General features: G+C 41.0%; 2 protein-coding genes across 6 annotated transcripts; one reads left to right on the top strand and one right to left on the bottom strand.

Moving 5' to 3' along the window:
• Positions 1-16,344: 16,344 nt before the first annotated feature.
• On the bottom strand, positions 16,345-41,597 carry DCLRE1A (DNA cross-link repair 1A). The gene is given in 12 exon segments (XM_073354313.2): positions 16,345-16,647; positions 17,624-17,794; positions 18,518-18,659; positions 26,229-26,383; positions 29,140-29,285; positions 30,214-30,357; positions 32,457-32,575; positions 34,293-34,426; positions 36,298-37,914; positions 39,281-39,307; positions 39,310-40,476; positions 41,147-41,597. Coding segments are annotated over 11 exon segments (3,120 nt in total). The 5' UTR covers positions 39,755-40,476; positions 41,147-41,597; the 3' UTR covers positions 16,345-16,627.
• Positions 41,598-42,059: 462 nt separating this feature from the next.
• On the top strand, positions 42,060-131,092 carry NHLRC2 (NHL repeat containing 2). 5 transcript variants are annotated; one of them, XM_073354320.2, is made up of 12 exons: positions 42,060-42,268; positions 48,849-49,001; positions 64,081-64,536; positions 66,998-67,119; positions 69,157-69,286; positions 82,207-82,306; positions 82,618-82,849; positions 83,307-83,429; positions 87,487-87,696; positions 89,794-90,019; positions 92,889-93,088; positions 131,018-131,092. In XM_073354320.2, the coding sequence occupies exons 1-12, from the start codon at positions 42,103-42,105 to the stop codon at positions 131,075-131,077; spliced, it is 2,178 nt and encodes a 725-aa protein (XP_073210421.2). In that variant the 5' UTR covers positions 42,060-42,102; the 3' UTR covers positions 131,078-131,092. The 5 variants fall into 5 exon arrangements, with proteins under 5 accessions (XP_073210421.2, XP_073210423.2, XP_073210420.2 ...); XM_073354322.2 differs by lacking the exon at positions 131,018-131,092 and adding an exon at positions 107,461-107,625; XM_073354319.2 differs by lacking the exon at positions 131,018-131,092 and adding an exon at positions 96,517-97,899.
• Positions 131,093-135,115: the final 4,023 nt, after the last annotated feature.

Here is a 135,115-nt window from a genome sequence, read left to right as displayed (position 1 = left end):
AGCAAATCATTGCTAAGGTGTGGGAATCAGGAAGGAAAGACATTTGAGTTGACATTTGAGGGGCTGCATTAAATAAGAGGAAAAATGAAGGCATAGCTTGTGGAACTGGAATAATTTGTTGTAAATTCATTTTCTCTATATTTGAAAAATGAGCTGACTGTTCCTAGCAACAGGGCAAATGGCAGCACCTGCTTGCAGAGACCATCTGAAGCATCAACATAATTCAGCATAAATGTGCCCAGCTGCTCTTGCACTAAAATGCTGCCGTCAACAGTCCCCGGTAGCAGCTCCCTGAGTAAGGGTCTTACGTCCATTTCCAAAAGTTAAAATAAAGAATTGGTTGCTGAAGAAGATCTATGATGCTATGGAGAAGCTAGGAATAGCCCAGGAATGTTTTGGAATCATATCACTGAGATATAAGGACAATGGAACAGAAAGTGCCTATGGAGGCCGGAGGGTTTAAAAAAAAAAATCACGCTACAAGGGCTATTAGGCACCATGTAGCCCATGAGTGCTGGAGTAGAACATTTCTTGGCCTGTACCCCATTTCTGGGCATGAACCCCCTGATAGCTACTTGAGTCATGCTACTAGGACCAGGTCTATTGTGCTGAGAGCTCTAGCAAACACAGGGCTGCGTCACAAGGTGCCTCACACACCCACACAAGGGAGTAAGTGCATCGTTGGTCTGTATATGGGGTGCAAGGGAGGGAGAGCAATTGTCACAGGGCTGCTAGCACCCCTCCCCACACAGGTGGGCAGGAGCAGGCAGAGCTTTGGCTCCACCCCATTAACATCCTGGTCAGCACAGCTGTCCTGGTATGGAGGAGGCCGTAGACTACATCCCCTTAAGGTTTCCTCATGGGGCAGCATAAATATGGGCTGCCACCTATACAGGGCTTGTGTCAGGGTCATAATTGAGCCAATTGAGTGTGGGGGGAGGAAACTGAAATGGATTTCCTCTCCATACATATCTTGGGGGCATAATCTGTGTCATATTCCTGCACCTAAGAGGGGCCTAATTTCAAAGTGCTGAGCCAGCTCCCATTGGCTTTCAAGTGTTTTTAAGCCTCATACTCTTACAGTGCTTCATAAACAACTCACAGCCTCATCCAGTGTCCACTGAAGTCAATGGAAAGATTCCTATGGACTACAACAGGCTTAGGATCAGACTTCTTGCTTAAGGTGAACAGGGTGGGAACAGACTGGGCTGACAACAGTGAAAGGCACCATACCAGAAAACAAGATGCTCCAAACATCTGCTAACTTGGATTGAAAAGTCAATGAGCATTCTGTTCTGTTGCTCTGTACACCTTGAAATTTAACTAATTGCTTCAACATTTCAGTGCAATGCTGAACCCTTTCAAATCCTCATGTTCTTTAGAAAGGGCTGCTGTCAGACTCATTACAGATGCAAATAGAGTACTTGGTTTCTTTTTCGGGACTCTCTTCTGTGCACTTCAGCTGCTTCTGAAAACACCATCTGCCTTTGGCTGGGCTCTGGTTTGCATGTAACACTCTACTGGTACAGTAAGTACTGCTCAGAAGATTTAAGAAAAATGAGCCAGCAACAGAAAGAAGCCACTTAGTTTTGATTGTTTGCTGGCTACGTTCATTTCAGAGCTCAGCATACCTGCTGCGGTCACCCAAGTTGTTCCAGGGCCCTTTTGATTTCATTCAGGAATGAGGGAGAGCACTGCTGCAGGTTGATGTATGACACAGGTGAGATAAATCAAGCGGCGAATGGCTAGAGCGGAAATAGATCGGATAGCAGCTGTCTATTTATTTGGCTGTGTGCTGGCTTTGAATGCGTTTGGCGTGTAAATCAGGGACTGTTAACATATTCAGCCGTATTTCACAAGCCTGCCACATTCAGTGCCCACGCAAAGCTAATAATAGTAAGCATCATTGAAAAGCCTTGGGCAGTCAGTCTTCCCAAAGCAGATGTTTCACTGCAGATTCCCCTTTGGTTCTACTGGTAGGTTATAGCATATTTTACAGATACCTTGCTTTTGCCCAGAGCACTCTCAGTTCATAGTGATTGACAATAGGTTTAGAAACACAATCAACATACTTAATGGAAAATAAATGCAAGGTGGGTAGAAAGCAGACAATCACCTGTAGACCCATCCATATGCTTTACATGTTTAAGGGCCTGAGGTGCGGAGAACTCACAGCTCCCATAGGTGTCAGCTTTCAGAGTAGCAGCCCTGTTAGTCTGTGTCCGCAAAAAGAAAAAGGAGTACTTGTGGCACCTTAAAAAGAAAAGGAGTACTTGTGGCACCTTAGAGACTAAGAAATTTATTGGAGCATAAGCTTTCGTGAGCTACAGCTCACTTCATGGATGCATTCAGTGGAAAATGCAGTGGGGAGATTTATATACACAGAGAGTCAGACCCAGCTCATCCTAAATAAAAGAAGTAACGCCAAAGAAGGGCAGGTTGCTGAAGGAAATAGCTCCAGAGATGGCAGCTTTAAAGACTCTACCAGATCAGTGTCTGAGGAGGTGCAACTGGAAAAGAAGGTATTGAATTTGGGAGCATCTGGATATAGCCTGGGGCCTGCCTTTGTATAAAGATTTTGGACTTTTTGGAGAGGAAAAAGGCTTTGATGCCAACTGGGCTCACAAAGCATGGAGATTTGTGGGGAAATGAGACCACAAGAAAATGAGTGCAGATGGGGGTAAAATAGACATGAATAGGGGCTGCGTGGGAACTTCATTTGTATCCATGCCTGAACTGCTAAAAGCACTCAGACTAGCCAAGACACAGCTGCAGACATCTGTGGGCTCCTTTGCAAAATTACTGTGGACCAGAACATTCCTCTACTCCTTAGTGCTCATCACCAGGCTATCCAACTGCCACAGATATGCCTGTAGTTAGACCACCAATAATCATCTCATTGTTACCCTGTGCGCTCCCCTGCCCCCATCTTCTACAGTACATTTTATCTCATCAGCAACTTATTTATATTATAAGCTTGTCACCAGGGAAATGCTTTGGTGGGCCAGGATGACATGACCACCACAGAAATGGGGGAGGGGAAGGAAGCCAGAGAACCTAGCAGTTCTTAAGAGAGGATGTCCATAAAATACAAGATATTTCTGGTGATTTTCAAGCCTCACCCCCCGCCCCTTGTTACATTGAAACGAGCACACAAACTTAAAGACCAACCCATCCCCTAATGCATTACATTGTTATGGGCAGCCCCTATCCATGTCTATTTTACCCCCATCTGCACTCATTTACTTGTGGTCTCATTTCCCCACAAATCTCCATGCTCTGTGAGCCCAGTGGGTATCAAAGCCTTTTTCCTCTCCAAAAAGTCCAAAATCTTTACACAAAGGCAGGCCCCAGCCTATATCCAGATGCTCCCAAATTCAATACCTTCTTTTCCAGTTGCATCTCCTCAGACACTGATCTGGTAGAGTCTTTAAAGCTGCCATCTCTGGAGCTATTTCCTTCAGCAACCTGCCTTTCTTTGGTGTTGCTTCTTTTATTTAGGATGAGCTGGGTCTGACTTATATAGGTCCCAAACCCCCCCGACTCCCAGAAACCTTGGACGGAACCAGTGGTTGATTAGAGTCATAGAATAGGGCTGGAAGGGACCTCAGGAGGTCATCTAGTCCAACCCCCTGCTCAAAGCAGGACCAATCCCCAATTTTTGCCCCAGATCCCTAAATGGCCCCCTCAAGGATTGAACTCACAACCCTGGGTTTAGCAGGCCAATGCTCAAACCACTGAGCTATCCCTGCCTCAGCTGGAGCACATCCTAGTTCTAGTTTTCAGGGCAGTCCACCATCTATAGCTGATTGAGTTTGTTTTCCCCCTCCAGCCATGTGACAGTTTACGCCTTTACAAAGCTCTGTGGGGGTAGGGATTGTGTTTTCGTTACAATCAGCATGAGAGGGGACATTGTCTCTGATGGGGGCCTCTAGGCACTACAAAATACAGTAGTAACTCTCAGTTAGATTCTGTTGGCTCTCCCTCAGCTAAACTGCAGGACTATTTCAGTGACAGCATTTGGAGAAAACCTGCCTATGACTTTGAAGAAGCCCAAGGCTGTCCAGGCCTCATAGGTGCTGGAACTAGGGGTGCAGTCGCACCCCCTGGCTTGACATAGTAATAACAACCCAAATACATGGTTTCTGCCTTCAGCACCCCAGAACCACTGCCATGCCTTGGTGAGAAAGGTGGGTTCTGTGCATGAGCTTGACAGCCCAGCTCAGTGGAACATTTTTTCACCCTGCCGCTGAGGCAGTTTCCTCTTTGTGTTTAACAAAGCAATATTTTTCAGTACATTGCAGTGCGCTTTCGGTTTCCTACATGCAACATCGTTCTCTGTAGTTGTGCTCCAGGCACTCATTGTAAAGAAGGCAGAGCAGATGGGAATTGACTTGGAGACTGGCCTGATCCTAGCACACCTTAGAGGAGCAGATGAGTGTTTGCAAACAGGGCTTTATTTCCAGACAGACTGTATGGATTTTTTTCAGGGAGGGTAATGCTCTGAAGGATTGCCTGAATGTACTGCAAGAGACAAAGAGTCATATAAATTTCCACTATTGCTTTTGGCCATAAGAATGGCCTCCCAGATGAAACATGGCAGGTGCACGCTGTCCCTTAGACAGTGTAAATCAGCAAGGCTTTGATACCAGATCAGGATCCAGCCCAGCAGGCTATTTCCTGGGGAACCGTGCCCCAGTGCACTAAGTCCCATCAGCGAGTCTCATCTCAAAAGCAAGATGTGACCAATTCATGTTACTGCGAGACGTTGCATGGGAAGGGTCGCTGCATTGAGTCTCCGCTGCTGCTGGGGGAGCTGCTCCTTGGAAAGCGCCTGCTAGGAGATGACGAGGGAGGGGAGCGATTTAAAAATGAGAACGATTAAATTGTACTTCCCACAACTCAGCTCCTCTAAATCACTGTTTCTGCTGCGTGCAGACAGGCAGGTGGGCGGCGAGGAAGGACGGGAGGCGGCAGGAGTCCATGTGTGCTGAACCTAATTGCCAGCTAAAGCCTCACTCAACCCATGAGGCAGGCACTTCATGCGCACTTCAAGCACCCACTAGCACTGAACACCTGCCCTGAATTATCCCCCGCTCCAGATTACTAGGAAATGGCATATCCCAGGGAGAGCCGTCCAGAAAATCAAACGTGGTCCAAACTGATCCACGGAAATGCTGTAACCGACTGGATTCTGACTTTAGAAGGCTTTTACGAGTCAGATCAGCTGATTTAGGGACCAGTTGTGACACCCTTACTCGGCAAGTTGTCTCACTGATTTCAATGGGAGTTAGGCACCTATGCGATTTTGAAAATCACCTGGGATGCCTAACTACCTAAATACCTTTAAAAATCTGGCCCACAGAGCATTCTGCTGAAATCAATAGCAGCAGAGGATATTTAGTGTCTTTGAGGACGGGGTTCCATGGCAGGGCAATAGCCAATTTAGCATTGGACTATGCCCCAGTCTCGGTTTCCCCTAAATGGAGTTCTTAAAAACTGCATCCAGATGCTTGCAAGAGAAATAACGCCCCTTCTTGGGGCCTAGTTTATTGAAACATCTGTTCAAACGTTGACAGAAATCAAAACAAGTATTTTTCCACCTCTACAGTCTTTGTAGCCACTTGCTCAGCTCAAGAGGTCTTTTCAAAATCCCAGATTCTGCTATCTGATTTTCTATTTCCTCCTCCTCCTCCCTTTGTGATGTAATGGTTATGTAAGCAGAGCCGGATTAACTTTTTGTGGGCCCCCCCCCCCTCCGCCCCGCCCACAGAGAGCGGGTACCTACCTGGTTCTAGCCCATTCTCTTCGGCTCTCTCTGCAGCGAGCCGCTCTTCCTCCCGCAGCAGGAGGACAGGTTCTCTTCCAGCCCTGGGTGGGTGTTGGGAGCGGGAGGAGCAGAGGCTAATGTGGTTACTCCTATAACCGGACTTTTAGTTTCCAGTCAGCACTGCTAACCGGACACCCAGGTCCCATTTTATACTGGAGTTTCCAGTCTAAAACTGGATACCTGGCAACAGGGCTGCCAGAGAAGCCGGGGGGGGGGGGAGCAATCATTTTTAAGCGGAGGGGGGGAAAGCAAGTGGTGGGTGGGCTAGGGAGTGGAGAGGAGCTAGTGGGCAGGGCCATGTCTGCAGTACTGCGCAGGTAGGCTGGAGGCTGTGGGGATCAGCTGATACAGTATCCCCAGCCCAGGTGACGTGACAGCCAGGAGTGGATTTAGAGTTAGGGGGGTGTGGGTGTGGACTGGTGTCGTGGAGGTGCTCACGGCAGGGGAGTGGAGGGGGTATGCCCCAATTCCAGCCCCTTCCCCAAGGTCCCGCCCCCACCTCTTCTCCCCCTCCCCTGAGCGGGGAGTGTGCTGAGGCTCCGCTCTTCCGCTACCGGCAAACAGCTGATTGGCGGCAGGGAGGGGCAGAATGCAGCAGCTGCGGGAAGAGGCTGGGAGTGGGGAGCTTGGCTGCTGGCGGAGCCTGCCCTGCTGCAGCAGGAGCCCCAGGAGCCGGCAGCGTCAAGCTTCTGCCCCCACAGGAGAGAGCAGGGGGCGGAGAAGAGAGGGCTGGGCGGGGCCCCTTTGGACTGTGGGCCAGGCGCCATGGTAAATCGGGTACTGTCACCAACAAAAGAAACCAAACCCATCACCTGGGAGGCAATTAATTAGTCACCAGTGTGACTAAGCCCAATTCTCTTAAAGGGCCATCCCAACCTAGGACGGGTTCTTTAAGAGTAGTCTACGGCTCCGATCCTAGGTCTGTATGAATAAGAGCTGTAGCCGTGGGCTCGCTTTTATTCTGGGCTTTGCCACTGATTCATGCTGTGACGCTGGATAACTCCCTTCATCTCTCTGCCTCTGCATTTCCCCATCTATACAATGAGTTAATAATGCAAATCCTCCCTTTGTAAAGCCCTTTGACATCTATGCATTAAAAGAGCTAAGTACTAACCTGTGGATCCCCTGCACTGGAAAATTTTCTTTTTTGCATCCTTACCATCCATGCTGCACATAGGGAAAAATCAAGTTCAATCCAAAAGCCAAAGACCTTAGGTTTTTTTTTTAAAATTATTTGTTTTATGTAAGTGCCTATTAGAAACTGACACAAACAAGCTTCTATCAGCTCCATGATACTGCAGCATATACAGATATGACAGAGTGGAAAAGCATCTTTGCTGCCAAAGTACTCACCAGAGACTCGATAACAAGGTGCCATTGTGTAACACTGGATAAAGGTTCAGGGAATAACAGGCGGTAGAAACAGAAAAGGCATTTTAGGTCACCTAGCCCAGCAGTTCTCAACTTGGGGCCCGGGGCCCCCTGCGGGAGGCCATGAGCAGGTTTCATGGGGTCCGCCAAAATAAACCAGAGAGCAGGGCCAGCATTAGACTCCCTGGAGCTCAGGACAGAAAACCGAAGCCCAAGCCACGTGGGGCTGAAGGCAAGCCTGGGCAACTCAGCTTTCCAGGGCGTCCTGTGGTGTGGGAGCACAGGCAGTTGCCCTGCTTGCTACCCTCTAATGCCAGCCCTGGCTTTTAATCTACTGGATATGAAGAAAAACCGTTTTTGTGGCACAGGTGGGCCATGGAGCCTTTTATAGCATGCTGGGGGGGGGCTCAGAAAGAAAAAAGGTTAAGAACTCCTGACCTAGCCCATCCTTCTGCCATTGCAGGACTGCTCCTAACGCCAGTCTTTCTTTGGTGAAATACTTATAAACCTCTCAAGCATTACGGTGTCAATCCTTGTCGTTGAAAAATGGTTCCACCCTAACAGCAATTACAGCTAATCCTCTTGAAAGGACGGATGGTGTTGTGGGTAAGGCGACTGGCCGGAGACTGAGGGTTCAGTCCTTGATTCTGTCAGACTCCCTGTATGAGTAATCTCTCTGTGCCTCAGCACCCTATCCTTAAAATGGGGATGAGGATACTTCTTTCTCCTCATTTATTTTATTTATTTAGAATGTTAAGGGCAGGAGTCTCTCTTATTTTGTGTGCTTATGGTACTTAGGTCAATGAGGCTCTGACCTTCGTTGGGCCTGTCGGCACTATCATCATACTAATTATTCAACCTAAATCAGGGGTTCTCAGATTGTGGGTTGGGACCTCAAAGTGGGTCTCGACCCCAGTTTAATGGGGTCGCCAAGGCTGGTGTTAGACTGCTGGGGCCAAGGCCAAAGTCAAAGCACGAGCCCCAACACCCAGGGCCAAAGCCCTACAGTGTCAGCCCTGGAAAGGGGGGCTAAGGTTACATGCCTCCTGCCCAGGGCAGAAGCCCTTGGGCTTCAGCTTTGCACTCCCCTCCCCCCCCCCACGCGCAACCTGGGGTGGGCCTGGGCTTTGGTCTCCCCTCCTGGAGTCATGTAGTAATTTTTGTTGTCAGAAGGGGGGGTCACGGTGCAATGAAGTTTGAGAACTGCTGACCTAAATATTCCTTTTTTTAACTTTCTGGTGGTCAGAACTGAACTCTATTGCAGTTGAAAACCCATAATCAGAACCAGTGGATGAAATTTAAGAACGAGAACTGCAATTTCTAATTCTTGACATGATCAGCTTTAAATTCTCTCTATCTGAGTTTCATTCAACCACGTCACATTTTTCTCTCCAATCACTAATCATGTCCATTTTTAAAACTGACCAATTGGAGTGTCGAATATAAGATACAGGCAGTTCCAAATTGCATCACTCCATGTATATGTCAAACACCCATAAAACCTGGAAATGTAAAACCAAATCCCCAAAATATAGTACCCCATGATTTGTTTGGTTCTGAAATTAAAGCCAGCTGTTTCCACCTGGCTGGGAATGCACAGGTAGAGAAAGTTTTGTGCTGAATTCTTTATACCAGCAGCTCGCAACCTTTTTCTTTTTGAGCCCCCACCTCTCCCAACGTGCTATAAAAACTTCACCTGTGTCACAACAACTGCTTTCTGCATATAAAAGCCAGGGCTGCCATTAGGGGGTAGCAAACAGGGCAATTGTCCGAGGCCCCATGCTACAGAGCCCCCTCCCCCCGCGAAGCTACATTTCTTAGACTTCAGCTTCAGCCCCAAGTGGTGGGGCTGAGAGCCCCGGGCTTCAGCCCCATGAGGCGAGGCTTTGCCTTTCTGCCCTAGGCCCCAGCCAGCCTAATGCAGACCCTGCTTGGCAGACCCCCTGAAACCTGCTCGTGGGGCCCTAGCCCCCTGGTTGAGAACCACTGCTTTACACTTCCCCATTTATCACTTAGCTGCTTTTTGTCAGAATATGGCTGCTAAAATTATTCAACAGACACAGACTAATATGCCAGTGCATCAACTGCACCTTAGTTTGGCATAGGAACAAGTCTCCTACATAACCCAAGTAAATATACTTCAGCTCCAAAAAGAGATTTTTGGCAATTAGCCGCAGAGACAATCTGAATGGTTGAAGTGTTTGAAAAAATGTCAGTGTATACAGTTTCAGAGTAACAGCCGTGTTAGTCTGTATTCGCAAAAAGAAAAGGAGTACTTGTGGCACCTTAGAGACTAACCAATTTATTTGAGCATGAGCTTTCATGAAGTGAGCTGTAGCTCACGAAAGCTTATGCTCAAATAAATTGGTTAGTCTCTAAGGTGCCACAAGTACTCCTTTTCTTTTTAGTGTATACAGTATCTTTCAAAAATATACAGCACTAACCACTACTAGAACCTACTGAGATTCACTAAAAACACAGTGATAGATGGAAAGGACAGATACGGCTAGATGTAAATGGGATGCTTTGCCCCATTGTAATGAAGTTTCTGCTCATATCGGAGCACTTTCCTAAACAAATGAAACTATTGCTTGTTGTTATTTTATGGCTAGATTTTTCACAAGTACTCAGCACCCAGCAGTTCCCATTCATCTGCCTCTGAGCATGTTTCATGCCACTGTTTTTATATAGAGTTGTCTTTAAGTAATCCCTTCCCAGAATCCTTTGCAATGGCTACTGTGGAAGGTGCTGGGGCACAGGCCCATGTGAACAACCCAGCTTCCGTAGCTTACAGCAACAAACAGAAAGCCTTTGTTTGACTCAGCAGAATGAGATTATTCTTGTCTCTTTTCCTTTTCCGAACAATGTTGCTTTTAGTTCATTTATCTGCTTATCAGAGAGCGATATGTAAACAGAGCACTGAGTCCTGATGGGAGGTACAGAGTGATTCTTTAGAGTGGTTGGCTTTGAAAAGCAGTCTAGGCAAGTGATCAATCCAGTGTTAAGGTTCCCTGTCTCTTTGCTCTGACTCTTGTCACCACCAGACAAACTGGAAAAGCATCTGATAACAGGACCATTGGGCTTTACAGCAATTTTTTATTCCAAGATCTGACAACTATTTGGTGACTCATAGATACATAGAGTTTAAGGCCAAAAAGGACTGATAGATCATCTAGTCTGACCTCCTGTATAACACAGGCCATAGAATTTCAGCCAGTCCACCCCTGCATCGAGCCTAATCACTTGGGTTTGACTAAAGCAGTGGTCACCAACCGATCAATCGCAATCGACTGGTTGATCCTGGAGACTCTCCCAGTTGATTGCGATCTCTGGCTGCCAAAAGTCTCTGGTGCAGCGGGGCTGCTGCTAAGGCAGGTTTGCTTCCTGCCTGTCCCAGCCCCGTACTGCTCCTGAAAGCAGCCAGCACGCCCCTGTGGCACCAGAGGAAATGGGGAGCAAGGATCTCCATACGCTGCTCCTGCCTGCAAGCACCACCCCCGCAGCTCCCATTGGCTGGGAACAGGGAACTGTGGCCAATGGGAGCTGTGGGGAAAGTGTCTGCAGAGAGGGGCAGCATGCGGAGCCACTTGCCCCCCCCCCAGGGGCTGCAGGGGTGCACTGGTCCCTTCCAGGAGCAGCGTGGGGCCAGAGAATGCAAGGAGCCTGCCTTAGCCCTGCAGCACCACCGACCAGGAGCCACCCAAGGTAAGTGCACCCCAACCCCCAGCCCCCTACCACAGCCAGCACCCCATACCCCCTCCTGCACCCCAAACCCCTGCCCTGGGCCCCCTCCTTCACCCAAACTTCCTCGCAGAGCCCACACCCTGAACCTCTTCCTGCACCCAAACATTCTGCCCCAGCCCAGAGCTCACTCCTGCACCCAAACTCCCTCCCAGAGCTTGCATCCCTCATCCCCTCCTGCACCTCAACCCCCTGCCCCAGGCTCAGCCCGGCTGGCCCCCTCCCACACTCCAAACAGCTCGGCCCCAGCCCAGAGGCTGCACTCCCTCCTGAACCCCAACCCCCTGTGTCATAAATATAAAGGGAAGGGTAAAACCCTTTGAAATCCCTCCTGGCCAGGGGAAAGCTCCTCTCACCTGTAAAGGGTTAAGAAGCTAAAGGTAACCTCGCTGGCACCTGACCAAAATGACCAATGAGGAGACAAGATACTTTCAAAAGCTGGGAGGAGGGAGAGAAACAAAGGGTCTGTGTCTGTCTGTAGTCGTCTTGGCCAGGGACAGAACAGGAATGGAGTCTTAGAACTTTTAGTAAGTAATCTAGCTAGGTATGTGTTAGATTATGATTTCTTTAAATGGCTGAGAAAAGAATTGTGCTGAATAGAATAACTATTTCTGTCTGTGTATCTTTTTTGTAACTTAAGGTTTTGCCTAGAGGGGTTCTCTATGTTTTTGAATCTAATTACCCTGTAAGATATCTACCATCCTGATTTTACAGGGGGGATTTCTTTATTTCTATTTACTTCTATTTTTTATTAAAAGTCTTCTTGTAAAACACTGAATGCTTTTTCATTGTTCTCAGATCCAAGGGTTTGGGTCTGTGGTCACCTATGCAAATTGGTGAGGCTTTTTATCCAACATTTCCCAGGAAAGGGGGGGTGCAAGTGTTGGGAGGATTGTTCATTGTTCTTAAGATCCAAGGGTCTGGGTCTGTAGTCACCTAGGCAAATTGGTGAGGCTTTTTACCAAACCTTGTCCAGGAAGTGGGGTGCAAGGTTTTGGGAAGTATTTTGGGGGGAAGGACGCGTCCAAACAGCTCTTCCCCAGTAACCAGTATTAGTTTGGTGGTGGTAGCGGCCAGTCCAAGGATAACGGGGGTAATATTTTGTACCTTGGGGAAGTTTTGACCTAAGCTGGTAAAGATAAGCTTAGGAGGGTTTTCATGCAGGTCCCCACATCTGTACCCTAGAGTTCAGAGTGGGGGAGGAACCGTGACACCCTGTCACAGCCCGGTGAAAGTGAGTGAGGGTGGAGGAGAGCAAACGACAGAGAGAAGGGGTGATGGAGTGAGCAGGGCAGGGCCTTGGGGAAGGGTAGATCCTGGGTTGCACTTAAATTCAAAAAGTGATCTTGGGCATAAAAAGGATGGAGACCATTGGACTAAAGCATCTTCCAGACAGGCATCCAGTCTGGATTTTTAGACACAAAGAGATGGAGAGTCCACCACTTCCCTTGTCAGTTTATTCCAATGGTTCATCACTTGCACTGTTAAAAACTAGAGCCTTATTTCTCATTGGCGTGTGTATGGCTCCAGCTTCCAGCTGTTGGCTCTTGTTCTGCCTTTCTTCCTTAAAGATTCCATTAGTACCCACTATCTTCTCGTTGTAAGTGAAGGTACTTAGACACCAAGACGAAGTCACCTCTTCAGCTTCTTTTTGATAAGATGAAGCTTTGTCTCTCTCGTTAAGGCATTTTTTCCAGCCCTCAAATCACTTTTGGGGTTCTTCTCTGTACAGTATAATCTGGAGTAATTCCAGTCAAATCAATGGAATTACTTTGATCTTTCTGTAATGTAACAACAATCAAAATCTGTCCCCTAGTATTTAAAGTTGATTTCTACTTTGAAAAGCGGCAATATAAAAATGGCACCTTCTTATTCAACAGTAGAGTTGGTTGGGAATTTTTTGACAAATTGTTTTTGTCAAAAGATACTGATTCGTCTTTCCAAACCAAAACTTTGAGAAACAACTTCCTGACTTGAAAAAAGGTCAAGACAACAGTTTCAAATTGTCAAAATGTTTTGTTTTGACAATGTCAGTTTTCCAGTTTGAAACAACTTTTTTGTTTCAAAATTTAAGCTAACTAGATTGTAAAAAGATTAAAGAAAGGTCAATGATGAAATCAAATGTTTCATAATTACCAATACAAAACGTTTCAATTGGCCTGAAATGCACAAAAATTCAGTTTTTTTGGTTTGTAAATATTTTCAAGATTTTTACTTTTCATCCCAATTTAAGAGGGGAAAAACTTTCGGATCTTCAAATATATTCACAGAATGGGAAAACTGTTTCCCACCCAGCTTTATTCAACAGGGCTGTTGTCTCTGTGTATTTAGAGTCAGAGCTCCAGGTAACAGAACTACATAATGTTACTTCTGTAAAACGATGGCAGCTAAGGGAGTGAACGCAATTCTATTCCTTCATGTGCAACAATGGAGTTGTTCCCTAGAGTATGTCTACACTGCAATTAAACATCCGCAGCTAGCCCGTATCAGTTGACTCTGGACTGCAGGGCTTGGGCTGCGGGATGGTCGAGCTCAGGCTGGAGCCCAGGCTCTGGGGCTCTCAGGATGTGAATGTTTACACCGCAATATTACAGCCCCGCAGCCCGATCCCTGCAAGCCTGAGTCAGCTGACCTGGGCTAGCCATGGATTTTAATTGCAGTGTAGACATACCTTAAGTTCCAATTAGTTAAGCCTGTGCAACCTCTTTAAACTGGCAGAACTTCCCAACCACTAACCAGAGTGAAATCCTTCCTGTTACTTTATTCCAATCCACAGGTTCTCCAGCCATCTCATTCTATGGCCCATTCTGTATGAGAAGTCTTCAGATCCTCAAGGGTATTTAGACACCTAACTTGGCACCTACATTCCTGCTACTTGTTCCATTGAGGACAAGATCCTCAGGAGGTGCCCTGTGGAATCAAGCATAGCTTGATGTGAGGTTGCAAAGATAGCTATAAAGAATTCGGCACAAAAATAAGTTTCATCATACATTTAGGCACATCAGGTTTGATCTGTTGTGATCAGCAACCTTTCCATGGGAACAATCTAGAAAAGAGAATGGTAGAGGTTGGGTCTTTCTACAAATCTTTCCACAATATTCTTGTTTAGTTAAATGACTTTCCACAGCTGCTTATATGTCCTGCCTGGTAATCTAAGAAGCCACTTCCTGTTATTAATCGTCTCTCTCTTTACAATAAGGTGAATAAAAAGACTAATTTCTTCCTGAGCTTGGCCTCTCAACAGTCATTTTTTCCACCAGAATAAGGCCAAGTAAAAGGGGAAAATGGAATGCTGTTAAATACAAAGGTGGATGAAATGTTGAAGAGTTGAGGGCCACATTTGAAAAAGGGTTGGCAGAAGTGCAAATATAAACCAGAAAGATAGAGGAATGAGTGCAGATAGAGGGCACCTACGGGACAGTATGCAAGTGAAAACAGACCCGGATACATATTGACAAGAGAGGAATCCAATACAGAAATGCTTTATAGATTGAAGAAAATATCAGCATCTGTTCCAAATCAGAACAGAATTAACTGGCTGAAAACCACAAGTGGATCACATCAGCTAATGCCTATGTCAACGAGTGTTTTCCAAGATATATAATTTTTGTGGTTAGTTTCAAAGAGCCTTTTAAAATCCTTTATTCTGGGCAACAGAAGCCATTCGATACCCACAGAGGGAGTAAATTCTAATAGCATGCAGTACACTGAAGAGCCAGTGTGAAAAGGTGTTGTGAATACGCTATTTATAATGAAAGTTAGTTCTAACATTTGGTTCCTTATTAAACACAGTAAATTATAAGCAACTGAATTACAAGGCTATAATGTCATCAAGTGTGCACTCCTGGGACATCTGTCCATGACGACAGAATTATGGAAGTAAACTTGTGAATTAGGCTTTGGCTTTCAGTGTGATTACCACACTGTACATATGCTGTGTGCTTGAGCAGTTTTCGCTTACAATTAATTTTGTTCACCTACCCTTTGGTACAAAATTCTCTCTCATTGTTTGCTACAGAAAGTCTTGTCTGCTCACAGCCAATATCTTCTTGTTTCCTTCCTGTACTCAAAACAAACATACTTTTATCTACTTACACAGTGTCACTGGAAAATATACAAATTGAAAAATCTGATGAGAAATGCGGCTTGGATTTTAAATAGCTTCACATTATTTGTAGTACAATAGAGTCCACCTCATCTAGTAATTGTGAACGCATAGCATAAGATGACCATCCCTACCCCAAATAGCTGACCATCTCAACGCCGGGGGGGTGAGATTCTCTTCCACACCTCCAGGATGGGGAGCAGATTAGGTGCAGCCCAGAGGAAGAGGACAAAAGCAGCTTTAACCCATCTTTGTGTCATTCTAATTCTGGGCTGCTCCAAGGGCTCAAAAAGCCCTGGTGTAACTTAGGGCAGCTCTCTCTCATGTGCTGCAGCCATGGCCCCACTCCCTAGCACATCCCTCCCGCGCCCGAACAAGGTCCCAGTAAACTGTGTGTGTCAGTTCAGTCTCCGATTTGCATTGCTTCTAGCCCAGGTGTAGGGGGTATGTTCAGAAGGAAGGGAGCCTGGCCAGAGCGAAACTGTGCTCTGGTCATTCCTGGGTTGGTGGAGCATCTGCTTAAGGGCTGTTGGCAGCCAACACTAATTAGAGAAGTTCTGAGGCTGCTCTATGTTATGTCAGGGACCAAATCAGCCCCAATATCAGGGTGAAGCATGAAAACCACCTTTCATGACTCCCACTCCTGTGCTGAACGCAGCCTAGCCTAATCCAGGGACTGATGCCTGTACAAAGCTTTACTAATCAGTGGTATTAAGTAGCTCTTGTGATGAGAGAAATTCTCACAATTAATTGAGGTTAATCCTGAATGCTAAACACTGGTTAAAGTAAAAACCTGACAGAATCTCAGATTTTTGAGTTGCTTAATGTAGATACAATTACGTAACTGACTGCTACATTCCAGTACATCTAAATGTAATTGCTTCTAGTTGAAAAATTTGTAATGTAGCCAAGATCTTTTTTCAACAAAAAGACGTATACGGGAATATTATTTCCCTGTGAAAGAGAACTATGAGACTATTTGCTCATCAAAATCACAGAGCTCACTACTATAGGAAAGTGTCTGATTATCTTTACAAAGATCAGTAAAGAAATGTTTTCCCCAAGAAAATCCACCACCTTTCTGGATTATTTTTCATAAATGATGCTTTTTGTTGTTGTTTCTTCTAGATATATTTTCCTGAAATGAGATCTTATTCTGATGTTTAAATTAAAATACTGGTGTGGAAGCCCACAGTCACTTTCTTAAACTATGTGAGCATGGTGCAGGATTCAGGAAAAACAGCACAGCAGGCAAAACCTATATTGCTACTGCCACCTCCTAGTATTTGCTTCCCTTCGTTCTGTGGGGCAGAGGACAGACCCGCCTATATGTGCAGACTTAGGACCTGATCTTGCAAATATGCACATGGCTTCATTTTAAACACCTGAGAAGTTTCATGGACTTCAGTGGGACCAAATGCATGCTTAAAAATGTACATAAATGTTTGCATGACCCAGGGTACGGAACAAATCTTGCATGCCCAGGGCACATGTGTAACACACAGTGTCTTTAATGGGCATTCTGAATTAAGGCGGCTTGTTAGGCTGGCCTTGCAACATGTACTCACATTCACTTCCTCTTAATTGTGAAGGTCTTTATCTGAAGAAAAAACAACAGGCTTAATTTAGATTCTTTATTTAAAACAGATTTATAAAAATGTTCATATACTGAATGTTAAAATACACAAGGGTGGGAATATCCTTATAAACATTCATTATTCTACAAAGTGCCTAATTGCTAGCAGCCCAAATTGGTCCTCTGTTATGGTGTAAAGTTTGCAGATATGTGAAAACATTAGCGTTATAACCCTTAGCTCTGCCTCACAATGCAACAACCTGCTCTCTGAATTTACATTGTGCCACATAAACGGATGTCATCCCCTCATTCATTACAGTCATTTCTCAGAAATGCTTGATCTGGTACTGAAATGACTGAAATCTCCACCTCCTTTTAAATGATTTAATACCATGTTAATTCAAATGTCCTCTCGTACCTTTAGTAATATGGGATGGTCTGTTCCCCATTTTAAAGGCCAATGTCATACATCTGGACATTAGACTGATATCAGAAAGAATGTATAATTCTGACACACTGGTAATAATCATGGTTCCATTTCTTTCGTTGAGCTCTGCAACATCCTAAAGCCATATCATGCAAGCAAAAGATGGCAAAGAGGAGTGAAACTTAGGCTGGTATCCAGCACTTCAGCATGTGCCTAACTTTAAGCATCTGAGCAGTCCCAGTGAAGTCAGTGGGACTATTCAGGTGCTTAAACTTATGAAAGTGCTTAAGTGTTTTACTGGATAGTTTTGTGGAAAGCAAATACACTGAATAATTTTCCAAAATAACCTGAAAGACACATTTGCCATTTTTTTGAAAGTATAAGCTAGGAGAAAATAGGCTAATGGTTAAACAGGAAAGTTAGGCCCACTTGTGGGAGAATCTGACCGTACTCTCTCTTGCAGGACAATGGCAGCTTGTTTCTTCTCAAACGAGGCTTCATAGAAAAAGGAAGGCTAGATAAAATTCCTGGGTAGTTCAATCCCTCCCCCGGCACACATGCTTTGGAACGTACATTCTTCCCTCAGCTCAGTAGGCTCCATCTTCCAGTCTCTAAAATGCTTTTCCATCATGTTTCTGGCTCTCCAGTCACCAACATTTACAGTGGGAATGATTTTCTGTGGCTTCAGCCACTGGACAAATCGTTTCATTTCTAGGTAACTGCTGTGTTCACTGTAAGGAATCCCTGTAGCAAAACAATGCAAAGATACCTCAGGCAGTCTGCTTAGCTGTAAGTCTTACTAAAAATATTTTTGCAAGAAACAAAGAAATACTTAAAAAGAATATTTTAATTAAATGGAGATTTAAACTTTACTCCAAGGATCAAGTAAAAATCCAGACTTCATTATTGGAAGGATTAACTAGGATCAATCTACAGTGTCAATCATTAGTGCAAATTCAGTGACCCCAGCTACTTTGTTGAGTGACGAGAGGAGAGATTTTCTAGGAGATTTAACTCCATCCATAAATTGTTTGCCAGAGACTGCACCAATAAGAACAGAAGAAACAGGCTGGTACCTATGGAAGCTCTGCAGCAGGCACAGGGTCTTTCACATGAAACCACATATGGAAGGAAATCCTGGCTCTGTTGAAATCCCTGGCAAAACTCCTATTGAGTTCAATGGGAATAGCATTTTACCCATGGAGTCTGTGTTTGTCTTAAAGCATCAGATCAAACTGTTTTTTGAAAGAGGGGCACTAAAGGAAACAGTATTTAAAATCTGCATTTACAGTGTTCCAGACTGGTCAATTCTTAGACTTATCCTGGAGACATTTATCTGCTCAGCTTCTTAACAGAAGTGATACCAATAAGTAGATAATATGATGAACAGTAAGAGGTGCTAGAATAAAATGTATACAAACAATCCACACAGAATTAAATGTACTGAGCCATTTATAATGCTTGTACCATATATGGTGATCTTTCCCCTGGTCTGAGGTTTGATATCTGCCAGAGCGTGACACGAATCGGAGTATGTCCATCCAGTGGGCCTGAAAGCCAGAACTTGGTCAAACTTCTCTGAGAACTTGCTTAAGTGGTTTTGCAAGCCCTGTTAATAAAAGACAGCACATTCATAAAGGCTGTTAAACACCACAATAATCACAATGATCCAATAGTCTAAAAGGTTTCGGGTTTGGAGAGGGAGACATTGGAGATTAAACTATATTTCTGTACAACACTTTAATAGGCACTTTCCCTTTTTTTGTTTTAAATGCCAGCTGGCTAGAAAACAGTTATGATCAATACTTTACACTTAAATAGCACTTTTCAGCTAAGGACCTCAAAATGCTCTACAAATACAAACAAATATTATTAGCTCCATATTACAGATGGGAACGCTGATGCTCAGAGAGAGAAAGTGACCCACAAAAAACAACACAGCAAATCACTTCCTGTGATATGTATAGAGCCTCCCTTCTCAGACCACTAGACCATGCTTCCAAAAACCAAACTGAACATGACCTGAGGGAATAGTTTCTCTTCTTTTAACTCAATTGATTCCAAAGATCTGACCTGAAACTCGCATAATTTGCCTGAGGCAGCCTTCAATTTTGTTTATGGGTTAGCAAAGGAATAAGGGTAAAAGAGGGAGAGGAAGAAGTGTAAGGAATCTTCAATCCTACATTAGCATAAAGAGAAGTCAGAAATAGGAAATCAGTTTCACTTGTGTACTGTAGATATCCACCGTGTCCATCTGAAAGCCCTACAAGATTTTCGATTTCAGAACAGTTAACAACAAGCCAGGAGCAGGAAGAAGAAGGTGCCACAAGTACTCCTTTTCTTTTTACAAGATAAATAATGACTGCTTGAAAGAAAAGAGAATAACTGTGATTTAGCACCAACTGAACCAGCAGACGCTGCAGAGTTTGGGGAAAGGGAAGTGAAATGCTGCCACCAGCAGCACCATGGTTCCAGTATACACTCGACAGCAATATTCACAACTACCAAGACAGGCACATTTGAAAATAAAGGACCATAAATAAATAAGTACATTCTTTATTCAGTAATGGGAGCTACGGCCATTCTTCAAAGACTCCATTTACCTAGTACAGTGGAAAAGGTTAGGTTTCATTAAGATGGCAATCATAAGCCTAAAAGGACTATATCTGCCCATCATGATTCGTTTTTAAGGAGATTGACATTTCGTACTGCACTCTTCATAAGATAAGACACATGCATTATACTTGCCCCTCCTGTCTTAATAAAAACCAAGGACAGTACATGCCGTTCTAGTAGGACAATTATGAGATGAACTAAAATTCAGTAGAACAATTATGAGATTAGCCTGCTCTCAGATTTTGTTACGAGTTTATTAATCAGGTACATACTGTTAATTTTTAAGGGTGGGATTTTCAGTCTGACAAAGTCAAATGTGCTTCTAAATCACGTAGGTTATGTCCACACTGCAATAAGATACCCACGGCTTGCCTGTGCTAGCTGACGTGGGCTCCTGGGGCTTAGACAAAGGGGCTGTTTAATGGTGTTGTAGATGTTTGAGCTCAGGCTGCAGCCCAAGCTCTGGGATCTTCCTACCTCGCTGGGTCCTAGAGCCTGGGCTCCAGCCCAAATGTTTACCCTGCAATTAAACAGCCCCTTAGCCCAAGTCCATGAGCCTAAATCAGCTGGTACAGGGCAGCTGTGGGTTTTTAACTGCCGCGTAGGCAAATCCTTAGACTCTTCTGAAAATCCCACCCTAATGCTTGTATATTATAGTCGCACCCCATTGTGGTAAGTCATGAATAGAACATATAAAATATATAGAATATAAAGACACAGTCCTTGCCCTGGAAAGCTTGTACTCCTTGAAATTCTTCCACTATGAATTTAAATGGAAAAAGTCTCATGATTTCACTGATACAAACAGATGTTTGTGTGATTCAAGGGGAATTCTTTTAATGTTAATATTTTTAGGGGGAAAAAGGCTTCCTTCGTACAAGAACATGGCGAACTTCAGAGCTTCTTCATAAAGAGTTAAACAAGGAACATATTCATACTGCTTTTTTAAAATTCCTCAGACCCTCAGTCAATACGGCCCCAAAACCTTCATCCTTTTAAAATAGAAAATATAATTCATTACTCAATCAACCTCCTTCGATCACCATGACAGCCTGTTATCTACTATTTTGCTGAAGTCAGCAGCAGCATGAGCAAATGGATCCCATATGGTATGAGAAGGCTCAAACATGATTAAATGGTTAATTTACAATCAGCCCCAACAACACTTCCGTGCAGCTTGCTTATTCAAGAGCAGATATTCATAAGTATTTAAATGACCCCAGCATTTTTTTGTAGTAAAACTAAGCATTCCATTGAAGTAACCAGTCTCTTTGAATTACCGTTTGCCCTTTCTTTTCACACAGCAAATCCATTTGCATTACTGGAGCAATTAATCTATTTTATTCTTCCTATGCTTTCAAAAACAAAGCTTTGCATAGTAAAGGATTTGGAAAAAGGACATCCGTAATGTGAACCTGTAGCCCTACATCTTGCTTCCACTTGATAGAATGTCTGTAAAATAGTTGTATTTTAATATCTTACTTTGATTCCTTTACTGGTCTCAAGAAAATGTTGCAAAATTACTAGTTAATATTGACCACACTCATCCAGTACCAGGCTGAAAGCAGTCGTAACTGTAACAACTGCAGGTAGAGAATATTGATTTGAATTCCACTCTTTGACTTGGATAACAAGCAGGGATGCTATTTATAGGGCAAAAAGGGTGTGCTTGCTTCCAGGTTTAGATTTGTTTCTTTGGTACAGTCTTTGATGCAATGTGACTTGCCCTTCCTGGTCTAGCTTGGGGGTTTTTGTGAGAACTGTTATTCAACGTATGTAAAGCTTTTGTAGACATAAAGTTCTATATACACTCTACTGGGGCAGTTACAGCCCCCACCTTCAATGCTGTAATAGTCATTAGTGCAGATTGACTGTACAAAGAAGAATGGACCCAGGTAGGGAGAAGGATACACACCCTCTGCACAGCACAGAACTTAGCTAACAAGCATGGAGCCCAAGGGAGGGAGTATGGCAGGGATATGCTTGGGATTCACTGGAGCCACAGAAGTCTACTTTGATCCTTAGTCCTGCCACTTGACCTATTATTATTAGGTCATAATCATAACTAGTACAGAATCTTAGAGTAGTGATATTTGTCTGCTTCAGGTCTAGGCTGAAGATGCTGATATTAAAAAAATCTTTAAACTCTGGTCACTATTTAGGAGAAAAGGAGAGCGATTTCTTTGGTTTTTATAATTAGCCAAGTGTCTTTAGATGAGTGAGGTTCTCTGCTGAATCAACGTAGCACCTATAAACCATACATGGAGAGCTAAACTACATATTGGCAAATAATTAAGTAGCTTCTTCCAAAATGAAAAAAAAAGAACCTTTTTTGATTTTGCTCTTGGAAATCAACATGGGATGAAGGCGCAGAGGCCAAATAAATTGAAATCTGGAATTAAGCAGATGTACAAAAGTTAAAAAAAAAAAATCACAACACATGCTTCTGCTACTTTAGTTTTGGAATCAGGGAGAGTGAATAAAAAGGTAAGATATACAAGAGAAAACAAAAACACTAGGAAGCAATTTGAGGTTAGAAAAAGGGGCTGTGAGGAATAAAGTGAAGAGAGCATGAGTCTGTATGACTGACAAAGTGCAGCTACAAAATATCAGAATATTTATCAAAAAGAAATAATCAGTTATCCCTACAATTATATTTAAAAGAAAGTATGTTTCCTAGTATATCTGTAGAAGTCTACTAGAAGACTGGCATTCTGGAAGGAAGTGAATGTGCCTATGATTGCTTCAGAAGACCTGTGAGTGAAGAAGGAAGTCACGGAATGCAAGACTCTTTCATAACACTGAACTCATTTTTGTTAACCCACTCCAGGTACCATCTCATGGATAACTTTGTTCCAGGCAAGTTTTAAAATATTCACTGTTTGAGAAAAGGCAAAATCTGACTTGATTGAGTGGAAATAAAAGCCAAAGACATCCAGCTTTGATCCAGGGAACCTCAGAAGTATTCTTCAGAAATGCACAATTTTACCATCAGCTATCACCTTAACCTAACCTTCAATCATGAAAAGCCTGTTTAATTTTTAGAGCTTCTTTTTCAGTTCTTTACCTGGAAGCAGGTTATTGGGGAGGCATTAGCCGTCTAAGTGAGAAGAACTGCAGCACAATCCTTAAAATTGACAAGACTAACCTCTTTGCAGCCAGAACAGTTTTTTTGTTATGTGTCTGTACAGTGCCTAGCACAATGGGGCCCTGGCACATAACTGGGGCTTCTAGGCACTGCTGCAATACATAATAAATAATAATAATGTTATGCATCTCTTAAAAGCCACCTGATGTTTGAGATCACAGATGGATTCAAAACATAAATTAAATGCTGAACCTGAGCTCCTGACTGAGACAAATTTCCCTAGTGACTTCAAAGACTTTGCAGGTTTCTGAGCTAGCACAAAGCTTTAGTTATCAGAAACCAATGGGGCTGAGGAACAATATCAGGACTGGTCCCTAAATAGGGCTAGGGATTGAACAAAATGCATATCAAAACAAGATATGGGGCAGACCCAGAAATCTTGATATAGGATGGACTAGTGGATAGGGCACTGGACTGGATTGGGACTCCAGAGACCAGTGTTCAATTCACATCTCAGTCAGAGAATTCCTGTGTGATCTTAGGCAAATTAACTGTTTCTCAGTTCCCCATACGTAAAACTGGGATAATATTTCTATAACTCACATTATGGGTTCAAAGATAAAATTGATTAAAATGACAGTATGGTTTACATGTGTTTCTATCTGTTGTACATGACTGTAAAATGACAGTAATGAGGGCATACAAGTAGCCAGATTTCCCAGGTAACGAGTCTGCAATTCATGACAAAGGTTGCTCAGCTGAGCATGAAATAATAAAAGAGGGAAGAACCACCTGGGTAAAGAAATGTATACTGTATAAAAATGACTCATATTATTTATTATTCCTTAATCCAAAAAACAGACTGCCAGATACTAGCTGATTTATTGTTATAATATTGTTCTTTTGATTTTCACACATTTACTAAACAGACACCAGGTTAATGCTGCATGGGCTCATCCATAAGCATTGAACACCTGTTCAAATGAGTTTGTGATCTCCATACATCTTAATGACATCACTGGCACCCGGACACAGACTCCAGCTATTGGCTTCACTGAAAACTTATCACACTGGCAGATCTAGATGGTTCTTTTTTGGGGGGCAAAGTAATCCTCATAATGGTAACTGGAGGCCACACTGAGGTGACAGAAATGGTAAAATTACATGTCTGTAACTTACATACTAAAGGGACAGAAGGATGGGATTTTAGCAGGAAGAGCATCTAGAAAGGATGGTGAAAAAGATTCTCCCTCAACACATTTTTTCTTACACTTTCTGGTTGGTTGTCTTTCCTGTACAGCCCGGGCCTTTCCCCTCTGCCCCACAGTGTAATTTACAGCAGGGGTTCTCAACCTTTTGCTTTCTGAAGCACCCCCAAAAGGCAATAAAAACTTCATGACCCACCTGTGCCACAACAACTGTTTTTCTGCTCCAGGGCCACCAGTGGGGGGTAGTAAACAGGGTAATTGCCCAGCACCCCACACCACAGGGGGCCCCATGAAGCTAAGTTGCTCGGACTTCAGCTTCAGCCCTGAGTGGAGGGGCTCAGACTTCGGCTTTCTGCATGGGCCCCAGCGACCCCAACGCTGGCCCTGCTCTCTAGTTTATTTTGGCGGACCCCCAGCAACCTGCTCACATCCCCCCAAAGGACCACAGACCCCCAGTTGAGATCCTCTGACTTATCGCACTACATATGTTTCTATCTATCTACTTAAGTCAATTTATATGGCCCCCATCCCTGGAGCTTGAACACCTCAGTCTTAATGTAGTTATTCTTACAACACCCCTCTGAGGTCTGACAACAGTATCATCATGTTACAGATAGAGAATGAGGCAGAGAGAGACTAAGTCATAGAATATCAGGGTTGGAAGGGACCTCAGGAGGTCATCTAGTCCAACCCCCTGCTCAAAGCAGGACCAATCCCCAATTTTTGCCCCAGATCCCTAATGGCCCCCTCAAGGATTGAACTCACAACCCTGGGTTTAGCAGGCCAATGCTCAAACCACTAAGCTATCCCTCCCACCCACACTGGTAGTCTGTGGCAGAGCAAGGAACCGAACCCAGATTAGCATCCTCATCACTTCCTCTTTGTTTTAGGTCACCTTTAAACATGGTCCAATTGTTCTGTTTTTATTTCTTTTTTAGTATTGTCCTGTTTAAAGGCTAGACATATTTGCCTACACACTATGCATCTTTCATGACATGGAAATTTCCTGAGATTCAGTCAACATAACTTAATACCTGTACACTAACATTAAGGTGTAATGTAGAATTTACCAACTTCTCATACAATTAAAGGGTGCAATGTATCTCAATTAGCATACAACAAATAGAGAGCTCCTCCCTGTTGTGTTGATTGCCTGTTGTTGCTCTGCACTTTCTAATCTATTTCAAAAATGCACTGTTTTCCCATTCCCCCTCAACCTACATACTCTGGTAAAATCAACAAAAACCTATAAACTCACCTTTAATCTGCTTTTTATGGGAGTCAATATTCTAGCTTTTAAATAAGAAGGGGGAATGAAGCTTTTAAAAACTAAAATAAAACTAAAATAAAAACATGTTTATCCCTTCCATCATCTATGAATACTTATGATATGATCTCAGGCTTCATTTCAGAACAAACACATGGCACTTGATTCCCTTGTATAAAACTTGTACACAAAAGTCAACTTCACAAAAAATAAAACACACTTCTGTCTAAAATCCTTTTACTTACTATTGTTACAAGTAACACCTGATATTCTTATAACTGAAAGACGGGAATCTATTTCTTCTTCAGTTTGATCATGATGTTCTTTTAACTACATTCTGTGTCAGTTTCACTGTTTCTCATATAGTCCATTTCCTTCTGTAGTTTGTGCAGGTCTTCCACACAGCAACAGAGGAAAGAAAAACTGTCTAAAATGAGGAAAGGTGAATGTAAAGCCATAAAAACTAGCAGTGGACTCAGGGGCATGTGTCATAGCTGAAATGACCTTTTTTTTAAACACAAGATTAAAACTTTTGATGATGTCAAGTTGACAATATCCCTTCTATTAACTGCCTAAAAAGAGAGGAAGTTTGAGGAAGAGAACCCCTTCAGTCCTTTTTTACAACACACAAATTAATGGAAAGAGAGAAGCCAGGACTAAGTGTCCCAGTATATTAATTGTTAATAGGAGAGATCCTGCAATCATTAAATAAAACCTACTTCAAAAAAAGGCCACAAATGGCAAGCCTTTGAACAAGTCTCATCTAATCTTGTTCCATGAACACTACATTAGAGTGAAATTACACTTTCTGTGCATTATGTTTGGAGCCTGTTATTAATGTTTAATTGCATCTCATTTTCAATGTGTTGCTATATGTCAAAACATTGCTAAATAAATATGATCTGACAGGTGGCAAAAAGCACCAAAGGTACCCTATTGCTGTTATATCATCCAGGCTAAGGTTAGCCAACAGGTGCAGATGATATTTTCTACACTTACCCTAAAATTAATTTGCATCATGGGAAGAAGGTGAAGCAAAGTATTGTTCCAGTCCATGGTGATGAGGGAATTAACAGCTGCTGATTCCAAGCACTGCAGCATTTTGTATTTATCTTGGGACATGCTCACTTTAGAGCCCAGAACTTGAGCAATTGCTGTAGGGTGAAAGGGAAAAGATCAGACATAATGAAGACAAAGTTTGCAAATAATAAAGATTTCCATTGTTGTTTCCGAGATGTTCCTGATCATCTCACTGATTCACTGGTTATCATTACAAAAATCCATGCTTGCCAACAAAGCTATTTCATATTCTAAAATATATAGAGGAGAACTGTGATAACTGTTGGCAAACACTGATTGCTGTACAGTAGCTTCAGAATTATTTGCAGAGAGAGGAGAAGTAAAAGTCTATTAATAGGTTACAAATCATACCTCCTCAATAATATATTGATGTTCAAGGGAGCAAACTGACATTTCTTTCTAAGACACTAGAACCTGGTACAGTTCTGAAGAAGGGACAAACAACCCATGTTAATGATGGCCTGAATTTCAGTGAGAGAAATTCTAGTACCAATGACTTTGAAAATCTTTTAAAAAGTATGAATGTTGCATGGCTTCTGCTCTCGAAAGTACAGTCTGGTAATCACTGTGCTGATTTAAGCCTGGGACACAACAGGCTGAATTAAAGACAGAAAACAGCAGAAAGAAGCAGTGAGCTGCTGGGAATGTTTTTAATAAATAGTTCATTTGTATGACTTGCTTCCATTTTACAGGGAAATACATAATATCGCCCTTGGAAATAAGTGTTAATAGAATTGAAATTTAAAAATAATTACATTTCTTTCACTGTGTTACTAATAGCACTTGAGATTATTAAAATTGAAAACAAATTTTATAATCTCACCAGTGATGCTGGTTTGTTTTTGTTTTTTAAAGTAAACTATTGGCACTTCACTTGCTATGGTTAAATTAGATTGCTTAATTTCACTTTCTGTGTGTAGTCACTTTGTGCATTCTATGCAATGGCACAATATGGTTTGGTTAACTTTGCAAACACGGCAGGTGAATGTTTCAATCATAAACTAGTTTTTAATTGAATTTTTAAAACTTCCTGACATTTAAAAAAATTAATATTAGATTTTAAAATTTACTTTCTCTTAGGGCTGTCAAGCAATTAAAAAAATTAATCGTGATTAATCGCACTGTTAAACAATAATAGAATACCATTTATTTAAATATTTTTGGATGTTTTCTACATTTTCAAATATACTGATTTCAATTATATCACAGAATACAAAGTGTACAGTGCTAATTTTACATTTTTGATTACAAGTATTTGCACTGTAAAATAACAAAAGAAATAGGATTTTTCAATTCACCTAATACAAGCACTGTAATGCAATCTCTTTATCATGAAAGTTGAACTTACAAATGTAGAATTATGTACAAAAAAATAACTGCATTCAAAAATAAAAGAATGTAAAACTTTACAGCCTACAAGTCTATTCAGTCCTACTTCTTGTTCAGCCAGTCACTCAGACAAACAAGTTAGTTTACATTTGCAGGAGATAATGCTGCCCGTTTCTTGTTTACAGTGTCACCTGAAAGTGACAACAGGCGTTTGCATGGCACTGTTGTAGCTGGCACTGCAAGATATTTACGTGCCAGATGCGATAAAGATTCATATGTCCCTTCATCTTCAACCGCCATTCCAGAGGATATGCGTCCATGCTGATGATGGGTTCTGCTCAATAACTATCCAAAGCAGTGCAGACTGACGCATGTTCACTTTCATCATCTGAGTCAGATGCCAGCAGAAAGCTGATTTTCTTTTTTGATGGTTTGGGTTCTGTAGTTTCTGCATCCGAGTGTTGCACTTTTAAGACATCTGAAAGCATGCACCACACCTTGTCCCTCTCAGATTTTGGAAGGCACTTCAGATTCTTAAACATTGGGGCGAGTGCTGTAGCTATCTTTAGAAATCTCACATTGGTACCTTTGTTTTGTCAGATCTGCAGGTAAGTGTCCTTAAAATGAACATGTGCTGGGTCATCATCTGAGACTGCTATAATATGAAATACATGGCAGAATGCAGGTAAAACAGAGCAGGAGACATACTATTACCCCCGCAAGGAGTTCAGTCAAAATTTAATTAACGCATTACTTTTTAACGAGTGCAATCAGCATGGAAACACGTCCTCTGGAATGGTAGCCGAAGCACGAAAAGACATATGAATGTTTAGCGTATCTGGCACGTAAATACCTTGCAATGCCAGCTACAAAAGTGCCATGCGAACACCTGTTCTCACTTTCTGATGATATTGTAAATGAGAAGCTGGCCGCATTATCTCCCATAAATGTAAACACACTTGTGTGCCTTAGCAACTGGCTGACAAGTAGTAGGACTGAGTGGATTTGTAGGCTCTAAAATTTTACATTGTTTGGTTTTTGAGTGCAGTTATGTAAAACAAATGTAGATTTTTTTTTTAAGTTGCACTTACACAATAAAGAGATTGCATTATGGTACTTATATGAGGTGAACTGAAAAATACTATTTCTTTTGTTTATCATTTTCTACAGTGCAAATATTTGTAATAAAAATAATATAACGTGAGCTCTGTACACTTTGAATTCTGTGTTGTAATTTAAGTCAATATATTTGAAAATGTAGAAAAACATTCAAAAATAGTTAAAAAATTCCAGTTGGTATTCTATTGTTTGACAGTGCAATTAATTGCGATTAATTTTTTTGAGTTAATCGCGTGAGTTAACAGCCATACTTTCTTTTGCTATACACAAAATCTAACTGTTCAGCCTAAGCTACCTTCACACATACTTTAAGGAAAAGCTCACTTTACGTTGATTCAGATATGCATATATTCATTTTGATTTGATATGTCCATTTACACACCTAGAAAGACCTTTTCTTTTCCAATGGAATAGGTTCCACAAACGACCAATGTACGTGGGTTTAGAGTTACTGTCTCAAAGGCAGTGTTGATAGCAAACTGGATAACCTCTTGTTGAGAAGGAAAAGTATATTCAGGACTGCAGTATCTAATAAATGGAAATTGGATATGAATATGTAACAGAACAGAATACAGGAGGCATCCTACTTTATAAATAGGCTTTGTCAGAAACTGCACACAACAATGACAGAAGGAAGAGAAAGCCAAGTTATTCGTCAATATCAATTCAACTTATTATTTACTTATTAAAAATCATGGCGACATATGGTAATTTTTTTAAGATTAAACTTTAATCTTTTTCAATAAATACATTTTAAGTTATACAATGTACACTCTTGTCTATATGCATATTTAAGAACACTGCCAATATTCACTCATCTGACACTATGACTAGTGAAATCTTTCCCTCTTTTGAGTACTATTTTTATAAATAGTCACATACTAATTACATCCATAGGTCTATTATTTTTTGGCATGCACATAATTGTCATACAAGGCATTATTCATTCACAGTAATAGAATATGGGTCAGAAAACAAAAGCACTGCAACTGGGTATTAGTCATCATGTATTGAAAAACAGTTTCACATGGATGAATCAAAAAAAGGTCTAATGAAAAATTGGACAACTGACCCCAACACTGAGCAGCCTTTCACTGTTTGAATGTTTGTTTCTTGCATTAAGGGCCTGACCCATAGAAAGCCAGTTTCAATTTCATAAACCTCTACTTTTACAGGGACAAATGGCACTCACAATTGAATACCACTTATGATTAATTTGGCCATCTCAAATGAATACTGCAAAAACCTTTATGCCACACACAATTATTATATCCCTATTTGTATAAAGTCAACAGACATTATGCAAATGGCCTTTTAACAAATACCTTATTTCTTTACATACTCACTTAGCTCTGATGAGTGGTATCAAAACACTCATATTAATTTTTTTAGCTATAAAGTACTATTATTGGACACAGTTGTTGTTGGGACAGGAAAGAAGGATATACTAGCTTACGTAGTATCCAAGTACAGGGTGTGAATCTTTCGACTGATCAGAAGAGGACAACGCTCCATAGAAGGATCTGCCCTGAAGTCCCCAGTGTGTAGCATGACAGTTCCATTGGGAAGGCAAAAAAGGATCATTGTGGCACCTGGACAACTAGGAAAAGGAAAAAAAAAAGAAAAGAAAAAAAAAACAACCCACAACATATTCTTATTTCCAAAGTGACATCCATTACCACACAAACTATACTGCTTTCAAGCAGCAGGGGGGATAAAGCACGGTAAATTACAGATATTCAGCCCCACGCATCGGCAGATCAAGACGGAGAAATTCCTGCTTTTTAATGCTACCTATGCCACCTACTTGTCTCGCGACCACAAACAAGCAACCACCTCTCAAACTGTGTCTCAGTTTCCTCATCTGAAAAATGAGGATGATGACTGCCCACAGTGCTGTTGGAAGATTAATATCTACACAGGATTTTGAAGTTGTGAAGTGCTATTTAAGTGCAAAGTTTCTTTCATCTTCCAATTCCAGTGAAGCTAAAAAAATAAACTCCTGTTTAAGTCCTATTAATAGACTACAATTTTTAGGTTAGATGGACTGTGGGAGAACAACAACTACACCTAAACGACTAATAAAGCATTGGCTGCCTTTTGTGTTGATCATTCTTCCAGCACATGTGGCACAAAAGATACTCCAAGCTCATCTTTTTACGTTTATCAGTCTCTCTGGTCCAATATGAATTTTAAATAAAGGGGAAATGGCAGGCTGGGGAAAGAAGAGGCATTGTTATGATTTAGGAAAAGCAGAAACTGAATAATTGTAGGTGCCATCTTCAGTGCTGTGGGAGTTGGTGCAATATTTGCTTTTTAAGTTCTCTTTGCAGATTTTAAACATTATTCTGCATCCAGAATTTATTGTTGGGTAGGTACCATTTCCTGTTTGCTGTGATTGCAGTGAGTCCATTGCAACTAGTGCAGCTCCTCACCAAAGTTAGTCTGTTTTGTCGGGCAGACACTCAGCCTGGGCAGCCAAAATAAGAGTACTTTGGACATGAGTCATATACAGAAAGTTTAAAAAAAAAAAGGAAGCACTGGCCATAGATCGTAGCTTAGAAGACAGAGATGGTAAGTGCTCCAAAAACTTGAACTTTATACCTATAGTTTATATTCCTTTTAAAATGCAGGGGAAAGGAAAAACTGAAAAATGTCCAAATTACATAAGCTACAAGGCTTCTTTCATTCCCAGCAAGCATTTTCAAAGGACTTTCTCGGAATCTTATCTCTCAAACTATAAACAACTCCTAAGATAAGTATTATTCAAACCAGCTGCAACAGAATTCTGCATTTAAATTTATATACTAAAAAGAGAGGACTTTTATGCAATACACCAATAAGGTGCCAAAAGGCAAAATGATCAGTACTCAGGACTGAAAGCCAGGAGCTACTGAATTCTAATCCGGACATTACCATAGACTGTCTACATGGCCTTGGGCAGTTAAGGTCTGGCCCTGCACCACTGAATTTAATAAAAGCTTTGCCAAAGATTTCAATGGGAGCAATATCAGGTCTTTTTAGAGCCAAATTTTCAAACTGTCAAATGATTTCTGTGTCCAGCTTGAGACCTCGTGGGCCTGATTTTCACTATCTGAAGTGCCCATTGTCATCAGCAAACTGTAAAGTTCTTAATATCTCTGAGAATAAGGCCCAGCACGCCTCACATTGGGCACTAAAAACCGAAACACTCAGAATCTGGACGACTTTGGAAACCCTAGTCCTAAATCTTGCTGTGCTTCTATTTTCTTACCTACTTCAGAGAGGTGTTCTAAGTATCAGTCAGGATTAATGTCTGTAAAGAAATGTGAAAATTAAAGCACACTAACACTAGCATCTAGATATCTTGGTGATGAGCTTATTACAAATGCACAAAATATTTTTAGGGTAAAATTTTCAAAGGAGCCTAATTCCCATTCTTAAAAGTAACTTTGGCACTTAGAAGACTAAGTCTTATTGGCATTCAATAAGATTTACCCTCCTATGTCCCTAACTCACTTTTGAAAACAACATTTATGCTCCTAAATCACTTAAGCACTTTTAAAATCACTTAAGTGCTTTAAAAAAATGTATCCTTAGTCTTCCAGATCCACTGAAGCCAAAAAATCATGACAGTATAAACCACTTCTAAACAATAACTTATCTTTGACATTCACTATTTGTAAATGATGTATATAATTCAGCTGCAAAGATACATACTGATTGGCATCAAGCAAGATCACTTTGATTCCATTCACTATACACTCTGTTTCCATTGGCAATGTATGGACATACTGTTCTTGCACTCGAAGTTTACTCTTCACCAAGTTGCCAGTTATCTGAAAAAGAAAAAGAGTTTAGTACTAAGGGCTGGTCTACACTACATAGTTAGGTTGACATACGGCAGCTTATGTTGACCTAATTATGTTAGTATCTACACTACAGCCTTCCTCCCGCCGATGTAAGTACCCTATTACATTGACATCATAACTCCACCTCCACAAGAGGCATAAGGCTTATGTCGGTGTAGTCAGGGCGACACAGTATCTGGGTAGACACTGCGACCCTTACATTGGTGTCTTGTCAATTTCAGGGTAGGAGAATGGACCCTGCTCCAAGCTAGGAGCCAGGGCAAGAAGCCCTGGCAGCTTCCAACCCTCCTCCCAGCTGGGAGCCAAGACGTGAAATTGACAAAGCTGCTCAGCTCCCAGTGGGGAGCAGGCCGAAAAGCTGGGGCAGATGGATCCTGCTCTCCAGGGGCAAGAAGCCACGGGCAGCTTCCCATGACCCCTGGCAGGGAGGAGAGAAGCCCCAGGAGGCTTCCCCCACTTCCAGTGGGGAACAGGAAATGGAAGTGGGGGGCAGTCCACCGGGAGCCCAGGAGCCTGTGGAGCAGCCGGGCTCCCTGTAGGGAGCTGCCAACAGAGGTGAGAGACCGGGCTCTCAGCTCCCCACACTGCCCTTCTTAGATTGGTAGAAGAACTCCTGGTGAGGACACGCACCACAAACCCAAGGACGGTAGTATGGACATGCACCAGAGCAGTAATTACTGTGGTGGCTGTAAGTCAACCTTATATACACAGACATATTCTAGTGTAGACATACTCTGAGGCAACAAACAAAAAGACCACGTCAACCCCATGTGCTTTACCTGATAGTTAACGTAGAAAGACAAAGAAAAACATCTAAACATTTCAGAGAAAAACAATTAATGGGAACAAAGTTCACTATTTTAATGCTCAGGGTTTTTTTTAAAAAAGTCATTTTTCTAATAGTGCCAGCAGGTAAAAACCCAAGCATAAATACCACACAGTATGGCTAAAGTTATGGCAAGGACCTTTACAAACAGAGGTAGCATCTCTGGTGTTTAAAGCCTGAGACTAGGAGCCAGAAAGTTCTAAGTTCTATTCCTGACTCTACAATAGACTTTCTGCGTGCCTGCAGGAAAAGTCATCTTTATGCCTCCACATGCCAATCTCTATACTTGTTTATATCACAGGGATGGTGCGTAAGATTCTTTAAAGATATAAGCATTGTGGAATTTCTAATTATTATTTAATTTTATTAGATTATATTGTAAATATTTAGAAGAATCTCAAAGCCACAGAGCACAATATGTGCATTATAAAAGAGTATGGCTACAACACTGGCCTGTGCTCCAGCGTCTTAGAACATCTGCTATATCTGGGTTACAGAAACTCCTGGGTAGGGGGAGAGCCTCTAGTCCCCTCACGTACTTCCTTGCAGCTGGCTCAAGAAAGAGGATCTAATAAGGACTTCCTTACATCTGTCTGATCCATCACTACTAAAACAGCTCTTTGGGGCTGTTAGCAACCGGTACTAGTTACAGCAGCCTCTGGGATACTAGCCTGATACAGAATCACCTCATGAGGGAGTGAAGGGTTCCTTTACCCAAATTCGCCATGCCAAATGCTCCTCAGCCACAGCAGAGGTTCTGGTTCTATATCCATAGAATCTGAACACTGTATTCTTTTGGTTTTCATTCATAGTTGCATACTGATTTGGTAATTATCAAGTAACCCTAGGAAATCTTACCTTATTACAATAGATTGGAAATGTAAATTTTTTTGTTAGGCCAGTATAATGATCAGAATGGAAATGAGTGAGGAAATAGGCTACGCAGCCTTCGATTTCTCCATACTGAAATGCATCAACTGTAAAACCAGTTCCTACAACATAAATACAACAGAAGCAAGTCAAATAATATGAATGGAGTAGCTACAGCCAGTTACTGGTCAGATTTTCTTTTCTTTTAAGCAGAAAATGCATTAAAATAGTATACTCATTTTTTGCTGAATGTGAGAACAAATGCAGCTTGCAGACATTATCCAAACAGGAAGGAGAGAGATAGCTTCACTGATTAAAGTCATAACTGAGCAAACTAAACAATCTTCAAATACAAACATCGACATATTCCTCCCAAATAAATACCTGTCGTTCATCTGCCATCCTATTCAATTATACCTGATAAACTGAGTAAACAGACATTTGTATTCAAAATGGCATTTCTGAAATGCTTACACAGTGCAAGCTGCCCAAAGCACTGATTATGTATTTCACTTCCATTTTGCACCATGCCAGTTCCATACATATAACACTCTTGCTAAATGTTACTACAATTAGCAGGCAATTGACCTGGGTTCTTAAAAAATCTCCATCTGCTGATGGTTATATATCACAGATTTGGTATTATATATTGAAATGAGTTATTATTTCTCATGATAAAAACAGATGTAAGGAGTCTTCTCTATTCTCTGCAAATGAGAAATCAATAATGTAAAAAAACTATCAAATTTATTGGTAGACATTTTCTTTAAATTTAGTTATATATTCCAAAAATTGCCAAACATTTCATACAATTGCTCCCATGCCATTCAACCCATTAAGGTGTAACCATTTGAAAAGTACATTTCCAAGTTATTTGAAAACATTATAGAAAATAAATTCAGAAATATTTCAAATAAAATGGATGTGGTTCAAAACAAAAGCTAGATAGGCAGCCAAAGAAACTGACAATTATACTGTAGATATGGGGCCCGATCCTCCAGACTGATACATGCAGAGGATCCTCAGGACTAAACTGATATCATGGGGCTCCATTCAAGCTTAAGGGTCTACCTGCATGCATCAGGTTGCGGGATCAAGGTCACGGACAGTAGGCTACATGCTTATTTTACATTTACTACCCCAACTCCCATCTTCCTTGTATCTTTATCCAGGATTCCAGAATCAAAAAGCACAACTAAGATGATCCTCTGTTGGTGATCTGAAATCTGTGAAGTTTAACCTTTTCAAACTATTGATCAGTCTTCCTTATACTTTGGATAATTATTTGAAAAGATTTTGGTAAATTCTGAGCTGTTCCTTTAGCTTTAGAAAGTATTTTTTAAGAACGCTACTAATTGACACTGGAGAATACCATTCTAGTGTAATACTATACCTTAAACACAAAATGAAGCTCAATTAGTATACGTGGTCTATGGTAAAGTAATTACAAGAGTGACAAACATTTTGTTCTATAAATGGCTATTAGCCAACCTTTCTTATGGCTTCAAAATAAGTTATATAAAAGTTACAAGTGATGAATTAGACAAGGCAAACATTAGTTGAGAGATTTGAAAAGATACCTACAGGATTTAGGAGCATGTCTCACTTTCATGGGACCTGTGCTCCTAAATCCCCTAGATGCTTTTAAAAATCTCCCCCTTAGGCTACGTGCCCTGTAAAACATAATTTAAGTCAAAACGTTTATTCTTCTAGCACTATCTTTAAAAGATTATATTTTTACAAAATTATTTCCTTCTTTCATTGCTGCTCAGTCATAGAATGAGCCGCTGTAATCTTGTAAATGTCTATGGCCCTGAATCCTACTAACTTCAAAGGGGGTCCACCCAAGTGGAAATCATTAAAGGATTGAGGCCTAAAAGGTTTTTGCAATGGAACAGAATAAAAAAGCCTCCTATTAAAATGGGAAAGAGCTATATCCACTAGACAGTTCTAAAATCAACTATTACAATTAAAAGTCACAATTACATCTCACCTGGTATCTTCTTATAAAAGGGACACTTTCTGTTTTTTGTTCCTTCTTCTGTAGAAGATGATTCTCTAAATTTTTTTCTCCAACTTCGCTTCCCACCAGATGTTGTATCTACACAGACTCCATTTTTATTTGAACTTTCTGTGACTGCATCTATGTCCCCCACAGACCCTTCAGCTTTCCTCTTTTGTTGTCTGGGCCTCTTTCCAATGGGAGTTACAGGACTTGAGGCCTGTGTTCCCTCACCAAAATGTTTCTTTCCTTTGTTCTCTTCTTTTGCTTTGGGTTTTAACCCAAAGAAAATACCAATGTCCATTTGTTTCAGTTCTTTGGCTGAAATAGATTTGGCTTTCATATTTGCAACAGAAACAGATGGCAGCATTTGAGAGATTGTACTGGGAAGGGGTACAGCCGCTGTATTAGGAAGCCTTCCTTCTTCCTCTATTACTGGCTGTGAACTCTTCTGGTATAATGTAGTTCCACTTGTGTTAGTAGTCATTTTATTTCTATTGATTAGGAAATTACTAGGTTCCTTCGAAACTTCACTTTGCCTTGACAGAAGAGATCTACCACCTTCTTCTTTGACTTTCAAGGGCAATGATGGATCACTCACAGCCAAGTTTGCATAATCCAAATGGCAAGCATTAAAATCTTTTACCTCCAAATTACCTGTATTAGAAACAGAGGCACTGAATATTGGCCAATCAAATTCCTTCTTAGTTATATCATAATTAAGGGAAAGAGAGGATTGTGCAGGTAGTTCCCCTTGTGGGTGTTTTAACTGATTAGCAGCACTTCCTGAATTAGAGAACATGCTGTTCATGTGCTCCTGAGAAACAGGTTTAACAAAACCATCTGAACTACTCAGTCCATTCAATACTTCACAAGGTTCATTTTGTATTATGAAACCACCTATTTTAAGGCAGCCATACCTGTGTACTTGCTGAAGTGGAGAACAATCCAATTTAGTACACAACATACAGCTAGATTCCTCCTTTTTGGTGCTCTCATCTTCAGAGTTCTGGGTGTGAAATAATCTCTTTTGTGATTTTTTTACTTTCTCCTCCTCCTCCTCCTCTGTTTCCTCTTCATTTTCCTCATCAGTATTAAGTGGGGAGTAGGAAATTTCACAGTCACTGAAGTCAGCTTCTGGAAGTAGCAGCTTTAACTGGTTTGAGTCATTCTGACTATCCAGATCTCCACTAGCTTCGCTTCCTTGAGAAAATGGAAACTCCAAAGACTCAAGCTGGCCATTATCATCTGCAGACTGTGTAAGTGGAAGAGTCTGTTGGAGCTTTAGAATGTTTGTGGAAGACACAGTAGTTACATTGGTTACATTTGGAGATTTTGCTTGTGTTGAACTCTGTATCAACAATGTATGATCCTCATTTGGGGCATTTCTTACATTCCTGGTCAATTTCTCACACTGCAAGGTTCCATCCACAAGGCCTGGGAAACAGCTTGAGTTAGCAGCATCAGAGCACGTGAACTTTCTCTCTGGGCTATATGTTGAAGAGCTGACAAGATAATCCCCTGCTCTGCTTGTAGCAAGTATGAAATGGGTATAGCGCTTGTAGTGCGATGGAATAGTGGAAGTGCACATTAGACCATCAGGACACTCTAAAGAAACAAACAGAATATCTTGTCAAAAGGCATTTTCAGCACAAACACATACAGTGATTTTATATTAATGTTATGGCATAGCTGTTAAGAGCTTTCCCTTAAAAACAGAGTTGTCTGAGGCCAGGGCCAGGCCTGAGCTATTCTGAATCACATTAACCTGACATTCCACCTCCCAGTTGTCAGTTGGGATACAATGAATTTTTAAAAATGCCACTGGAACTATTCACAGGAATTAGTGTTTTTATGTTCAACCTTATGAAATAGTCAGTAGTTGTCTCTCTTTTTTTGTTTTTTTAACATTGTCACAAAATGTTGAGGTCTATGTCTTACTAACCTAATGCCATTGAGAATTTTAGGATCAGTGGATAAATCAGTGCCAAACAGCAAGATTCTACAGCTGTTACGTTAAAGCTGGAAATAAGGTGGGAGATAGTTTTTTTATAGTTTTAATTGTAGGCAAATGTAAGGGCTAAGGGCTCCATTTTCATAATACAACAGTGACTTCAAACATCCCTTCAATAAAAGACAAAGATATAAGAAAAGGGGCAGCCTTTACTTTAAGTTAAAGTTTCCTGGCTGTGTACTTCCTGTTTTTCAAACAGAAAAAGATATATTAAAATCACAGATTAGGTTCCTGGAAGATTTACAAGGTCTCCATAGACCCATGAAAGCACTGGGTATCATCACATAAAACTGTATGTTAGAGGGTCCCACCCCTCCCAGACAAAATAAGTCTGTGATCTCTTGTGTTCTCACAGCATACCCAGTCAAAAAAGGGTTGCTAAAGTACACAGGCCCTGGGACTGAGGTCTGAAGTATATCATCTCCAGACTTTGGTAGACCGAGCATTCAAATCTTGATCTCAGCTTCCAAGTTTTGTAAGTATCCTGGAAAATCTGAAAACAGCGTGGGCCAATGTTCCTCCCCACCCCAAGAAGAGGGGCTGTGTGGCAGAAGGAAGCAAAAAATTCATTATGGATTCAGACCTAAGTGTCAGTGGTTTAGATCTCAAACCTGTGAGACGCTGAACAAGCAATACCCTCAAGACCTTCAACTCCTATTTCAACCCAATGAGAGTTGAGTGCAACACCTCTAAGAGGGAGTCAGCACCTTTAAAGATTGGACCTTCAATCTTTATCAATGCTTCAGAAAAAGAAATCAGACAGCCCCAGATCTGATATGAAAATAATGCTGATAAACAATAACATTGTAATAGTCATTCCAACCATACTATAAATTCTCTCAGATTTCAAACTGATGTGAGGTTCTATACTACTAAATATGACCTAAATTTCAAGCAACTTTCTTTGAATAACCTTTAAAATCTATTTGAATGGGCTATTTCTCCTCACCAGAGCCTTACCTTTTTCAGTGGATCCTTGAGTGTCCATTCAGTAACATGCCACCGTGGTGTCTGGGCTAACAGTAAAGAAAAAGGCATCTGGCAGCTTGGGCAGTATCCATCATAAACTGGCCTTGCATTTGGTGTGGTTTGTTTTTTGTTACAAGTCCTGCTTCGCTTTGTTGGCGTAGTTACACTTTCCTGGGACTGCACAATATGGTCATCTTTAGATAGATTTAAGTTCTGGTCAGGTTTTATAAGTGGTTGAATACTTTTCTGTCTTGGTCCCTGTTCGCTTTTCTTAGACTTGTCCTTGTTTTCAAATACCTTTTTATTATTCCTACCTCCACTTCCTTTTGATTTGCACTTCCCATCATTTGCTTTCTGCATAGATGTAGAGATGTTCACTGAATTATTATTTTGATATAATGACTTTGGTTTCCGAACGGATTTGTACTCCCAAATATCTTCTTCCAACCCGTCATTTTCAGACATGGCAAAATAGCAACAAATCAAATATTTTCCTCAGCTTTAAGCAATAGTATTTCAATGTTCCTAAGTCTGGGGATTGTTCTTTTAATGCTTTTCCTTTTTAATTTCCCTCGACCTGAAGCTGAAAGGCACTTGAACTCCATTTGAAATGTTACATTGGACCGCAAACTGGATAGCCATCACAGATGGGTCTGAAAGGCCATGAGCTCTAGTTTTAAAAGAACTCAGGGGAGGGTTGTGTATTTTAATGCTATTGTTAAATGAAATCAAAGTGGATCATAGGTGTACTTATTTGTGGAGGAAGCCATTTGCTGCAGTTACTCTTCTTCCACTGGAGCACTGTAGATAACCACAGCCTCTGGAAAGCAAGGTTAGAGATTGCAAATCCAAATCTGACAGAGACTCCTTCCAGGGCCTTGAGGGCCTGAAAGGTGGGAGCCTGAAAACAAATGAGATTTTAATATGTATGCGGGTGCTCACAGAACAAAAAGCAGCATGAGGTGACAGATTGAGCAGCTTTATCGAGCAGATGCAACTCCTGCTGCAGTCAGTGGCAAATCTTCCATTGACTTTAAGGGGACTTGGATTAGGCCCCGCCTTTGGTCCACTCACACGTCACACTTGCAGTCTTCTGCCTCAAAGGCACCCCCGGGCTCAGACTGCCAGCACCTCAGTGGAAGGGTTAAAAACTGACCCAGTGGGAGGAGACCCCTGATCTGGAACACCTAGGATGATCAGATAGCAAGTGTGAAAAATCAGGACACTACTTTTCCTGAGGGGGAATGGGGTGTATCGTTGTATATATAAGGTAAATCCCCTAATCAATGATGGATTAACGCCCAGGCTCATGAGACATGGGCCCAGGGGCCTCAGTCAATTTGAGGGCCTGCACAGGAGCATCAGAACCTGGGTAGAAAGGGGAGGCCATCACACTGGAACTGTGGCCCTGCTCCTCCTCTTCCCTCCAAGACCCCACCCCCTGGCCAGGCCAGAAACTGGAACCAGGCAGTGGTAAGAGCCACCCAGGGAGCCTGGCCTGCTGTGGGGAGCCCTGGACCCTCCATCTGTCCTGAGCAGGGGCCAGAGTGCCCCAGAGCAGCCCCTGGCCTGTGTACCCACCCCCCGGGCATGCTATTGCCAATGGGACCCAGGGGCAAGGGCTCTGGTCCTGCCTCCTACTCCCTCCCCAGAGCCTGTAGACATGCTCTGCGAGGAAAGGTGGTCCTGCCTGGCCTAGGAGGAGGAGCTGGGGAGCCTTAGGAAGGTCACAGGCAGGGAGAGCTTCTGCAACTACTGGCCTGGCCTCAGCGGCCTCTGCACACCTGAGCTTGCTCAGTGCCTGTGCCCACTCCCGCTGGCAGGCTGCCCCCACCAGCTGCCGTCTGGGCTTTGTACCTGAGGCAGCAACCACGTGTGGCACCGCTCCTCCTGTCGCCTCTGGCCCGAGGCTTGCAACGGGGGGGGGGGGACTGCCCCCCCCCCACTATGCCCATGCCACCACGGCACCGTGCATGCCTGAGGCTACTACGTCCATGTTAAAGAGTGGGCGGGCACGGCCCCCTTGGGCCTCCCCCCAGCTCTGGGGCCCCTGGGCCCCCAGGGTGTGCGGGACCCAACTGTTCTTGGAGCCCAAGGGCCCCAATAAATCTTCATCCACCTCCGCCCCTGATGGCGGGATGCCTGGTGCCCCGGGGCACAGCCCCTCCGCTCACTGCTTAACCCACTTCTACGGGAGCAGCCGCCCCACTGCCACAGGGGCCGGAGCCGGGGCCGCAGGGGTCTTGTCCCGGGAGGGGCCAATCCCCGTCCCGCTCCCACCCGGACCAGCCCCCTCCTCTACCACACCCGCCGCAACAGACCTTCCACTCCCTCCCGGCAGCATCGCCCTATCCGCTGCCGCATATTCCATTCCACTGTGTAGCTCCACTTTCCGCCTCTCCCAAAGGGAAGGGGGACTCAATAATAATAGTCGAGGTTGTTTTAATCCTTTGAGTTTTTCAGGTCGCTCCCATCATTTTTTTTTTTTTCAATAACCGGCTGACCAAATGTGCTGCGTCGAATCTGCTGAGCCGAAACTACCACTGGGATTTTTTTGTGTTTGTTTGACGAATATGCTACTGGGAATATGAAGGGTGTTTTTAATCTTTTCAAAAATTAAACGTTTGTTTTGCTTTAAAAATATAGGACCTTTTTATTATTTTAAATTAGTGATTTTTAAAAAGAAACATCTCCCGTTTGTTGTTGTTCCTATCGTTCGAAGAAATGGAAGGTGTGGGTGTCGAATACGCCGAGAGAAAAAGGCAGTTCAGTAAACAGTGTCTGTCGTTACACCGGCCAGGCAGGGAGACAACATGGCGGCGGGTGGCGGCCTCCCTGGGCTCCTGCCTGCCCAGACCCAGCTGGAGTATGCCTTGCTGGACGCCCTGACCCCTCAAGAGAAGGACAACCTGGTCTACCAGTACCTGAGGAAGGTGGACAGCTGGGAGCAGGACCTCAGGGTCCCCGACTTTGGAGGAGGTGGGTGATAGGCGAGGGCTGGGGGCTGGTGCCACGGTGAAGCCGCTGACGTCGGACTGCGAGGCGGTGAGGTGGCGCCCTACTATAGCGCGACACCGGCATGCCGCTCTGGGTTGTTGTCACCTCCCTCCCCGTCCCCCCAGATGGCCTCTGGCACTTGCCGCCAAGGCCCTAGGAATCGCACCCAGAGAGTTGGGCTGGTGTAAGAAAATCAATTGCCATGATTCATTTTCTGGGTGTACAGGACTGGGAGATGATAAGCCCTGAGTTCTAATCCCACTCCTTTCTGTAAAAAGAAAAGGAGGACTTGTGGCACCTTAGAGACTAACAAATGTATTTGAGCATCAGCTTTCGTGAGCTACAGCTCACTTCATCGGATTTATGCTCAAATACATATGTTCGTCTCTAAGGTGCCACAAGTCCTCCTTTTCTTTTTGCAGATACAGACTAACACGGCTGCTACTAACACTCCTTTCTGTATGCTCCAGGAGGCGGGTGGTCTGTGAGCATGAGAGGCACAGGACTGGATGACAGGAAGCTCTGAGTAGTCATCCCTCTTTTCTCTCCATCTAGTTATCTGCCTTTTTTCCTGATCATGAGCAGTTAGGTTAACGTTGTGGCCTCTGTTTTCCTAGTTGTAGAATAAAGACAAGTCTCCAGGAATAAAAAGTTAAGCAAACACAATGGCACTGCCTTGAGATAAAAATGCACCAGACTTCAGTGTTGCTAGCTCTCACAATTTTATTGTCAGTATTTCAGTGTTTGGTGTTTAAGCCCTAGCTGCTGGAATCAGGTTATTAATTGGGAATCTTAGATTTTCTTTAAAAAAGTATGAAAAAAAATTCACCCTCGTGGTTGCAAGAAATGTGAACCAAAGGCTCCAGTCAAAAGGTAAATAAACAGAACACCATTAAAAATTATTTTTAGCCAATCTCATGGTTTTGGAGGGGAGGGATCTGCCCCGTTATTTTTAATGCTGGGGTTTGGTTAGCAGTTCTGTTATCTGGTGCATTGTAGTAAACACACAGGGAGGTGTAAACACAGTGTCCTTGATTTAATAGCAGTCAAGAAATAGTAGGGTAAGTAGTATAATTATCCTCATGTGGGAATACAACTCAGCAGGCTGGGTGTAAAATCCATTGCTCTAATCACTTGTTGTAACTTTTTTATTAATTCAAATAAATGTTTATTACCTTTTTTTGACACTTGTATATCTTCAGAGACAAAGTGTAAAAAAAGATGGAATTAAAATGTTTTTAGTGATATTCATGTCTTTGATACTGAAGACTTAAACTTCAGTAAAATAGTAAGTGTTAAATATTGTAGCAAGAAAGACACTTATCTGTTAAATTGTTTTTCTCCCTTTCCAGGATCCCCGCTGAGCTTCTCTCTAAATGCCCCACTTTGTGTTATTGCCATTCCGGCCAAAAAGGAAGCAGCTCCAAGTTTTCAAACTGTGATGAAACAAATTAAAAATTGTAGCCTTGGTTGTTTGCAAGACAGCAGATCTTGAAACATCTCTTCAAATCTTTACTTATCCATTTGCTTGTAACAAGTACTAATGGCTGGGTAAAATATCATTAGAGCAGTGATACTCAGACTGGGGCTTGCGAGCCACAAATGCCTATTTATTGCAGCACATAATATTAAAACACTGTGTTATTTAATTATTAACCAATCTAAGTTATTAACCGTCAGGATGTTTTTACTATGTTTATTAACCAATTCTAGCTGATAAAATAATAATAGTTGGCCAGTCATTTTGCTGTGAGAATAATATATGAAAACTAAATATTTTCCCTGTCATACCATTTAAATATGACTATATAGTACTATAGTAAATGAAACCATGAATTCACACTACTGTGGCTCTTTTGAGTAACGTTGATTGCTAATTTGGCTCCTGAAACACTGCAGTAGAATTTTCGTCATTATGGTAAGGATCAGCAAGTAGATCTTACGTGTGGGCTAGTAATTTTTCAAATCCTTTTGGAAAACTGCCTATGCTGGTCCCTAAATATCCTTTGGCTGACTTAAGATAATATTAATAGCCACATAATAGTATTGTTCGCTAACCAGAAAACTGTTGGAGCTTCTTTGACTTTTATTATTTTGCATAAAAAACATACGAACGGCATTACTGGGTCAGACTAAAGGTCCACATAGCCCAGTATCCTGTCTACTGACAGTGGCCAATGCCAGATGTTTCAGGGGGAATGAACAGAACAGGACAATTATCGAGTGATGGATCCCCTGCTGTCCAGTCCCAGCATCTGGCAGTCAGAGGCTTAGCCATCTTGGCTAATTGCAATTAATGGACCTACCCCCACGAATTTACCCAATTTTTTTTTAATCCCATTTTACTTTCGGCATTCACAACATCTGGCAACGAGTTCCACTGATTGACTGGGATTTGTATGAAGAAGTACTTCCGTTTGTTTATTTTAAACCTGCTCCCTATTAACTTCATTGGCTGAACCCTTGTTCTTGTGCTACATGAAGAGATAAATAACACTTCCTTATTCACTTTCTCCACACCATTCATGATTTTATAGACTTTTATCCTATCCCACCTTAGTAATCTCTTTTCCAGGCTGAACAGTCCTAGTCTTTTTAATCTCTCTTCACGTGGAAGCTGATCCATGCCCCTAATTTTTTTTTAAACCCTTCTCTGTTCCTTTTCCAATTCTAATGTATTTTTTTGAGATGTAGCAACCAGAATTGGATGCAGTATTCAAGGTGTAGGCATACCATGGATTTATATTGATTTATTTTTCTATCCCTTTCCTAATGGTTCCTAACATTCCATTAGCTTTTTTGACTGCCGCTGCACACTGACCAAATGTTTTCAGAGAAGTAGCCACAGTGATTCCAAGATTTCTTTCTTGAGTGGTAACAGCTAATTTAGATGCCATCATTTTATTTTGTATGTATAGTTGGAATTATGTTTTCCAGTGTGCATTACTTTGCATTTATCAACATTGAATTTTATCTGCCATTTTGTTGCCCAATCACCCAGTTTTGTGAGATCCCTTTGTAACTCTTCGCAGTCTGGTTTGGACTTAAGTATCTTGAGTAATTTTGTACCATCTGCAAATTTTGTCACCTCACTGTTTTCCCCTTTTTCTAGATCATTTAAGAATATGTTGAACAGCCCGGGTCCTAGTACAGATTCTTGGGGGACCCTGTCATTTACCTCTCTTCATTCTGAAAACTGACCATTTATTCCTGACAGTTTATTCCGACCATTTATGTTTCTTATGTTAATATTGTTCACTTGATTTACTGCTAGTGATAAAGTCAAGGGAAGTTCTATGAGTAAACATTATATTTGAAATAGTATAATGGACAGACAACCTTCCTTTATTAGGTTAAATTCTTTTAATGTCAAAAAGTATCTAAAAGAATATGGTCCAGATCCCGAGCTGTTGTAAATTGGAGTATGGAGCTACCTCAAGCCAGGAAACTGTTGGAGCTTCTTTGACTTTTATTCTGCATATCTACACTAGGAGTATTTGGGCTCGTAAGCAATTGAAAAATGCTATTGCTTCTTAAATGCAAAGCTAGAATTTACTAATTATTTAACAGGGGACCTTAAACAAATAACTTCACCACAACTACTTGGCATTATACAGACTTCCAGGCTTGTTCTTTCCCACACAAATACTGTAATTTTTCTATAATAGATTTAAGGACTGCTTCAGGATTTTTCCCAAACCCTAAAGGATGATGTCCCATTTCTGCCCTGATACGCTATTTACAGTATTTAAATGAAAACCTCTTCATATGTATCCATCTAATACTAAAATAAAGCAAAATTATTTACTTTGATGTCCATGGCAGATGTTCAAGATACCACTATTGTCAATGGGAACGCTCATGTAGTGAGAGCGAATGGTCAAACCATCTTTTGTTCAGTTTTGAGAGAAGAATTTTGTCATGTGTAATTTAAACTACAATTGTAGGTTGTTTTTTCCTCTCTAGTTTCCACATTTTTCCTCCTGTTGTATGTGTGGAGACAGTTTGACAGATTCTCCCCAGCCTTTCCTAGATCTTAGGCTACTTTAAAAGAAAATAAGAATAAAGACTTTATTAGCAGTTTCATTATTTATGAAAAGACCTGTCTGTTTTTGTCTCCAGTATATCTGATACCGTACTCATACTTTGTCCTTGTTGATCACTGTGACCACCTCAGTGAATCTTTCCTGAGCTTCCCCTGTTGCATTGCATCAAGTTCTTGTTCTCAATTTTAAGACCGTTCACCACTCTTCCTCTCCCTACTTGTCTTCTTTGATCTTTTTTATGTTCTTTACACTCCACATACCAAGTCAGTGATACCAGCCTCACATGCTGGGGTCTTAAATACTGCAAGAGGGTTTACCTACACAGAGCCATACTGACTCAGGCCGGGGGTTGGGGTGTGCGTGTGGGGTCTAGGAGGGAGTTTGGGTGCAGGAGGGGACTCAGGGCTGGGGCTAGGGATTGGCGTACGGGGGGGGGGGGTGTTTGGGGTGCAGGCTCAAGGAGGCGGTTCCAATCTGGGGTTGGGGTGCAGGAGAAGGTTCAGGGTGCAGACTCTGGCCAGGCGGCACTTTTACCTTAGGTGGCTTCCAGTTGGCGATGCAGTGGGGCTAAGGCAGGCTCCCTGCCTGCCCTGGCTCCATGCCACTCCAGGAAGCGGCTAGCATTTCCAGCCCCTTCGTGGAGCCGTGCAGCCTGCCCCTGCAGGCGCCGCCCCCGCAGCTCCCATGGACTGCGGTTCCTGGCCAGTGGGAGCTGGCGCTGGGGGCAGAGTCAGCACGCGACACTTCCCTGATCGCACCTGCGCCTAGGCGCCGGAGGGATATGCCAGCTGCTTCCGGGGAGCTGTGTGGAGCTGGCAGGGAGCCTGTCTTGCCTCTGCTGCGCCGTCGACAGAACTTTTAATGGCTCGGTCAGCGGTGCTGACCTGAGCTATCAGGGTCCCCTCTCGACTGGAACCGGATGCCTGGCAACCTTACCATATGGAGCAGTTTGCCGGGTTGAGGCCTAAATGTATAAAATTCAAAAAGCAGCATTGGATAGGTTAAAATGAAAGTATCCATCATGGGAGTGCATTTGATTTGTGACTAATGAGGCAATATGAGCTGCTAGCTAGATTTAGGATTCTTGGATTCCATTCTCAGTTCTGCCACTTATGTGCAAGCTCACCTTGGGCTGGTCCTGCTCCCCTGTGGTTTTTGTCAGGGTCTGAAAAGCAGCACAAATAAATAGCAAATGTTTTCTATTCCCTGCATATTTGTATCCAGCTCATGAAAGATACTTTAACTCCAGTAAGAGAAGTACTCCATAAAGTATAAATCCATAACTTCATAAAGTATAAATCTCATTCTGTTGCGATTTTTAATAATTGATGGTCTGGTAGTGTAAATAGACTCTTCTTAGCTTATGTGAATAAGTGCCATTAACGTTACCAGTGCTGTAAATATGTAGCTAAGGCCCAGTCCTCTTAGTGAAGGAAAAGGCATAACTCTTATTGACTTCAATAGCAGGATTGTCCCAGAGCCTATGGGCTGATGAGAGTCTAGTCTGTTGAAATAGTCATAAAATGGAATTTTCAGAAGTGCCTAAGTGGCTTGGGAGCACAAGTCTCATTCAAAAATATAATAACATTTATTGTCCTAAATCACCTAAGCTCTTTTGAAAATCCCACCCATATGTTGATCTTTAGTATTTTCAGAAGTGTTTTCTACTGTTTAAAGCATATGATTGTGAGATAGTGCTAACGAGACAATTCAATTAAAAATCCTATCCCCCACTTGGTAAGGCAACTCCCTTTTCATGTACTGTGTATATATACCTGCCTACTGTATTTTCCACTCCATGCATCTGATGAAATGCGTTTTAGCACACGAAAGCTTGTGCCCAAATAAATTGGTTAGTGTCTAAGGTGCCACAAGTACTCTTCGTTGTTTTTGCTGATACAGACTAACATGGCTACCACTCTGATTCCTAGCTTTGTTACTGACTTCCCATCTGTCCTTGGGAAGTCACTTCTTATTGGAATAGTAGTTTTTGTTATTGAAAATTAGTAAGTAAACAGATATTTGTAGCTGTCGTTTAATATTGTTACAGTAAAATTTAAGGGGAACAAAAACAGAAACATAGCACAGGTTATTGAAATATTCTTTCAGTAGGAGATTTTACATCTTTATAAGTCATTAACAACAAAGTTCAGCAGGTATTTAATTTACTAACATCAGTTATTTCTAAATATCTGTTCATTGCATCTTTCTCGTGTGGTTGCGTTTTGGAGATCATATTTTCTGAACAGAACAAATGTTTCTAAGGTTTATCTGTGAATTATCATTAGCCTAAGTTAGATTTCTAACTGTACACTAATGTTCCTTTAAAATAATTAATTATGAAGAATTACAGATCATAAAAACACATTTACCATCTGTAAGATTTTTGGCTTGCCTTCCTGTTTGCATAGAAAGTTATGTTTTATATTGTACTGAAGTGTACCAAGAATGTTGAACGCTGTCATCTGTTCTTTCATTCTTTAATTAACTGAGTACCTCTGTTTTCTAAATTCCAGATTTAGAGTGGCTGAACACTGACGGTCCCATTTCTCTGTACAAAGACCTTTGCGGAAAAGTGGTGGTTTTGGATTTCTTCACTTACTGCTGCATCAACTGCATACACCTGCTGCCTGACCTCCATGCCTTAGAGCACAAGTACTGTGATAAAGGTATCAGTGCTTTAGTTTGCTTGGAATAGAATTTCTTAGCAATGTCACAGGTGGAGTAGCTGAGTCACTTTGTTGCTGGTTACTAAACACTTGGCAAGACTTCAGTGGTGTCTAAAAGTACCTTCTAATCTGAAAAAAGGACGACTGTATGTACTCCCACAGCACTTCTGAAAGGTGTTACATTTGGCAGTTGTTGCACCTGTGAATTTAGAAAAGCGATATTAATACGTAAAAGTCCAGGTCTGCTACTCTCATAAATAGGGCTGTTTGCAGAGTAAGGTACTACTCAATGTGAGTAAGGGTGCAAGAACCGGGCCCTGAATTTCTAGACATATGTGTTCCGCTGAATTTGCTTTCAAGGCTTGATAGATTAAAAAAAAAAATCTGATTTTAAGTAGGTGAGGTTCCCTACCTGCTCTGATCAGAGTATACGTACGTTGTGGATGATCTATACTTACACCATTCCTGGGGTTTGGTTTTATTAGTGACTGCAATAACAACAAAACAGAAACCTGAGCTAAAGCTTTTTCCCAAATTTGGCTGTTCCTACGGTTTTTCCTGTAGGACCTCCTCACCTCCACTCCTACTCTTCTTTGATCCAGAGACGCATTTCATCTCTTCCTCCTTAAATTCTGGTTGGAGAGAAAATCTGCCTACTATCTTTCTTGACTAGGGTAGACAGGTAATATCTTTTACAGGACCAACTTCTGTTTGGTGGGAGAGTCAAGCTTTCAAGCTACATAGATGGGTAGTAATTGCCCTCCATCTTTAAGCAAAATTCTGATCTCCTGACATCAGGATGAGTCAGAAGAGGAGAATTGCATTCTTACGCAGGCTCCTAAATGCTTCTAACCTGTGATGGACACTTTTTATGACATATTGGAAAGGTATTTTCTTCTGATGAGATGAGGAGGATTGAAACTAATTTCATTCTTCAACTCTTTGTTACAAACTATGATGATTTATTATGTTTAACCCTCCCATGCACCTCTCTTATTAGTTATCTTGTTGATATTTAACTTTATTGCATTGTTCACTTCGGATAGAGTACTAAAACTTAGCTAGTCTTGCATAAAGTACTGTTGTTTATATGCTGTAATAAATACCCATAGCTCTTTTCAGAAGACTTAAAAAGAGAAGTTCCCTGCCCTGAAGAATTTATGGCTTATTTCAGAGAAATACAATACTTGGTACAATGGTAGAGATGCAAGAAGCTGTGGAGAAGTTGCCAGTGAGGAAATACTGTAACTGCAATTTGTGAGAGAAGCTAACTTTAGGTGGGACGGGGAAGTGATTGACACGCAGAAAATGGGCTGTTCTGGAGTGGCAGGAAAGGTTTAAGCAAAAAGTGCTGTGTAAGGTGGCACTGGTATTTCTGTGAATAGTATATCTTTTCTTCTTCTGCTTCTAGCCTTAGTCTTATCTATATGGCATTGACTCTTCGAGTTCCACTCCATTCCAGTCTGTCTTGAAGCAGTTCCTTGGAAACTCTGCAGCTAATCAAATAATTTTGAATGAAATCCATCCATCTAGTTTTTGTCTTAAACTCTTCTGTTACCCTCCACTCCTAAGTTGAACACCCTGTTTCCTATGTATTCTTCCGATCTTCTTTTCACATGCCTAAAACATCTAAGCTTTTCTGTAACTGATACCACCTTCACACTTGCCCTAATTCAATCATTCTGAATATGATCCATCCTTGTAACTCCAAGCATCCATCTGTATTTCCACTGTATTCAAGCTCTGCTCCTGTCTCTTCCTCAGTGCATTCAGAGCCATTCAAAAGTGCAGGCTTAATTAGAAGCATAGAATATCAGGGTTGGAAGGGACCTCAGGAGGTCATCTAGTCCAACCCCCTGCTCAAAGCAGGTCCAATCCCCAATTAAATCATCCCAGCCATGGCTTTGTCAAGCCTGACCTTAAAAACTTCTAAGGAAGGAGATTCTACCACCTCCCTAGGTAACGCATTCCAGTGTTTCACCACCCTCCTAGTGAAAAAGTTTTTCCTAATATCCAACCTAAACCTCCCCCACTGCAACTTGAGACCATTACTCCTTGTCCTGTCCTCTTCTACCACTGAGAATAGTCTAAAACCATCCTCTTTGGAACCACCTCTCAGGTAGTTGAAAACAGCTCAAATCCCCCCTCATTCTTCTCTTCTGCGGACTAAACAATCCCAGTTCCGTCAGCCTCTCCTCATAAGTCATGTGTTCCAGACCCCTAATCATTTTTGTTGCCCTTCGCTGGACTCTCTCCAATTTATCCACATCCTTCTTGTAGTGTGGGGCCCAAAACTGGACACAGTACTCCAGATGAGGCCTCACCAATGCCGAATAGAGGGGGACGATCACGTCCCTCGATCTGCTTGCTATGCCCCTACTTATACATCCCAAAATGCCATTGGCCTTCTTGGCAACAAGGGCACGCTGCTGACTCATATCCAGCTTCTCGTCCACTGTCACCCCTAGGTCCTTTTCCGCAGAACTGCTGCCTAGCCATTCGGTCCCTAGTCTGTAACTGTGTATTGGGTTCTTCCGTCCTAAGTGCAGGACCCTGCACTTATCCTTATTGAACCTCATCAGATTTCTTTTGGCCCAATCCTCCAATTTGTCTAGGTCCCTCTGTATCCTATCCCTGCCCTCCAGCGTATCTACCACTCCTCCTAGTTTAGTATCATCCGCAAATTTGCTGAGAGTGCAATCCACACCATCCTCCAGATCATTTATGAAGATATTGAACAAAACCGGCCCCAGGACCGACCCCTGGGGCACTCCACTTGACACCAGCAGCCAACTAGACATGGAGCCATTGATCACTACCCGTTGAGCCCAACGATCTAGCCAACTTTCTACCCACCTTATAGTGCATTCATCCAGCCCATACTTCTTTAACTTGCTGATAAGAATTAGCGTCTTGTAGACCTGACTTTTCAATTGACAGGCATTCTTTATTGCAGATCACTTCTCTCCATTTAGTCCACGTCTTTCCTATTCTGATTATTATAAGTTCGTTGTTGAGTTCACCATTATCCTGTACTCTTGAAGCTAGGTGCTTGTACTGCTGTACCTTTGTTAGAGCCTGACCTCCCCAGACTTAGTCTCATTGTCTTCTTGCAAGGTATCATGGGATCTACAGACCATATATTCTCTTTTATTTATGCTGATTTTCGTGCCGTGTGTGCCCTTGGTTTTCTTTCAGTCTCCCACTTCCTCTTTGCTCTCCTCCATGAGCACTACATCATCTGCAAAAAGCATGCACCAAGGTGCCGCTCTCTGAATGTTTTCTGTAAGTGCATCAGGCATCAATGTGAATAAAAAAGGGCTTAAGTTCCGAGCCTTGATGTTCTCTGACTCTTATTAGAAACTGTTTACTTTGTCTTCTCACTGTGGTAGCAGCACCCCCAGACATGTTCTGGAAGAGTCTGATGCATCCTTCATGTATCTATTTCATTCTAATGCGTCACTGGGATGACTTCTCTCAGAACGTGGTCCTAAGCCTTATCAAGTTCAGTGAATGCCGTGTGCAGCGTTTTCTCTTCTCTCCATATTTTTCCACAAGCAGTCTTATTGCAAAGATAGCATCTAGTGTTGACTGTACTGACATGAGTCAAATCTGATTGTCCTGACCTCTACTGCTCTTTGAAGTCTATTATCAATAACTTTCTCCCAGATCTTCATCATGTGGCTCGTGAATTTAATGCGCAGTAGTTACCACATTCTTGTGTGTAGCCTTTTCTCTTAAATATTGGTGGTAATTTTTTTTTTTTTTTCAGGCATCTTCTCAGTCCTCATGAGGCTATGAAACAGTTATGTCAATATGTTCAGACCTACTTGCCCCAAGCACTTGTGTACTTCTGGTGGTATGCTATTGGGACTGAGAGCTCTGATGTTCCTTATTGCTCAATGCCTCTGCAACTCGAATGACTGGTGCCACCAGATCCTGTCTTGGTTTTATCATTTGGCATGCTTCTCTTAGATTCTCTTCATTCATAATCGGTTCAAAGTTAGTTCTCCACTGTTCCTTAGTCTGTTTCGCATTGATCAGCATATTGCCACTTTGATCTCACTGATGTCTTCAGTTCTCTTATCACAGGTCTTTGCCACTCTGTGTATTTTTCTAAACCCTCCTTCATTTCAAGATGGCTATGTACGCCTTCCATGGCTTTAGGCTTAGTGGCTACCACCTCTTTCTTTGTTGTCTTTTTGGGTATTTTACACTGCTGAAAATCCTCCTGTTGGAGCCTCATTTGTCAAAGTTTAAAACACTTTTTATTTTCTTTCACAGCTTCTTGAACTTCTCATTCCACCACCAGATCTCACTGGGGGAAAAAGGCTTTTGCTTTTGTTTCACAAATAGGCTCTTTGCATGTTCTTAAATTTTGCCTACAATATGATTCCACCATTGATTCTGTTTATTAAAATTATTATTATATTAAATGTTTGAAATTCATGGCTTTATATTAGCATACTAGGGTCCTTAGCACTCGGCTGAATGCCAAGTTGGGGAATTTTTCTGTTCTGTTTTCTTCTGATTATAATAACTTACTTAACTTTCCTAGCACTGTGCCTATTATGGTGAATGTAGGTGCTACTACAATATAAACAATAATAGAGTAATCAAGGTGAGAGATTTCTTAAGTTAGAGAACGAGGGTTTTAGTAGTGGTGACAGTGAAGGAAGATGTGTGTGTGTGTTGATATTAAACAGGAAATTGACTCAAGACTTAGTGATCATTTGAATAAGGAGAAAAGGACCAAGAGAAACATCAGAGTTTGTGAACCTGGGGAGATGAAGAATAAGGCTGGAGAAAGAAGGAAAATAAATTGGAATACTAACCTATTTTATGTAAAATATTCATCTAACATAAAAAATGCAGTAAAAAGTGTGAAGAAAGCTTGGTTTTAAAATAGAAATTTTTTAACAGACATTTTGTTTTTCAAATCTATATGCTTCAGGCTTTAAAAGCATATATAACTTAAAGTTCAGGAGGTTTTAAACTCCATTTGTGTCCCTACAGCCAGCCAGCCACCTGCCCACTCTCAACTGCTGCCCTCTTAGCTCTTAAAGGGTGGGTACAACTCCTTTCATGCTTTACCTTCTGGTGGAAAACCTGAGTCAGGAGTTGGATATGATCTCAGTTTTAGCTTTCTCTTCTAGTAAATAAAACTTTAACGATGCACACCTGCAACTGTAGCTCTGTTGAACTTAGAAAGCAGATGTGTGCTTCAAGAAGAAGAAGAAGAAGAAAAAGTTTTAAAAGGCCTTCTTTGGCCATACTGTTCTCCTTTCAGTAACCTTTCACCAGAAACCTGGGATATTTTTTAAGTTAAACTGTTTCAGTATGTTTCCTAAAATAATCTAAAGATTGACTGCAAGCTAAACAAATTGTTGAATGCAATGATTGGGCCTTCGGGGATTAAGGAATTGGGAAATGAGTCTGAAATAGGAGTTCAGGAAGAGCTCTAGACAGCTTCAAAAAGTCAGAGTTGGACACAAAATGATTTTTAAAAACAATGAAAAGATTTGATGTAGATGGTACAGTGTGTTTCTACTTCTTCTCTCCTAAACTTTTTTAAAACATTCCCCCTGAAAAGATATGTCCAGTAAAATGGAGATAATATTTTAAGAATGTTAAGATATGATTGATTAATGTTAAGATACGATTATTAATGTAGTGCCTCGATGGGCTGATGTTCAGTGTATAAGAAAAACCTTAGAAATGTAGATATAATACCCTATGTGCGTAAGAGTCCAAAACCACTTTGCAAACTATACACATACAGCATCACTGAAATGATGGAGGATGTCAGCCTGGTGGACAACTTGTTTCACAATGGAAGGGGTAGGGGAAGTTTTGGCCATACACCACGGGAAACTTCTGTTCTGACCAAAAGAGATTTGGGATCTTTTAATGTCTACCCCAGCATTTCTGCTCTGCATAGGTATGGGAATGGTACTTCTTCTTCCCACCAGCCAGAGGCTGGGAGGGGTGCTCGACCCCTGCTGTGCCCCAGGTGCAGCACCCACTTCACCCTTTCCCCCAAGGCCACATCCCCACCCTGCCTCTTCTCACCCTGTTCCATCTCCTCTCCCAAGGCACCCGCCTTTGCTCCTCTCCCTCCCCTCCAGCGCCTCCTGCATGCCACAAAACAGCCAATCGTGCCACAAAACAGCCAATTTTGATTTACCTGAGTGCTTTGCCCTGCTATAGGGTTCCACCACTGCTTGTGACAAAAAATAGCTTCGGGTAGGCAGCTCACAGGGAGATGGTGGCTTAATGCCTAGAAGTTTCCCTGCTGAAGAGGTTTGCAGAAGACAGGCTGGGAGGGGGGGGTTCAAACTGTGGGCCATTTTAAGCGGCCTGCGAGCTCCCGCTGGGGAGCAGAGTCTGGGGCTTTCCCAGCAGGGCGCAGGGTCAGGGGCCGCACCACGGCTCCCGGAAGCCGCAGCATAGCCCCGCTCCAATGGCCCCCTCTATCGCTTCAGTGGGAACTGCAGAGGCAGTGCCTGTGAATGGAGCGGCGCGCAGAGCTTTCTGGTTACGCTGCCGCATAGGAGCCGGAGAAGGGACATGCCGCTGCTTCCGGGAGCCGCTTGAAGTAAGTGCCGCTGGGAGCCTGCACCCCTGAGCCTCTCCCCACACCTCCACTCCCTCCCCCAGCCCTGACCCCCTCCTGCCCTCCAAACCTCTCGATCCCAGCTTGGAACACCCTCTTACACCCCAAACTCCTCGTTCCCAGCTCCACCCCAGCCCAGAACCCCCTCCTGCACCCTGAACTCCTAATTTCTGGCCCCACCCCAGAGCCCGCACCCCCAACCACAGCCCTCACTACCACCACCCCCCTCATCCCAACCCCAAATTTGTGAGCATTCATGGCCCGCCGTACAATTTCTATTCCCAGATGTGGCCCTCGGGCCATAAAGTTTGCCCACCCCTGAGATTGGCAGACCAGAAGTGAGAAACTTGCTCTATGAAGGGGGGCAGTGATGACTAGGGATAATGGGTTAGGGGAAGGAGAGCTGTTTCCAGAGAAGGGATGGAAAAGGTGACAGAACAGTGAGGGTGGCAGGTTGGTGCAGGTTGGTGGTGAGAGTGAGAAGAAACAGGAGCTGAATTTACTTGTCTCCCATTCCTTACTTTGTAAGAGTGAAAATACTTGGTGTTTCTGTGGCTTAATGTATGATTTGGATATTTGAAGGCACACTGCCTTTTCCCTTCTGCTTTACTACTACTGGAAACAAGCATTAATGGCCACATAAACATGCATGGGAGTATCTTTTTTCAAATTATTGTACTGTACACTAACTTCAGAGTATTTTTTGACATTCTAACGTTTATTTTATGATCGCATGGTGCAAGTACCATCTTAGCATACAACAGTATGATACCAGAATGATGGAACTTTAGCAATATGCTGCTGTGACATTAGATGCCTGAACACAAGAAGCTGTTGTTTTAGGATGATCAGAAACATCAAATCTATCTACGTGCACATACACACTTTTATTATATGGATCTTCAATGGGTTTGTCTCAAAATAAAGCTCACTTTTTCCATTGGACTAAATGCCACACGAGGTCTTTATCGGATGGGTTTTTGCTCGTATCTGTAGCAGCACTATTTCTGTTTTCAGAGTGGCATTCAGTCCGTTATTTTAAACCCTGGGGCATATTCAGTTCATGTTATCAGTAGACCAGAAATTGCCTGTTGGATTTCTATAAGAAATACTTTTTAATATTCATAAACAGTTTGGCAGAGGCCCAAATTTGTGCTTTTGTATAATCCTTGAAACTAAGGTTTTAATCTGGGGTGTATGGCAACACATTCATCAGTTCATACAATAGTGTGCACAATTTAGATTAAATTGGCTTTTAAAAAGAAAAAACCCAAATCTCCTATGGGCTCACATATTGTAGGATATATTTAAATCCGATGCAGATTAAAAATTATTGAAATAACTAACTTTCTTAGATTCCTACCACAAAACCATTTATGTTATTTAAAATTATATGAAGGCAGGAACTGTGTAGCAAAAATAACAACTTTAGCTTGGCAGCCATCTTTACAGAGCAAATCCAGTGAGCAGTAACAGTAAAAAATGCATTGTAGCAGAAACTTACTTTTTCTGGAACAGGAGACAGAAAACCATATTGTATTTGTGTATGCTGAGTTCCTTTTTTGTAGCAAGAAGGGAAGGGATTGCCTTTTTTATCTCATAGTACATCAAAAAGGGGGAACAGTTAATTTCTCTCATTATTTATGTGGCACCATAATTGTACATGACACTGTAGAGTGGATGGAATGTGCTCAATAGCTAACAGAATCATGCTTCAAAGATAGAGACATTACAAAATAATACAGAACATACAAAACAAAGAGTGGAGCTTTAATGCTTTGCATGCTAAATGGGTCCTTAGAATCTTTGAATTAGGAACTGGAGCGAACTGGATGTACATTAACCATAATTCCAGATGTTTTGAATGCTGGGAAGAAAACATGGTGTTACTATTTACTTTTGGGGGAATTCTGTGCCACTGTGCAATGCAGAATTTTGCAGAAATTAATGTTGTGCACACAGAATTTCCTTTCCCCCCCACAGAAATGGGCCGCAGAGATGTTGGCTGCCACTAGGGGATGCTGGACCTGGCAAACCCCAGCTCATAAATAAAAGACAAGGCGGGGGGGAGTGGGCGGGAACGGGAGGTTTTCCAGCAGTTGCTGTTTCCAGCATGTCCTGAAGGAGGGTGACCGCGACGTGCAGGAAACTCCAAGCAAGCCCAGGACCCAGCATCAGGCTGTTTCTTCCTCTGGATCCCTGGGTTCTAGGAGATAGGATCTGTGAGTGTCTTGGCTGGGGCAGCCCACAGCTGGGCTCTGAAGCATAGAGGATATGAGTCTCTGGGCTGGGGAGGGGGACCCTGCAGCTGGCCTCTGGTGGGTAGGGGTAGGTGGTGAGAGTGTGTGTGAGCTGGGGGGGGGGGGGGGCGGGAGGGCTGCAGTTCACTTCTGGGGGAAGAATGTGTGGGCTGGGGGGGGGCTGCAATTGGGCTCTGCGGAGGGGGGCTGCAGCTGGGCTCTGGAGGGGGAGAGGGAGGGAAGGAGAATGTCTGGGCCGGAGGGGAAAAGTGAGGAAGAGAATGATTTTGAGAGAAAAGAGTAACTTCCTTTAGACCAGTGGTTCTCAAACTTTTGTACTGGTGACCCCTTTCACACAGAAAGCTTCTGAGTGCAGACCCTCCCCCCTCTTATAAATTAAAAACATTTTTATATTTAATATATTTAACACCATTATAAATGCAGGAGGCAAAGCGTGGTTTGGGATGGAGGCTGACAGCTCGCAACCGCCCATGTAATAACCTCACGACCCCATGAGAAGTCCCGAACCCCAGTTTGAGACGTACTGGACCAAATTCACTGTTGGTATAACTGCACTGACTTAATTGAACTTGCTCCCATTTATGCCTGTAGTGAATTTGTTCATTGGATGGAAGGTGGTGGCAAGACATCGAAGAAGAGTGATCAGAGAGGGCAAATGGAGATGTAGAACTGGACATAGATCACAGGTGGATAAATATTTGAGAATAATTATTGTAGAGGTGGATAGCTGAATCAATAAGAGCTGATCAAATGAGTTTAGGATATAAGTGTAGAGGTAGAAAAGACAAGGACCTAGGATGGAATACTGTAGAATTCAGCTGCAGGGCTTTGGAGCTGTGCTCCGGCTCCACTCCAGCTCCAGGCAAAAACCTGCAGCTCCACTGGTCTGGAGCTGCTCCGCACTCCAACTCTGGGCTCCGCTCCAAAGCCGTGGTAGAATTCCAGCTAAGACACCTGGTAGTAATACTCTTTCACTACTGATGCTCAATTGTAATTAATTTTGGTTTCTGTTGAAATGAAGGCGCTATTCTGTTGAGAGTATTATTAATGGAAACTCTATAGATTTGTTGTAGACATTACAATGTTTGAGTGAGAATTTATTGTCGAACATTATTTTTTAACCACAACCTAAAATACAAAACAATTCAAAGCTCTTTTATTCTACTACGTGAGGACTCTGAAGTGTGTTGCAGAAATCAAATTGAAAGGAAAATCTGATAGTTGCCACTGTCTTTAAAAACTTGTTTTTTAGGTTTTAGTTTATTAATACAAGACATGTTGTGTATTTACAGTTTCATTTATGATGATATTCTGTCAACACTGTATAACAGAAGGGAAAGGAAACATTCTTCTGAGAAGTTCTATGTGAGGTGCTGAAAGGTTGACGTAACTTGTGTAAAGATTTTAAAAAATCAGTCTGTCAGTATAAAGTATAAACTAAGCTTGTTTTTTCACAAAGAAAGATTGATTTAATCCTTGGCATACGTATTTCAGTGCCTTGGACCTACACTGCTGTATACAGAAAGTCAGTTTTCAAATGTTATCTGAAAGTTTCATTGCTTAGTGGTTTTAAACACTTCCATGTTTTTCCACATCTTAAAATTATTATATTAATTTGTGATTATTCAAACAGTTTTTTAAAAAAACTGACAACGAAACAAGCATTCACCTTTGCAGAAATTACTTTAATACAGTACAGAGCTGTACTTTGATTTAATGCCTAGTTTATCTGTATTATTTTCCTGTTTGTTTCATTTGTTTCATATTACATAACATACTGTGCAAATTATACACAGGCTAATTGTAAAGATTTCCTAAGCATACACTGTATTAAAAATGGGCTGGAAGAATAGATCAGACACACAGTTATCTATGAATATTTGAAGACTATGTTCAGTAGTCAGAGAGAGTTCAGTGTGGTACAAAAAGGGTTAAAATGGAGTAAGTGGTTGAAATCACAAAAAGGAAAACGAGGCTGAAAAAACTCCTAATGGTAAGATCTGCTGTACTGTAGACTAGTCACCTGTGAGGACTGTGGAAAACCCTATTATATGAGACATTTAAAGTAAGACTGGACAACGTACTAGAAAACATATTAAGAATGGCCATACTGGATCAGACCAGTGGTCTGTCCAGCCCAGTATCGTGTCTTCTGACAGTGACCAATGCCAGATGCTTCAGAGGGAATGAACAGAACAGGGCACTTATCGAGTGATCCATCCATCCCCTGCTGAAGGAAACTATCCTGCAATGGCAAGTAGAAGGAGTAGGGCTCTGATTCTGAAATCAGATCTGTGCAGTTAGACACTTACCCAATGGAGTTTCCCATGGGTCTATATCAGTGCTGCAGCTGGGAGCACGTCTCCCAACTCAGGTAGACAGACACGTGCTAGCTCTGCACTGGCTAGCACACTAAAAATAACTGTGTGGATGTTGTGGCAGGGCAGTGGCTTGGGTTAGCCACCCTAGTTCAACCCCTGGCAGTCAGGTGGGCTTGGACTGAGGCTGCTAGCCCAAGCCACTGCCCACCACAACATCCACGCTTACTTTTAGTATGGTAGTTGAGCAAAGCTAGCACAAGAGTTTGTCTACCCAGGCAGGGAGGGATGCTCCCAGCTGCAGCGTTGACATACCTACTGACTTCAGTATTCTCGGACTAAAAACTTAAAAATGTGTTTCAGTGGAGTCCAATAAATTCCTTCCTCCCACCTACCCAGAAACATGGACTTTACAAAATATTCCTCCCTGCCAACTCTTTCGTTATTTACTATCACTCCACCTGATTTACCACCACTGTATAATACAATTATAGTTTAAGAAGCAAAGTGACATCTATATTCAGGTAGTATACACATTTCTATTCAAAGGAATCGGTTTTGTTTCTTTAACACTTTCCCTTTTACCTGTTAGACTGAAATTTTGGCAGGTGTTCAGTGTGCAAGAACTTCTTAAAATCTGAGTCAAACGTTTCAACCATTTTCCAGAATGAAAAATATTTTCCCATTATTTAAAAAAAAAAAACACATGCAAGCTAGAAACTTGAAATCTTGGCAGGGAGTTGGTGTCTTGGTCGCTAGGATGTGCCTTTGCGTGGACTGGTGATTTGTCAATGGTATAAGAGTTTAAAAACATGTTTGTGTGTTTTGTGCATGCACGAGCATGCTTGATTGATTGTTACACAATATATTCACAAGGAGAGAGAGAGGAGATGCGGGAGGGGCAATAGCCTATCCGCTTCTATTCACCCGACCCCACCCCACCCATGGCTCCCACCCAAGCACTACAGGAAGTCTTCATACTGTCGACCTATAGTACCAGTTTGACAAATTTACTCAGGTCCTTCAGATTAAGTCCTATCTGGTGAACCACAGAGAATTCACCTGAGAAGCAAACTGCTTCATAATCAAAGTTGGTAGCTCTGCTCTTGAAGTAATTTCATTTGCCATTCCCCCTCTCCCTGCTCCTGTTTATAATGGCTAGGAGTATGGATGAGCCTTGAAACTGAAGGCTCAGCACAGAGACACTCAATCCTGAGTGCTACTCTCTCCTAAAGGAATAATACAAATTGGAAGTGGGGTGCTTGGAATCTCTGGTGTCATAAACTTTTTCTGTATGCATGATCAAAAGAAAAGTTGACATCAGATGAAGAAAAGAATACAAAAAATGGTCAATTATCTTGAATTTGGCCCTTCGTGCTCCACTCTGGCAAGGAATGGATGGATGGGGAGGGTACTATGCGCAGCCTGCAATGGAGCAGGGAGTGGACTCTAGAACGGACAGTGGGGACTGGTCAGTGCCCTGGGGCATGGGGTTCCCCGATCCTCCACTGCAAAACAGCACACCCAAAGCCCTCCCCCGGCAACCAAGTTGGAGAGGATAGTTCGATGCATGCTGGCGGGGGGTTCCCAATACTCCCCAGTGCAAAATAGCATGCACATACCCCTCTGCCTGCAAGCCAGACGATGAGAAAGGGAGGAGGAAACCTTCCGGCTGAGCCTCTGCTGCTCTCCCAACCCCAACTTTTTCCCCCTCCCCTCAAAAATCTCTCTTCCAAACCCTAACTCCAAACTCTCCCTACACATGCTCTCCATGCAGGCTCTATCAGGCAGGGCAAGTGGATGGGGTTGTGTGCCCTGGAGCTGTGCTGAAAGGCCAGGGTTGGGAAGGGAGTGGAAAGATACAGTTTGGGAGGGACAATGCCCCTACACGCCCCCCCAGTCTCCACTCCCTGGATGTGACATCACAACATGACAAACATTGCTCTTATGTGGTAGCTATGTTCCTGTTACCAAGTGGACAATTCACAGTAGGGAAAGTCTTCTCAACGGAAATATTGCTCATAAGCGGCGGTTGCTCTTACAAGGTGTTGCTGCAAACAAGGGTCTATTGTACTTGGATACCAAGGTTGAGAGATTCCAGATATTATTTATGGTTCCAGAACACTTACACTATTCAGAAGCATGAGTGATCTTGGAAAAGTACTGGCTATATTATGCTTTGCCAGGGTTTTCCATTGTATTAAGAATTCTGATTTCTTATCAAGTAGTAGCTTTATACAACTGCCTAGTTGATGTAATTTTGCTCCATTCAAGAAAAGGAATGGGAGACTAAATGGGATCATAGCTGTGAGCAGCGCAATCTGGGAAACAGACAGATTCCAGAACTTGTCTGAACCACAATCCCAGACTATCTGATCTGTTCCACTCAGATCTGTAAGGTTAGGAAGAACAGAGTTCATGAATTACTTATGTATAACATAAAAATATAGTTATGGCTAATAGCACTCTAGAACTTTACTAAGAAAGATTAGGAAATATCATTATGTCACATGCACAGTTAAATTCCTTTAATATAACAGCATAATCTCTCACCAAAACACAATATAAAACCTTAAATAGGATGTACCACTCCAAATAGTACTGTGCTTTCACCTCTGTTCTAACTACAAACAACGTGGGACTGTGTGTGCCTTTTATGTAATATATATAGTTGTGTCCTGAAATTTAAAAGTATGCAGAAATGATATAGGTAAAGGTATACAATGAACCTTGGACACTAATATCGATTAATCCTTCTGAGACAGTTCTGGTTTCTCCTTGCCAAAGTATGGTAAATAGAAAATTAAATAGTCTCGGCTTTGTTCCTTGGAAGATTACTAAAAGGTGAAGTGAAGCTTCTTTCTCTTACTTTCTGGCAGGAGAGCAGCAGCGTCCATAAGTGCCAAGTGTAATAGAATTAAATAAACTTAACCTTTATCATGAAAAGAAAATTAACTAGAAATGAAAAACTTGCTTTGAATTTTATGAAAGCAGAGAAAAAGTAGACAAGGAACTTGAGGAAGGTGACTAGCTGATTGTTTCCATCTTATTTATGGATGACCTAGGGTGGCTGCTGGTGTACATTACTTGAATTATAATAATACTTTTCACTTATATAGCACCTTTTCTCTTAGGATATCAAGGCTGTTATCCCCTCTGTTTCTTATGGGGAAAATCAGAGGCAGTTTGGGTTCTTTAGCTGATTTCTAAGACTCTGTAATAGTCCTCCCTAAAATGAAGTACATGAAAAGTTTCATATCTGGCTTGTCATAAGCACTATTTATTATACTGATGTGTTTCTAATGTTTGTTGAAACACTGAATGTTACAGTATCTCAATCTCCAACTATTTCATGGTAACTTTGAAAGAATTATTTATATCCTACTTACTAGTTCCAGATTTCTGTGGTAAGTTTGATTACCAGTTTTAGAATGTAGTTTTCCATTACTGTATTTTTCTAAAGCAGAAAAGCTGTGCAGTAGAATTAAAAGTAATATGTTGATGAAATGAACACTTGAGAAAATTTTAAATTTCAGTGGAACCATTAGCATCTCCATATTATTACTTGTGAAGGGGACCAACCAAATAAAAAAAAATTTTTTGATGCACTAAATCTTAACCAGCTTGGGAAGTAATAGCATCTAAACTGTACTGAAATCTTACTTGTAAACCATAGTATTTAGTATTAATGGATAGATTGTGCAGCCATTACTGTATTGAGCTGTGATCTTTATTTTATTTAACTTATATCACACCTCTTTCACTTTGTAATGAAGTCAGTCATGTTGTGATTTAGGACTGTACTTCGTTTTTAATCTCTTATTCAAACTCTTATTCAGATGCAGGCATGTTTCAGTGCAAGACTCTTTTATTTTTGCTTTCAGATGGTCTTCTTGTTGTTGGTGTCCATTCAGCGAAGTTCCCAAATGAAAAGGTTCTCAATAACATTAAAAGTGCTGTTCTTAGATATAACATTACCCACCCTGTGGTAAATGATGCTGATGCAACACTTTGGCATGAGCTGGAAGTGTCTTGCTGGCCAACTCTGGTCATTCTTGGGCCTCGTGGAAATATGCTGTTTTCTCTTGTTGGAGAGGGACACAAAGATAAATTATTTTTATTTACTTCTATTGCTCTGAAGTTCTACAAAGAGAAAGGACAAATCACAGATAACAAAATTGGAATAAAATTGTACAGAGACTCTCTGCCTTCTTCTCCCTTGCTGTTTCCTGGCAAAGTGACTGTAGACAATTCAGGAAATAGACTCGTGATAGCAGATACCGGACATCACAGGATTTTGGTTGTCAGGAAAAATGGGCAAATCCTACACACCATTGGAGGTAAGATTTACATTAATTTCTCAGAATCATGTTATTTTAGAGCATAGCCTTTTCAGAGAAGTTCTGCATTCTTTGTGTTCAGCGCTCAGCATATTGTAGACATTTGAAAATAATTACTGATTTTTTTTCAACTATTTTGTTTAAGCATTTTGCTTACAACTCCCTTTTAAATATTTTTTTTGGATAGTAAAATAACTTTAAGAACAAATCTGTGTGAGAGACTCTATGAATACACTTGTTTAAGGTGCCTCATGTTTCTAATTGTTAGAGTAATTTTGACATTTTTATATTAATTTCAACATGCAGTACAGATAGCAGAGTATAGAATCTGCCCAGACAATTACTAGTTATAGATCGCTTTGTGTACATGGTGCTGTACATCTAAATAGCAGGTACTCTGTCGCTCCTTCCCTGACACCGCAAAGACAGAATCCACTGCAAGGGAGTGGGTGAGCCAGGGAGATGAGGCGAGACACAAACACCTCCCTCAGTCCACTGAAAATGCAATACTGATGAACCCTTTCTTATTAGTGGAATCCTGAGGCCTGCTGCTAACTCGGGATTCCCTAGGAGCATTGCTCTTTAACAATCTCATGTAGTGTCTGCAACAAATTAATTGAAGTCTTGAACTGTTGTATAGAAACCTAAAAGTCTAGAAATTGACTAGAAATAATTGTCAAACTGCCTAGTCCTTTTTTCCTAACAAAGCAAGAATGCAAAAGTAACATACTGCATAGTGAGAAGTAAACTACATATTTAAATTTAGTTACTAAGATAGCCTGGGTAGCAAAGGTAATTTTTAATGTCTCTTTAAAAGTGTTCAGCTTTCTCTTTTGTTCACCACACAGACCTAATCGTTCTTCTGCACCTCTTATATGCATTTTTTGTTATAATCTTACATAAAAAAAGTGAACAGTGATTGCATCTTATAGGTTCTTTTGGTCATATCTATATTAAACGTATACCTGTTATAACACCTCAATTACAAGCCGTCCTACTGACAACCACTATTGACAAATTTTTTTATGGGTCTGATGCAAAACCATTAAAGTCAAAGGAAAGTTTCCCATTGACATCAGTGAGTTTTTCACCAGGCCCTCTGTGTATATATGGGTTATTTCAATTCATCTGCCATTGAATAACACCTGCTTCGTTGTAGGATGTTGCAGTTACTAAAACAGTGCCAGCAATACTACAGTTTTTAAAACAGGAACCTTATTAGTTGAATGACAGCAGATTAAGTAGGCAGAACATAATTATCCAAGTAAAAAATCTGATCAGGACACCAGCATTAGCACCTTCCACAACAGCAGAGGTTTTATGTGAATTCTTATGACCAGTACGATGGCGTTTCTAACAGCAAGGTGTTCCTTAATATGATGTTGGGTTAGCCATTCAATAGTGATTCAAAGGAAAGAGTACTATCTATTTTAATTAATAAGACCACTTATCCCATCCTGTGCAGTCTCTGAGAGGTCTTGCATCCAAGTACTTTTTGAGCTTGATTCTGCATAAATAATTAAATTTGGCATTGTCACATCCTGTATTTGCTATCTGTAAACCCTAAACTGTCATCTTACAATTTATATGTAAAAGTTAATAGTAATTTGTTTATTTTAGTGACTCAGTAAAAGAGTTGTGGGCAGAAAACAATGTAGCAAAGATTATAATTCAGTAATAAGTGTTGGTATCCACTAAGGTTAAAATAACTGAATTTGCGTCATAGATCGTGATGCAAACTTAATAAAGTCTAAATGTCTTCCTGTGACAGCTGCCGCTAATTCATTTTACAGTATATTCTGTCTCTCATTGTAAGATATGATACTTACGTTTACAGTTTTTTATGTAGATCATGATGCTCTTCTCTCTCCTTATCGTGCTGTCTAGAAGGCTAACTAGATGCATTCTTCATGCTGCCCTTTACATGCAGTTCAATACCTCTTTGTTGCTAGTAATTACTGATCAAGAACTATTTTTGCTAGCTGAAAATTACCTTGATTTGCAGCTTATCCAGAACACTAAATAATTGAAGTAAATAAAAATAATGAAGTTAAAATGTTTGTAGCTAATTTGCTTTGATGTAGCCAGGATTAAAATACTGAGAGATGGCTTTTCTGAAATTGTGTCTGTCTTAGTCTAAGAAAAGAGAAGCAATTTAGAATCCCAATAAAAAACTTTTATTGTGAATGTTGCTTGAGCGGAGAACCCATGTATGCCTAGAACTTGAGGAGAAAAATGTCAGAATATTGAATTGTATCATTGCTGTTGCACAGCAAGGTGATTCTAAAAATGAAACTATACAGAAGAGATCTAAAAAATAACTGAACTGTATGCAGAGCTGCAAAAGCACCTTGTGGAAAATGCTTAAATCTGTAAAATAATTGTACATGTGATTGCTTACTGTTTTCCTTTTTGTGCAGTGTGAAATTTTATTCTCTTGATTGGGTTGTTTCATGTTTAGGACCAAACAGTGGGAGAAAAGATGGAAGATTTTCAGAGGCAGCATTCAACTCACCGCAAGGGGTGGCTATAAAGAATAACATTATTTTTGTAGCTGATACAGAAAACCATCTGATTAGAAAGGTAAAATTTTCATTTAAAAGCAAGTTAAAGGATAACAGTGCAAATTCTATTCCCAGTTGCACAGATGAAAATTGACATCAAAGAAATTATTCACAAATTATGCTGTGTAACTGAGAGTAGAATTTGGCCCAGTATTTATCAATAACTAAACCAATACTTTCTGCCCAATTTGTTTTTAGAGGAATCATGTCCACTTTTGCTATATTTAAATACTTGAAAACTATTAATAACAGCAATTTAATACTTTCCTAATGGAAAATGTTCAATAATAATTGAAATATTGTGTGCCATGACTTTTTTCCAGTAAAATGATGCATACCTGATTGTCCTGACAAACCCCTGATTTGCCTATTATTTTGCTATGAGAAATATCTACTGTTAGTAATGAATATGGAAATTGTTTTCCCTTCATTTCAAGTTACAAACCTAACATCATACTTTTATGTACAGTACAAGTATTGTGGCGCTGTGGTAGAGTAGGACTCATAGTTTTTGTAGAGCTATGCAGTAGATAACAAGCCACAAGTAGTCATTTATATTCTTATAAATTTAGGATTCTCACTATGTGAATTTATAGACTCGATTCCTCCCTGGTTATTAAATGAAAGGCTATGCTGTGGTAAATGTGGTACTCCTTAAATTTGTGATTTGGATCTTGGATGTGGCCTGTGATTGATTCAGAAGACCAAGGAGTTGCAGTTCATGGGAGCAAAAAGATGACATCTTACTGATGAAAGCATTTTCTACATATCATAGAAACTTATTTCTTTAGCACATAGTTATTCCTAGATGATTAACCATTGCCCTTTTTCTGAAGGGGTACTTCGATAGCACAATCTTTAAAGAACTGAGGTAATCTAAAAGCTATTTTTGTGTGTTTCAGTTGTTTTTGATGCTAGCAAAAGACAAATTTAAATGTAAAAGTGGAATTATTGGTACAGATGTGGTGTAATATTGCATATAAGCAGGCTCCTCTTTATTCCTTTTTTACATAATCGTCAGGAGTAATTAATGACAAATTGGAGGAAGACTCAATCAGAAAATCCTTTGTGAAAATTGAAAATGAATGCAGGAGGAGAGCGGGGGATTGGGAAGGCAGAAATGAAACAGAACATTCTTTTTCACTGAAATAGGCATAAATTAAGCTTTGTCTACATTAGCATTTGTGGAGGAGTGGAGAGCTCCTACACAGGAGATCTTATAGCTGTGCAGCTGGAGTGGTACAGCTGTGCTGCTGTAAGATCTGTAGTGTAGACATAGCCTGAGTTGCACATCTTACTAATTAAGTAAATTCTAGAGTATCATTTGCCGTGTGCACATTATGATACATGGTATGTTTTTGTGTGTATATAATTTTTTTAAAACACATTGTTTTATTTTAAAATAAAATTCTAACATAGGTGTCCATTGTCCGTGCACTTTTGTAGAGAAGACCTGATATATTTCTTTAGTTGCTTTGACTTAATCATGACAGAAAGGTCATTTACCATTTTGGTGCAGATGGAAAATAAAATGAGGCTTTTCAATAAGTCTGCTAATTTTAGCAAAGTTGTTAATTGTCTTGTAAAATACGTGACACTCAAATTGGCAATCAGTTTCTGTCTGTAGGCAACTTGTTACATAGCAGACTTTCTGTTTTAGGGTAAGTCTACACAGGAGCTAGAGCTGTAATTCCTAGCTTGTGTAGACATATCCACTCTAGCCCTGATCAAACTAGCTTGTTAAAAACTAGAAGTGAAGCTTCCATGGCATGAGCAGTGCATTGGGCAAACCACCCGTGAGAATGGTCCTGTCTGACACCATAGGCACATACTTGGAGTGGCTTGCCCGTTCCATCGCTCACAAAACCACAGCTATATTTCTATTTTTAGTGTGCTCGCTCGATGAGAGCTAGCATGGGTGTGTTTACCCAACTGGGAAATTACATCTCCTGCTCCAGTGTAGACGTACCCTTAGACATTTAGGTCAGTTAGCTAAGGAAAAAGTCAATATCACCGCCTATAAAATCATTGTATGTATTACTTTTTTCCCTCTTAGATTGATCTTGAATTAGAGATGGTGAACACTGTAGCAGGCATTGGAATACAAGGCACGGACAAGGAGGGTGGAGCAAAAGGAGAGGAGCAGCCCATCAGCTCACCATGGGATGTGATCTTTGGAAGTTCAGGTACTGTATCGATTGAGCTTGAAATTTTGCACATTTAAATAAGCATTTTGGCATATTTAAATCGGCTTGCCAAATATATATATTTTTACTAATTGTCTAATTCTTAGATGTAAAATCAGTTTGTTTTCATAATCTGGCCTAATGAGCTATGGCTTTCATGCACACAGATACCACAGTTTTCCACAGGTATCAAATCCAGGATTGTTAGCATAAAAATGAAGGCTCTGCTACCTGAGGAGAATTTTGTGAATTGTAGTAGGCTGAATAATCCCTGGGATCAGACACTAGAGGGAGTCATGATCACTTGCACTAGCTCCGGAGTAGGCAACCTATGGCACACTTGCCAAAGGCGGCACGCGAGCTGATTTTCAGTGGCACTCACACTGCCTGGCTCCTGGTCCGGGGGTCTCTGCATTTTAATTTAATTTTAAATGAAGCTTCTTAAACATTTTAAAAACCTTATTTACTTTACATACAACAATAGTTTAGTTATGTATTATGGACTTATAGAAAGAGACCTTCTAAAAATGTTAAAATGTATTACTGCACTAGCCCATTGTATTGCACAAGAATCATTCAGACAGCAACTGTAATTTAATAGGCTCTTTTAAAATGTGTGTATACATTAGAAAGCTAATGCACCACCTTCCTACAATAGGCCATCAAAGATCTCTAACCATTTGTAAACATTAGGATTTAGGAAATGGAAATGACACTAATTTGGGATTTGCTGTGTTCATTCCTGGATCCGTGACAAAAAGCATTGCTAGATGGAAGGACCGTTGTTGACTACAATCTGGGCTAAAAATGAAAGCTCTACACAACTGGTAAGACAAAAAATATCTCAGCTTCCCACGGATATATAACTTTCTTTCCCAGTACAGTTGATACACATTTGAGCTTGACATCACATAACTGTGGTTTATTATTTTACTTTTTCACTCAATGTCTATTCCAACATGATTTAGCAGCTGCTATTTCAAGATCCATAACTACTAGAAACCAATATTTCATATCACCTTAAAGTTTAGAACCTCAGCATTCAGTTGGTATAAAAAGTTGACTTTGACCTCCAGCATTTCTTCTAAATAAGCCTCTAAAATAATGTCAGAAGTTGAAGGTGTAGGCAAAAAAGAGTGTGATATGAATGGTATGAGTTGAGTCTGATATCTCTAATTAGAAGTACTTTGGTGAGCCCAGTACAAATCCTTCCAGGACAGTAAAGTTTTCTAAGCACTAATCTTGGGTCAGATATCAGAGAAAAACAGTCTGAGTGTGAATTTAAAGAATTTAAATCTGTGTAATGGAGAGTGGTACCACCCGTGGCCTTGGTTATTGGGAAGTGTGACAGGTAACTGCACCCATATGTATTATTAGCATTTTTAGCTTGTCCTGTATTAGTGCTACATGATCTTTCTTATATGTGTGGTTTCTGTCCAAAGAGTTTTCTCCATATAGTTAGGGTTCATCAATAACCTGCCTACAAAAGGCCCAGTCACTAATGTGAAGTGAATGCCTTGCCTTGTGCAGTGTGGTGTAGCTAGAGACTGAGCCTTCTGAACTTTATCCTGACTGGTTATGCCATTCTCCTTTATTTCTGGAACCTCATGTAATGAGTAGCCAATTGCCTTGGTTATATGAATATGGTCTTTTGTGGGACCCTTTGGGACCATGCGACACCCTGAACTTGGATAAACAGATACGCACAGCTTTGAACTGTGCAGTGTGTAACTTAAGCTGCTTAGTGGAGTAGTCTGAAGTATCCAATAGGCAAGTGTATATTTTGCTTATAATTTATTTCATGGTGCTGGCCTCTATTTCTATCAGGTGCCAAAAAAATCTGTTTGTTTTTTAAAGATAGCATTGATTGTTAAATGAGGCATTAACTGATGGGCTCTTTGTGAGAGACAAGAATAGAAATTGTGGATAACAGCCTAGGCATCTGACACATTAAAAATATGGTGCCTGGTTTTCCACTGCCTTTCTCCTTCTGATTTGATAGCGTTTTACTTTCACATTTCACAAATATAAATGACTGCACATAATGAAAGGCAGCAGAGAATCAGGTCTACAATGGTATTTAGCTTCATGACATATTGATTCTTGATACAGTTGCCAGATTTTTATATATGCCAGTTTTTGTAAATGCTCTTACCTCAGAACTTGTGAGGATTTTTCATACTGAATTGGGTCCTAGCAATCAATTGTCCATTTATGTGCGTGTCTACTAGACTTAGATCAATACTCTCTTTTTTATTTGTTTACCTTTTTAAAAAATGTTTAGTGCTTCTCTAGGGCCAACTAGACAGCCCTGGAGACTGAAATCTTCTAGCTAGCTACAGAACAGACACAGCAGGGACATCAGTAGGGCCTGCTTTCCTGACATTCTGCCTCAACCCTGACCTCAAGGTCCATCTCTGTTGGTGAATGAGTAGTTCTTTTTAGGCCCATCTGGTCTTTTGGTGTCTCTGTTGAAGCCACTGAGTACCAATTCTGATGTTTTTAGATACGTATTCTCATTGTGCTTAATGGAGGCTATTGAACAGCCTTTCAACTCCTAATAATTTTTATCCATCACCAGCCTGGGCCAGATTTGTACCAAGATCCAAAGACTATGATCTGCATTCCATTTCCAGTCCCCCTTAATCAGTGCCATTTGTATGACTTCAGTTCTTACTGACTGATACCCAACAATTTAGAGTTGGCAGGATATTTTGATAATTTAGAGCAGGGGTCAGCAACCTTTCAGAAGTGGTGTGCCGAGTCTTCATTTATTCACTCTAACTTAAGGTTTTGCATGCCAGTAATACAGTAACAATAGTTGAGTTATATATTATAGACTTATAGAAAGAGACCTTCTAAAAACATTAACATGTATTACCTGCATGTGAAACCTTAAATTAGAGTGAAAAAATGAAGTTTCTTAAACCTTTTAAAAACCTTATTTACTTTACATACAACAATAGTTTAGTTATATATTATAGAGAGAGACCTTCTAAAAATGTTAAAATGTATTACTGGCACGTGAAACCTTAAGTTAGAGTGAATAAATGAAGACTTGGAACACCACTTCTGAAAGGTTGCCGACCCCTGGTTTAGTGCGATCCTTGCCCTTGCTTTTCCTTGCTGAGTTTTCCAATATCTTGCACGTATTTGGATAGTTAAGCTGCACACGGGCTTCTGAGTGAACAGTTGTTAACAGGTTCTGAGAGAGACAGAGGACAGATTTCATGTGTGAAAATAGCTGTTCACACAGGTATGTGGATCCAAATGCTGAAAGCATTGCAAATGCAGTTTTCTTCAAACAGTTAAATTTCACTGGCAGGGGTGTCCAGCAGGTCAGAATAGAGGCCCCATGATCTCTCTCGGTAGCTTTAAGTGCACTCTGCAGATCTCCAAACTTCGTTGCCCACAATTCTGAGCTTTTTAACTGAATGAGCTGCATTTTGAAGTCTTCAACACTCATTCACTGAAATACAGACAAATCCAAGTCGCTTTCATTGAACTTTTCAGGTTTAATTAGAAAAGAAAGCATTGGGCCAAATTGCTGGAAATCTTGAAATCTGTCAGAAAATTCTGATTCCAGTTCTTGCATGTACATTCCAATCTCATCAACACTGACAGTGCAAGGTGTCGATAGCTCTTTTATGTGTTGGAAGTAGCAGAAAGTCGAAGTTCGAATATCCCGAGAAAAAACTGGGAGTTTTAAACAAATGCCTTCCAGGTTTCATAGAGATCCGGAACCATTTTCCCTGCACCCTGGAGACTGAGGTTGAGTTCGTTTAGGTGAGTGATTATGTCAGTTAGAAACATGAGCTTACACAGCCATTTGTCATCATCCAGTTCGGGGTAGTTTTGTCCTTTTTCCAACAAAAAAGCCTTGATTGCATCAAAACAGTTTACAAAGTGCACCAAAACCTTGCCACAACTTAGCCACCAAATGTTGCTGTGAAGTGAAATTAATGGACATCTAACTTTGCTTTCTTAGGAGCTGACATTTTGTCAAATGTACCCCTCAACTTATAGTGGGGGGAAAAATTGCGACAGACAGCATGCACAACGTCAAATGCAGTGTGCAGTTCCACATGACGTGATAGTGATGTAAGCAGCAAATCAGGACTTTAAAATATCCCAGTAGAGTGGCGCTGGAACAATTTTTAAGATGGGGGTGCTGAGCTGTGCCCCCTCTTCCCCTGTCTGCACCCCTCACTGCCCCAGACTGGGGGCAGTGAGCCACAGCTGGGGGCGGCTGCAGAGCCGCAGGCCAGCATCCGGGACCCAGGCAGTGAGAGTGCCACTCAGAATCATCTTGCATGTCGCCTTTGGCACGTGTGCCATAGGTTGCTGACCCCTGATTTAGAGTATATTTTTATGTTTAGATGCTAGGTTGCATTACAGTCCTATCACTTATAGTAATGTATCTATGTAAAGGACATTCAGATTTATCTTATATAGTGTTCAGAAAATATTAAAAAGTAATGCTATATAAAATACAATTTTGTAGGAAGTGTTCAATATCCTGGCTCAAGAAAGTAAAGGTTCCATTTCCAGGCAGAGATTCAGCTGTCCTGTTGATTTTCAGTGTGCTGTGTTCAGATAAGTAGAACTGATATTCATAGTGCATTGGGGATTGATGTTTTAATGTCTGTGTTGTGGATTTGGATGGATGAAATAAAGGACTGGATTTTCAAAAGTCACTTCTGTGCTTGTCCAAATGCCAACAGGATTCTACAGTCTCTAATTTGCATATGCAGCAAGTGTCTCCGGGCAAGCTGGGGGTTACACATGAGCAAATCAAGGTTGATGATACACGAATTGTTTCATTTGACTTGTGTTACTAACTGGCATAGTGTATGGAATGGAGAATACCTATAGCACACATTTTCACTTTCCTGCATGCTCGCTCCTCTCTTAGTAGGATGTACATAACTTAACTATGCCCCAGATGTACCAGGAGATTTTTTTTTCAGAGCATATATGTATACAGATTTCATAGGGTTTTAAACAGGAGACAGTTGTGATTCTCCTTTTCTATGCCAAAGGCCATGATATTCAGGGTATGGAAGGCAGGCAAAAAGGGTCTTAAATGCTTAAGCTCTGTATATATTATACTTAGACACTTACAATATAAAACAACTTGTGCTGACCTTTTTCAAAGTCTCAAAGAAAAAGGTTACATCTTAAAAGTGACTCACCTTTTCCATATCAGTCTGTTGTCTTAAGAGATTAATCCTTCTCTATAAAGTAATTTATAGCACGTATTAGTATTTTAAAAGACTTCTATACTAAGTTTTTTTTAATTGCCTGTGTGTTTCACTGGAGAACAGAAACAATTTCAAATCTTTTGTATTGGTTTAAAAAACATATTGTTTGTATTGGTATATCACTGGTGCTCTTACAACATTAGATCAATTAGTGGTCAGTTCTATTTCAAAATGTTCATCTTCAAAGGTATGAAGTATATGGTTGTGTTAGTTATAACATTTCATAGTGTTTGGATTCCAGGTGATGGGCTTTGGATCAGGCCCTTACTGTGGAATTGTGGCTTGATAATTCAGGAAAGGTGTCTTATATCAAATATATGGCTCATAGATTTTTGCCTTAGGTTTTTGAGTAAAGCGTTTCACAAAATTTGTTCTGAAATTTGTTTAAATTCCATGTGCTTGCTGTTATTTTGCAATATATCAAGAAGCAGACTTCTAAATTCTAGTGTGAAAAGCTGTATAGTAGATGGTCTGGTCATCCTAGAAAACACTGCAGAATTTTTATTTAGAGGGACAAACCATTCAAACAATCAGACAATCAAAATGGATTGAAATGGATACACTAATGGGTATTATTCTAGGATCATCGATACGGTCTGTGTGTAAAGATCAGTACTTGATGGATTTATGCAGGGCCTGGAAGGAAGGTGCATTGTACAAAAATGGTCATGGAAAAGGAAAATACTTGGAGCACATTTCATGAAGGATCTCAGTGTCCTGTTTATCAGGCCTCACAACATCCCTATGAGGTTAGTTAGCTTTTTGTATACCCATTTTACAGTTGGCAAAAACTGAGGCAAAGAGTTTAAGTGACTGCTGAGCCACCATAAGAAAACTGAAACAAATTTATCTTTTTAAGGTAGGGAATTTATGAAGACAAGGCAAATGATTAAATTAATTGTTGATAAAATCCTGTTTTTTATCTCTGATTTCATTGCTGTGCCCATTGAAATGTTGTCTTAGTCTGCTTTATAATTCTTGAGTGAACCCCATGGATTAAATCCTGGCCCCATTGAAGTCAATGACAAAACTCCCATTGACTTAAATGGAATAGGATTTCTCCCCATTTTTTCATATGGAGGGGTATGCCTTTAAAAATGTATTATTAATTTTGAAGCTCTCTTCTATTTTTATTCAGTGGCTGTTGAAAGCAAGTGATACTTAAATGCACAGTTGATCTAAGTGCGAAATGTTCTTGATAGCTGCATTCTTACTGGAAGGAACAGAACTGTGACCCATGCTTAGTGACATAGCTGTGCGTTTTAGATTCCAAAATCCAGTCTTGAACTACATGATTTGCATCTATTTATAGAAACGCCGAGTATTGACCACACTTCAGTAAACTACCTACCTGGAAGTTTGTACTTTCTTCAAACCGCTGTAAGTTTTATGTGGATCAAATTTAAATGAAACTGCAGTATTTTATTAAAGAAGTACAAATTCTATAACCTTTAAAAGGCAAAGGAATGTAAGATTTTTCCATGTTTCTGTTAACGGCTTATTTACAAAAATTGCATACTATAATTTTTCTGAATTATTCCTGATGATTCACCCATAATTCCACAAGTTGATAACAACTGAATACCATTTAACAGGTGCTCTTTGATTTCTCAGACCATTAAGGCACAGAAAAAGCTTTGAACTTTGGCTCTTTGTTATCACAGAGTTTGACTATTTTAGGCTCTCTAAACGCACATTTCTCGTGACCTCATTACACAATGTGTATTTTAATTTACAGAAGATCTTGTAATAGAAATATAATTGGAATGTAACAGTAGGGGCTACAGATGTATTTGTGAATGAGATCCCAAAATACCCAGATACGTATTTGTAAAGGAAAACTTAAGGGTCTTTCTTTCAAATATTTGGAGAACAAAATTAAAAATTGCTCAGTAGTGAGGACAGGGCTCGACAAATGAGTGGAAGGTGACACTGGGATTTTATTTCCCATATCAAAAGTACTTAAAGAGAAAAAGTCTTTTGAGAAATGTGATATAAAAAAGTCACAGCAAAACGTCATGCCAAGCTTTAGCAAAGCTTTTGACACGGTCTCCCACAGTATTCTTGTCAGCAAGTTAAGGAAGTATGGGCTGGATGAATGCACTATAAGGTGGGTAGAAAGCTGGCTAGATTGTCGGGCTCAACAGGTAGTGATCAATGGCTCCATGTCTAGTTGGCAGCCGGTATCAAGTGGAGTGCCCCAAGGGTCGGTCCTGGGGCCGGTTTTGTTCAATATCTTCATAAATGATCTGTAGGATGGTGTGGATTGCACTCTCAGCAAATTTGCGGATGATACTAAACTGGGAGGAGTGGTAGATACGCTGGAGGGGAGGGATAGGATACAGAAGGACCTAGACAAATTGGAGGATTGGGCCAAAAGAAATCTGATGAGGTTCAATAAGGTTAAGTGCAGGGTCCTGCACTTAGGACGGAAGAACCCAATGCACAGCTACAGACTAGGGACCGAATGGTTAGGCAGCAGTTCTGCGGAAAAGGACCTAGGGGTGACAGTGGACGAGAAGCTGGATATGAGTCAGCAGTGTGCCCTTGTTGCCAAGAAGGCCAATGGCATTTTGGGATGTATAAGTAGGGGCATAGCGAGCAGATCGAGGGACGTGATCGTTCCCCTCTATTCGACATTGGTGAGGCCTCATCTGGAGTACTGTGTCCAGTTTTGGGCCCACACTTCAAGAAGGATGTGGATAAATTGGAGAGAGTCCAGCAAAGGGCAACAAAAATGATTAGGGGTCTGGAACACATGACTTATGAAGAGAGGCTGAGGGAACTGGGATTGTTTAGTCTGCAGAAGAGAAGAATGAGGGGGGATTTGATAGCTGCTTTCAACTACCTGAAAGGGGGTTCCAAAGAGGATGGCTCTAGACTGTTCTCAATGGTAGCAGATGACAGAACGAGGAGTAATGGTCTCAAGTTGCAGTGGGGGAGGTTTAGATTGGATATTAGGAAAAACTTTTTCACTAAGAGGGTGGTGAAACACTGGAATGCGTTACCTAGGGAGGTGGTAGAATCTCCTTCCTTAGAGGTTTTTAAGGTCAGGCTTGACAAAGCCCTGGCTGGGATGATTTAACTGGGAATTGGTCCTGCTTCGAGCAGGGGGTTGGACTAGATGACCTTCTGGGGTCCCTTCCAACCCTGATATTCTATGATTCTATGCACAAGTGGAGTAGCCAGGAAATTTTTCACTGTTTTGGAAAGATTTCATAGTGTGTGATTTCCTTGTACATATTATCTGAATGTATGGAACAGCTGTCTTCAGCCTTGCTTACAAAACTCACAGAAGGAAAGAATAAATAGATATAATGGGAACTTTCACATGTCCTAAACAAGTTGTATCCCGGGTTCTCCACCCCTATCCGGCAAGTGTAATAATTCCTAAATTGGTAGTGTTTTTCCATTTAGGCTTCTGAAGGGAAACTAATCGGGGAGAGACTTGGCACAGAGTTGATATAGTTTTGTGTGGTCAAGTAGTCAGCTACTCTGGCATACTTCGTAACAACTACACAGCAATCAATTTAAGCTATTGACTTCTATTTACTGTCCTTTATCAAGCCAAAAGAGTGGTGTTTAGGGGATAAGATTGGTGTTTAAGGGATTATTAAAATGCCTTATATTCCATTAATAATTTAAATGTACATAATAGAAATATGTTACAAGAAAAAAATGGGTGTTTTTAATGTTACAAAAACTGCCTTTTACTAGAAAAAGATCTTTTGAACAGAAATAACAAGGAAACACTTCATTCCATAGAGTGTAATGAACTGTAAAGGTGAACTTATAAAACTTAATTTGACAGCTGTAATGTCTAATAATTTAGACTTCTCTGAATTTTGAGAAAGCAGATGATTATGATCCTTTCTGATAGTAAAATGAAATGTTGGTTCTAGCAAAGTTGTCAACGTAACAGAAGGCAAATTTGGTATTTCCCAATCTGCAAATTTACAATGTACTTCGTAAAATATTATGATATTTCTACATGCAATGGTGATTGCATGTTCTGTTTTCCACAGTCAGTAACTTTGTTCTGTTAATCATATTAAGACTGTGATTAAAAAACCTAAACAGTGGGCATTAATAAATGTATTGTGAATTAGATTCCTAAGCACTGTTTGAAGTTCTGAATTTTTTTCTGTACTGTGAATGCCAGATGCATAGCTGCCAAAAATAAACATGCTTGACAACTCCTAAAGAGATTTTTAAGTTGTCTTCTGTTGTTCTAATTCAATGTTAAAAGTTCTTTGGAATGTTATCTAGTTTAAGGGGGAAATTACCATTATTGCTGCTCAATACTTTTAATATATTTTAATATATTATCAAAACAAGATATGTAAGCATGCTTAGCTGTCTATCTTTGATTTTTCTATAGTACCCATCACTGTAAATATCAGAGCACTGAAGTGTTAATCTAGATCTGCATATTGATGTTCATAGTGGGCTTTATCAAGGATTCTGCTCTTTACCTTTTCCATGTTTTAGGAAGCAGTGTTAGCTTTCTATTTTAGGAAGCAGGGTTAGGTTTCTGTTTTGTTTTTTAATACACTTTGGATATGCTGGTAAAGATTTGGTTGAAAATTAATATTGCATTATTTGTTCCTGTTGTAATCTTCATCCTCTCTGGTCTCTTCTGCAGCCTTTGTTTGACATTCCTTGCTGTTTTATGTCTAACTTTGATTGAAAGTTCATCAAGTCAAGGATTTGTCTTAATTTTTTTCCTCCAGCGGGCCCTGTGCACCTGTGGAGATGTGTAAACCTACTTTGCCATGAAATTTAAGAAAAGGAATTGTATTTTGCACATGCAGCAAGGCTTTGTGCTCTTTCTGCAACTGCAGTTAACTTACAAAGAAAACTCCAAGAACTGTGCTGTTTCACACACACACATGTTTTTTGCCTGATAAAACAGTATGTATGTGATTTTGCTGTTTTATAATGCAAAAAAAGCACAGGAATTTTAACTCCCTAAAATACAGGGAAGAAAAAATCAAAAAGGACAAAATCCCCACCTACTCGTAATGGTACAGACTCAAGCTATGGCCATCTTTCTTGGATTTACTCTCTCTGGATTTGAATCAGGCTGAGGGAATGATCTAAGGACTTTTTTTTTTTCTTCAGTGAGATAATCCACTAATTTGTAGGTATTGGGTGAAATCCTGGCCCTACTGAAGTTAACTGCCAAACTCCCAGTGACTTCAGTGGGGCCATGATTTCACCCATTTTGCCTATCTACATATACTTAAACATGAGTGTGGTCTGCTGCATGAAAGTTATTCTTTCTTGCCTCTTATATGTTGGCAAGGGATGTGTGTACTAACAGATTTCTCCCCTATTTTTTTCAAAAAAAGATAAAATTAGTAGATGGGAAAAATATTTGCAATCTTCAGTCTAGTTAGGAAATGTTAGTGCTGCCGTCCAAGAGACATGGCTTTGATTCCCAGCCTCTTTATCTCCAGACTGGAAGTAGGCATGCAGTCCCAGGACAGTGGAGGCTGGAAATTTGCTGTAATCCTGGGAATGTGATCCTTTGACAGAGATTGTTACTGACTAGTTATAAAGTAAATCCTTTCCAGTCCTCCTTGCTGAAAAAATTGTGGTTATGGCACAGGCCCCAATCCAGCAATCACTTATGCATGTGTTTAACTTTACTTTGTGATTTAGTCAACCTTAAGCATGTGCTACTATTAAGTATGTTCATGAATGTTTGCAAGATCAGGGCCATAGACCCTTAACAGTAAGGATATAGAAGAGAGGAAAATAGGGGATCCCAGAAACTCCAGAAGTAAAGTGGAGATCTGCTTGGGGAAAAGTGCAATTTGAAACGATGTCGATATAATTTTCTTATTTTGCAAAACAAATGCTGTCACATGAAATAATGCATCAAAAGCTATAATTTGTGAGTGAATCTTTATAATACAACTATATCATATTAACAAGAAAAACTTCTGCTTTGATACTGCAAGCAGCACTAGAGATAAAACTATGCATTCCCAAATAAGGAGAAACTACATTGGATTTAAAAAAACCTTCCAAGATAGATTGGAATGTAGTATTTAATTGTGTAAACGTAAAAGAATTACTTTGTTCTTTTTATTGGATAATTATTTTATAATAAAGCCTTTGAAAATAAATAAATCCTCACCATACAAGGATTATAAGGAGTACTTGGTATTATCACATTAACTGCAGTGAGAGTAAAGTCTAGTTCAGCATTTGGTTTCCTCCCTGCTTTTGTCGGTGTCTTCTTTCTATGTATTCTCCTGGTTTTGCTGTTTTTTTTCTAAATTGCTGCTGCTTCAAAGTAGAGCACTTTCTGTCATTCATGTAAGAAGAATAAACTTTTGTAATATGTCTATCATCAGAGCACTGTATAACAAACTAAGTGACTTACTTTTAAAAATACCCACGGATATGCTATGACAGATGTTAATAGTTTTGCTTTTCTGTGATAATTTTGAGATTAGAGATCTTTTCTTGTTTCTCATAATCCAAACATTTGGTCTGTTGCCATATCTGTTTCTTTTTTGTTGTTGTTGTTGATCTAATAGTTGTCTTAGAAAGAACTACTTGACTTGCATGACTACAGTTGTTGAGTATTTTTCACAGTTCTTCTGTCTCCATTCTTTGGGGAGAGAGGGACATTTCTTTATACCAATATTTCATATATTTAATAAAACTTAAAATAAATACTGATACTTGGTTTCTCTGCAACACATTTAGTGGGTTCTACAGGCACTTAATTTGAAAAGAATATTTAGATTTTATTATCTTTACACCATCTTTCAATGTTTAATTTTCATTGAATAGAAATGCCTGTATTTGAACAATATTAGAATTAGTCTTTCTAGGTTGGATTTTCATAAGCTGTCAGTGTTGGCCTAACTGCTGTCACTGAAATCTATGGGAGCTTTTGAAATCCTGAGTGCTTTTAAAAATCCTACCCCACATTCTGATTTTGGTAGAGCATCTTTGCATACTCATCATTCCCAAACATCATCCTGTAATCACCACTCTCTATCTTGTTGCAAGAATACATCTGAAATCCATGACTTCAACAACTAATTTTTTTTAACTTTGCTTTTTTTCTCGATCATATAATTCTTTATGGTGTTGTCCCAGTTGTTGTTCAGATGCTCACTTAAATATTTAGTTCACTTAGGACATGTACAATGGTAATCTGAGTGTGGTTGCTGGTGAGTATTTGCTTCAGGTTGGGGGGCTGTCTGTAAGAAAGGGCTGGCCTGTCTCCCAAGATTTGTGAGAGTGATGGGTCATCCTTCAGGATAGCTTGTAAATCCTTGATGATGCATTGGAGAGGTTTTAGTTGGGGGCTGAAGGTGATAGCTAGTGGTGTTCTGTTGTTTTCTTTGTTGGGCCTGTGCTGTAGATATCGTTATTCAATATTATTGTTGGGACACTGAGTAAAATGTATATCCACTATCAGAATGACTGCTGACTGCATTTCCTAGTAGAGGTGGTATCTTCAACAAAGATTAAAAGGTACAACTTTTTCTCCCCTAGTAAAGCTACAGAAGAATAATGGCTAAGTAACTGAAAGTAATTCACTTTTTTTTCATGACCGAGGTAATTCCTTTTTGCAAATGTTGCCCGAGGTCCATTCTACGATATTTATACTCATATTTGGTAAAGTTTCAGGGACCCATGAAGATGATGTTCTATGGATAGCCATGGCAGGTACTCACCAAGTCTGGGCTCTCATGTTGGAATGCGGAAAACTCCCAAAAGGAAGGTACGCCACTATAATGATAGATATTAGAAACAGCTGTTTAGCTTTTGATGAGCAAGAGCCTTTAAACTTCAAGGAGACTTATCCTCTTGGAAAACACTTATACATACATTTAATTAAATATTGTTTTACTTTGCATTATGCTAAATCATTTAAGTATCAATTATAAACCAAGGTGAAATACAAATTAAAATAAAAGCAGTTCAAATACCATTATTTTGGTAACTTATATTTACCAAACAGAAACTATATAAGAATTCTGAAAGAACTATTTCAGACTTGTCTTTGAACCTGGGCACTTGTTTTTTCTTCAGTGATTTAAAGAAAGGAACCTGCCTTCGATTTGCTGGGAGTGGGAATGAAGAGAACCGAAACAATGCATACCCCCATAAGGCAGCCTTTGCCCAGCCTTCAGGTCTTTCTCTGGCTTCTGAAGAACCCTGGAACTGTATTTTTGTAGCAGACAGTGAGAGCAGCACTGTGCGAACAATCTCACTGAAAGATGGAGCAGTGAAACATCTTGTAGGAGGAGAGAGAGATCCATTGGTAATAGACTAACACACAACTTCGGTCTTCCCAGCGTCACCCTACCAATATTCCTCAAGCCTGATCTGGAGGAACCACTTTTAGGGGCAAGAGGGTAGTTCTGTCTCCAGGCTCATTCATTTCTTAATTTCACTGTTTAGTGTCTAAGCACAAGTTTTGTAATGCAGATTGTTGGTCAACAAGAACTGGACTGACCAACTCATTCACAAAATCCACTGAATAACCATGTATGGCAGTGACTTTTGATTGCTATTGAAATGGGCTGGATTGGTGGCCTAGAATGCAAAGGCTCCACACCCATATCCAGTCCCCTGAGTGCTTCATTTCCCATGAGTGCATTTTTTAAAAATTAGCCAGTTAATTTCCATTTAATTACGGTGATTTGCACTGTCTACTGCCTTATGTCAACATTGCATAACCAACTAATTGTACAAATTTAATTAATTCACTCCTTTAGAATTTGTTTGCCTTTGGTGATGTAGATGAAGCAGGAATAAATGCAAAGCTGCAGCACCCCCTTGGTGTAACTTGGGACAAGAAAAGGAAACTGCTTTATGTAGCAGATTCCTATAATCATAAGGTAAGTCGGTATAATATATTATGCAAAACAGTATTTATGTAACTCATTTCACCACCAGCATCAGAGTCAGGTAGCATCAGAAAAGCATGTCTCTATAGTTCAGTAACATAAAATTGTATTATAAGGAAGTAAATGACATACTTTTTTTTTTTTCTTGTTTTTGATCTCGGACTTTTATCTGGTCACCTGGTTTACTGGGTGTCTAGATTTGTGTACTGATGGGCAGATACACTTGCTGGGGAAGCTAAAATAAAGCTCCAAACAACAGTTCAGTCCAAGGCCCTTTCCTCAGGGCTGGTTTTATTAACACAAAAAGATGCAAAACAAGAGCAGAGTAATTCAGAATGCTTGGTCACAGCCACCAGAGGTCTTTTCAGCTTTGAGCAATTTGGAAAGAGGATATGCCCCTCATCCGTTTAGCCTCCTATATCTCTGAGAGATAGAAGGGTTGGTGGTTATGCTCATTGGCTCATCAATGGGCCAGTCATGAGGTGAGATAAAGATTGTGACATGTAGATGTTTTATATCCCTATTTTTGTGAGTGTTGTAATTCCTCATTGATTTGTTTTAATTGAGTACATAAGCTAATTATTTACCCTGGCCAGGTCTACACAACTTTGTGTTGGTTAGCGATGTGATTCTCCACCTCTTCCCCCACCCCCACACTGACTTTTCTATACGGGCAAAATCCTAGTGTAGGCAGAATTTTACTGGCATAAAAGAGCTTTTGTCTGTATAGCTTTTTTTGCTCAGGGAATCATTATAAACTGTATTGTCAAGAGCACCTTTTTATGCTATAAACTGTGTCTATACTACGATGGATTGCCAGCATAGCTATACCAGCAAACCTTTTCTACTATAGGCTAACCCTAAATCTTTTTAAAGAAGGGTTAGACTCTATGAATAGAGGGTGAAATCCTGGTCTTAGTGAAGTCAGTGAATGTTTTGCCATTGACTTCATTAGGGCAAGGATTTCATCTAGTGTATAAAATGCCTTCATGTTTAGATTTAAAGTGATTGAATGCTTGTTAGAAGAATTTTGAAGCTATAGCATTTGATACATAAAACAAAGGAATTGTCTTTGGAAGAAGGCTTAGATTTTTTTAAGAGCTGCATCGGATTATATTTTGGAAAAAGTTTTAATTAAATTATCCAATTCTCATTAAAAATTCTTATTACATTAGAAAATTATTTCTTCACATACAAGAGCAGAAAACTTTTATCAAAAAATCTTTGTCTGTGGTTATAATTTTTAATAATTACATTGTTTTGCATGAAAGACCAGTTGAGAGGTAATATTGGACCAAACTGTTGGTGAGAGAGAGCAGCTTTCAAGCTTACACACCAACAGAAGTTGGAACAACGAAAGATGTTGCCTCACCCACCTTGTCTCTCTAATATACAGGGACCCAAATGGCTACAATAACACCGCATACAGTTGTTCAGCATGAACAGCTGTACCTTTAAATTAAAAAATGACAATTTAAGAATAGCAAAATGTTACTCAAGTTAGCAAAAAAATGCTGAATCTTGTAAATTATTTTCTTGATGTGCCTTTAATCCTGAGTTTGCTTAAGCATGTTAAGATTATTTATTCTTAGTAATAAAATAATCACCTGGATAGTAATAAATTATTCCCAAAATTATATGGGTTTTTTGTTTGTTTTTTCACTTAAGCTGAAGAGTTAAGTATCTAATGTTACTCAATAATTCTCCAATTTGCAATGGTAGATATTTAAATAAAAGACTCTTTTCTTAAACAAATAGAAAAGTAAATATTTGGTATATATTTTTCTGCAATACTTTCAAAGAAAATTTTATTTATTCTTTTAAAAACTGTTCAAGAGCCAGGAGCAAAGCAAGTTGGCAGGCTTCATTTTTTATATGTTACAGGAAACATGCCATTCAGCAACATACAGCTGTAGATACCACATTGATAGATGGCTTAGAAATACCTGATGAGAGAGAGCACTGAATAAAGACCAAAAGAAGGAAAGTTGTCCAGCAGGGAAGCATGGGAAGTCAACAAAAGAAAGAAGCAGTTGGGATATGTATTAAAAACAATATAAATACCCACCAGATTTTTAATTATGAGGCAGTACTTCCATCCTTGGATTGTGGTGATAACATAACCCACTCAGGTTTCAGAGTAGCAGCCGTGTTAGATGCTGGTGGGATGGAATTCCATCCAAGGAATTCCACCATGATTTCAACAATTTCCCTCCCACCATCAACCTCAGCCTGGACCAGAGCACACAAGAGATCCACTTCCTGGACACTACGGTGCTAATAAGCGATGGTCACATAAACACCACCCTATACCGGAAACCTACTGACCGCTATACTTACCTACATGCCTCCAGCTTTCATCCAGACCACACCACACGATCCATTGTCTACAGCCAAGCTTTACGATACAACCGCATTTGCTCCAGCCTCTCAGACAGAGACAAACACCTACAAGGTATCTATCAACCATTCTTACAACTACAATACCCACCTGCCCTGAAGTGAAGAAACAGATTAACAGAGCCAGAGAGTACCCAGAAGTTACCTACTACAGGACAGGCCCAACAAAGAAAATAACAGAACGCCACTAGCCATCACCTTCAGCCCCCAACTTAAACCTCTCCAACGCATCATCAAGGATCTACAACCTATCCTGAAGGATGACCCATCACTCTCACAGATCTTGGGAGACAGGCCAGTCCTTGCTTACAGACAGCCCCCCAACCTGAAGCAAATACTCACCAGCAACCACACAACAAAAACACTAACCCAGGAACCTATCCTTGCAACAAAGCCCGTTGCCAACTGTGTCCACATATCTATTCAGGGGATACCATCCTAGGGCCTAATCACATCAGCCACACTATCAGAGGCTCGTTCACCTGCACATCTACCAATGTGATGTATGCCATCATGTGCCAGCAATGCCCCTCTTCCCGTGTACATTGGCCAAAACTGGACAGTCTCTACGTAAAAGAATAAATGGACACAAATCAGACGTCAAGAATAATAACATTCAAAAACCAGTCAGAGAACACTGCAATCTCTTTGGTCACTCAATTACAGACCTAAAAGTGGCAATTCTTTAAGAAAAAAACTTCAAAAACAGACTCCAACGAGAGACTGCTGAATTGGAATTAATTTGCAAACTGGATACAATTAACTTAGGCTTGAATAAAGACTGGGAGTGGATGGGTCATTACACAAAGTAAAACTACTTCCCCTTGTTTATTTCCCCTTCTGCTGTTCTTGTCAACTGCTGGAAATGGCCCACCTTGATTATCACTACAAAAGGTTGTCCCGTCCATCCGTCTCCCCCCCGTCCCTCCCGCGCACGCTCTCCTGCTGGTAATAGCTCTCCTTTCCTGGTCACTCTTGTTACAGTCTGTATGGTAACACCCATTATTTCATGTTCTCAGTGTATATAAAATCTCCCCACTTTATTTTCCACTGCATGCATCTGATGAGGTGAGCTGTGAGCTCATGAAATCTTATGCTCTAATAAATTTGTTAGTCTCTAAGGTGCCACAAGTACTCCTTTTCTTATAACCCACTCAGACATCTCTCTTATAGTTTACATTGCCGACCTATGAAGTAGAACTATAGCCCTGTACTCTACTTCATAGCTAACAGAAAACTGTTCTGTTGTTTTCTACATTTAGGACATACATTTAGTTCACTCAAGACTAATTTGATATGAGTTTGGTTACTTTTAGTCTTTGGTTAGGTAGCCTGTTCTAGAAAAAATGTAATTAACTTATTTACTATTTATATGTCCTGCATATATATTTCTAGCTTTATTTTCAGGAAAAAAGGGAAATTGGCCAATAATTTCAAAACTGACTAGTGAATTTGGGTGCCTCAGTTTTTAGGTATCCAACCTGAGACACCTAAAGGTATCTCGATTTTCAAAGTGCTAAGTGGTGTGTCAAGGTGGGCACTCAATAATTAGGGTACCCAAAATTGTTGGTGACTCTTGAAAACACTAGCCATAAGATTTTGTTATATTTCTGATGACTTTTCAGAGTTTTCATTTTGTTTTCCTTAGGTTAAGTTTGTAGATCCCAAAATGAAGAATTGTGCTACACTGGCAGGTACAGGAGAAGCAAGTAATGTTGTTGGTTCCAGCCTTACGCAGTCAACTTTCAATGAACCAGGAGGATTATGTGTTGAAGAGAATGGCCGTCTGCTCTATATTGCTGACACAAATAATCATCAAATTAAAGTGCTGGACTTAGAAACAAAAATTGTTTCTATGGCAAGTAAAACTTACTGAAAGTTTTTGACACAAGATTTTGTTAGGGTAAATTATTACTATAGGTTTTTCCTACTATATGAGCCTACATAATCGGCTCATAGTGATTTGGGGTGGAATAAAATAGCATAGTTGGTGAATTTATTCAGTGCAGTAAATGTATACCTGTAATATTTTGTGATAATCGGACAAACAGAAAAGCTGTCTACTTTAAGGATATCCTGTTAGGCTTAAAATAAATATGCCATCTCTGCTCGGAGTTTGGGAAGGACACTTATGCATAGAGAAAGATATTGATAAACTTGCATGAAAGAGTTAGAATACAGAAACTTCATCCCTCCAGAAATAGTCTCTGTTGGCCCAGTCCTGCAAGATGTTGATTACCTAATCAGGGCCCTGAACAACCACAACTCGTATTGGAATTAATATGAGTTCAGATTGCTGAGCAGCTCACCAGATCAAGTCCCAAAAGAAAGGGCTGGTAAGACCCTCTTGCTGATATTGTTGCATGTACAGTTGCCAGTGTCTGTAGTTCTCCAGCTATCTTTCTGATTTCTAATGAAGGCAAAAGGCATATGGAAGAGTAGGAATGCAAAACACAGCACAACAAAGTTCACTTGCAACAAAGACCTTGAGAATGGTAGCGTGCTGTTTTTATTTCATGTGTCCATCAGTGGGGAAGCAAAATACCCCGTCACTCTCTTATAAACACATGTATTGCTCATAAATATGTGTTTGTTTTATTAAATTGGATGTTTTCCACATCCAGTACAGCTACAATGTTTAGCACTGACAGCTATTTTTTTTAATGGCCCTTAATCTTGCATGAGCAAATACAGAGTTTTGTGTGTTCCTGATTTCTTCACAAATAAGTGGTCAAGTTAAGTGCCCTTTCAAAACTGGATTCCACCTTATTTGCTTATTACAAATAAGGCAAAACAGATGTGAATGAATGATGATATCATTTCTCTGTCTGATGATGGCATGATATATAGCTGAGTAGCTATTGCCATGTAGGTACACCGACACAAAGGCTAAACTGTCTTCCTCAGAACTGTGTAGTGTATTTAAATAAATTTGGTAACTTCTACATTTTAATGTGTTTAATATTTAAATACCAACTGTACAGTGCTTCCTGTATGACAGTGGTTCTCAACCAGGGGATTCGTCAGCTGATCTAGATCAGTGTTTCTCAACCTGGGGGATTAGGGAGATTTAGGGGGATTGCAGGTGCAGGGCTGGCATTAGGGAGTGGCAAGCAGGGCAGTTGCCAAAGACCCCACACCACAGGGGTTTCCACAAAGCCAAGTTACTTCCTTCAGCCCCATTGCCTGGGGCTTGGACTTCAGAGAAGGCTTATAAGTGAAAAACAGGCTCAATTATCACACTGAAATGCAAGTACAATATTTATATTCCAATTGATTTATAATCATATGGTGAAAATAAGCAATTTTTCAGTAATAGTGTGCTGTGACACTTCTGTATTTTTATGTCTCATTTTGTAAGCAAGTAGTTTTTAAGTTAGCTGAAACTTGGGGTACGCAAGGCAAATCAGACTCCTGAAAGGGGTATAGTAGTCTGGAAAGATTGAGAACCACTGCTATATGAGATAATCATGTCCTGGACTGCATAATCTGCACAGTCGAAGACCAAGAATTTTATTATCTCAGAATAGTTTATTTCCAAGCTAACAGAAAGCACTCTTGGGTTATTATTAAACTGGTATCTGCAACGAAATTATTCAAATTTTAAGTGAGAGAAGACAAAAAAAAATCACAAAAAAATAGATGTGGGTGTTGATATTGCTTCAAGGTAAATTATTTTCTTTTCTTTTTTTTAAATAAAATTTCTCTTGGCATTTCCCTTTCCCTCTCCCATCAGTGCAGAATTTCTGAATGCTGGTTAAGAGGGTTCCAGTTCTATACAGTAAATATATTGAAATGTATAAATCTTAATTTCAGTACAAATTCCTTGTTCACCCACTAGCTGTGTATTTTGGTGATATGAATTTATAATTGCAAGATGCTCTGCAGTCTTATACCATAAAGCAGGCTTTCAAATAGAAATACTAGTTCATATTTCTTTTGGTTTCTTTGACAGCTGCCTATCCTGAACACTGAAATGTTTGATGTTGTAGATCATCCATTTGTCCAAAACAATAAGACGGCAAACATCCCCAAACTGCCTAAATCTGCACCAAACATCCAGCTTCCTTCATTGAGTGTAACCCCCGGCCAGACCCTTCGTTTTTTATTCAGGTTAAGCCTTCCTGCAAATATGAAGCTGACTGAAGAAGCACCCAGTTCCTGGTTTCTCACAGCAGAAGGTAAAGTGCCTGCATTTTTAGAAAGACCGCATATATTGCAGCCTTGGAAAGTTTTACTAGCTCACTCATCCAGAGTGAATAATGTATTTGATAATGTATAATGTATTTGACAGACAAGTAAAATACCAAGTTTTGTTCATTATCAACAATCAGAGCCCAGCCCCTTTATGCTCTTTAGATGGTTGCCCTCCCGTTGTCTTCTGGGGATGGGCTGCTCCACCCTCATCATCTGTCTTTTGGGATGGTGACAGATCTACTAAGAATTTTTAGCAGGAAAGATGATGTACACCATTTATGGAAATCACATTTTTATCCTGAGTGAGAACTTATTTTCAAGTTAAACCAAAATTTGAACCTGATTCACCATACTACATATACACACATACAGAGCAAGGCACACAGTTACACTAGAGGGTGGATTGTATTGTTGTTAGTTCACTGGAAACAAGGTGAACTGGATTCTTTTCCTCACTCTTCTGCTGACTTCTTGTGTAATCTCTCTGTGCCTATGTGTAAAATGGGACAAATAATAATACTTCCTTGCTGAGTGTTGTGAACGTAAGCTCATTGTCTCCTAGGTGCTCAGTTGTTATACTTATATTACATTTATAAGCACCATAGAAGAGTGCATTAAAATGTTTTCTGTACATTCATGATGTGTAGTGCAATAATGTTGTTCATGCTAAGGCCTGGCTCAAATACTAGTAGTTGCCTACATTTATGCCTTTTTCTATGGAATACGGTACATTTTCCATCTCACCGTAATTTCTAACGTATCTGAAAAATATTGCTAAAGTTCAAAGGAAAATTTATGTACGCATTAGCCTGAAAGTTTGAAAAATTAGGAAGCTCATCTCACCTGGAATTAACTTAAATATACTTCTGAAAATGGGTGGATGTTTTTATTACAGGCACACTACAAAGAAAACTAAAAAAATATATCCTCCAAAACATATGTAAAGTATCCCTTGATAACATTTCTGTCTCTTTGCCAATTGTGAGTCCGACCTTTGTTCAGACAAAGGCCATATGTTGGACTAATCTAAGAATGGCACAAATGCTCCCCGTTGATTGATTTTGCAGTAAAGAATCTCCACAATCAACTGGGAAACTGGTGTGTGAGCATCTTAAGAAGACACTACTAGTTGCTTCTTCCTTATCTAATGTTACATCCTTCAGATGAATATCAGCCAGCATTTTCAATCGGAAGAACTGTCATATTACCCCCTAATTGAGAGTGCCAAGTCTGTGCCTAGATATGTGTTTCTGTCTGTCTGTCTGTCTCTCTCTCTGCGTTCCTTTACTAACATGTGCTTCTCCCTATATCTTCTAGAATTTTGGAAGCTAATGTACCTATGCCTTCTTAGTGCTGCGTCTTTGCTCTTTTTACATTCCCCACCCTTAACATATCCCATCTCTAGGATTCTTTTGAGTGTTGAATTTAGAAATTACACAAGTACTTTAATGGTAGAAAAAAGGTGTGTAAAAAGTTCTACTAGAAGCCCTAAGCCTCTACCATCCCCCTTAGTAAAAATCACCCACTGTTACCATACCCAAACTAGGGCTATTATGGTACTATGGGCCTAAATTAAACTGCCACCATAGGATATTGTATATAGAAAACATTTCTCTGTACTAAAATGAACGCCATATTGCCTACCATTCTTAAAAAGTGAGTTCATGATCTTTGTACACTTAACCGGGAACATTTTTTCTCCTAGATGTTTTAAAGAATAGCATAACTACCCACTGGTAATCTCAAGATGTCTAGAGAATAAGTGATGCCTTCAGAAAAAGATGTAGTCTGCATATAATTAGGTGAACTCCTTTGTGCCAGAAAAGTATATTGAAAGGCGTACCAGTCTGCTTTTCCTAAGCATCACCTAAAGGAAAATTTTTAAAAAGTTAAGAATGAAATTTTTTAATCTTATTTTTCCACTTCTGAGGCCAGATTTTCAAAGGTCCTGATTACATTTGTTCCTGCAGTAGATTGCAGATACAAATCTAAAGACAGTTTATGGCCCTTTAAATTGTCTTTACTCATCTGCAACACTGAATTAGACAGTGTTTTAATCTTTTGAACTAAGGGGATTGATATGTTTTTAGTAGATGTTACAGAGCTGTATTTATATTCCATATAGTTTAAGGGTTAGTAAAAATGTAGAATGTAAGTAGTTTAGCACACAAGTCATTTTAAGCTCATAAATCCAACAGGTTTTTTTTTGAAGTTGTAGTTATTTTATGAAAAACGCCAAAAGAGTACTTCATCTGTCTCACTTATGGCAAGACATAGGTTGGAGCAGTAAATTAGCCATATTCTCATTTTGCATGTCTATATTGTTATATACTCTTAAATATTTAAACACACAGGAATTTCAGGTCTCAGCCAGCCTAAACATTATTAACTTCCAGTAAACCATTATAAAGCCAACATTTTTATTTGAAAATGTTTCATAAGAATCTAACATTTTATGTACTTTTGGAGCATTCAGTCATCTTATCCTGAGTATTAGGTCTCTGATATATGTGCACAGCTTCCTGTTAATGGGGAAATTGAAATATCAGCTAACAAAGCATATTGGAGATGCTTTACCTATGCCTAGGACAGTCAGCGTAAGGTGCACCCATATGTTTAAATCCAAGCTTTATACAGTAAAACTTCGTAACCTAAAATTACTTCTAAAGAAGTATTTGTGAATTATTTTTCAATTTTCAATCAGAATGGGAGAATCCAAGGACGTTTCCACTACTGTTGCATGTAACAAAATATGATATGTAGTCCTAAAGCTAAAATCATGCACAAATTGATACCTTGTGAGATTTAACTTTGTGAATAAAAGGCAGTGACATCATGCTTTTTCTTTTCCAGGTAATGAGTGGCTGCTTCAGGGACAGAATCCATCTGGAGAAATTGAGGATATTTCCCTTCAACCTCTCATCGCCTTGCAGTTGCCCAGTCGCTTCCTGTCATCTGAAGTTGTACTGTCTATCAAAGCGTGCCTTTATTACTGTAGCAAAGACAGCAGTGCCTGTACGATGAAAGGAATCTCATTCAGTCAGCCTTTACAGGTAGCTAATACAAACCAAGGTAACACAGCTCAAGTAGAGTTGACATATGCATTTTAACTAAACCAAAAATCCAACAGATTCACACTAATTTTTACTTTCTAACGTTTTTACAGGCGAAAAAATATTAGTAGATCCTCCCCCTCACCCCACCCAGTCTTCCAATAGCATATGAAGAGTTCTAAAGCATAATATGCTTTGTAAGATGAAGCAGAGATGCCTTGTGCTGAATCATGAAAAATTGTAATGAAATCTTGGTCCCTTCATTTCTTTTTGTTGTTGTGTGAGCAATAACGTCCTTAAACTTTGTCTGTTGACTATTGTGAATAGATTGGGCCTAGGCAATTTTAAGCAGTGAGCAACAATTTTAAGAGTCCATTTTTGAAGGACCAGCATTACATTGTGATATTACTGATATTCTTTTGCACTGCATACTGTAGCAACGTTGGTAGCAACATCAAAATCATTTGGGGAAGAACTGCAACTTTCCTTTTTTTTTATGCCCTCTGTTTTTAATAGAATGTTAATCTTGATTTTTGTTTCTGCAGGTCATAAAAGAATTATTTTTCTTATTTTACAGTGAAATCATTTAAAACACATTTAATGTATTTTGAAAACACAGGGCTGTTTATTTTTGTGAAAATCAAGTCTGTTTCTTAAAACTAGATATTTATGCCTTATTTGAAGAGCACAATTGTATGGAAAAACTTTTGGGAAATGAACTTTTTTAGGTCATATAGAAATGTTACATAACAATGTCAAACCACGAATGTGCCTATATAAAATTGGCATGCTGGAGTTTTTCTAATTAGTGTTTCCATTTGTATTTTAGAGAGTTGAGTGTAAGTAATATTTGTGACTCTAACTTGCAGCAATTAAATGTCAACTATTTCTGTCAAATGAATGGTTTCCCTTTCATGTTTTTACAACTCCCGTGTGAATAGTATAAGATTCCTAATTCTGCAAATACTTGTGGGTAACTTTATACACTTAGGGCCTGATCCAAAGGTCTTTGAAGTCAATGGGAGTCTTTCCATTGATTTCAGTAGGCTTTGAATCAGAACATTGTGTTCAGTAGGGCAACTTATATGGTAAGTAACTCGTTCGTGTGCTTGGAGGATCTCAGCCTTCATTAGCAATCAGTGCTAGTCTTCTCTTCCAACAATGATACTATAATACAAAATTCTGTTTGCTTCAAGCAAGTTTTTTCAGACTAGTAAATATCCTTCATTTCATCACTATCAATTATCATGGTAAATGGCATAAGTAGATTTCTTTACATGGATTGGATGGACTCCTGTTGACTTCAGTGGTATTTGCATCAGGCCCAATGCTCTAATCACAAGGTTTAATTCTGATAAGAGGGGGAAAAAAACAAACAAAATAGACTTTAGCTTTCTAATGTGCAACATGAATTTGCACGTAGTTTTAAAATAATAGCTGTTATAAAGTGTATTTTAGTATGTGTAAGTGAATGATATTTTTAATAGCCCATTCTCCTAAAATAGTCAGAATAATTCCTAACACCTGTGAGTAAATGGCTGAGATGATTTGTTGAAGGTCTTTCCTGCTCTGAAACTTGACGAAAACATTGCTTGTGAACTCTGAGACTTTTGTTTTAAGGGAACAATACACAGTGGCGTGGCTTTTCCTTCCCTCTTAAAATCAAATGCAAGCATATCTGTGATCTGGAAGCTCTCTATTTAGGAGTGCTACTGTTTGAACATTAATCTTTTAAGCAGCCTTCTTCACCTATGCTTTCAGCTTTTTTAGGACAAGCCAATGATCCTAAGTTTTATTTTAGTGTTTGAAATAGACAGAAAAATTGGCTTCTGGATCTACTTGCTGTTTGCAAATGATATTTGCAGAGTTAAGGAAAAGATATTGAGAATTTACCAGTCCTTATAGTTAGTTTTAACAAAAGCTGTGCTCTTTTTAAAATACATATTCTCTATATATAATTTACATAAGAATCTTGGATAATAGCCAAGAAACCTGAGTTCTACTTCCATCTAGTTCATATTTTTTTTCACCTACCAATAAAACCAAGTATGAGCTTCAGTAGTTAGAAATGACACATCAGACTATTTCTGTTGTCTTGAGTAAATCATTCAGCCAAATTGGACTGTTCTCTGAATTTTAAGATAATTAACTCCTTTTTGTCCATTCGAGTTTGTCAGGATAATAAAAATTTGGGTCAATCGATTTCCTAGATTAAAAAAGCTTGTACAGAGTTAACCAATCTGTTACCTTAAAGTATCACTTTTTTGAGTTTCTTGCTTTAGAAAAATTATCCATGTGTAGCTCTTATTTTATTTAAATGTAATGCATCAGAGCATTAAATAAAGTATTACAGGTATTATTCTCTGCTTAAATGTGCATGTATAAACTGATTAAAGGGCCATACCATGATTTTTAAAGCTTCCACTTCTTTTTCTGCTATTACTAATTTAAAACTTCTCTCTTTCATATATAAATTTATTGGGAAGAGATATTACTAAACACTGGGATTACCATCACAGGCACATAAATCTGAGGTCTAGGATCAGGGCATAACAGACCTTTGAACGCTTTCATCATGGTCAACTTTGAGTTATCCTAGTTTTGGGAATCAGCTACATTTTAGCAATGGAGGCTAAGAGTTGTTTTTTTATTCAGAGCAGTTTACTCTTTTCTGTAGAGAAGAGGAGTGCAGATTTCAATTGTGGGTGGAATCTCAATGCAAATTGTAGGGGAAGGGAGTTATAAGCAGTGTAAGTATAAGAAGGCAGGCCAGAGCTAAGAGTCTTTGATTAAATTTATGACTATTTGCTCACCTCATTGCACTCCACAAATTATCTGTGCAAATAAATTGTACCCATTCCATTTTTTGCTCTTGCCACAAAGCTGGAAATCGTCCTTAACTACATCATTGAGATGGTTTCATGCCAAAAATAGAAAACATAATCGCCCAGATGCAAAAGATACAATCTTGTCTCAAGCAAGCACTTCACACCTATTATTTTAAAGGAAAAACTTCATTTTTTTCCCCCAGAAATGCTACATATTGTGTATGCTGATCCCTGACACACAATTCCCTTTGTCCCTGCTTCAGTTCAATTTGTAGCTCATAGAAACTTGCACTCACTTTAATTACTGTAATGCAAATTTTCGTATGTCTGTGATATCCATAGGAAGTTAGAAATTCCGCTTAGAGCAGGCAGAAGGCTAGGACAGATGGTCTAATAGTTAGGGACTTGGGTTAGAGAGACCTGGGTTCAGTTCCGATGTGACTTTGGGCAAGTCACTTGGTCCACCATGTGCTTCAGTTCCCCATTTGTAAAGGGCAAAGGGAGAGGGCAAAGCCAATGATGTGGCTCAGACTTCTTTTTTTAAACCATCAGTGAACAGGGGACATCCATCATGTAACTGGCATCCATTTCACCCCACAGATCAAAGACAATGGACTTCATTCTGATCTTCATTACAATCATGTAAATGCAGAGTCAATGGAGCAATTATAGATTTCACATGCATTTTTTACCTCTCTTCACTGGAGTTACTCTGGATTTATACTAGTGTTACTGCCATCAAAATCTGCTCTATTACCTCTGACCTATAAAGGAAAATCCCCAAAGTTGCTTCAAAACCTCAACCTCCCGCATAGCATCCCAACACACTAGACAGGGTTATGCTAAAAAAGTCTTGATTTTATAAAATAAACACTTCAGTCGCTTGGTTTGGAAAATATACCTTTTTTCTTTTTCTATCTTGTTGCTATTTTGGTGTCTTTATTACCAAAGGTTGACACTTGTGTCACAGTTGGAAAGTTTGAAAATCCTGGCTGTGAGTTGGGAATGTTTGCGCAGCCATTGCTATTCATTGTTTGGTGTACCTCTTCTTTGCTGGCCTGCTTTTCTCAAGTATACCAGAGAACATTTTACCCTACCGAAGGCCCTAGCACTAAGCAAAAGAATTGCAAATATTTCCAAATCCTTTCTAGTTCCCATACTGTATCTATAATGGTGAGTTAAAAAAAAACACTTGTAAAATACACTCCTAAGTTCGCTTCATTGAAATGTTCTGCACTTAACATTTTGCAAAGGAATGCACCCATCTAGCCTTGCTAAATGTTTCTCTTTTCTGTTTAGCCTGTTTAAGCTACAACATTTCTGTGAAACCTGACAATGGCCAATAAAACAAGATGATTTAAAACTGAGTTGGGGATATTTAACATTTAAAGAATAGGAGAACTCATTTTTTCAGTTGTTTTTCTTTAAACGATCATCTGTGGTTTTAAACCACACAATCAAGATTACTCTGTTGGGCTGTGATTTACAAATGAAAATATCATCTTGTAATGACAGCAAAGTGGGAGGAGCAAAATTGCTACTTGTGTTGATGTAGCTTCAACTTTAAACTGGATTTATCGAAATAAAAACCTTGGCCTGATCCTCTGCTGTTCTGTATCAACATAGGCCCGTAGAAGCCAACAGATTGAGATCTGTCCCTCTGTATTTTTAATATGGAAATATGCATGATGATTGTAAAACTCTATGGGTTAAATCCTGGCTCTCTTGAAGTTAGTGGCACTTCATTGAGGATATGGCCCTAAGAATTTTAAGAAGTGTGTCATATTTTAGCAATGTTGGAGATCAAGTTTTCACACCTAAACACCTTGATAAATGTCTCTTAAGTTTTTGTTTTGTTCTTCCCTGAGTATAAAAAGTTCAGAATTCCTTTTGGGACATTGATGTTAGAATAGAGTATTATTGTTGTCACGTCTGCTGTTCCACATATAATGCAGCCACATCCCTTTTTAAATGACAGGTTTCAGAGTAACAGCCGTGTTAGTCTGTATTCGCAAAAAGAAAAGGAGTACTTGTGGCACCTTAGAGACTAACCAATTTATTTGAGCATGAGCTTTCGTGAGCTACAGCTCACTTCATCAGATGCATGCCGTGGAAACTGCAGCAGACTTTATATATACACAGAGAATATGAAAAAATACCTCCTCCCACCCCATTGTCCAGCTGGTAATAGCTTATCTAAAGTGATCATCAGGTGGGCCATTTCCAGCACAAATCCCTTTTTAAATGTACATATTACAAGATAGTTATATATTAATTGGTACAGAACCTCCAGAGAATTAAATTAAGGGATCTCCATCTGCAACCAGATGTGTAAGCTCTTTACATGTAGCATTGTGTGTTAGAATTTTTTAACATCTTTTTAGGATTACGTTTTTTTTAAAAAAACACTATCTTTTTTAAATACAAAGCAAATGTACTGGAATATCCTGGAAGGAAAGAAATTGCTATAGTAGATGTGGTGGCTTCAGAGATCAACTCTAATGGATAGACAAACAATGATTATAGATAAGCATGAATTTTCTCTGGCTGTTTTCATTAAGATCTGGTGCCTCTTCTAAAGCTTTGTAAACCATTTTCATGGAAAAACAAAAGATTAATATATACATTTTCTTTCTAAAGCTCAGCTTGCTTGATACTTTTCTCATGGAGGTGGACATGGAAATAATGAGACACATATTGTTTGCCATAGTATGGTTACATGCAGAAACTGCAACTTTATTAAAAGCATCAGTCAGTGTGGATTTTAGCTGGGTTGCCCCCTCTATGCCCTCAGGCCTGCCCAGGGACCCTGGCTGGAAGTCAAAGTCGCAGCCCACTTCCCTCAGTGCAGGAGGTAGGAGAAATTAGATGAGTGAAGCCACACGTTGGACAAGACATAGCAACATACCCCCTCACCCTCCATTCATCATTTTGGAGAACCAGCTTTGGGGGTTCAAATCACATTGTCACAGCTGTGATCAGAAACGCAATGGGCTTCTTGAGCAGGGCTATGTGTAAGTCTGTCTTCCTTGGTGCCTGAGTCACTGGACTCCTCCCTCAGTTGGAATTGGGTTTTTAGGACCATTGACAGGGGCCAGAGCAAAGGTGAGGAACGCATCTGTTGTGAGTCATGAAACACTTGTACGTATTTAGCACGATAGCAATATCTTCTTTTTCTCTTATATGCAAAAGGTATTGAAAAATGATAACCATGCCCTCAGTTTAGTCTCTCCACCCTTTTAATAGCCTAAGCAATTCCAAATGTTGGATTTACCAGTCTACATGGGATCATTCACACTCCAATAGCCACACAAGAGAGCATATATCAGGGCTACCTAATTTACTAGTGCAGAACAAACCACATAAAATCAAGGAACAATTAGATAAGGATGTAAAGATTGCAATAGTAAAATCATCAGTGATTAGCCAATCTTTAACTGCACCTCAAATACGCACACCAGGTAAACTCCTACATTAGAACTACAAGGTTATTTTTGGTCTTCAAAACTTTAAACTTCTGTTGCAATGACAGTAATTTTGAAAACCAGCGTGCACTAAGGTACCACTTGTCATTATTTTTGAATGTTGTCTGTGTATCACATGCCAAGACAAGGGCAATAAGTCAGGTTTAACAGCTTATTTATATCCCAGGGCTTGGCAGGGCAAATTACTTCCTTTGTGAAGATCTGAACCCAAAATACAAGATCTCACGTAAACACTGAGCACTTCAAAAGTACAGTCAATTTTCTCCCTTTCCTGCAGGTGTGTGTAAGTAGTTTGCTGGCTCCAGGCTTACTGCATTTACTGATTTGAAAAAAAAGCTTTATAGATAATTACAGCAAGAAAGCAAAAAATAGCCAGTATTATTTCTTTTTGAAAAGCAACAGTTTAGCTCTCACTTGCAAAGTGGTGCTGTCTGTGGAAAAAGACAGGTTTCAGAGTAACAGCCGTGTTAGTCTGTATTCGCAAAAAGAAAAGGAGTACAAATAAACAGGAGAATAAATGGACACAAATCAGATGTCAAGAATTATAACATTCATAAACCAGTCGGAGAACACTTCAATCTCTCTGGTCACGCAATCACAGACATGAAGGTCGCTATCTTAAAACAAAAAAACTTCAAATCCAGACTCCAGCGAGAAACTGCTGAATTGGAATTCATTTGCAAATTGGATACTATTAATTTAGGCTTAAATAGAGACTTGGAGTGGCTAAGTCATTATGCAAGGTAGCCTGTTTCCTCTTGTTTTTTCCTACCCCCCCCCGCCCCAGATGTTCTGGTTTAACTTGGATTTAAACTTGAAGAGTGGTCAGTTTGGATGAGCTATTACCAGCAGGAGAGTGAGTTTGTGTGTGTATGGGGGTGGGGGGAATGTGAGAAAACCTGGATTTGTGCAGGAAATAGCCCAACTTGATTGTCATGCACATTGTGGAAAGAGTTGTCACTTTGGATGGGCTATCACCAGCAGGAGAGTGAATTTGTGTGGGGGGGTGGAGGGTGAGAAAACCTGGATTTGTGCTGGAAATGGCCCACCTGATGATCACTTTAGGTAAGCTATTACCAGCAGGACAGTGGGGTGGGAGGAGGTATTGGTTCATATTCTCTGTGTATATATAAAGTCTGCTGCAGTTTCCACGATATGCATCTGATGAAGTGAGCTGTAGCTCACGAAAGCTTATGCTCTAATAAATTGGTTAGTCTCTAAGGTGCCACAAGTACTCCTTTTCTTTCTGTGGAAAAAGTTATAAGTAGGTGCAATTTTGCAAGCTGCTGTGCTGGGCACTCCATTAGACTTGAATGAACATTGGTGCTGCTCAGAACCTAGAAAGTTCATTTTAGGGCTGAAACAATCCCATGAAAGCTATGAGCTTATTAATAAAAAGAATACAAGTTTACATTATGTTAGCAAAATTCACTTTTTTCTTATTTTTAACTAATAAGTGTTTAACTTCAGCCAATGTAGAAAATTCTTCAGACATGTAGAAAATAAGCAAAGTTATACTAAAGCAAGCTTTTAATGAACGAAGATACAATTCTGACCTGGCAGCGTGACAATGTATTTGCAATGCTGTTATATGCAAGAGAAGTAGCTAATAATAATTCCTCTTTTTTCAGTTGTAATCCTTTCCACTGTAAACTAAAGAAAACTAATTTTGGGGGGGAAATTCACAGTGAAGGTTCAATTTGTGTGTGGGTGTGGAATATTTAAAGGCTACATCTCAGCACTAAAGTCTCAGGCAATCTCCTCCAAAGAGAAGAAAATTCAGCTGGAGGTTGGGATATATAAAGTAAACATTTTGGGGCCAGATTGTCAGGTATTTTAAATCAGTTCCATTCAAGTCAATGGAGCAATGCTGATTTTTACCAGCTAAGGATCTGGCCCAAAAGTCTACATTTCTCATGTTTTCAGTAAAGAATACAGTAGATTGAGGCATTTTCATCTAGTTGCAATTGACATACTTTAATCTATACTTAAAAGGACATTCGGGTAAATTTGATAATTTTATATTTTAAAAAGTCCATAATTTATAATGATCATTTAGGGGTTTAAAAATAAATACAAATCTTCATCTTTTCCATTCAGTATTTGTTCCTGGTTTCACATGAAGTTGAAATTGGTGTGGTTTAGTTGTTTGTGCTCTAGAATCTTCAGTGGCATCACTGGCCGACATTTTCACATGTGGATGTCTAAAGTAAGGCGTATACATGAAAGTGGACTGATTTTTCAGAGATGTTGAGCACCCACCAAAGTCAGTGGACTGACCCTTTTAGAGGAGTTGGGCTTAGCCTTGCCTGTGATGGATCAACTACTGCCTCCTGCCCCCACTGATTCAGATCAGGTAGAGCAGCTGGGGAAGAGGCGTGATTTCTATGAAGGGCTGAGCTCTCATTTGGGGAGGAGAAGTGTAGGAAGGAAGGAAGGAATTGTGAGTGGCCTTGAAGGGAAAGGGTAGTTGAGGAGAAGGATGGTCCCATGGCAGGCCCAGGAAAAAGCCCCAGCAGTGGCATGAAGGTAGATTGATCGTAAAGGAACCAACCTGGGAGAACCTGGGGGAAGGACTTCAGCAAAGAAGACCTATGGGTCAGCAGCTCAGGTAGTATCTGGGTCATTAAAGAGACAATCCAGAGGGTCAGCACTTTATGAGAGAGCAGGGTGGAACGGTTGCCCATAAGGGATGAAAGAACCCCTCATTTTATGTTTTCTTTAGACTAGAGACTGCTCCTTGACAGATCCTCCCTGAAGGAAAGTAGGACTGTTGGCAGGACTAAGAAGGAAATGGAAACAAGTTGCTTCCACAGTGGGCCACAAGGTGGGTGTGGAGGGTGGGAGCAACGCACTGACTCTAGGTGCTAAATTATAGATCTAGGTGCCTTTAGTGCTCTACTTAGTCCGTGCATTCAGATGTGTCTAATTAGCCCACAATTAACAGTTGAGAACCATTCACTCATACAGTAGTTGTTGGAACATGCTTTTAAAAATTGTTTTAATTTTTAAATAACAAAATTCAGCTACTATGAGCTCAATAATCTGCCTTATATCCACAAAAGCAAAGGTGTTCCAGTTAAAAGGCAAAGTGTGATGCTAAAAAGTATGGGTCCCTTTACAGTGCTTCTATGATATATAAAGAGAGTGTCAAACTTTGTTATTTTTAAAAAATACATTCAGAATAAGTTCTGACTTCCCTGATTTTGCTGGAAGACTGGCACTTAACCTCAAGAATTGTTCAGGAAAATGAGGACTCAGGATCTGACGGTGTTGGGTTTTTTCATGTAAAAATCAATCAGAAAGAAAACTTTTTGAGACTGTCTTTATCTACCTTTTAAGGAAAAGTACAAAAAAACAACTATAGGGCCTCATCATACCACCTTGATCTGAATGCAGCTGATCCCATGTGTCTGCAGATATGTTCATGGCTGCAAGAATGGTGGGGGGAAGGGTTCCTCTGGTTTAGCACATGAGAAGGAGGTGGGACAGGGAGAGAACAGGGCAGTTTTGTTAAGTTTGGGGCCTTCTGCTACCTTGATGGGTGGGCTCAGAGAGCATGTGGCTCTTAGAAGTATTGTTTTATCGTCTCTGTAGAATCATTGCTGCATATTGTTCCAAACAAAAGCCAATCTTTGCCACAGGTGTTCTGGTTTTACCATATTCTAGAAAAGTGGGAACTAACTTGCACATGTTCTCGCTATGCATGTTTACTGGCTGGTACCTCTTAATGTAGATTGTATTTCCATAGATGTCTGTAACTTGAGCAAAACATCTTTTTTTTTTTTTTAAGGGAGGGGGATTTAAAAGCGGGAATAATCTACTAATTCTATGAAATCTTGCTTCCATCACTCCAGCTGTACGCTCTCTCCCAGTGGCGCATGTGCAAATCTCCCATTGTTCTTCCACCTGAAGTTTCAGCGACACACACAATAAACAGAAAGATGCCTCCCAAACTGGTCGGAGTAAATCATTAGTCCAGTAATTCTGCAAGGATCTAGGGAGTTCAGTTGCATGAACATCCTCCAGATTCAGCCCATAGGGGGAGCTAGATATTTCATCTTGCCCTTTATACAGATGTTTGATCACATGCTGGAAAAAATGTGATTATCCAGGAAGGTGGCAGTGTTAGGTTTGTTTAGTTTGTTCCTGGGGATAAGGAGGAAGTTTTGCTATTAATCCACTTTTAAACAGCATAGCACATGCATGCACACTGGGCCTGATCCTCTTCTGGGGTACAGCCACTTTGTTTCACACTGTCAGCCAATTCAGGGCACACGGCCAAGTTAGTTGCTCAGAGGAGAGTCCCCACAGCATAGCAGAATCCTCTAGGCTAGTGACATACTAGGGTCAGCATAGAACAGGGGTTCTCAAACTGGGGGTCGGGACCCCTCAGGGGGTTGCGAGGTTATTATTTGGGGGGTTGTAAGCTGTCAGCCTCCACCCCGAACCCCGCTTTGCCTCCAGGATTTATAATGTTAAATTAAAAACACTTTTTTATATATTTATTAGGGGAGTCGCACTCAGAGGCTTGCTATGTGAAAGAGGTCACCAGTACAAAAGTTTGAGAACCACTAGCATAGAAGCTCCTATGCCACCTCCCTACCTGCTTGGATGGGCTGGGAGAAAGTGGTATGGCCAGGATGACCCTATGCAAGAGTTGGCTTTTTTAAAGTCCCATTGGGACTATTGTCAGTCAGCACAACTCAGAACCAGCATCAGACTTCTTTGTTGCATCAGGGACCAGCCCGCACCCAGGTAGCAAAGGATTTTAAGGGGGCACAAAGGCAAGCTTTGCACACCCACCTCGTGAGTTGTGCTGTGTGATCCTTGGCTATGGCCAAAAGGCTGAGCCAGTCTGTAGGACCTTTTATGGAAACGTTTTGGGCCCACGCAGGGAGAGTTACACAAAAGGATTACATGCATGTTAGACTGTATAAGGTGCTCGAACACTGTGCTGGTGATTCTGTTCTACTTAAGTTCTTATCCTGCCCTTGGCACAGTAGTATCTGAGCACCTTCCTGTAGTGCATTAAACAACATGACTAACGTATCATGCATGGTCTGTTCTTTCTCTCATCCTCTCCTCCTGGGGAGAATTGCATGTGCAGGGAAGTGTTTTGTAGGTTTGGGGGCTATTTTTAATACACATACCTGCAGCTGTAGGTATATATTAGAGAAGACAACCTCAAAGACGCTCATCTGGCACTTGGAGCAGAAGATGGTGAGGCTTGTGTGTTGGTTCTTCTTCGAGTGATTGCTCATATCGATTCCAATTAGGTGTGCGCGCGCCGCGTTCACAGGTGTCGGAAAGTTTTTCCCCTCGCAGCACCTGTCAGGTCGGCTGTTGAGCCCCCTGGAGTGGTGCCTTCATGGTGCTCAATATATGACCCTGTTAACCTGGTGCCCCCTCAGTTCCTTCTTACTGCCCGTGACAGTCGTTGGAACTGTGGTGTCTTGCTTAGCAAGTTCTCCACATTTCCCTTACTTGTTTTATAGTAGTTGTTATAGTAGTTATTCTAACTTTTCTTTAATTCTTGTAGTTTATTTTTGTTGTAGTTAGTAAGCAGTTGGGGCTGGGAGGTTTACCCTCTGTCCCGCTTTTTCTTGGGAGGGCTTTCATGCCCAAGTCCCAGGGATTCAAGCCCTGCAAGTCCTGCTCCAAGCCCACGCCAATGGGCGACCCCCATGACTCTTGTCTGAAGTGTCTGGGGAAGGCTCACGAAGCCAATAGGTGCAGGATTTGCAAGGGGTTTTGTCCTAGGACCACAAAGGAGCATGGTCCTAGGAACTGCCTTACCTCGGAACTGCCTTACATGGTTTTCCACAGGAATAAGGTGCAACTCAGACCGCACGCAGCCTTCCTCCCCAAGGTGGTGTCGAACTTCCACACCAGCCAGGACATTTTCCTACCTGTCTTTTACCCAAAGCCTCATGCTAGTTCCCGGGAGCAGCGGCTACATTTCCTCTGTGTCCGGAGAGCCCTAGCTTTCTACATCGAGTGCACTAAGCCATTCAGAAAATCGAACCAGCTATTCGTAGTGGTGGTGGACCGGATGAAAGGCCTCCCGGTCTCATCTCAAAGAATGTGCTCCTGGATCACGTCCTACATCCTTACTTGCTATGAGCTGGCCGGGGTGCCGACCCCAGCTCTTACCACACACTCCACTGGGGCCCAGGCCTCGTTAGCTGCGTTCCTGGCCCAGGTACCGATCCAGGAATTTTGCAGGGCAGCAACTTGGTCCTCTGTACATAACTTCACCTTGCACTACGCCATCATGCGGCGCATGCCAGAGACGATGCGACTTTCGGTAGAGCAGTGCTACATTCAGCATTTCTTAACTCTGACCCCACTGCCTAGGTAAGGCTTGGGAGTCACCTAATTGGAATCGATATGAGCAATCACTCGAAGAAGAAGAAATGGTTACTTGCCTCTCATAACTGTTGTTCTTCGAGATGTGTTGCTCATATCCATTCCAAACCCGCCTACCTTCCCCTCCGTCGGAGCCAGCAAGACAGAACAGAGGGGGCACCGGGTTGGCAGGGTCATATATTGAGTGCCATGAAGGCGCCACTTGAGGGGGCTCCACAGCCCATCCAACAGGTGCTGCTAGGGAAAAAACTTTCCGACAGCTGTGCACGCGGTGCGCACGCCCCCAGTTGGAATGAATATGAGCAGCGCATCGCAAAGAACAAGAGTTATGAGAGGTGAGTAACCGTTTCTTCTTAGTTCTTTTGCAGATTTCTTTCACAGTCTCAAACTGCCCCTCAGTCAGCTCCGTCTCCTGCACAGAGGAAAGTTCCATTGGGCCTGAGGATCCAGTGTTCTGGATCCTGTAACTTTAGGTGGCATTTTATATATATTGGTTCCAGGCCATTGAGCTATGTGAGACCTTAGCCGCAGCAAGGAATCCAGGAGCACTCTTAAGTGCAGTGTAAATGCCTGGAAACATAAATAAACTTTGCTCTCAATGGGACTTCTGCAGCCATATATAAATCCTCCCCTAGCCTGCTTTGTTCTTACAGAAATTCTTTGGGATTAAACATATGACGTCCTAACCTTATTTGCTCTCATTTTACTGGACGTAATTTATGAAGATTCATTCCAATATGGGTGGGATCCAGAGTGCAGTGTTTCATTAAATCTGCTTCTACTCTTCCAAGACTTTCTGATTTATTTATTTTTTCACCTTTAAGGTAACATCTGCACTTTTCTTTCTTTTTGCTTAAAATAGAGGCAACTTAAAAACAAAAGCACATCTTAATGTCATATTAAGATTGAGGAAGTCAGCACCCCAACCCAAAAAATTCAGTAGTTAAAGTTCTTTCATTAGCTTGGTCAGATGGTGGGCATGTGTCCAGTTGGGTTTGACTCTGGAATTTAAATGGGATTTGAGGGCGCTCAGTACTTTGCACAGTGGGGTTCTGTGTTAGCATCCCAATACAATGGACTTTAGTTCAGCGTTGTTAGATCCGGTTGACATTTTTATCATGAAAACTCTTCCCATTGGAAATGTAGTTTAATGAAAATTCTCCATGGGAATTTTCCAATAGCTTTTTTCAGTTTCTCCGTGGGGAGAATTTTTTTTTAAAGTGTCAAGTAAACATTTCAGAGTGAGATATTTTGTGTTTCATAATTCATTTTGATCAAAAATGTCAACATTTTTAGTTTTCAAATGTCAAATTGTTTCCAATACCAATCCTCTGGAATTTTTTAATTCTGGGAAATCTTGGTGCGGTTTTTTATTTTTATTTCTTTAGCTTTTTCCAATTTGAAAAGCCAACTAATGTCAGAATGTCAGTTTCCATGGGATAAACATTCTATTTTCCAGACAGCTCTGGTTGATATTATTTATACTGCTTTAAAGCCTAGACACCTCAACCCAACTGTTCTAGGCACTGCACAAACATACAACAAAGAGATGGACCTAAAGAGTTTACAACCTAAGTATAAGCCAAGAGGCAAAAGGTTGATACAACAAAAAGAGAGGGGCAGCAGTGTCATAAGCAGCAGTCACAACGTGTGTAACCAAAGCATATCTTTTCATCCGCTGTTACAGATACTGCACAAAAATGGAGTGTTTGGCCATTATAACCACGCTTTGTGAGTGAATAATCCTAGACAGATGATGACGATCTGTTAGAGAACTGGTTTTAGGAACCATGTTCATTCTAAATCCTATTCAGTGACCCCAGTCCTGCAAGCTCTTATGCATGTGCTGAAGTACACTATGGTGAGTAATCCTATTGACTTCATTGGGACTCTTCACAGGAGTAAAATTACTGGCATGTGTAAATATTTGCGGGATCAGCCTCTTGGTTTGTCCAATGCTTAGCATAACGGTGCCCAAGTCCTAACTTGAGGCCTTTAGCTGCTACATTTATAGAAATAAATTATAATTGTGGATTCCTATTTGCATACCCATGATGGATTTAAAAATAAATGCTACAGTCTTGTTTAAAAGCTTTCTGTGCAGAAAATGGTTTGACTGCAGACCACTCCCACTCCTGGAGAATTGACAACACCTTTCTAAACTGGCATGTTTGATGACAGATATATGATTATATTTAAATAACCCCGTCACACAAAGCTTTTTATCGAGGGTTTTTGGTTTTTTTTTACTTGTCTGGTATTTGAAAATCTGCATTGCACTTTCTTTCGTTTTTAATGAAAGCCTTCTGCAGTTTGAACATTCTTTGGATTTACTATTCAGGTGATCTTTATTCATAATGCAAAAACAAAGAAATAAAAAGGTAAAATGTGCAAATGGGTTTGCAGGAGTAGGGGGGAAATACTGTGTTCAAAAGGCAGGCAAATTTGAGGCTAACTTCCAAAGGAGGGCCTCTGTGGCTCACCTCTGGTCTCCTGTTATTTTAACTCACCAGCTTTAGTGCTGATAAAACCTCCTTGTTATGCAAATGTTACCTATATTAAAGTTTATTTACACAGCTTCTTAAAACAGCCATTTTCAATGCTGTGGTTAGCATCTATTGTCAAGGTTTTTATGAGCTGTCATATAAAGATTCTCTGTCCTGTTCCAAGTCATTTCCTCTCTGTATAATCTTTCCTCTAAAGCACTACCACTGGCTCCCAGATTTATCTCTGGTACTCCCTTGCTCCTTTGTTTAATTTTGATATGTGTGAACACTTGCCTGTAAGGTTGCACATACTGAAATAAACGTGATTTTAAAAAAAATAAGTAAATGGAATTAAAATTTGATAATTGAATTAAAAATCAAAGAGGAAGCTGGTAGTCTGATGATTACCTACACGCGAAGTATCTCACCACTGGAAAACATGGGAAAGATATAGATTTACCAAGTTGTAAGGTGAGATCTTCTAAAAGTGGCTACTGATTTTTTATTTTTTTTGGGGGGGGGGGGGGTGCCCAACTTCAGATACTTTAAAGGGGACTAATTTTGGGAGGGTGAATGCTTAGCACTTTCTGAAAACCGGGCCCTTTTCATTTGGGCACCAAACAATTGAAGCAACCAATTGCTTATCCCTTTTTTAAAATTTAAACCAGTGTTCTCTTTTAATGTGTCTAACTTATCTGCAACCCCGGGTTAAACTTACAGTGGCTTTGAAAGTCTGTACCCTACCCAGGCTTTTTAACGATAAGATGCTTTACCTGTTTTTGTGTATAATGTGCCTCATTAAAGAGAACTGATTTAAATATCAGTAAAATGGCAGCTCCCATTGCCAGAGATACCAGCACCATATACAGGTTTGGTAATAGTGAAACAGTTCCAGGAACTGGAGGACATGTGGCACCTTAGAGACTAACCAATTTATTTGAGCATAAGCTTTCGTGAGCTACAGCTCACTTCATTGGATGCATTCAGTGGAAAATACTGTAATTCTCAAATCTTCTTTAAATTCATGTTGGTATACAGGTTACTTAATTATACAGGTCAAAATTTTTAGGAAAAAGTGCTTAAAATTGGACTTCTAAGTCCACATTCAGGCATCTAGGGTGGGATTTTCAAAGTCCTCCACATTGGCCTAACTCTGCTCCCACTGAAGTCAACAAAACCTTCATCATCTACTTCAATGAGTGCAGAATTGGGCCAGTGCCAAGAGTGTTTGAAAATCCTGCTTCTGTGTAAGGAACATGGGGGTGAAATCCTGATTGCCCTGAAGTCAAAGGGAGCTTTGCCATTGGCAAACTCAATGACTCAGTGGGGCCAAACTTTCACTCCTGATTTTCCAGTGCGTGGAATTCAGTGGAAGCTGCTGGTTGCTCAGCAGTTTTGAAAATCAGGTCTATGATTAAGCTGCCATGCTCAAATAAATTGGTTAGTCTCTAAGGTGCCACAAGTACTCCTTTTCTTTTTGCTAAAAATGGATGTAGCTTTAGGCCCCCCTTTTTTCAAACTCTTGGCCATTCATTGATACAGAGTAGACTCTCATCTTTATATTTAGTTCTAAACTAGGTACAATTTTCAAAGTCAAACAGTTGACTTTGGTTTAGCCATAGGCTCCAAAATGGTGATGTCCCATTTTTTTTCAAATGAGATTCAAGCTCAAAGTACCTAAAAGTACCCAAAGTGCTTCTGAAAATGTGACTAAGGGCAGGTCTACACTTAAAAAGCTGCACTGGTCTAGCTGCCCCACTGTAGTGCTTCAGTGAAGATGCTATTAACCCAACCAGAGAGTTTCTGCCTTCAGCATAATTAAGTCACCTCTGTGAGAGGCAGTAGTTATGTCAACGCAAGAAGCTCTGCTGTCAACATAGCACTGTCTATAGCGGGCATTAGGTCAGTGTAACTATCAGAGTGGTAGCCGTGTTAGTCTGTAGCCACAAAAACAATGAGGAGTCCAGTGGCTCCTTAAAGACCAACAGATTTATTTGGGCATAAGCTTTTGTGGGTAAAAAAAACCCCACTTCCATGCAACTGAAGAAGTGCGGGTTTTTACCCACAAAAGCTTATGCCCAAATAAATCTGTTGGTCAGTATAAGTTCGTGGCTCGGGTGTGGATTTTTCACACACTGAGTAATGTAGTTATACCGACGTACGTTTGTAGCGTAGACTTGGCTTAAGTTCCTAAATCACTTGGACAAGTTTGGAAAATTGTTACCCAAACTCTTATTAGGACTTAGGCACTTTTCAAATAGGAACTTACGTACTTATATCACCAAAGCACTTTTGAAAATTCTCCCCATTGCAACTATTTAACACACACGATCTCACTGCTTTGCATTCCAAGAACACTTTTAGCTTCCTCCTGTCATTTGAGAGAGAGCAGTATCCAACTATGAAAGAATTACTTGAAAAGTATAAAGAAAATGTATATGTGTGATCATAGAATCATAGAAGATTAGGGTTGGAAGAGACCTCAGGTGGTCATCTAGTCCAACCCCCTGCTCAAAGGAGGACCATCCCAGCCAGGGCTTTGTCAAGCCAGGCCTTAAAAACCTCTAAGGATAGAGATTCCACCACCTCCCTAGGTAACCCATTCCAGTGATTCACCACCCTCCTAGTGAAATAGTTTTTCCTAATATCCCACCTAGACCTTTCCCACTGCAATTTGAGACCATTGCTCCTCGTTTTGCCATCTGCCATAATTGAGAACAGCTCCATCCTCTTTTGAACCCCCCTTCAGGTAGTTGAAGGCTGCCATCAAATCCGCCCCTGACTCTTCTGCGGACTAAATAAGCCCAGTTCCCTCAGCCTCTCCTCGTAAGTCATGTCCCCAACCCCCTAATCATTTTCGTTGCCCTCTGCTGGACTCTCTCCAATTTGTTCACATCCTTTCTGTACTGGGGGACCCAAAACTGGACGCAATTCTCCAGGTGTGGCCTCACCAATGCTGAATAGAGGGGAATAATCATTTCCCTCGATCTGCTGGCAATGCTCCTACTAATGCAGCCCAATATGCCGTTAGCTTCTTGGCAACAAGGGCACACTGTTGACTCACATCCACCTTCTCATACACTGTAATCCCCAGGTCCTTTTCTGCAGAACTGCCACTGAGCCAGTCGGTCTCCAGCCTGTAGCAGTGCTTGGGATTCTTCCACCCTAAGTGCAGGACTCTGCACTTGTCCTTGTTGAACATCATCAGATCTCTTCTGGCCCAATCCTCCAATTTGTCTAGGTCACTCTGGACCCTATCTCTACCCTCCAGCGTATCTACCTCCCTCTCCCCCGGCCAGCTTAGTCATCCGCAAACTTGCTGAGGGTGCAATCCATCCCATCATCCAGATCATTAATGAAGAATCCCATGCACTGCTACAGATTAGGGACTGAATGGCGAGGCAGCAGTTCTGCAGAAAAAGACCTAGGGGTTACAGTGGACGAGAAGCTGGATGTGGAAAAATTGGAAAGAGCCCAACAGAGGTCAACAAAAATTATTAGGGGGCTTGAGCACATGACTTATGAGGAGAGGCTGAGGGAACTGGGACTGTTTAGTCTGCGGAAGAGACGAATAAGGGGGGATTTGATAGCTGCTTTCAACTACCTGAAATGGGGTTCCAAAGAGGATGAATCTAGACTGTTCTCAGTGGTACCAGAATACAGGAGTAATGGTCTTAAGTTGCAGTGGGGGAGGTTTAGGTTGGATGTTAGGAAAAACTTTTTTTACTAAGAGGGTGGTGAAGCACTGGAATGGGTTACCTAGGGAAGTGGTGGAATCTCCTTCCTTAGAGGTTTTCAAGGTCATGCTTGACAAAGCCCTGGCTGGGATGATGCAGTTGGGGATTGGTCCTGCTTTGAGCAGGGAGTTGGACTAGATGACCTCCTGAGGTCCCTTCCGATTCTGTGATTCTATGTTGAACAAAATTGACCCTAGGACCGACCCCTGGGGCACTCCACTTGATACCGGCTGCCAACTAGACATTGAGCTGTTGACCACTACCTGTTGAGCCCAACTATCTAACCAGCTTTCTATCCACCTTATAGTCCATTCATCCAATCCATACTTTTTTAACTTGCTGGCAAGAATACTGTGGGAGACCGTGTCAAAAGCTTTTCTAAAGTCAAAGTATATCACTTGATGCTGGAGTCGACTGAATCCCCAGTTTTGTCGTGACCTTAGCCCTTACTTTATTGTAAAGTTCATTCAATATCCTGGGAGACAGGCTGAAAGCTTCCAGCAGGAGCAGTAAATGGTGCAGTAGTAGCCGGTGCAAATGGCCGGAGACTAGAGGTAAGATTTCCGGCAAACAAGGTTGAGGTGTTAGAAGCTGGAGAGCAGGGGCACTAATATTCTATTGTGGGTTTTAATCCTGCTTCAGATAATAGTTTATAGGAAGTACTTAGTACCGTTGTTGTTAAGGGAAAGGATTGTTATTACTGAGAAAAGGGCAATGTGGAATTGGCAGTAGGAAGCTGTGGGAGCCAGGTCAGAGTTGAGTGGGGAGCAGCAGACCCACTAGAACTGTAATACTGGCTCTCTTAGATTCTTGCCTTGATGTTACTGTGTAATACATTTTCTACTGATAAGATGGTGATATTTATATTCTAATATTTAAGAAAAAAGTAAGTTTTGCATGATTGGGCCAAATACCCAATTCCTTTGCCTTCTGAACTCATCGCACTTGGAAAACTCAATCTATAGCTGCATTGGTTCAGTTTTTCTTGAGATTGTTTTAACCTGATGTCCAAAACAAAGCAGTAAATTAGATGAATCTGTCAGCTGGAATTTTATGTGCTTAGCTGAAACTTGGCATGCCATTTTGCCAGCTCGGATTTGAGATTTGTGATGACTATTTGGCTGATTATTTCTTTCTGTGCTTTTTTTTAATTTTCAATGCTTTAAATGTACTTTCCATTACAATAGCTAGGCACAGCAAAGTACAATCTTAATAGCTTTTCTGATGTATCCTTTTTGCCTAAATATTCTAAGACACGTGAAACATTTTCTATTTAACTGTCAATTTGCTTTTTGTGTCAGACAAACCCTATTTTTAATGTAAATTTTCATGCTAAGTAGATTATAAGACAGGAAATTCACTTAGCCCAAACTAGAGCAAAGAATACACTAATAAATGTACAGTAGCAAACAATCCTGAATGGGCGGGCACCTACTCTAGATGATCTCATAAGTCTTTTCCGTCCTGGGTTCTGTAACTCCAAGTTCTTTGAAACCTGGTTTTCTTCAAGTGTCTCAATTCAAACTCTGAAAATCCAATCCATTTAAGATCACACGGTTTTATCAGTGTGCAACCTTGGAATCCACTTGCGGCACAACCAAGTATTGTGTTGTTTTAAACCTCTCAAACAGATTTTTTTAAATGTTGCTTTGCCTTCTCCTTTTAAGGAAAAATGGTGCCCTCAGTACTTCTTCTGAGTTGTTTTCTGCTTGCCTGTTAGATATGAAATATCAGCTCCTCAATTCCTTGGAGGTCACTCGGGTCTTTGGACGACCTGAATTGTCACATGAGGATGTTGCCTGACTTGCAGCTTTATTCTGCTCCTACAGCTGAGTAGGGGGAAATGCTCACTCATGAGGGCCAGAAGGTGCTAGGTGATTCTAAGGCCACTATCCTTTCCATATTCTCTTGGAGGTGGCTGAGAGGATGCTAAAGAAGATGGAGCACAAGTCTGAGTCAATATGCCAGTCCCTACATTGCAGTGACATGAGACCAACAGACACCGGAGGGTTAACTTGTATTTCTTTCACAAGGTGGTGTCTCGCTAGGGAGAGAGGTAAAAAAAAAGTAGGATTTAGAAGCCACATCTCTATCTTGGCATTTGCCTTCGGAACAAGGATGCTAACTGCTGACTGGGCAACAGGACGTAAGCACTGTCTCACAGCCCCCAAAGCTGGCCCCTTCAAAACACAAGCCAGGTGATTGGCAGGGCAATGCATGAAGGCTTAAACTGCTTATCACATGCTACTTGCTCTGTAGCTGCACAAGGGGCATCGGTCCCTAGGGTGCTCCGTGAGACCCCTTCAGCAGCACGGAATTCCATTTTTTTTAAATTATGTTTATTCTGTGGAAGTCCCTTTGATTATTCCATAGCTTGAAACTGATAAAAACAAGAATTAAGCAACTCTCTCCCTGTCATAATCTACCATTCTACATCACTAGTCTCTGCTGACATACTGTTATGGATGAAATGTCAGCTCACAAGCTCAGAGATTTAAAAAAGGGAAAATTAAAAGCTGCCTCGTTTGATTAACCTTTGTGGCCTGCATTTGAAAATAAATGATGATGAAGCTTACTTCCGGGTAATGTCAGTGATAACTCTCACCTCACAGCCTGGAGCTCTGTCATTTACTTAGTGTGAGAGTCACTTACACATGATATTCTCTCCGGCCATTTTTAATTATTTACGCACACACCCGAGTCCTAATGACTCTTAGCATTTCTACCAGTCAACATATGCGATGTTGCACAAAAGTCAATGCCAGGTAACCACCAGACTGTTACCTACCAGCTGTTCTACATCCTCATCTCTACAGGCTTGAAATGGAAAGTTGACATTTTGTCTAAATGCTTTAATTTAGACCATGGATAAATTAAATCCCTGATCTCCAAATACCTTTCAACTGCTCTCCCCAACCTCTCCTGCTTTGTTTTCTTTATTTGTTTGTGGAAACTTTCAACTGAACTGAAAGCAGATTAATTAATGGTAGTACCTAAACAGATTAGTTAATGATAGTACATAAAACAGGGACACACATTAAAGATTCGGAATCTATTTTAGAGCTAATGAAAATGTGAAAAATTAAGCAAGTAACCAAGCAATCCTCCTCTAAATTATAGATTGAATGTCTGATTCTGCTCTCAGTTATACTAGTGCAAATCAACTAATTTCAATGCAGGTTAGGGTGACCAGATAGCAAGTGTAAAAAAATCGGGACAATGGGGGGTGGGGTAATAGGTGCCTATATAAGAAGAAGTCCCCAAAATCGGAACTGTCCCTATAAAATCAGGACATCTGGTCACCCTAATGCAGGTTCTCCTGGTTGACTGATGTAACTGACAGCAGAATCTGGCTATAGAGTTTGATTCTCCACAATTACTCCTGGTGAGTAGTACATTACACCAAAAACAGTCCCATCTTTTCTAGCATGCTAAATTTTCACACAACAGACCTTATGTGCAAATCCAAATGTGCAAAACTGCACTCTGATTTTCTCATATTCTGTTTGCAGTTGGACATACACATGCACACAGGTTCACCATGAGCGTGTGCTTACATGTCCAGCTGCATGCTTGTGTGCACACTGTGTTTGGAAGTCTAGTTGTCTATATCTATTATTTTACACTGCACATTTTATTTTATCTGGGCAGAGCTAGGGTTGGAGTATTTCTGTGTGCATTTTGTACAATTTTTCAACATTCTGGGCAGCCCCTAGAAGTACTCCAACCAGCTTCTAAATCCATCCTGCCAAATTAATCTTCTGATAACTTGTGTTCTGCATCCTCCTGGCAGTGGGTAGGAGAAGCCAAGAAAAACTTAAATGATACAGGGCTAGTGAGGAGATCGTTAACATAATAAACCTTTACACTTGCATGGCTAGATCCTCAGCTGGGGTAAATTGGCAGAGCGCCTTTGAAGTCAATGCTGATTTATACCAACCGGCGAGCCGAACCATATGTCATAGTGCCTTTCCTCTGAGGAGCTCAAAGTATATATTAGAGATGAGTACTATCCTCGCCATTTTAGAAATGGTGACGTTGGGTCATGGAGAAACTGTAAGCCTTTCTGGAGTTAGCAAGCAAGCTAGTGGCAGAGCCGTGTGTCCCGTTTTCTAACCAGTGCACGACACTTCCTTTTGTAAAGCTGGGCCTTGGACCTTCCTTTTGTAACGAGAAAAGGAGGACCTGTGGCACCTTAGAGACTTACAAATTTATTTGAGCATAAGCTTTCGTGAGCTACAGCTCACTTCATTGTAAAGGTGGGCCATGTTGTTAGCACTTGCCTTTGTTAGTAATGCAAAGGAGTTAAAAATGAGGAGCTTTCTGCTTTGACATATTGTGGGTGAGCTAACGGGCCCGGTGGTATGGCTCCGTCTGGCACTGCTCATGCCAGATGCCTGTACCCTGAGACAGCGCAGTCGGTGTTTGTAAAACTTGCTGAGCATGTTACATAACTCTGACAAAATAACAAAAGGGTGAAGAACAGGCTGCAGAATCTGAGCTTTGCTAATAAACTAGATGTGTGAGAATTTTCTCACACTCAGGATTGAAGGTGACTTGGGGCAAATCAAACTCATCAAATAACAGTACCCACTGTTGTATTGAAAGCATATTCCCACTAGCTTTGCCTCAGCCTCATCTGGAATGAAGCAGGTGATAATTCACTTGTTTCCAGTAAGTGGGACAGTCCTCTGTACTCCAGCTGTAATTAAAGAGATGGTTTGTTTTTAAAAGTCTTTGGTGCAATCGTATGTCTATGTAGCCTCACTTGATGGTGTACAGCACCTTCTACTTCTAGGTCACTGGTTCAAATCCAGCCCAGGTCAATAGTAATGGAAAGTAGTTATGATCCAAAAGCTGTTTGATTTGCCTGTTTGGTGGGTCTCTCTTCAATTCCCAGAAGATAAGTGATCGTTGTAAAAGCTGCCACCATGACCTAGAAGAATAACCCCTTGAGGTGGTGTCTCCAGGGAAGATAGAGGCCACTTGATGGAAGATGGGGAGGCTGTACTGTTTGGCATATAAATGGAGGACTTCATTCTCCTGAGCTGCAGATCCTGCATTAAAGTAATTCCAAATACTGTGCCTTTTTTTAGAAAAACGGCTCTGCTTAATCTGTTTGGTATGCTACAGCCAAGCCTACTATCTAAAGATTCATTGCATCTGTGGGTAAATCAAAAAAAGAATTAAAATCCTTTTGAAAAGTCATGTCAACTTTCCATTCCTTATTTGTTCCATCTAAGTACTACAATAAGCCACCTATGCTTGTGTTAATTAGGCTGGCACTTTGCAATCTCTCTGCCTTTGTTTTTAAACAATCAAGCCAAAATTTCCCAGGAGTACAACCTGCAAGAAGCTTGTTAACACCTCCGTCACATGTGAATGTCAAAGTGGCCGATTATGGCAACCACAAACCTGACGATAAAGATTACAGCAAGGAAATAATGGGCTCTAAAAATATCTGTCTTTGATCAAGGAGTACAGGGAAGTCTGTAAGCAACAGGTCCATAGAATAGATGGCTTACACAATATCCTGGCAGTGGGCGATGAAGTGCATTAATAGTAACTTTGTTCTGTTTAGGTTTCTGTAGCAGTAAAACTGGTATAAATGCTGAGATTTCTAGTATTCGTTGTGAACGTCCTTCTAAAATTGAGTTAGGCTCCAGGTTATTGAAGAGTTGCATATAGAACCAACTATAAATAAGCTTGAAAGGGGTATCCCCTCCCTAGCCCCAGGAAAGGATACAGGACAAGATGGAATTCTAGCTGAAGTACTGTAATAAGGAGGACAGGTTGTGCAGGTGTTCAGGCACAGTGTTTGGCTAGCCTGCTGGAGGGAAAGAGGGGCACCACAAGACATTGAAGGATACCAACTTCATAATGTCGTGGTAAAAACAAAGGAGATTGGAGCGATTGCAGCAACTCCAGAGGATTCTCTCTTTCTTTAGAGTAACAGCCGTGTTAGTCTGTATTCGCAAAAAGAAAAGGAGTACTTGTGGCACCTTAGAGACTAACCAATTTATTAGAGCATAAGCTTTCGTGAGCTACAGCTCACTTCCTCAGATGCATATCGTGGAAACTGCAGCAGGCTTTATATATACACAGAGAATATGAAACAATACCTCCTCCCACCCCACTGTCCTGCTGGTAATAGCTTATCTAAAGTGATCATCAGGTGGGCCATTTCCAGCACAAATCCAGGTTTTCTCACCCTCCACCCCCCCACACAAATTCACTCTCCTGCTGGTGATAGCCCATCCAAAGTGACAACTCTTTCCACAATGTGCATGACAATCAAGTTGGGCTATTTCCTGCACAAATCCAGGTTTTCTCACATCCCCCCCACCCCCATACACACACAAACTCACTCTCCTGCTGGTAATAGCTCATCCAAACTGACCACTCTTCAAGTTTAAATCCAAGTTAAACCAGAACATCTGGGGCGGGGGGGTAGGAAAAAACAAGAGGAAACAGGCTACCTTGCATAATGACTTAGCCAAGTGTATATTCAGAGAGTCTGTGCGGCTTCGGTGTCAGTAGATCAACCATCAACATGGTCTTTGCTCTAAGGCAACTGCAAGAAAAGTGTCAAGAGCAAGGAAACCTCTCTACGTAGATCTTGTGACGCTTTTACCCTGTTTAACAGAAAGGGACTTTTCCAATTGCTAGAGAGACTTTGTGGCCCCCAGTCCTCCTCAGTGGGTTCAGCTAAATGGTTGGCATGAGCACATAGCCAAAAAAGTCTTCTATGGGTACAGCTCAGTAACTGTGGCTTACAGTAGTGCTAATACTAAACATCCAGGGCAGTGTAATGTTCTAAATTAAGCAATACACTGAGAGTAACATGAAACATGAGAAAATTTGTTAGTTATTAGCATGGGGACAGGGATAAAGTAAATTTTTGGGAACAATTTTCTCACAAGATCCCTGCAATGCCTTTGGAACTAAAGACAAAAGTTTCCTTCTTTTATAACCCCATACAGGCTGGAGTCAACCTGCTTACTATTCTCTTTATTCACTTGAGTCCTCCTTTGTTCTGCGAGAGAGAGAGAGTAAACTGAACCCCTCTCATGACAGGGGAGGCAGGCTTCAGTACAAGCGGCCCTGCAATGCAATGCAGAAAGCTTCACATCCCTAAGAATAGAAGACGGATGCAATGAATGCACAGTTGAGCTTCTGAGTGATTTGTGTCCAAAAGTCCTGACGTTAAAGAGGTTTGGGGCTAGAAACTTAGCTGGTGAAAATTGGCAAGGCTACATGGACTCCAAATAAGCTATGCTGATTTACACCAGCTGAAGATCTGGCCCCTGATTTAAACATATATGACTTTTGAGTTGGGCACGGCCTGATGATGATGCTACTTTGCACTTCTACAGCCAAGTGGAGACCTTGGGCACAAAAAGGGCAGCTCTGGTCCAGTAGACTTGGTATGGAGCTGGGAATCCACAGGGCTGGGTTTTGAGCTTGTAGAAACCAAATTGTGACCCGTCTTCCCTTTTATGCGAAGCCTCAGTGTTGGTTATTGTTTCAGCCTGTCTCTAAATAGTCTTTTCCATCATGTGTTTCAAACCAATTCTCCACTGTCACTGGAAATAATAACCTCTTCAAAATATTCCCACCTTTCTCTCCCTGTTGTACAATGACTGGCCCCTTTAGGAGATAGTGGTCCAGCCCCCCGACCCTGGCCTCACTCAGCTTTTCTCCCCAGGGGAAAACTATCAAAGCCACAGGGGTAGGTAGCTTGTGTGGCTAAATCAGTCCCATACCTAGGGATAAAAGAGAAGCCTTCAAAGAGTTAAAGGAGCAGAGAGTGAGCAGCCAGCTTGAGAGAGGCCCGCCTGCCTAGGGGAAAGGACAGATTTAAAAGATGCCTTCTCAGAAAAGCTGATTCCGGGCCACAGTCAGTCTGAGTTGTCGACACAGGCCCTAGAAGGAGGATTGGGGACATGTGAACCAAGGAGAACATTTTGCCTTGATCACAGCACAGACCCCCCAAGGAGGGCTATGGAGTTCCTGGTTTAAAGGGGAACAAGAGTTGAGACTGAAGGATCTATAGTCCAGTAAGACCGGACAAGGGTCTTTATTCTTATTGCAAGAACCTCAAGGGAGCTGAGGGTGGAATACCTGCAGAACCAAATCTTGCCACCAGAGGGCATGATGTGGGACCTGCCCCCATCCCACATTCCATCTCTTCATTGAGGTGCTTAGGACTTGCAACAGCAATAAAAATTACCTACAAACAGGGGTGCACCTGACTTCTTCAGACCTAGGTTTGTGCTCGATGGCAACACACTCCCTGTGTAAATGTTGCAGTGTTTAGATTTGGGGCTCCAGTTCAGCCCTTTATAAAGAGAAGTGGCAATGCCAAGCTTTGGATCTCTGATTTCAAACGCTCCCAGATGGGTGGGTTTAAGGTCCAGTTTGTCCCATTATACTAACAGGGACCCATTCACAGAGTCTGGATTTTTGTCTGGGTTTTAAATCTACTATTTTAGAGCCTTTTGGAGTTGGGCGTCCAGTTCAGGCCTGTGTCTAGTTCAAGCGTAAAATGAAAACATTCTTAGCAATAAAGACATGACTTAAGAGAGACCGTTTTTGGTTTCTGCTGGAAAAATATCTTAATATCAAATAACCACAAACATTTCAATTCCCTATAATTTAATTTCCCTGATAGGAACAATAGTTTATGAACCATCCAAGTGTGGATGGTAACAGATGCTTGCTCTTTATTTTTTTTATGTGTGATTCCTTCATCATAGGCATACTGCAGTTTTCCTTACCTCCCAGATATACTACTCCGGTTTGCACTGTGTTCCTTTAAAAACTGACACACCTACTGGACCACTCTGGTGCAATGAGACACAAAGCCAGCTTGAGCGGTCTCTTGTGGATTCTCCCAGAGCTGAGGAATGGCCAGGTGGTGTAGTTGGCCATCCTGTTCCTGTGCCTGGTGGAGAGGGTGTGGCAAGGCAAAAGTGGGTGTGGCCCAAGTGCCTTTGTGCTCTGGCTATACCAGGTTTGAGTCTGTGGGTTGCAAACCTGAGGCTGACAATGCTGGGTCAGATCCAGGCGCTGCGGAACATAAAGCTGGTGTACAACTGCCTTTCCCTTCCCCACCTCCAGGCTTTGGGCCCACTATATATAAAAGCAAACTATTTGCTTTAGCGATGGCAAATTCCAGCTCTTAAACTAGTTCGGTCAGGATAACTCTAATTTTACAATTATGCAACACTCTTAATAATAATAATAATTAATAATTACGACCTAGCTTTTATGTACAGCGTTTCATCAGTAGATCTCCAAGCCCTCTACGAAGGTAGTAGGCAGATTATCACCATCTTATACACTGGGCAAGGCACTTCACTTCTCTGTGACTCAGTTTCCCCAATCCACACAACAGGTCAGAGCCAGGAACAGAACCCCGGTCCAGGCCAGTGCTTGATCTGCTTGGTTTTAAAGAAGGTAAATAAATGTTTGTATGCACCCACAGTTCATACAAACTCTTGAACTGTAAACCTATAAAATACTGTATTGCATATTTTTAAACCACTCCTCCTTTGCTCCTCTACTGCAGCCCATCATCCAGCTAATACACTTATGTTGTAATCCCAGTTTTAGAATTGTTTTCAAAATCATTGACTACAAATGAAATTGTAATGCATTCTACACACATGCTACAGTAAAATAGTAATGTACTGGCCTGACCTGAGGAGTAGGTTCATGTGAACTCGGTGTTTCTTGTTTGGCTGTTTCCCTGACACACAAGGGAAAAGTAAGTAGAGAAGATGCTGGATTTCCTGCCCATGTAGGGTGGATATGGTAGATTGGCTTTTCAGCCTTATAGTGGATGGGAGGGAGGGCAGGAGGTGCTGCTTCTGGACTGGATAGGGTAACGTTGTGGTTTCTTAACAGTTGTGGGATGGAGAAGAAACCAGTCTATGGTTAGGAAGCACGGTTCTTAGTATGCCTGGCTAAGCAGTGAGTGAACAGGAAGACAGTCCGCGGCTGGAACTAGAGGTGATGACTTGGTGATGGCTGGCAAGTGTCTGATGCAGGGAGGGTGGAAACGTTTGCCTTGTGTATAGATTGAGGCTGTGCAGGAAGACAAGGGCAGCGATGTGATGTTTCCATACGTGTACTTTTCTTTTGGAGACGTCGGGGGTGTTACACTATTGTAAAACTCGAATAATGTGATGGTGAATCAGGCCCCTAGAAGTGCAGGTCTCTCAAATGCATAGTGTTTATTGCGGCTTAGAAAGCAAACATTGCCTGAGGTTGTGTGGCAAAGAGCCTTGACTGTTATTCGTTCATTGTTGTAAGTTTGGATTCAAGTCCCTGAAAGTGAGTTTAACATTATCCCTATCCAGGGGAAGGGATAGCTCAGTGGGTTGAGCATTGGCCTGCTAAGCCCAGGGTTTTGAGTTCAATCCTTGAGGGGGCCATTCTGTGTGACAGTTGTTTTCAGGGGGAAGGGATAGCTCAGTGGTTTGAGCATTGGCCTATTAAACCCAGGGTTATGAGTTCAATCCTTGAGGGGGCCATTTAGGGATCTGCCCCAAAAATTGGAGATTGGTCCTGCTTTGAGCAGGGGGTTGGACTAGATGACCTCCTGAGGTCTCTTCCAACCCTGATATTCTATGATTATGTGTGTCTGGAGACACTGGTTCATTACAAGGTCATCCCAAACCAGCTGATCCTGTTCAAGGAAGGCAGAGGACTTTTCCCTTGAAATGCAAAACTAAGGGGCTTCATTCAAGTTGTGGCCACTGATGACATTTTCTCCTGAGGTAGGTGCGGGTACTCACCACCCTTGGAATGGAATGGTTATATGCCCAGGACACTAAGGAAAAAAACCTGCCATCGCCTCAACTTTACAGCTGACGAGCAGCTTTACATGGGGACGCTGCCTAGCTGAGGGAAGAAAAAGAGGGAGGAGTCTAAGGTAAAGCAACGTGCTCTAGTCTAGCAGATGTGTTGGGGGACTTGGGTTCTAGTCCTGGTTGTTACTGCTGTGTAACCCTGGGCAAATCACCTCACCTCTTTGTTACCCTTCCCAGGGCCTGTCTCTCACGTGTGCCTGTACAGTGCTTAGACAATTGATGATGGTGATGATTGGACTCTGAAGTTCCCCAGTGACACTGTTTAACAGGGACAGAGAAATGGGGAATGTTCAGACATTTCACAACATGAGTCCAGTTTTAGCTCTTAGGAATAAGTTGACCACAAGACATGCAGAAAGGAAGATCAGAGACAGGCTGAGGGGCACGACTGGCAGGATGGAGGCAGATCAGGAATGATTAAGCCCATGGCTGTTGTGTGTCCTTTTGCAAGCCCCATACCAAGAACACCAAATGTGCATTCCCCAGGCTGTTTACCAGTAAGCATTAAACCCTTTGGTTAGCAAATGGCCAGCTGTCTCCCAGGCTAGCGAAAGTGGATGGGATTAGAAAAGAATAAAGCATGACTGGAATCTTGTCCTTCACAGAGCCCCGAGTGAGTCAGTACGAGGGTTGTATTTTTTTCCACATCACCCGTTTGTGTCAGTAGGGTCACAGCACACACCAGTGCTGATTATTTACTTTGGTTGAGGTAGATTAGTGACAGCATGCTTCTCTTTGTTTGAGGTTGCTAAGTTATAAAACCACAAGATCCACAACAGCCCAGCAGATGACTACGCTGGGCTGGCTCTTGGAAGAAGCAGTACACCACAGTCGTAGCTGGGGCTTACAAGGGTGCAGTAGGATCCAAAAAGGCATAAAGGGAGCTGGGGAGAACTGTGCAGCACGGTAGATATGGACAAGCCAACGCAGTCCATGCGTGGATGTAGTGGGAAATATGTCACTGTGTGGACATGCTGAGCTGTTTTGTATGCATCCTGTTTGTATGCAGATGCATGCGGACATAGATGGGGTCCTTGAGTCACAGCCCACGTTTCTGTACTTTCCAGTCTTTGTGTTGCATAAAGATTGATTCAAGGTTGATTTTTCATTATATAACCCCTGGGGGTTTGCATGTTTTTTGTCATTAGAAATATCAGACGCTCATTTTCCCCTCTGGGCTGGAAGACCCTGGAAGTCTTTGGATCCCGACGCTGATGTGACACATGGTTGTTGCTCTGCCTCCCCCAGGGCAGTGGAGTGGGGATGCTGTGTCTGTAAGAAACGCCCTGTTCAGGAGCTATAGTGCACTACTGTCCCACATGAGATGGCTGGTCCCTTCGTTGCCTTTCAGGGGATCACTAGTACAAAACTTACCTTGGTGTAAAGCATCTTTCAGATTAAATCACATCTTTATAACCATCTGATGGAAATGACCTTTGTGGAATACTTTCTATTTCTGTAGCTGTGGCAACGCTGGGCATTTGAATTCCTTTTATTACTTTCTTTGCTATCTACAATATACTTTATCTGCTTTATACCCAGGTATTCTCTGCCTAGCTCAGTTAATACACAGTGGCTAATAACACCATGGTAACACGCTTATAATGAATGAACTCACAAAGAACCCAATGGAAGGTCTGATCTTTGTTGAATCTGAATATTTCCTATGCTGTCAGCCATTGCTTAGGGCACAAACAAGGCTCTGCCATTTGGGTGTCTCATGCAGTTTGCTGCAGTAACTCCCTTGTTGTCATAGGCAGTGGGTATAATAGGCCAGGGGAGGCTTAGCCTTCCCTGGAGCAGCCACCGCTGCTGGACACCAGGTACCAGATTTTTGATGGTTTGAATGGTCTGGGCTTCCTCCGGAGGAAGTTTTTATTATATACCATGCAGGTTCCAGGGTGGCTGAGGAGACAGTGTCTGCTACTCAGCTCCCAGGAGAGACTCTAGAGAGATTACTGATGAACCCTGGAAGCTGAGTAGCACATACCTCCTCCTCAGCCACCTGAAACCTGCATGGCGCATATAAAAAGCTCAAGTTCTTTGGGAAGAGCTTTTGTTTTTCCCGCGGGGCATCTCGGCTGGGGCAGCTCAGGCCAGCCCGGAGCTCCTCCAGCTGTGGGGGGTTTGGGGCTCCTCTGGCCATGGGAGGCAGAGGGGGTGTCTTGGGGATCCAGCCATGGGGACCCCAGGCAGAAGGGCAGAGCCGGGGCTAACCTCCCCTAAGGATGGTCCACCCATCGCCCATGTGTTGTGTTTCTACTGCTTAACTTAGTTTTACAAGGAAAGGTTGTTGGCCTATCGCTCAGCCCCCAGCATGAAGGACTGGTGGACTGCTTTGTGTCTGGTCCCTGCCCTTTGACCTTATCCAGCTTGGGTGCCTAACAGATGTTAAACTTGGAACCCTCACCAACATAGCTCTTGGGGTCATCGGGACATGAAAGCTTTCCCACCTCATCATAGTGTCATCTACAGGATGGGATCTTTGGTGGTGGCTCTAAAAACAAACCTCAAAAATCAGATCTTACAAATCTTTGTCATTCTTTCTGCATTTGTGAATGATTGAAAGGTTCAGTCTCCCGGCAAAGCTTCATGAGAATCAGCCAAGCAAGCATTTGCCTCCCCTCAGCATGTAATGGTTAATGGTTTAATCTCATTGCTATCCATTACTTCTCCAGGGAGGTCTCTCAGCAGTGTAAGAAGACAACTACAAGATACTCAAAGAGTGGCTTCCAGCTGAGATGAGCTTAAGTCAGTTGAAGAGTGTTTCACTTTTGTCTTATCAGGTGGAGCTACTGTCCTGCCTGGGGATCAACAGAGCCCAATTAGAGTCTCATCTGATGTGGTGTATGGGGCAGATATGTGGCAAGTCCTGCCACTGATAACGGATTTAAGTAATCCATTATGTTTTGCTTCTAGTCCGCAAACTCCTCCATTATTTCGTATTACAGAGACATAACTAATCTCTGCACATAAACTAGGCAAAGCTAGTGGGGTGTCTGTGTGTGTCTGTGTGTGTGTGTGAACTTAGAAAATTATTTTACTTCAAGCCAGTGTTCAAATTCCCTCCTTAAATTTTGGTGAAAACCTTAGTAGGTGCATCCATTTTATATGACTACGCTGCACATCTCTATGGGCAAAACGGATAACTTTACGTGCAGATGCTGATTTGCACAGGCAAACTAGCATTTTCAGTCATCATTAATCAATTTGCTCATGCAAGGAATCGTTTGATTTATGAACACACACATTTGGCACTTACAGTTACTGTGTAATATACCAAATACACTGTAAATGTGCCATAAACCTGTAAGTGTGCTCCAGGTACTCTAGACTGTATCTCTTCGTGCAGGGCAGTAAGAGGAAATGAGGACTCCTCTCACATCCTACATGGGATACCCAGACCTTGGGTTCAGGCACGTAGGAGCCTGAACTGGCTCACTTTAGCCAGTGAGCAGGCAGTGGGTAAGAAGGGGTGGAAATGGGCAGAGGCTTGGAATAGTATAGGCCAATGTGGAGCAGTGTTGTTTAGTGCTGCTGGCAGGGCCTTCCCTAGCGGGGTGCGGGGCCTGGGGCAGAAGTGATGGATTTGACTCTTCCAGGACCGACTACGCCAGCTAATCCCAATGGCCTGCGGGGCCCCCAAAGTGCAGGGGGAAGCCTGGGGCAGAAGTGATGGATTCATCTCTTCTGGGACCGACCGCGCTGGCCAATCTCACCAAACCGTGGGGCCCTGCAAAGCGCGGGGCCTGGAGCGGTCGCTCCAATTTGCCCTACCCAAGGGACAGCTCTGGTTGCTGGTATGTGCCAGCTGTAAATTGTTACTCTCAGAAGGACGCAGGGAAGGAATTGTGGCCCAATAGTGCCTCTCTGATATACAAGAAACCCATAGATCACCACACCTACCTTCACAGCTCCAGTAACTACCTCAAACACACCAAGAAATCTGTTATCTGCAGCCAGGCATTCAGATACCAGAGAACATACTGCAAAGAGAAAGTCCAGGATATACACTTTAACACCCTTAAAACTGTTTTCGGCAAACAAGGACGCTCCAGCAGAGAAGAAGATCGCATCATGGAACGGGCCACCCAGATACCCCAAGAGACCCTTCTTCAATACAGAAATAAAAACCCCTCCACCCACACACCTCGAGTTGTCACCTACCACTCCACACTGGAACCCATACACAGTATCAGTAAACAATTACAACTCATACTCAATGGAAACCCTGTCCTGAAAGAAATCTTTCCTGAACCCCTCTTCTGGTCTTCAATCAACCCCCCAACATCACCAAGCTCATCATCATAAGCGAGCTCCCCACAGACCAGGACCCACCAACTCAAAGCAGCACCAAATCATGCCAGAACAAATGATGCAAAACGTGTAGACAAATCTCCACTACTACAATGATCTACACCCCCCACAACACACTTTTCAAGATCCCTGGGTCCTACACATGCCTATCACAACATGTGGTGTACCTCATCCAGCGCACTAAATCCCCCAATAACTACTATGTGGGTGAAACCAGACAATCACTATCCTCTCAAATGAACTCACACAGGAAAATGATAGAAGACAAAAACACCACATCACCTGTGGGTGAAGACTTTTCACAAAACAATCACTCCATAACTGACCTATCAATCCTCACCCTCAAAGGAAACCTGCACGTCACCTTCAAAAGACAAGCCTGGGAGCTTAAATTCATAACTTTGTGAGACTGAATAGAGATTTGCTTGCACTGAATAGAGATTTGTGGTTTATTACAACAATCTATAACCCACTAAGCCACCCAAGGCTGCCATGACTGGAGAGGTGTTACCGGCCCACTTCACTTTGAATGGTCCCTTGAAATATGTGTTAACTACTTATGCTAAACAATCTGTGACACGCACCTGAAGACAAGCTCTGTGTAAGCTCAAAAGCTTGTCTCTGACCAACAGAACTTGGTCCAATAAAAGATATTACCTTGACCACCTTGTTTCTGCAGTGTTTTAAAATGTCATTGAACTTCAGCCTGACAGCTTTTTTTCTGGTACCTAATGGGAAAAATGTTCAGACTTTCAGATGTGTTTGTGTATGGGTGTGATGTATGGATGTATGAAAACCATAACCAGTTGGTGGTCTGAACTTCTATAAATGCAATCCTTTTGCACAGTGCAAAGTGATTATTTCATTTACTTCACTAGCATGAGATATGCAACTAAAGTAAACATGATACACAGTGAGATTACTCTGATTTTGGCTCGATGTTCTGTAAGTGGGGTCCACTGGGAAACTTATGATATTCCTTTCTGTTGGCAGAACGGGTGATAACTTACTCCTTAGAGGACAGCAGACTTACATTAAAATCTATTTCAAAACATTGTCTAATCTTGGGGCACTATCTAGGATGGTCTTTGTTTCACCTTTGGTTCAAGTTCAGGTCCTTTGGATGCTCTAAAAGGAGAATGCCTTGCTTGCTGACGTAGTATACAACGTACTGTGTGCTTTTAAAAGAATAATGTAACCAACTATCTGAGAGCCAGAGCTGGATCTCATTTTTGTACTGAAAATTCATATGCAGTAATGAGGAGAGCTGGTTCTCATTTTCTTTACTAACCTAGGATCCGACATGCCTGTATTTTTGCTCTCATTTCTCTTAACCAATGTAGAGCATCTGCTCAACTCAGAGGGTTCATACTCATTTAGATCACAGTATCGCAGTGAAAGCCATGCAATCCAACCCCTGCATAGCCCCCCCACCATTGCAGGAATTGGGGTCCATCTTTACCCAACTAATTGCAAGATTGGTGTCTTGACCTTATTCCAGTACAATTGATTTGTTGCTCTTCCTGGCATATGTGTGTGTTCTTCTAAGAAACTAGATTAAATGTAGCTCTGGTCATAAATCCAAATTTTGAATAAAACTCTAGGAGGAAAAATTCATCACGCTTCTACCAACTTTTATTCCTGATTTTTGATTCTTTATGGTGCTGGTTGAAACTATTCAAATTTTGATGAAATTCAAAATGTGAATTAAAAATGATTTCAAGTATCCTTTTTTAAAAAACTTTATTATTATTAGTTCCACGCCCCACTTTTTTTAACAAGCTACTTAAATGGCAAAAGAAGGGCAAAAGAAATGAGATGTCAGATGCTCCAGCTATGAGCAGAGGTCACTGCACTTATCAGCCTTGGGATATTGTCCTAGGAACCAAGCAAGCAAGCATATGGTAAAGTGTAATCCGAATGGATCCTGTGTTCCAGGTTTGGGCAGCTTTATTAGCTGCTGGGTCACTCCCAAGGTCTTCTGTAGCGCTGTCAAGCGATTAAAAAAATTAATTGTGCGATTAATTGCTCTGTTAAACAATAATAGAATACCATTTGTTTTAATATTTTTGGATGCTACATTTTCAAATATATTGATTTCAATTACAACACAGAATACAAAGTGTACAGTGCTCACTTGATATTTGTTTTTGATTACAAATATTTGCACTGTAAAAAAGAAAAAAAGAAATAGTATTTTACAGTTTTACAGTTTTTCTTTCAATATGCTGTAGCCATGCCAATATGGGACGTTGCTGTACAGTAAGCTTGTGCACTGTAATGTTACACCCTGGCTGGCTGTGCGGTAACTTGTGGTGTGGACCAGTCCAGAGAATCACAGTATAGAAACAGCAGTTTCGTTCCTTAAGGTGTAAGTGGGGACCTGTGGAAGAGAAAAGTGGAATTGCATCATGTTGGCTTCTGGTGTGTATTTGTATTTGTCATCTTAAGGTTTATTTTAATGTGAAAGTCAGTGGAAAGCAAGCAGAAGATGCTGCTGAGTGTGTGTAGAAACGAATGGCACCTACAGATGAAGCCACTCAGGGACTCTTTTTTAAAGGAGCGCAAACTTACAGCCACAGCTAGTGTAAAAGGAATTTCCTTCTAAAGCATCAGCAGCACTTATTGCCTTTTGCAATAGGGCCACAAAATCAGATGTATAAAACTGGAATGAGGATGGATGGCTTCATGCTTGACGATACACATCAAGAGATGTGGGTTCAGCTCTGCCACAGATTTCCTGTGTGATCTTGGGCAAGTCAGTTACCCTCTCAGTGCCTCAATGTTCCCATCTGTTTTTTAAAAAAACCAGACACACACCACATTTGTCTGCCTTACAGATTAAATTCATGTTTCAAGGTGCTCCAATGATGTGATGATGGGAGCCATAGAAAAGCCTACAAATAAATACATCAACCAATCAGCTAGATCCATATTTAAACACCAAATCAAGCTGCCTGAATTGCTGAGCACCTGCAATATACCTCCAGGTGAAGTCAAAAATGATTAGGGGACTGGAACACATGAGTTATGAGGAGAGGCTGAGGGAGCTGGGATTGTTTAGCCTGCAGAAGAGAAGAATGAGGGGGGATTTGATAGCTGCTTTCAACTACCTGAAAGGGGGTTCCAAAGAGGATGGCTCTAGACTGTTCTCAATGGTAGCAGATGACAGAACGAGGAGTAATGGTCTCAAGTTGCAGTGGGGGAGGTTTAGATTGGATATTAGGAAAAACTTTTTCACTAAGAGGGTGGTGAAACACTGGAATGCGTTACCTAGGGAGGTGGTAGAATCTCCTTCCTTAGAGGTTTTTAAGGTCAGGCTTGACAAAGCCCTGGCTGGGATGATTTAACTGGGAATTGGTCCTGCTTCGAGCAGGGGGTTGGACTAGATGACCTTCTGGGGTCCCTTCCAACCCTGATATTCTATGATTCTAAGTCCCTGGTTATCGTAAAATTCCCCTGGAGCTGAACACAAGCCCATTCTGAAAGAAAACATCATATAAAATTCTATTGTGTGATTATCAGGGGTTTGAACCTCAGCCACCGAGTGACAGAATAAATGGACAATTCACAATTGTGGTGTTGATAGTATTGGTCCCAGGACCTGAAGGAGATCTCTGTGTAGCTCGAAAGCTTGTACATTCCACCAACAGAAGTTATTTGAATAGAAGATATTACCTCACCTACCTTGTCTCAAGTCGCAGTAATAATTTGCCCTGGAAAGAAGAGGGGTCGGGGAATCTAGCTCTATCCAAAGTTTGTGGTCTAACTCCTGTTCTTAGTTGCACTGATAATCAAATCTAGAGTAACCTTTTGTTTTCCAGATTTATATTGGTGAACCTGCCAGCAGAATATTGCCCACAGTTATTGTGAGAATTCTATGAGAGCTGTGGGGGCTCTAAATCCATGAAAATCAGCTCACTTATGTAAGTGCCTAAATATGAATGTAAATGTCTGTTGTTAGGCAGTGCACTGTGTTTTGAAAAGTGGAGCCTTTTTAAAGCACAACCAGCATAGCAATTTCCCCACTTTTAGTGGCACGACTGGTTTAATAATACTTTGTACTTAAAAAATAGAAGTACTTTCTTCCCAGAATCATAGTGTCAATAGCTTTACAAAGCTCAGTGCACATACTGAGTCAGAGACAGATTTGGGAATAAAACCCAGGGCCAAGTTTTCCAGAAGTGATGAGTGATTTTTGGGTGCCCCAAAAGACAATTTAAAGGGTCGTCAGCTCTCTTTAGAGCTGTCTCATGTTTGGCACCAAAAACAACTAGTCACTTTTGAAAATCTTAATCCATATCTCCCAGTCCTTTGTTCTAAGCAGGAGACAATGCTGCATCCATAAGTAGTGGCAAACTTACGGGGAAAGTACTCAAGGATGAAATCTTGGTCCCACTGAAGTCAGTGGAATTTTTGCAATTGAAGTCAATGGACCAGAATTTCACCCCCAGTATTCAAATCAAATAGTTAGATAATTATAATCCCTACATATCGAAATTAATTTTGTTTTTGTTGTTTTAAAAACCTGCATTTTTGCTTTAATATCATACCAGTGGGATATAGTTTAAATATCATTAGAACATTTACCTGTTATGCAAATCATGATCTAAATATGATGAGGTACTGTTACTATTGGTACTCATACATCAGATCTCCATCCCAGAGAGCACTCTGGGGCCCTGTACATACTTAATGATGCACAATTGCATTACAATGTTTAAAAGCTCAATCAAACAAATAGGTATGTCACTTTAGCTTTGCAAAATAGACTGAAGTTCTGATAGTGATCTATTGCATAATTAATAAATGCTGCTCAGTAAGTGAACAGTTAAGCTGTGAATGAATGTTGTTAAGGGGAAAGCGGGAGGACCAGAGGTGATTTCCTGTCACCCCATATGTTTTCCTCTCACACTCTCCACAATAATGTTTTTCTAAGAATCCTGACGGTTCTAAGCGGCTGTGTTGACAGCAGTCTATTGGGATGCTAATTAAGCCTGTTGAATTAAACTCTGATTCCATCTAATTTTTCCAAGGATGGAAATAATTTAGTTTCCTGGATCAGGCACAATGTTTTTCATACATAAAAGAATCCAATTCCTCAGAAGAAAGACACAAAGAAAGGGGAGGGGAAGTTTCCTATTCTCTTCCTCTCCCCTGTTTTTGGGTCATAACTTTTCCAGAGAGCAGCTGGGTGGAACCAAACAGAAATAGCTTCTGACCAACAGCAGCAGTGAAACCTCCTAGGGTTTTGTCAGTTTCACTCAGTTACTGTTTAGAACCTTATGAGCAACAGAAGATGCACAGATTAATTTGCTGCTGCTGGATGGGGCCCCCCTTCCACAAAACTACAGGGTGAAATTGACAAGACTCTGGTCAGTTTTCATAGTGCTGTTCCCAGTCCCCCTGAAAGAAACTAACCAGATTCTTAGAAGTCACAAAAGTGTTTGTTTCATAAACTAGACCTCATTCTCCCCACAAAAATATATAATCCAAAGGCTGCAGAACAAAGCATTCAGTATTAACAACTCCAAGCGTTCAAAAATCTTGAGTCAGGTCCACCTGAGACTGACTTAAAAATCATGAGGTTTGTTAAAAAAAAATAACACCGTTAGAATTCTTTTTTGAGCCATGAGGGACCATGTTTTCAAACTTTTCTCTGCAACCATGAAGGCCTGAAACTTAAAAAAAAAAGTTAAAATGTGATTCTCACATAATACTGGGAGTGGTGGCTTTAAGAAAAACAGAAGATCCCAAGACCAGGGAATATAATCGTGAGAGCTGGCAAAGTCACATTTCAGACACCCTGGTTTTGTTGCTTTCCATCTCTTCTCCTTTTGTTTATAACTGTCAAGAGTGAAAAATTCTTCAGGCACTGACCTTTTCTTCATGCTTGTCTATAAAAAGTGCCCTGCAATGTTGGCACCATACAAATAATAAATACTAATAACTTTCTCGATTGCATGCTGCTGCTACTGAAGTTCACCGATTTACCGGAGCAAGTGTGAACTGAATTTCTCTCCCTGGAAACCATTTCTATGTAACTGGGTCCTCAGAGGCAGTGCGATCTAGAGGTTAGAACAAGGGACTGGGAATTAAGACTCCTGAATACTAATCCCAGCCCTAAAACTGACTCTGTGTGTGACCTTGCTAAAGTTGCTTAGCCCCTCTTTGCCCAACTATTAGTATGAACTTAAATATGTGCCGTGTTACTACTCCTCGGTAGAATGAGATGTTGTGAAGTTTGTTTAATGTTTGCAGTGCCCTCAGATGAGAAGTGCCATATGAATGGAAAGCATTATTATATTTATGCATAAACACTGAGGTAGTAAATGTTGTGACATTTAATTAATGTGTGTAATGCCTTCAGCTGAAAAGCACTACATGGAAGGAAAGATTGTTATGATTTTATTCTATTTATATAAAAACATTGATTTGGGTAAATTCTGTTCAGGAAACCAAAATTCAAGGCTTAGCATCATGAAAAAAAAAAAGCATATGTTTCAAACATCAGATACACAACTCAACTAGGAGACAGGGATTTGTGAGTTGCTTTCTTAGTGCTCAAATATTTTGCAATCTGCACCCCTCTAATAAAGAAAAAACACCATTTTTTCTGCTGACATAAAATGCCATATAAATAAAATGTATATGGAAGATGGTTTTATGAGTAGGCCAGTGAAGAATCTTGAGTATCTATGTTCCATTGGTTTTATTTTCTGATCAGTAATTTTGAACAAGATCAGAGTCCCTAGTTCAAAGATGGACCTGCCATAGCAGTGTACAGGAGCAGACCCTCAGTAGCTAAATAACTTTGAGTCTGAGATATCTCACCTTCTCTTTTCCCAGCTGGATCAAGATTGCAGGGGTGACCAGGGTCATTGGGAGGAAATGGACACGGTAAATATGGAGAAACAGAACAAAAAGGAGAATTATTGATCATTTTACTTGCATTATGGTGGGGCCTGCAGCAGGCCTCAAACTGGGACCCCACTGGGCTAGGTGCTATACAAACACACATTAAGAGACAGCCCCTGCCCCAAAGTGTTGAAAGGTTACATAGTCAACACGGTGAAAGGGTGGGAGGAGAAACAAAGGCACAGAGAGATGGTTACTTCTCCAAGTTTCTGTTGCAGGTTAGTGGCAGAGCAAGAACTAAGAAAAGGACCATAATCACAGAATCATAGAATATTAGGGTTGGAAGAGACCTCAAGAAATCATCTAGTCCAATCCCCTGCTCAAAGCAGGACTAACACCAACTAAATCATCCCAGCCAAGGCGTTGTCAAGCCGGGCCTTAAAAACCTCTAAGGATGGAGATTCCACCCCCTCTCTAGATAACCCATTCCAGTGCTTCACAACTCACCTAATGAAATAGTGTTTCCTAATATCCAACCTAGACCTCCCCCACTGCAACTTGAGACCATTGCTCCTTGTTCTGTCATCTGCCACCACTGAGAACAGCCAAGCTCCATCCTCTTTGGAACCCCACTTCAGGTAGTTGAAGACTGCTGTCAAATCCCCCCCTCACTCTTCTCTTCTGCAGACTAAATAAGCCCAGTTCCCTCAGCCTCTCCTCGTCAGTCATGTGCCCCAGCCCCCTAATCATTTTCATTGCCCTCTGCTGGACTCTCTCCAATTTGTCCACATCCCTTCTGTAGTGGGGGGACCAAAACTGGACGCAATACTCCAGATGTGGCTCAGCAGTGGCGAATAGAGGAGAATAATCACCTCCCTCGATCTGCTGGCAATGCTCCTACTAATACAGCCCACTATGCCATAGGCCTTCTTGGCAACAAGGGCACACTGCTGACTCATATCCAGCTTCTTGTCCACTGTAATCCCCAGGTCCTTTTCTGCAGAACTGCTGCTTAGCCAGCTGGTCCCCAGCCTGTAGCGGTGCCTGGGATTCTTTCTTCCTAA

Source organism: Lepidochelys kempii, chromosome 7 (genome assembly GCF_965140285.1).
Source record: "Lepidochelys kempii isolate rLepKem1 chromosome 7, rLepKem1.hap1, whole genome shotgun sequence".
Classification (NCBI taxonomy): domain Eukaryota; kingdom Metazoa; phylum Chordata; order Testudines; family Cheloniidae; genus Lepidochelys; species Lepidochelys kempii.
This window is presented reverse-complemented; position numbering and strand designations above follow the sequence as displayed.

Bases quoted from the DNA above. Each gene is read 5' to 3' on its own strand.
- NHLRC2 (XM_073354319.2), top strand. From the start codon at position 42,103: ATGGCGGCGGGTGGCGGCCTCCCTGGGCTCCTGCCTGCCCAGACCCAG. The intron at 82,307-82,617 runs GTACGCCACTAT...TTTTTTCTTCAG, and splicing joins GGAAAACTCCCAAAAGGAAG to TGATTTAAAGAAAGGAACCT. The intron at 87,697-89,793 runs GCAAGTAAAACT...TTTCTTTGACAG, and splicing joins AAACAAAAATTGTTTCTATG to CTGCCTATCCTGAACACTGA.